Source organism: Hesperophylax consimilis, chromosome 31, assembly GCF_061612785.1.
Source record: "Hesperophylax consimilis isolate HC1 chromosome 31, BYU_Hcon_1.0, whole genome shotgun sequence".
Classification (NCBI taxonomy): Eukaryota; Metazoa; Arthropoda; class Insecta; order Trichoptera; family Limnephilidae; genus Hesperophylax; species Hesperophylax consimilis.
The window spans coordinates 13,961,446-14,105,624 of NC_142866.1; the positions used below are offsets into that span (position 1 = coordinate 13,961,446).

General features: G+C 35.6%; 4 protein-coding genes across 4 annotated transcripts in view; 2 read left to right on the top strand and 2 right to left on the bottom strand.

Moving 5' to 3' along the window:
• Positions 1-893: 893 nt before the first annotated feature.
• On the bottom strand, positions 894-23,929 carry LOC149409483 (ubiquitin carboxyl-terminal hydrolase 47-like). The gene is made up of 12 exons (XM_089649831.1): positions 23,615-23,929; positions 23,084-23,256; positions 21,166-21,264; positions 17,555-17,672; positions 17,094-17,254; positions 13,774-13,951; positions 10,712-11,027; positions 7,574-7,754; positions 6,062-6,193; positions 4,695-4,882; positions 3,975-4,416; positions 894-1,909 (listed from the first exon to the last, which is right to left on the bottom strand). The coding sequence occupies exons 2-12, from the start codon at positions 23,252-23,254 to the stop codon at positions 1,784-1,786; spliced, it is 2,112 nt and encodes a 703-aa protein (XP_089505957.1). The 5' UTR covers positions 23,255-23,256; positions 23,615-23,929; the 3' UTR covers positions 894-1,783.
• A 3,394-nt stretch (positions 23,930-27,323) lies between these two features.
• On the top strand, positions 27,324-47,691 carry LOC149409484 (uncharacterized). Its single transcript, XM_089649824.1, has 12 exons — positions 27,324-27,717; positions 29,268-29,524; positions 30,543-30,633; positions 32,590-32,694; positions 32,976-33,091; positions 33,738-33,825; positions 41,073-41,202; positions 42,601-42,723; positions 43,087-43,260; positions 43,654-43,825; positions 44,630-44,738; positions 45,578-47,691. Exons 1-12 carry the CDS (start codon positions 27,568-27,570, stop codon positions 45,596-45,598), a joined length of 1,536 nt encoding a protein of 511 aa, XP_089505950.1. The 5' UTR covers positions 27,324-27,567; the 3' UTR covers positions 45,599-47,691.
• Positions 47,692-58,447: 10,756 nt separating this feature from the next.
• Positions 58,448-120,186, top strand: LOC149409485 (aquaporin-like). Its single transcript, XM_089649901.1, has 6 exons — positions 58,448-58,655; positions 97,170-97,357; positions 114,813-115,037; positions 115,405-115,542; positions 117,034-117,114; positions 117,943-120,186. Exons 1-6 carry the CDS (start codon positions 58,637-58,639, stop codon positions 118,087-118,089), a joined length of 798 nt encoding a protein of 265 aa, XP_089506027.1. The 5' UTR covers positions 58,448-58,636; the 3' UTR covers positions 118,090-120,186.
• An 11,097-nt stretch (positions 120,187-131,283) lies between these two features.
• The window catches only part of LOC149409486 (uncharacterized), a 24,407-nt gene continuing 11,511 nt past the window's right edge, over positions 131,284-144,179 (bottom strand). Inside the window, exons 7-15 of the mRNA XM_089649802.1 lie at positions 142,714-142,827; positions 141,299-141,408; positions 140,780-140,924; positions 138,925-139,058; positions 136,173-136,417; positions 135,676-135,783; positions 134,448-135,559; positions 134,183-134,336; positions 131,284-133,952 (exon numbers count right to left, since the gene is read on the bottom strand). Coding sequence (XP_089505928.1) covers positions 133,844-133,952; positions 134,183-134,336; positions 134,448-135,559; positions 135,676-135,783; positions 136,173-136,417; positions 138,925-139,058; positions 140,780-140,924; positions 141,299-141,408; positions 142,714-142,827 — 2,231 coding nt within the window. The 3' untranslated portion in view covers positions 131,284-133,843. The remainder of the gene's footprint in view (positions 133,953-134,182; positions 134,337-134,447; positions 135,560-135,675; positions 135,784-136,172; positions 136,418-138,924; positions 139,059-140,779; positions 140,925-141,298; positions 141,409-142,713; positions 142,828-144,179) is intronic.

Genomic DNA, 144,179 nt, shown 5'->3' on the forward strand with positions numbered 1-144,179 from the left:
ATTTGGAGTCAATATATAATATATTGGACCACTTAAATTGAAATATTATGAAAATATATTTCATTCTGTTACATATACATATGTATTTATACAGTGTATTTTTTTAGTTAATAATAAAAATATTATGTTTAATAATATTGTTCTGAGATTCATACCATGTGATAGGATATGTATGCATCTACGTGAATAAAAATTACCAGCATATTAACATTGAAATAAAATATTTTTGCAATGTTACAATAAAATAACAATACTTAAATGTATAATAAATTTATCATAATTTCAATGAGAAAAAATTAAACTTAAGTTCAATCACAATTACACAAATCTATCTATGTAAGGTCCGTTAACAAGTTTAATCAACCACATCACAACACCTAGACGGTGTCCTAGCCAATTTCTGACTAATTAAACTGCACTTTGGTTATCAACGTACAGCGTTGTTTCTTCATCACAAGGACATCCGATGTCCGACAACAGCTTTTTAATCCAGACTACTTCTCAAACTGCTGCCGCGTACTCGCGGCTTCCGTCGTACTTAGTGTCACCTTTCACATCTTTCTTTAGCGCAGCCGTTAGACATCACTTTATAAATTAATGTTTCAAATAATATACTTAATAATAATATGTTATACAAAAGAAACATTAATTTACTTCCAGAATAAACTATTATTTATTCTGGAAGTAAATAATAGTTTATGGAGACATTACTTTATAAATTAATTATTCTGGAAGTAAATAATAGTTTATGGAGACATTACTTTATAAATAAACTATTCTGGAAGTAAATAATAGTTTATGGAGACATTACTTTATAAATTAATGTTCCTAAAATATTTTTTTATAAATTTATGTAATTACATTAACTTGCATTATAAATTTCCAGAGGTGAACAATAAGTACAAAAGTGTAAAGAATGTGTCTTGTACAGCTACTTGCATGTACACACAACTAAAGAAAAATAAATGTACTCTAGTAAGGGTCCATTATTTACAATTAAATAATTGTAACTACTGGTACAATTATGTAGATATACATAGTGTAAAAGCATCAACTCCATTCTACTGGTACAATTATGTAGAAATAGTATAAAAGCATCAACTCCTTTCTACTGGTACAATTATGTAGAAATAGTATAAAAGCATCAACTCCTTTCTACTGGTACAATTATGTAGAAATAGTATAAAAGCATCAACTCCTTTCTACTGGTACAATTATGTAGAAATAGTATAAAAGCATCAACTCCTTTCTACTGGTACAATTATGTAGAAATAGTATAAAAGCATCAACTCCTTTGCGCCCAATGAGATTGTTTCAAATTAAAATTGCACGTTGGAATACATATTACCTACAGAAGACAAACTGCCTGACAAACCTGACACTTAGCTGAGTTCCAAATACATATTATTAAGGACAAGACAAATAAAATATGGACAAAATTAACAAAACATTTTTTAGGATTTACTTATAGCAGTTGTAGTTGAAGCGCATTGTAAAATTTAATTGATGAAAAAAATATTGACAAACTCAAATAAGACAGTGAAAATAAAAAAAAGTCACAACTGGACCCCAAAAAGTAAGTCAAAAAGGTTTTCCGAATACAAATCAGATAGGTATATTTGAGACAACATTTAGGTTGCAAACATGGACCTAAAAAGTCTAATTCTATTTTCATTTATTAAACAATAATATATATATCTGCAAGAACCAGGGTTGCAACAGAAACAATTAAATCTTGTATGAGAATAATATAGAATCTTAATGTACCAGGAACACACAGCTATCATTTTACATATATATTCAGAACTCCAGTGCGGCGATTGAAGGCGATTGCTAGATTATCTCTCTGCTCCCTCACAGAAAGCCGAACCAGCTTCATCAGCTTATTGTACACTTCTTCACTGAAGATCTGAAAAATTATAACTAGGTTAAGAATGGTGTAACTATTTTTAAAATCTCCAGAGTATGGCGCTGCGAAATATGTAAGTAAGGTTTCCGGAACTTTGGGATATTTTTAGTAACACATATTATAATTATTTTATTCAATTGGAACTAAAAACTTTCATAACTATGAAACGCCAAACTAAAGAGTTTATCTTTGAAATTTTTTCTCACATTCGACTTTAAAAGTTTGTTTTAAAAAGCAAGGGAAAACAACACAACTCAACATTCCTTAATTCTGTGCAAAGGAGGGTGGTTCGTCTGATTGACAATCCTGCTCCTTCAGCCTGCTTGAAGGAGGTGCACATATTCGAAACTCGATAGATATCAGCGAAACACCCCTTCACAGGTGATGTAGGCAGTGCTCGGAAAGTACCACTAATTTTGGAGCACCTTTGGTTAAAATCAAAAATATGCAATTGGACCATTTTGCTTTTTGCCACTTAAACATTTTAAGCGATCGAAGTACCAACAATTTCTGTCTACTATAGTGTCAAGCAAATAATTTTCTTCTTCTGCCTGATGTTTATGATTTAGAAAAAAATATGGATACAGATAGTAAAATGGACACCTGATTATCCAAAAAGTCAATTTACCAAAAATCTGATGTTAGAACAATCTCTGCTGACGCAATGTCAATTGATTCTAAGCAGGGAAATAATGCTGACGGCATATTATTAATATATCGTCAAGTTACCAAATCACAACACACATTTATGAGATAAAGCTAAAATGAAAAATTTTAAAGCTAAAATATGCTACATAAACATTAAAACGTCATTTTAAAGTTTATGTAATGGAATTTCAAAGTTTTATCATTCAAATAAGATTATTTCTCTAACATTTAAATTTAGATATCTCAAAATTACTGCATGTGGGTTGATTGAAATGGGATTTAAAAACAGTTACAAAAATTATAATATAAACATACGTAATATTTAAATGACTTATTAGTAGCTATTTTGGTAAAACTTCGGGTTCCAATTATGCCGTTGTGGATTCGATTGCTTTGCTAACTAAGTCCTCCATTATGGCACAAGCAACACTTTCCACTTGTAACCATTCGAGCGATTGGTTGTACATATATTTGCATTTATCATTTTATTTAATTAACTCTTTGCACGCGGCCGTATCAACTGTTGTTACGGCAAAAAGTCTATACTCACACGCGGCTGTATCAACAGTTGATACGGAAACTTTGACGGCTGATATTCCAGCGCTCTTTCGTCATAAATGTATTTCTTGCTCACTTGGACATTCGTAGAACTATCACGATGCTGACATCTACAAGAATTTCTCAAAAATAAAATTGTATTTCATAAAAAAAGATCGATAATCAAGTGCGCCTCTTCGCGCCTTTTAGTCCTTTAGCTTACATTTTTGTCAACGGATGGCGTTAGTACTAGTATGTCATTCACAACTTTTCATAACTAAAAATGATAAGTGATCATGGTGTCCCACTTGTGTCTATCAACGCAGTGGCCTAAGTACACACACGCCGAGTGAATGGCGGGACCACATTCAAAAGATACGGTACGTCTTTGTATGAAATTTTATGTTTTTGTTTTTATAAACATCTAAGAGTGTTGACACACGAGGATTTGTTTTCATACTGTGGAGAATAATCTGTTTTGTCTATATTGTCCAATAAATCATGTCAGAATGCTATAATTTGACATTTAATTGCGTGCATAGGTATTTGAAAATATGTACCGCGTACGGGTATAAATAAAACGGAGCAAATTAACACGTTCAAAAGGTTAATACCATTCCTCAAAATATTAAGATGAAAACACATGAACTGCTAACTGCGGTTTAAAGCCAATTAATCCACCTAGATTTCTCCCATATTTATAGGTTCTATAAATTTGGCACATTATGACAAGCAATCGCTCAAAAGGTGTTTGCAAAATTGCCATAATATGCCAAAACTCGCTTCAGTGGATCCAATGGTAGTAGGAGGTATTAAATTATGATAATGTTTGTAACCTCGGAATGTTTGTATTTCTTTTTAAAAAATAAATAAAATTTACCTTTGGATCGATTGATAATACATTGTTTTTCCTTCTAATGGCAATACTGACGTTCTGTTGATGGTTGTGATTCTTTATGGTATTAGCCTCTAGGAGCGGAGACTGATTTATAAATACTTGTGTGATATACTTGCTCATGCTCGATACATAGGCCTTGAAGTACTCATCCATTATGGACAGGGCGGCAACGTTCCTGAACAAATCACAATTGGTGAGGTACTGATGGTTATCAACGATTATTAACTGTCCCGGGGGTTTCTTGCCCCAGTGCCAGAGCGGAAACTGATTCTCCACCTGTCCCCGTTTCTGAATGTCGTTGAGAGGATCGCAGGTCTTCAACATTAGATTCTGTATGTCGTACTCTTTGTTTACATCAATTAACATCTTAGTATTTGGTAGGGCTTCTTTCAACATGTTTTTCTGGGGATTGTACGTGATCAGCCTAGAAAACAAAACAAAACATTACATTCTAGTAATACTAAATACAATGTATGGGAAAGGCCAGAAATTAGATTCTAGTAATACCAAATACAATGTATGGGAAAGGCCAGAAATTAGATTCTAGTAATACTAAATACAATGTATGGGAAAGGCCAGAAATTAGATTCTAGTAATACCAAATACAATGTATGGGAAAGGCCAGAAATTAGATTGTAGTAATACCAAATACAATGTATGGGAAATGTCAAAAGTTGGAGGTATTAAACTGTCAAAGGTTACCTGAAGTTCTGAATGTCCCCACTCGTGTGTTCATGAAATACTCGGAGAGCATCTGACAACAGCTCCTCCACAGTGGCCTCTCCATTGATGTAGAAGGTGTGCACCAAAGTGCTATATTTAGCCCGGAAGTGGATATACAGTATGTAGACACTCTCCATCTTCTCATACAGATATTCCTTCATTAATATCTGAAATAATATTGTGGTAAATATCTTGTACAACTCAAGTACTAACACATATATATATAGAAGTAGTGGTGGCATCACCATACATGCCCTACGACTCTACGGAAACACCACCTTCAAGGGAAATAACGAGACTCCTCCAGGACTGCAGGGATAAGGGTAGAAAGGTAGGGAGCTGATGCTAACTCGCACTACATTGTGTGGGGGAGTATGGATATCAACAAACGAGGACAGGACCTCCTGGAATACCTGATGACAGTGAACCTTGAGATTATCAATAGAGGTAGGGAACCCACCTTTGTTATAAGTAATAGACAGGAGGTGATAGACCTGACTCTGGGAACCTTGATAGTCTCAGGATGGAGTGTCGGATGAACCATCCCTATCGGACCATCGACACATAGAATTTAAACTAGAAGGAGAGGTGTACACAGCCATTGTAAAATCAAGAATCGTGCATGCAGCCTTGGTCTAGTGGAGGAGAACAACACTGAAAACAGTGATGGCCACACTCAACCACATACAGGGACTTGCATGCAGAGGTATCACAGAAGCCATGCGAACCACTCCAATACTAGCCATGGGAGTGCTGCTGAATCTACCCCCACCAAACTTAGAAATAGAAGGGGGCGACGATGGCGGCAGCCTACAGGTTACAATGGAAAGGTCAATGGAGAGGTGTGTTGCCCAAAAACAGTCACACGGAGATCGGAACAAGTCTGAGGGCGGTTAGTCCAACAGGCAGGATGGCAAACAAGCTGAATACTTCTTCAGACAGCAGTTTAGAGTGATGTACCCCACAAGGGAGGAATGGGACACGGTTCCAGGCCCTACTCACAAACAGGAACTAATCTGGTTCACAGATGGGTCCAAGATGGGGGAGGGAACAGGGGCCGGGGTCGGTTTACAGGGTTCTAAGAGGGAATTTAGTATACCTCTAGGAACACATTGCACTGTATTTCAAGCTGAGATGGAGGCCATCTTAGCTTGTGCACAGGAGAACATACGTATTGGGTACAGGAATAAGAAAATAGGCATATGCTCTGATAGCCAGGCAGCCCTAATGGCACTGGAAAGTAACCGATTTGACTCCAGACTGGTAATTAATGTTGAAGATATACATAGATCTAAGTTATCCAATATCAGTACAGTAAAGATACACAGTATTTATAAGTAGTATACCTTGGCTGGAGTGGGGAGGTCGACAGCGCGCATGGCGACCTCAGCATTGGGGGACACCTTTCGGTAAGCAATCATGTAGGCATTTGAAGAGGTGCTTCCACCGAACGCCCTCTCTCTGAGTGCGTAGCAAATCTGAAATTGCATCATACTATTAGAACTATCCCCGATTTGGGTTTGTTGTGAGGCTGAAGGAAGTGGGAGGGGAAGAAGATGGAAAGGGAAGATTGGGAATTACTTGGTTATTCAGATTTGGATATTATTATATATGAAATCTTTCTATTTACTGCTGCCCCCGGAACCAACACCTCTGCCATTGGTCACCCCCAGTGGCAAGCTATAGCTAGAAAGCCCGGGTTCATGGAGTGAGGATTGTCCAGGTCTTGACAGTGTACGCCAATTATGTGAAGACCCTTTGACCTCCACAGCTACATTCACACTACTGGACACACTGACCCCCAGATTCCTACCCACCCCTCATACCTTTTTCTTCACAACTTCCTACTTCCTAAAAAAACCCTCCGCACAGCTTCCTATGTATGTTTGACTCACGCCAGGATTTGAGGCCCTTTGTGAACCCGACTTTTGGATCCAAAGCTGAAAATCTCGACAGCTCGGTCACAAAGTTATCATAACATTGTTGTATCTTTTTTGATAAAATGTTGTAGTTTTTATTCGTACATAAACATACACGCAATACAATGAAACTTGTAGTATTAGCGGAAAACTGATGAATTTTGAATTGCCCGAAGTTGGAATTTTTTAGGTCAAATTTGAAAAAAAAAAAACTGATCACTAGGGGGTTAATATCAGATGTTTTATGTCTGTCAAAATATGTAGAAGTATAAAATCGTCTATGAAAGTTTTTTTCATCCCTTTAGTTACTTTTAAGGAGTGGACATGAGTCTTGAAGAGATCCATGTTCTAGGAAGGATGAAACACAGTAGCAGGCAAATCGTTCCAATGCCGAGCTTTGAATTCAAGAATGCATTGTAGAAAAGACCCGTTCCTGTGTGAAAAATGTCTAAACTGTGTACAAATGTTGAGCGTGCGCCCAACGTCACGCCAAACGTTTGGCGTTTTTCCCGACTGTGCACCGGTGCGGAAGGGATCAACGACCATAGTTCCTCAGAACATCTCATCTGACACCAGTGCTCTGAAGATTGCAATCCGTTTTTTAAGATAGTGGAATAACGAATGGATCGTTCATTTCTTCACACAAATTTGTTTCAAGTCCACAGGGTATTTTGGACTCTGGCTTCAATGAAGCCTCCGTACCTGAGCTAGTCTTTTGAGATACAGCGAGCATTGATATAATCAATGGAAGGCATGTTGGGAAGATTGCTTCCATCGAAAGAGACTAGATTGTTGTTTTAGTCATAATCAGACATGATTAGGTTGTTGAAACATTAAATTCAATCAATTACCTATTTACTAAGTTATGTGTATAACTATAGATAAACCAAATTGTTGTAAAGTAACACAGTTAAATATTAATAACAAAAAAATTCATACCTCGGAAACTGATTCATCATTGAAACAGTACCACTTATTAGTAGAGAAGTCTTTCAAATGAGCGTAGTAGTGGCCTGTCGATGTACTGCCGCCGTGGACGAACACACAGAACAGTTCGTAGGTTCCTCCATCCCCTCCCGTCACATACTTGTCCATATTTAGCATGTCGGGATACACCATCCTGCAAGGAGAAGCACTATGTAATAACTGCACTGCAAAAACGCATGTTCAAGTTGGATTCAACCGAAACTCTTTTTAGGTTTGTTTAATCAACAGGCATTTAGAATGAGGTTGTCTCCAAATTGATTTTCTTTTGATGAATATGTATTATATTTAAAGAGTTAAAAACAACAGTAAAATTAGATTTGTTTTAAGATTTTCAGTCAAAAGAATTATAGTGATTTATTTTTGGGGTATTATTCAATTCAATTTGTTTATTCCTTTAAAAACATTACAAAATTACATTTTAATTAGTTTTTAAGTACATTTGTAAATGATATTACATAATAAATAAGCGGTGTACCAACTATACAAACATCTATAGAGCTTGCCTTTTAAAGGCAGCTTCACCTTCAGCTAAATATGTCGATATCCGAATAGATTCTGTTCAACAGCAAGACTGCTCTCCCCACCGGCATGACCTGCAGGCAAGTTAGTCCTGCAGGCTGGGAGATAAAACAGTCTGTGCTGTCGGTGACGGAGATAACAATCAGAAACATAGAGACTAATACTCTCCATGATAGTCGGATTTTCAAACCTTCCACGGATCAGTGTAAAGAAGTGTGATACAATATGCACATCTCTTCTGACCCGTAGATGGTTCATACCGAGCATGCCCAAGAGAAAGTCAGTAGGATAGAGCCACGGGTAGTAGCTATACTCCCTCGGGTAGAGGAATCTCAGAAATTATTATGCCGTGTTGCGCTACCTCATTATTTACAATGTTTCAGACAGCATTACGTAATCACATCCGCCTTGATTATACCATTGATTTGCCGAGCCACAATTCAGTATAATTCATAAATCAAATGGCAATGTCTCAGTACCGCCATGTAATGCAGTATGTCACACGCTTTTGACAAGCCGCAAATAAATAACTTTGACAGCTTATATCTTCAGTGCAATTCGGTATTCTCCAAAGATTCTAAAAGTTCTGTTCTTAGAATGTTCTAATTAATGATACCTATGTAAAAACTAAAGATTTCACTGTAGGAGATAACCTCATATATTCCTGATGTACTGAAAATCTCACACCTACCTGGTCACATTAACCCTGCTACCTTGCGGGACGGTAAGGAATCGATCGAAGTACGCACATTGATAATGTGTAGAACGACAGGCGCCATTAGAAATATGTACTCTCGTGCAGCACTCGGTTAATGTCAATTTCTTACTGGCCTCTGAGGGAGTTGCCTAAACCTGAGGCCATAATACTATATTCATTAGTATTAGTAATTCAGTCCAAGGCCAATTGCGAAAGAACGAGGATAATGATAATTACACATCAAATTATACGCACTATCAAAATGGCAAAATATTTGCTTGCCAATATTGTATTTCATTTATTAAATTATGAAGAATAAAATATCTGAAATAGGTGCATGAAGCAAAGAGGCTAAAATACTAGAAGTTCTGTGAACAGCAGACTTCGCTTAAGGGTAGGCAGAGAGGATGGACCACCAGCCAAGTCAGCCTTGGCACACACACACACACTCATTCACATTCATACATTGTCCCACACATACCACACCGCACATACCACATGGCCCGACTCAATTATTTGGTTCACCTCGATTGTGCAAATATGCACTAAAAATCAAAAAGGTTCAAATGTACAAGTTATAAAACAAAGGCAGCCGGAATCAGCAAAAAAATCATCAAATTTTCCACAATAACTGAGCATACCTACCTGTGGTAGTTTCTTTAAGGCGAAGCTTAATGCTAAATCACTATTTTGATTAATCTTTATAACGAATCAGTGAACATTATGAATACCAAAAAATATGCTTTAGATAAATTGAAGGTTTTCCTATAGTTTCGCTTGAGTAGAATACAAATAAAATAAAAAAATTACCAAAAAAAAATATAAATGTAAACTACTAAAAAATATATTTTTTAATAGAAATGTATGAACGCATAAAGGAAATCACTTTTAAAAAATACAGTATTATAGCTAAGATTATCCGTGACAGTTTCACTTGATTAACTTTTTTGCTTTCTTATAAAATTTTTTATAAAATAAATAAAAACCAGTTTTGTGCTAGACTCCTTTTGTCAAGCGATTTTAATGCCTATTACCTACAATATGAGGTGTACCAAGAATGTACACATTTTTAGCTTGTGGCTTCCTCTTAATATTCAATACGAATAATGGAAATGCTTTTTCTCATTTTATATTGATTCAGCATTAACTTATTGACGGTCGACTAATTTACCTTTGTAATAACTTACTTTTTAAGTTTTTGTTAATTGTACTGTTCAGATACTGTTCTTTTATATGCATAAAAAATTAACATATAATCTAAAATGTCTTAGATATGTTATTTAATAGCATATCTAAGCCTCGAGTCGTGCCACACTATACCGAGCCAGTACGTCCAGTCATGGTGCCGTCCCTGGCTGTAGTTATTTGGTACGAATGACTTATAGCATTCCAGGATGTATAGGCTACCTATTAAATTATCCTTAAGGATACGATGGCGTTCAAGAGGTTAAACAAAGAAAAAACTTTAATTTAACACTGTGAAGAAACATACAGTTTGATAGATTCCTGTAATATAATGAAAGGACTGCAGTCTGCAATCATTTACCGGTATGCTTCGAGGAACTAGTGTAACAGAGTGTCCATCATCAGGGCAGATGTGTAGGGCTGATGATGGACACTGTAACGTTGTCCGAAACATTGGCTAAAGGAGGCATAACACTCCAAAAACTAATAACAAAAATACCTTTGGCCGTGAAAATCTTAAATCATATTAGTGTAACAGATATTAAATTTTCTCAGGGAGGCCCATTACTTTACTCCAGAACAGAAGTAAAGGTCCTCTGGAGTTTCTGGAGTAAAGGGTCTCCTGTGCGGAGCAAATATACAAAAAATATATGAAAAAATTAAAAACAAAATGTACGGCAAATACTTACTTGGAATTCACTTTGATACCTCTCCCGGTGACAGGGTCATAAGTGAACCGCATGAATTGAATAGACATTATGTTGGGGAGCTGGGTGATTTTAAGCCCCTTCAAGCTGTCAGTGCGCTCCTTGCACTGGTCACACGCGTAGGCATTTGCTCCTTCCATGGCCTCTGGGTGCAAGTAGCCCTCCAGGGCTTCTTCCAAGGTGTTCAATGGCTTGCCCGTATCCAGATTCACCAAGGGAAGTTGAATGTCCCTCATAGTCATTGTGGACGAATTCTCCATCCCGCATTTTCCACATACTATAAATGACTTCATTTGTCCTGCAAAATTATTATCATTTATTATTTATAACATGTTGTAGTTTTTGTTCATACTTAAACATACATGCGATATCATGAAACTTGTAGTATTAGTAAATTGGAATTTTTTTAGTACATATTAGGGTTAATATCAGCTGTTTTATGTATAGCAAAATAATAACAATAATATTTATAATTACAACTATAAAATATGAGTTTAATAAAACTCATTTAGAATTTTTTTTTAGATAAATGTTTTTTATGTTTTTTTCAGCGCAGACTCGGTAATACAGTATTGTACATAGACAATAGGAAGCATTTTATTTGTATCATTACTCATATGTATTATGTAAAAAAAAAGTGTATCATTACACAAATGTTTTATGTACATTTATTTGTATCATTACACATATCGTCGCATTAATTCGTATACTGCGTAACTCCAAATTTTTCGAAAATACGTTTTTAATGCCATCTGGTGTTAAACTTAGACCCGCATCGACTGGTAAAACTCGAAAATTTAAAAAAAAATTAACCTTTTAGATAAACACAAATTAGGAAACTGCGTAAAATTATGGTGCCATTTTTACTCGCGAATACTTCGTAACTCCTTAATTCAGTATTGGCCGGTGAGCCGTGCACGCTTGTTGTGTTTTTGACTGAGGAAATTTATTTACGGTGTAATAGTTTTACCGTGAAATTAACTGAGATAAGTTGATTAATCAATTTTGAACATTTTATAACCTTAATTTTAATTGTGAAGTCACGAATAGTGTTTTGTATCTGTAGTCTAAACTGACGTCTTCTGCACCGTGTGACGCTCTGCCGTAGCTCTCTTGTTTTATGTGCCTCTGCGGTTTCGTAAATACCTAATAGGTCCTTGTTCTGTGATTATCTCTTCTTCAAGGTCACCATCTCTTTGCAAGTGGATCTCCTCCTGATGCATATCCGGATCCGGTTCTTCACTGTCCTCTTCAAAGAAACCCAAAATATTTACGGTGGAACGTGCGGCAATTCCATCTCGTCTCTCCTCAGACACAGTCCGTTCTCTGTCATGCATCTTCCGCGGGTCAAGCACATGTCTTGGTATGCCATCTACTTCAATGTTGTTGACTGAAGTAAGTCCTGTCACCCTTCCATGCACGATGTGCATCTCCCATCTACTGGTTTAACCGCAAGAAGATCGCCCACTTAGAGCTCAGTCAATACTTCCTCTTCTATATTCACTTGCGCAGAAGGGTGTCTCCACGAGTGTGAAGTGTGAACTATACCAGACAGCGCAATACCTCGATCATCCTGACTTTTTGCAGCCAAAGATTGTACCGAAACACTGCCTGCAGGGGATCGCTTCCACTTCTGGCTGCAGTTCTTTTTATTGTTTGATGATGTCGTTCAACTATACCATTTCCAGCTGGTCGGTATGCCGCGCAAAATCTTTGACGAACATTCCATCTCTTACACTTATCTGTAACACTGTAGGAACAAAATGCAGTACCATTGTCCATGAGAACTACTTTGGGCGGGCCTCTTTCCCGAAACACTTCTTCCAAATGTCTGATAATCGAAGCTGCATTATCTGACTCGATTTCCCGCCACACGGCAAATCTACTTGGACCGCAATCGATAAATGTGAGTAAACATTTCCTACCGAAATGAGTAACATCAACTGCCAAGCGACTCCAGGTTGTCACAACATTAAGATTACCTGCTTCATGGGATGATGGTGGAGGGTCAATTGTCCTGCATTGTACGCAGGAACGCACGCATCTATCGACGTCCTTTCTTCTCGCCTCGGGATCGACCAGCCGGGCAAGATGAAGCGTTCACTTTACTCCAAAGTGATGCTGAGCATGAAGAGTTTCTACGCTTAAAGCACATGTTTGCTCACCAGTTCCACTTTCAAGTCTCTCCCACCTATCTTCACACTCTGAGGAGTCTCTTTCACAACGTTTCCTGTCATGGCTACTCTTTGCCCGGGTCTTGCAAACCCTAGTAAGTACATCAGTTTTATTTCTACAGGACAACAAGGGTGATCGACAATGTCAGATCAAATTCTTCTACAATCTCCTTCATCAACTCCAAGCGTCACTTAACGATCATCTCTGACACGACTACTCCCGGTCAGTGTAGATCTCACCCAGCACAAAACCGTCGCCGAATCTGTAATGATCTCCAGAGTTTGAAGATTTCACTTGAGAGTCAGATTTAATCCCTTAAGGAAGGAAAAGTACCAGCATTTACAAGACTTAAAACAGACATTAGAAAAGGATTACCACTCCTTTAACGATAACCTTCCGCATCATTAAAATCATTAAAATGCATCTAAATAGACTGCCTCGACATACACATACATTGTTGTGTTTTATTTTGTAAATGTAAAATTCCTATCTCCCAAATTTTCCGCTAGGTTGTTCATAAAACTGTTCGCAGAAAAGTATGTATCTTTTGTAAAATGCGTATCTCCATTCTCGGTTTTTACGTAAACTTCCTAACTCCGATTTGAAATAGAAAGCCTTAACTTACAAAAGTTTAATGATTGAAAATAAATTTCCAAATATATTATATGTTCGAAACATAAATAAAAAGAATAAGCCGTCTTTCATTTTTTTTCACTACGAGGTTTTTTGTGCCTACTGTAAAATTTTACATTTGGGTGTTACGCATTCTACGAATTAATGCGACGATATGTATTTTGTACATTTATTTGTATAATTACACATATGTATGATGTACATTTATTATATGTATGAATTTTGAATTATTTAACCTTCATAGATATTTTTGATTATGTTGGTGAGGTTGGTATTGGCCGCACAGCTCTTCTCTACTTCATCACACAGGGCGGTGAGTAGCTCCTGGACATCTTGTTGGTCCTGGGAGCGCTCCTGACACCATGCGAAGGCGGCTGTGAATCTGCGTGTGCTCACCGCACGGGACTTGGTTGCCTACAACAGTTAGCAAAACGCATTACTAACTGCTCAGTACAATACCTGCTCTTCCTGCATACAAGTAGTCAATATGTAATTACAATTCAATCATTTGAACAACACTTTTTGGAGTTATATAGGGCCCTTCGTTCACAAGGCTATGATACTCAATTATAGATTCAAGTACTAAGTCAGACTTTTTGTCACATCAATCAGTTACCTGCATGAGCTCAATGCAGGTAATGTGATTGATGACGACGCAGGTCTTGTGATAGATCTTGTGTGGCATCGTGTACGGACGGTATGTGACAAGTTGTTTGTGATGTAAGTACACAAGATGAGTATCGGATACTTGAGTAGCCTTATGAGTTAAGGGCCTAGGTGTATAAGTGATAAGAAATTTTAAGTCAAGTGCTGTAGAGATCATTATTATTTAAGACAACTTTATAAGGTTAGTAAAGCATTCGCCAGAATATGTTATTTTATCAATCAAAAGATAGGGCAAAGACAGAGTAAACATTTTTGTCGCTTGAAGCGGAGCATTCTCTCCGTTTATGCCTTCAGAAATGGAGATAACTTACACAGTTGTGAGTTGATGCAATGGAATGAACATTGGAAAGATTCTTTTGTTCCACTTAATGTTTGACAATGTTCCTTAATTAGTTTCTACTAATGTAACACACTAACAAATTAATATTATTAATTAAAATACACGAATACTAATGAAATAAGGCATGTAGCGCAGAAATAATGAAGCAAGTTTTAAAATAAATAAATCTTTAATTTTTCAAATTCAGCTATTTTACGTAAGCAAAAGAGACCCACAACTTATCATTTTTATATTTGTCTTTTATGTTATTTGTAGGTAACCTAAGGTCAATCCTGTCACAACTGACATCGTCACAAATCGACACCATTTAAAATTTAATCATCCCTAACAGGACGAGAATTAACCGAGATGCCGTTCAAACATCAATAAATAAAAATAGAGCTTATTTCCAATTTGACATCATCACAATAGACAAAAGGCATATGTGTATATATATTTTAATTGACAGTTGCTGCAGTTGATGATAAATTTTCAAAATAACAGGGCGGTAAACTGTAAGGACGGGTTGTTTAACAGTACTTCGTGTAACAAAACTTGAATAGGACTTTCACAAAATTTGAATATTAATATTGAAATTTGTTGAACTTTTCAAATTCTGTAAAACAACCAGGTCAAAGAGTTTGATCAACTAATCAGACGATCATGACGGTATACCAGTCCCAGCGAGAGATTGTGATCGTTCTAGTTGCATGTGTCTTTTTAGTTTTCAAACAAGACACGTGAGAAAGAAGCAGAATGTCGATAATATCCGTACGAGCTCTTGCTGGGACTAGTTTATGCTTGACAACCGACAAAATATGATCAATATGGCAAGGACTGAGAATCGGCGTTTAATGGAGGCTGACAAAGTGACAACAATAAAAAACTTTCTAAATGATGCTGATTTGCGATGACATCAAATGACTTTATTGAGATAGCAAACGGCCAACAGTCTTATTTCATTCATGTATTCAAATTGGTACATTTTGTTAATCTTTCAGAAGGAGATACATTATACAAAGTAAAATTGTGGATTCAAAACATTCGCAAGAAAACCCCGAAGCCGTAGGAGCAAAAAGTTTGACAAAGAATTCTTTTCTAAATTCCCAAAAAACATTTGAAACATTTTAAAACGGAATATTTGGCTGCCCTAAAATGGGAAAATATATTTATATTCAACTTAATACGAACTAATAACCATTTGCATGTATTATTTTATTTATTCAGGTTGTCCGGAAACTCACAGTACAAGTGAAAACTAGTCAATCTACATCACGTAAAGAACACAAAAAAAAAACTTTTCTTTTCATCAATCTGAGCATTTTGTTATATTTATTAGATTCACCAGTTTCCCGCTTGCACTACAAGTTTCCCGACTAGAATTTGAGTGAAGAATCGCAAGAGACACATTAATAGACACATCGCTGCCAAACTCAGTAGGCTTGATACCGAGGCCAAGTATACACTAGGGGACACGCAGCGGCACATACCGCAGTGCATGTTGCACGTAACATCCTGAAACACTTCACCTGGATTACTTTACAGGGCGCTACAGATACATATTCAATTTGGTTGAACGGTTGTATCAATCTGGTTGAGTTGAACTAAAGTTGAACCGTGTGGAGAAGTCAATGTAACGTTGGGGGACATTTGTCCCCTAGTGTAACTGTTGCTTAATAGCTTAACACCAAAACATTATTCTATAACCACTCAAATGATTTTTGGCATATTATGAGGAGTTTGCAAAAACTTTTTGAGCGATCGCTTGCCATAATGTGACAGTTTGTAGAACCTAAAAATATGAGTGAAATCCTGGTGGATTCATTGGCTTTAGACTGCAGTAAGCATTCTTCTTATCTTGATGAATCATATAATTTTAAAAATATATATATATACACACATCGTTAGAGTGGTGATTTTTTTACAATTTAAATTTACTTGCGTAGGCAACTACCTGAAGGGCAAGGCCATTCTTCCACAGGTAAGTGGATGATTCAAGTATCTTGGCGACTATCGCCATATATCTGTTAGGAGATTCATACACAGACACATGTTGCAGCCATTTTGTAAAATCGTCAGAGACCTTGTCAGGCTGGGATTTATATCTCCCAAAAAGACTCTACGGTTGTTTGTTGTCTGTGAAGAATATCTCCCAAAATTGCCCTAGGGGTTAAACATGGTGGAGCAATTAATGAATAGCGTATATAAAGTCTACCAATAATTTTGTCATTTGAGTAAGAAATTTTTTAACAATGCTTCTGCTTTATATCAATGCTAGGAACAAAACAGTCAACAAAAAATGCCAGCAAAAGCAGTTGTTAGTGAGGTTGTGAAAGCTAGTTTTAATTTTTCAAGAGGTGTTGGTGACGCAGGTCTACGCAACATCAATATCGGATACTTGTACATTCCTGAAGAAGGTGTGGAAGAAGGGATTAAGGCAGTGTTGGGTAAAAGTCACTAACTTAGAACGCATTAAAAGTTGGAAAGTAACTAGGATTGACTATTTGAGACAATGACTATTACTACTACTTTGGGGGATGTCAGGTGAAGGAGCATATAATATGTGTGTACCTCCAGAATGAGAAAGAGTTTCTGGAGTGCCGACAAGAAATCGCAGTCCGGACCCAGCTCCAGACGCATCACCCAGTTGTGGAACTCAGGCGTCATATATAGATATTGAATTATACTATTCAAGTAACACTTGTTAGAATTGTTGATTAGTCCCGTGAAGGCTGAAACATTTCCAAAATAAGATTATTGTAGCCTTTACAGAACCGGCAGATTTTCTGTATGTATCTGTTTTTAATAAATAAATAATAATAATGATAGAACAAACTTCCACAACATGTCACCGATTCTACTAATATAAACCAATTTAAAGCTCCATTGGATTCTTATTTGGACAGAAGAAAGGATTAATTTTTTTTTAAATAACTGAATTTTCCATGGCGGCTACGGGTCCAATATATCATTGGTCAATAATATCCACAGGGATAATATTATAATCTATTCACACAAGAGAGGTTACTTACGACCACGGGTCAATCGGCTGCTCAATATGCTGCTTGTCGGCTGCTGCGGCGGAGGGGTGAGGGAGGGCTGGACCGGGGTAGGATTGCCCGACCCAACCGCTGGCCGGCTTGGCCGCCCCTGCAAACATCAAAGTCATTCACACGTTACTTGTTTGCAAATACCGATGCGTAGTACTGTCACCTATCGTGGGGGTCTGGACGCCTCTCGGTGAAGCGCAGAACCACGGATTAAAGGGGCCTGTTCAGAGGTCAATTAGAGTCAACAAGTGAAACTTAATTACATTACAGTAAATTACATGTTCTTAGAAGTGTTAAAAGACAAATGAACAAGCATTAATTAAGCATGTAAATAATATATTATGCAAATAACATGGAATAGGCACAGCTACTGTGTTTCATCTGAAAGTTATTAAATTCTAAAACAGTAATACTTTTTTGTGGAAAACTTCAATTTTTACCAAATAGAAACACAACAAAAAACAAAGTGACAGTAATTTCGCCTGCCGATTTGAATTGGTATGTTGAGTCGAGAGCTGTGATGTCGCAAAAGCGCTCTATACAAATATTACGTATTATGAGAGTGGAATAAATGCAGGGCCGGCCTTACGCTGATAATATCTAACACCTAACAGTCCCACCACACCCCCAATCTCAATAAATGCAACATTCATTTTTTCGTAAAGTGTGCATTTTATACATGATTAGTGGTAATTTTTTATTTTTCCGCTAAACAGTGGTAAACTACCTTACTAACTGTAGAATAAAGTATTTCTAAAACCTGAAACACACTTTCACAATTATTTAAGGACTTGGCTGTACTGACGGTACTGTTCCACGGCAACTCAGGATGGTGTATTGACGGTACTGTTCCACGGCAACTCAGGATGGTGTACTGACGGTACTGTTCCATGGCAACTCAGGATTGTGTACTGACGGTAATGTTCCACGGCAACTCAGGATTGTGTACTGAGAGTACTGTGCCACGGCAACTCAGGATGGTGTATTGACGGTACTGTTCTACGGCAACTCAGGATGGTGTATTGACGGTACTGTTCCACGGCAACTCAGGATGGTGAAACTTTAAATGACTTTATCTCACTTTTGGCCAAACTGCATGCTCGCTGTGCCTATTATTCTGTGATTAATTTATACTTGTCGAAGGTTAACACAATCATACTTTGCGCTATAACGGTGTACGACCACCATTCAGAATTGTAATGTTGTAAAGGCCCTACATCTTTTGCACACAGCCAAACTTCATGCTCGCTGTGCCTAGATGCTAATTGGTTGGTATTAAATTTAAGGCTTTCCGTCTGCAGGGTTTAAATTTATTTTATCGTGTAAACTATTTTACAGTTTTTGTACACCTATGGGGCATAACTATTGATGAAATCAATAAAATAAAAAAACTAGATTACATAGGTTAGGTTTATAGGCCTTTTAATGACTTTATATCACTTTTCAAAAGAGTGTTGAATTGCCACTGTCCCGAGTCCTAAATAACATGGTCCAGTAGTAATAATATAAGTGTAGGTACACCTAGTTAGAATTGAATTAGAATACAGAAATAGAATTCCAAGCAGTACGATTTCGTAACGAAAGTACGAAAAAGGATATGTAGTAAAGATTCTTTATTCCGCTTACTGCTAATCATGGCTTGGATTTAATTAATAACTATTTACGTCGGGGGACACGCACTAACTTATTTATATTGAAGCGAAACTTTTCACCAAACGGCACTTGCCGCACTTCATACTATCAAAATCAAAAAGGACGTTTTGAAACTTTATTGAATGAAAATTACATCTCCCCATAGACTAAACATCAATTCATATCCCCCATAAATAAATCTCCCCTGACGTAAACAGTTTTTTCTTGTTCGTCGCAGATACGATTTGTCGTATTACCATAGATATACCACTTTCAGTTCGTACGTTTTAATCCTTCTTGGCAAGGACAGAAATATTCAAATAAAATATTTTTTTTTATGCTAGGTTTTCTACATTTGGCAATTTATTTTAGAAAATATGATTGTAAGTAGGTTTTTCAGATTCTAGCTTTTTCTTTACATTGCTAAAAATTATTTCCAAATATTGTTTCCCGATAAATAAATGGGTGAGAATATTAATTTGACCTAAGTTTAAAGTATATATGTGTCAGAAACTTCACAAGTAGGGGTTTTGAGGCCTGGGATAGAGCGTTGGTGCAAGTTTGTACAAAGGCATTAAAAATTGTAAATTACCTAGCAGCCATCTTTTATGATAAACTTTTGAAAAGATTTGGGTGCAGCAAAACAACGATAATCTTTGACTAAATAACATTTAAAAATTACATTTCGCCTTCTATTCAAATATAAGCAATATGAGCGAATGAACTTCCGATTCACGGCTAGCACGAAACTACCTCCCTCCACCTGCGTAGGTAGGAGGTATCTTTTTTTCGTTTTACCAAACAGGCGTTATTGCCATCCATTTGAATAATAAGATGCCTCTTTCTATTGGTCACGCACGTTTTACAGTGTACGTATTTATATAAGTCCGCCCAGTTTTTAACAGTTGAAAACTCGGTTTTCGCTACTCACTGCGGCAGTACATCTGAACTAGCAGATAAAAATCCGCATATATATCTAGCAATAAAAACTTCTGAAATGTAATTTTATCTAATTTCTACATTTAAAATATCTATGAAACATCACGAAAGCAGGCTTCGACTGAGCCGAAGTTTCGGCTGATTTTTGGGCTGAAACCGAAACCGTGGCCGAAACTCGTTTATTGGCCGAAAGTGACTGAAACTTCGGTCATTCACTAATACTTTAGAGTTGAATACATACATAATGTATGTTTACCTACATGAATAGTATGTACATCTACAACATAACCAATATGACTGTTGTCATTTATTATCGACCTACTACATCGATTTCTATAATTTCAAATAAATGTATGAAGTTACTAAAATTAAAGAAGTGTGTTCATACTAATTTACGAATAATGCTTTAGTAAAATAACAAACTGCAAATTAATATAAAAAATTAAACATTCAGAAAATGATAAGAAAGTTAGTAACAAACGAACACAAACATAATTGCAAAAAGTCTGTGACTTGGCTTGGCCTATTTCAGCAAATAGTTCGCCCATACTCGCCATACATTCCCGCATTCCTGTATGGCGAGCGATATGGTGAAATAGGCCAAACAATGAGAGTGTAGCGCAAGTGTGTTAGTCACATAATTCCTGCGAAAGGCAAACTGACAGGCGTAAAAGTATGGTATCTTAGTTGGTGAACAACAGCGAAACGATTCGAGAAGATCGAAAGTTATTTTGAAGACATATTACATTTGTTACTGTATATGACCCCTTTGTTCCAGTTTATTGTTAACATCATAAAACATTATATTTATGAATAAACCCGAGTGGGTTACCAAGTGTATACTATTTATTATGTTTAAACGTTTGAGAAGTTGGTTTGTTCTCTAAAATTTGAGTAAGTCTGATTTGGGAATAACGTAACCAACATATAGCACACTTCTCATAATTAATAGGGTTCAAAGTTGTACATTTGCATTATTTTTCCAAACTACATTAAAAATCAAATACAAAAAATTTAAGAACCTTCGTTTTTCTAGGAAGTAACATGATGTTATTTCTGGCTTCCAAGTCGAATATGATACCGGTGTCGGATAAGGTAGCCAGGGAGGCGTCAATTGTCAGCTGAAAAGTAATCATACGAAAACATGGATCATTTATAAGTGCACACCAAGGACGATTTGAGGCAGTATGTCGAAATGATACCGTTGTCAGTGGCCAGGGAGGCGTCAATTGTCAGCTGATAAGTAATCTTACGAAAACATGGATCATTTATAAGTGCACACCAAGGACGATTTGAGGCAGTATGTCGAAATGATACCGGTGTCAGTGGCCAGGGAGGCGTCAATTGTCAGCTGAAAAGTAATCATAGGAAAACATGGATAATTTATAAGTGCACACCAAGGACGATTTGAGGCAGTATGTCGAAATGATACCGGTTTCAGTGGCCAGGGAGGCGTCAATTGTCAGCTGATAAGTAATCATACGAAAACATCGATAATTTATAAGTGCACACCAAGGACGATTTGAGGCAGTATGTCGAAATGATACCGGTTTCAGTGGCCAGGGAGGCGTCAATTGTCAGCTGATAAGTAATCATACGAAAACATCGATAATTTATAAGTGCACACCAAGGACGATTTGAGGCAGTATGTCGAAATGATACCAGTTTCAGTGGCCAGGGAGGCGTCAATTGTCAGCTGATAAGTAATCATACGAAAACATCGATAATTTATAAGTGCACACCAAGGACGATTTGAGGCAGTATGTCGAAATGATACCGGTTTCAGTGGCCAGGGAGGCGTCAATTGTCAGCTGATAAGTAATCATACGAAAACATGGATAATTTATAAGTGCACACCAAGGACGATTTGAGGCAGTATGTCGAAATGATACCGGTGTCAGTGGCCAGGGAGGCGTCAATTGTCAGCTGATAAGTAATCTTACGAAAACATGGATCATTTATAAGTGCACACCAAGGACGATTTGAGGCAGTATGTCGAAATGATACCGGTGTCAGTGGCCAGGGAGGCGTCAATTGTCAGCTGATAAGTAATCTTACGAAACCATGGATCATTTAGAAGTGAACACTAAGCACGATTTGAAGCAGGGTGTCGAAATGATACTGGTGTCAGATAAAATGGCAAGGGAATTAATTTGTCAGCTGATAAGTAATCACAAGAAACCATGGACGATTTGTTTTTCGAAAAATGCGCTAAATCGGGGAATGGAAACAAAATATATAATAGGTATACATGTTTCAGAACAATTTTCAGCAAGTTTAAAAAAAGGCAGAGAAACGTAGGTAATTAACGCTTTAATATAAAGTTTTCAGAAACTTTTCAAAAAATAATAGATATTAAATAGAAAAGTTAAAAAAGGTATATTTAATGTTATTATCGAGAAATATCATGTCACAAAGTGTTATATATTGAGAAATACAATTGAAAGAGTTTCGATTGTGGTGTAAGACAATATTTGATAACAAAGTAAACGCATGTAGAAATATCATGTGAGGAAGCCTCTTGGATTCATTTTTAAATTGTTTTTCATCTATTGAATATACCTACGGAAATACTGTAAAAAATATCGAAACACACAAAAAGCGCACGTTGTTTTAGATAAATTTGAAAGTAATCTTTATTAATTATAGATTTATTTCTTCGATCGTGAACCCTATGATGTTACATTCATAAGTACCCATATAAATTCGATGCAATTCACATGATTTGACAAAACTAATATATAATATAGCATAATCATATGTTTGACAAAATGATAAAAAATAACGCTTTTCACAGTTTGTTTACATAAAAATAAGTAAGGATCTTGTCCTCCAAAGAATCACACTACATTGATAAGAGTAAATATACGAGTAGGTATATTAAGAAATGCTTTAAACATCCTTCTCTCACATACCGCAGGTTCTCAATAGAAGACTTACCAGGGGGCAGGTGGAGTTTTGCAAGAGCAGATCCAGTTCCTCCACCTCGTGCTGGAACTTGTCAGCGATCATGCGCCGGAACTCCTCGAGGGGAGTCGTTGGCTCCACAATAAATACCTGCTTCAGGAGGGACTCATTTCGCACGATGCATACGGCCCGCTGTACCGCCATCTCTAAAAGGTTAATTCCAGATTAATACCGCACTAACAAGTGCCATTGACAGCCTCTGGAGTCAACGTGTTTATTTACCAAAACCAAATATTAGACTATTGATTGATAAGTATATAAATCTAGATAGTGTAAGTAATAATGTTGACTAATTTATTGACAACTTTGGTCTAAAATAAGAAACTAAATAACACGGGCATAGTATAAAAATAGTTTAAGACCATTTTTATCGGCGATTTCATGAAATTGACACCACTCAATATTATATCACTTTTTTGTTCGGAATCAATGGCACTGAACGAATCCAGGAATAGGTAAACGTTTCATTTAGAAATATCATTGACTTGTCAATATAATACTTGCCTTAAAAATGGAAAGAAACGGATACTTCAATAACCCTTGACAATGAAAACAGTTGATTTGCTTGTAAATATGTGTTTTTAGATGCAGGGTTCAGTGGTATCACGTACTCGACGATTTAATTAATAAAGCGATTGATTATTATAAATAGGTTCATTAGACACGTATTGACCGCGACACCAGACTTCTGGAATAAAACAGTTGTAGCGCCCAGGCTAAATATAGCGGCTGAACATTGAAGCGGAGAAGTAGCATGGAGCAGGAGCACAAATAACTTCCCAACCAAACATGTGCAATATTGCCAGATTAGAAGCAACTTTATGTCGAATACCACTCCACTGACTGACTGCACTGCACTGCACTGTACTGCACTGTACTGCACTGTACCAATGTACTGTATGTAGTAGGTGTGAGAGCCGTGGCGTTGGCTATTTCAATGGGAACGCGCGCTGTTGTGTTAGCCTGCTTACGTACAGCTACTGCAGAACTAACTCTATAGAACGTTCAAATTGGCACATGTTTTTAGAGATATTTATAGTTTCTTTAGTAATGGTAGGTAGGTGCCATACTGCCACAACAAGATCACGACGAATTTGTAAACGCTTTGACCTGGTTCCTCTACAAGAACTGAAAAACTGACGTAGGAATTTATGTAAGTAATTATTGTTTTCGCGTTTTTCAGTTATATTTATGGTTCGTATTCTTAATCTTATAACGATATTCGAGCTAACTGGACTAGCCTATATTTACAACCAGCCTAATTGTTCCTATCCTATCGTAGGTTGGATACCATCACGACTATTCTTACTTTAAACTACGGTGTAAGGTCTTCGCTAATCTCAGAGATTCTTCTGTCAGTAAACAATAATATTAATGCTTCCCGTTTTTGAATTCGTGTAGTTTCTAGCAATGTTTTTAACAAAATTCATACAAAGTTAAATAGGAATTAGCGTGTGCTATTTTTACTACAAAAAATGGAACTTTCAATTTTAAAACATTGGATTGAGAATTAAGGATTTAAAAATATATATTTGAAGGGCTTTGTTCTGTTGAAGGTAGGCGACACATTATGCTATACGCATCATGGCTTAGCCATACACTACCTATAAGCTATGCCCTTTGTACTTTCTGTATATTTGTCCAATAAATGTGGACATAATAACGTGGAACAGATTTTTCGTAACCGTTTAAGTTCGGAAACGGCCATCCGCACTAAATGATTGCAATATTGAAAACAGCCCATCACAACGATTCATTAAATATTCATCCCTCCCCTTGATTCAGGCATGCCCCAGAAGCCCAATACCGCTCCGCGCGCCGACTTGCCAAGGTGCTGACAATAATATGAAGTAAAAACAGCGCCTTCAGACGCCAAGTCAGTCCTGAATTTCCCATACATGTATAAATGTGTACTCATCACTTTGGTATTTAGCAGTTTTCTTGGCTTCATTCAGAAAATATTTGGCAATGGGTGTGATCTTTAATAATATTCAATAATAGCAATTATTATAACGAATTTCTCACAAGATGTTTAATATTGTTGTTTATGTTTTACAACGATCGATAAATATGTTTTTTTAACCGGTTGAATACACAATGACGTTTGAATAAAAAGTGCACGGAGTTAATTACGAATATTCAATATTACTGATTTATTTATAATCCCTTCAAATTATTCGCAATCCGGATAAAAACGGGATTGCAGGCTCTCAACGAATGAATTGATAGGTTTCCTGATAAACTTTTAGTATAACACGAATGTATTATAACGATGTCGGAACACATGTTCATGAAAATCCTAATATTTACGCATTTCGTCATTATATATTATCAAGGAAAATGCAGGTGCAAGAACAAGTGTTCCGATATAATAGGAATTTACTAAAAGTTTATCAGGAAACGACCTGCAGTCCTGTTTTCAAATCCGGTCACATTTTACACTGATTTGGTATATTTCGATCGCTGTGCTTGGCGGCTGAATAATGTTAGAGCGAATAACTCAACATAATATTTGACAAACAGTTGCCAGGACGAGAATCGAAGGTTAAGTGTGAATGTGCTATAGCTGCAAACTATTGCTTTCTTATATTTTTCAACATGGTCACCATTTAAATCCAACCTATTTGCAAAATCCCTTCTGCATAAAACTCGACCGCCTGGGAAAGATCATAAGAATACCTATTTAGAAGATATTCATCGTCACTTTGTCATGTGAGTGGACATTTAAAGTGCTGGGCCCCAATCCACATTGTCATGTGAGTGGACATTTGAAAATCTGCCTCCGTCCCCCGAACAGCCCGGACTTGACTCCATCCGATTTCCACCTGGTCCCGTGGAACCATTTTGAATTGACTATTTTGAAATCACACGGAATATTTATAATTACAAATATTTTTGCTATCCTCATCCCCCATTTCAGTCCTCCCCCTAATTTCCCTTGGATATCTCAAATGCCTTTTATTAAAAATTATAAGTTATAACGTAAAAAATAAAGATGGCCGCCTAACAAAAGACGTAAAATATTAATGTCGATCTGAACAAAATAACTATTGTAAGCATATTTATCTCCTTAAATAGTTGCTTCTTACTATAATTTACTTGAATGGAAGTGTTATTAGAAAAATACGTATTTTGTACTTTTACAAATGTGGTTGTTTTTTAAATAATTTTAACTTTCGAATAACGGTGCTAGGTATTATCAGCGCCTATTAGGTATTATCCTTGGTTTTTCGGCGTGTTTGACATGTTTTGTGGAATATCATGTTCCCCGTCGATATTAAACCCAAAACCAAGTCATGTTATAGGTAACGTAACGAGAGTTGGCTGCTGTAAAGAAACTTAGCATTGAATGTATTTGTCGATCAACAAAAACATTCTGGAAAACCTACTTCAACACGTTTTGGCTTCAAAATCTGAATTGGGAAATAATAATAATCATTATTTGTTTTTTATTTATTAAGTTTAAACGAAACACGCTGCATATAAGTTATGCATCTGTGTGAGTACTGTGTCAACTAACCTTTCCTAAATATATCACGCACTTTATTAACCTTTCCCGCAGAAATTTAAACGAAAATTCGACATCGCGCCACTTGGCGTCACTGCGGTGGTTATGCATTCCATGGTATATTAGATGTTGCCCACCGCAGAATATACATGGGGAAGTAACCTTTAAAACTATGCGATTAAACTGGATTCCGTTTTCATCAATCAAAACATTAAAAAAAATCCGAAATCAATAGAAATAAATTCACCATATTGGATAGTGTGGCACTTTTTATTTTGTGGATCCTACTATAAATAAAATTCAAACAAAAATTACGCTAAGCGGCCATATCCAAATTTGTAATACACGAATACTCCAAATACATTTCTTTTTAAATGTTTGTGTTTCTTAAAATCTAATCTTTTTGATTGTAAGAAATATATATTAAATATTACGGTATTTTTTGTAGTTTGAAAATCATCAAAGGCATTTTCGTTCGTAACTATATTTATGTCAACAAATTTATAAACAAAAACATATTTATAGAACCGTTGCTGCTAATGCAACGAGTTAAATAATTAATATATTTTTAAATATAATTTAAAGCAGAGAAAGTGTAGAAAATACGAAAATAATATAAACATTACACACTTACTTTTCATTCTTTTCAATATATATTTTAATTTTTCAATTCATTTTTATCTATGGTTTGAATTTTGACAGCTTGCTTCATTGGCTTGCCACAACAACAACAAAACGTGTTAAATAATCAGATAAAATATGTCATTTTAGTTAAACTTAACCGAAAAAAGATGTGTTTTCTTGGAGCAGCCCTTGAGGATTAGTAACCCACAGCCTCCCGGATCGCTTCTTCCCTTTGCGGGAGTGACGCTCGGACTTCTTCTCGTTTGGCATTTGTTAAATAACATTATTGCACGCATGTGAGACGGTTAATACATAAAACAACAAAATGGCAGTGTTTAACAACGTCGTGTTGAACCAAGACAGCATTGCCAAACTCTGCAGGGCTTGCTTGGGCTCTAGTGCAGGGCGAATGGAACCCATATTCTCGGGTGACAACGGACTGAGTAATTCGCTGGCGATCTGCACTGGGATCGAGGTGAGTTTGTGTTGTTACTAAACTTGTCGAATTCCGCTTAGTACGCAAAACAGATAGCATTTGTTTTAACTTAATTTCTATAAGAAGTAACTAATTATGTGGTGAATCAAAGTTTTGTTTTACGGTTACTAAATACGCATAAATTATTAAAATAACCCAAACCATACCCTGAACACTTACTTTGTGCATATTTACTTAAACCCTCGACCTAAATAGTTCTATCCATTAGATATTTAACTTACAATCAAATGTTGTTTTTTTAAAAAGCTTTTGCATGCAGCGGAATTCGATAAGTAGTTAAAATAATCATAATGATTGCATTGGAGCAATAATCCCAACATGTCTCCCATTATCGTGCTCATGTCTCCCATTGAGTGACCAGCTCAGGCACAGAAACATCCACCAGATATTCCCGAAACCTACTACAACAAGAAATTGGCGATGCTTTGTCTAAAATAAATAATCAACCAAAATAATTACATTTTTTAAACATAAAAGCAATTAACTTATGCAAAAATGTAATATAACGATTTGTTTCGAATCATTTTCAAGCTTGAATTTTGATAAGATACCGAGACGACAGGTGACCGCCTCACACTATGTCTTGGAGCTTACTAGCGACGCGAATCAGAGTCCTTTGATGCATTTCTCAGTGCGCACGTGGGATATCGCGACAGCAGGCGACCGCTTCACACTATGTCTTGGAGCTTACTAGCGACGCGAATCAGAGTCCTTTGATGCATTTCTCAGTGCGCACGTGGGATATCGCGACAGCAGGCGACCGCTTCACACTATGTCTTGGAGCTTACTAGCGACGCGAATCAGAGTCCTTTGATGCATTTCTCAGTGCACACATGGGATATCGCGACAGCAGGCGACCGCTTCACACTATGTCTTGGAGCTTACTAGCGACGCGAATCAGAGTCCTTTGATGCATTTCTCAGTGCGCACGTGGGATATCGCGACAGCAGGCGACCGCTTCACACTATGTCTTGGAGCTTACTAGCGACGCGAATCAGAGTCCTTTGATGCATTTCTCAGTGCACACATGGGATATCGCGACAGCAGGCGACCGCTTCACACTATGTCTTGGAGCTTACTAGCGACGCGAATCAGAGTCCTTTGATGCATTTTTCATTTCTCATGGTGATAATCCCAGGTGGCTCTGCATTTCGATACATTTCTTGGATTTTTTCTCGATCTTAGGCAATTCGAGACTCGGGGACAAACCTTTAAATCCTCTTACGAATATTATTGGATTGTTTGTTTTAGTTCAAGAAAGTTACATGGTTTCAGACTGCAGAATCACGCGCGTTTAAATTAAGTTCGATGATAATTTTGCAAAATTTTGCATTATTTTTAATATAATTACACATTGGTATTATGTCCACGAACATTTTTGTTTGAGAAATTTAATATATTCTTCAGGTAGTGAGATTTCTATAGAGCACGTCGTAGCAGTAGCTGCCATTGGTAGTAGCTAACTCCTGCCACTAGAATTGTAATGTTTTTAATCAGTTTTGACAATGGTGAATGTATTGTGTTTTCAGATATCTCACCAAGATGGGCTCCCGGGTCTGCTGTGCCCAGAGTGTGTGGCCTCCGTGCAGCGCGCCTACTCCTTCAGGGAGGGCTGCCAAATGGCCCACAGAATCCTCCTGCAGTGGAGGGACTCGCTGGATGCGGAGGGCAACTACGCGCTGGCCACCACCCCCCATTATTCAGAAGATCAATTACATCTGTTGTGCTCTGCAAAAGACGACATATTGGACGACTCCATTGACACAGACGATATGAAATCATCGCAGTAAGGATGAGCTTGATCAAATTTACATAAAGAAATATTAAATTCTGACCCTGATGTATAGCAGCAAAGCAATTTGGCAAACTGGCAGTGAGGCATGTAACTAGTGAAAGTATGGCAGTGAGGCATGTAACTTGTAATGGTATGGCAGTGAGGCGGGGAACTGGCAAAGAAGACTGGGAGTCAATAACATTCTTCGTAACCATATTTGGCCGTGCTTCAAATTTAATGTCACAAGATCACAAGAAAGACATGCACGATGAAGATGGCTTGGAGATGTGGAGCGGATGAATGGAGAAAGGATGGTAAGGAAAATATATGATTCAAAAGTGAATGGTAGAAGACTTCAGGGATGCCCGTTATAGACATGGACCGACTGAAGTGATTCAAGCACTTGATCCGGATTATGTAAAAAGTCACAATAACAGAAGTGTACGTACAAGACATTGCAAGAATTTAATTAGACCTGTCCTCACACTGCACTCTTAGAGTTTGAGGCAATTCCCAGTCAAAAGGGCAATCGGTATCAATTGTGACCGTAATAATATTTGGGTCCTTTGCATTAACGTTCAACTATTACTTAATACTTGCTCGCACTCGTTTAGCAATTGCCACAGACACGGCAGAGTTGTGTGGTGGTTTATGCTCTGTGCTCCCCCAGCCAGTGATTGTTAGTCGGTCAAATGTTAAAGATAGTTCAGATCCTGATACTGTCCAATAGAATCAAGTTATATAAATATTATTATAGCATAGTTAAAGCTGCCATTGTTAATGTTTCAACTGTTTCTGAGATTCTCCGCTAGAGTTTAGTTTAATTGACCGCTTCCGACAGCCCATGGGCTAAATCGGGCATAGTGAATCAGTTTAGGTTTGGTCAACATCACCGCATAATTAGCCACTAGAACCCTTCTTCTGCCACATTCGTGTAGTAAAAATCTTTCTCTGTATAATTCTGCTGGAGTCACCCAGATACTCCGGACTTATAAAATTTTGATTAAAGTAACATGATTTTTTTTTTCAGAAATAATTTATCCATAAGTTCGGACGATGACCTCCCCCTGATATTAATTCCAAAACTTCCAAGGCCACCAAAATCCCAAACATCCACAAAGGTACTGTCGTTCTCAATGTATTTCCACTTTATTCCAAAAATGCACAATGTCTTTTAGTATTAGACATTTCCAGTACATTCTTAATTCAAACTTAGGTCATATACGCCAAAGATAGACAAACGAAGAATATGTAGGTATGAACGAAATAAATATAGGTCCGAAAAGCATTTACATACTTAAAAGTTGCGTCGAATGCTACATTGTAATGATTGTGATTGAGGTGACACTACGCTTACTCGCTTACACTAAGATTAATACGGAACTGTGAGCTGTATGAGACGACTTTCTGCCTTGTTGTCCTTATGCGTATGTGTCGTTATGTTTGCTATCTCACTCTCTCTATTGGCTCTAAAAATTTTAGGGAAACAATCGGAATAATTGGAACCTCTCATAACAAGTTTAATTCGTTCCAGAATCTTACTTGTTATGTGAAACACTCATTAAGCAAATGCTCTCCATGCCAAAAGATTATTCATTTTAATTTTATTTTTAACAAACTAACAAACTCTCTTCCATAACTTCTTGCTGTGAAACACAATGCAACTTTATAAGCTCTTCGGTGGTCAGCTATTGACTGTGCTCTTCCACAAGCTCATCAATATTGTTGTTATCCATCTCCAGTCCCTTGGTATTGGCCAAAGACACAATCTCTTGACTGTAGACTCCCCGGGTACAGTTTCAAACCCCTCAAAATCACATTCGACAATGCTCTTTGGCCAAAGCTTCTTCCAAGCAGAAGTGAGGGTGTATTTACGAATGAAATGTTATTCCATGGCTTTTACTATGTTTGACGTTAATAGAAACATTTTCTCATCCCAAACGAGAGCATTTTGGCGCTGTGTGATAGATTAATACTATAGCGATGTTTGGCAATCACCATATCTTTGGCTTGCCACTTTTGACGCTGTGTGATAGATTAATACTATAGCGATGTTTGGCAATCACCATATCTTTGGCTTGCCACTTTTGGCGCTGTGTGATAGATTAATACTATAGCGATGTTTGGCAATCAACATATCTTTGGCTTGCCACTTTTGGCGCTGTGTGATAGTTTAATACTATAGCGATGTTTGGCAATCACCATATCTTTGGCTTGCCACTTTTGGCGCTGTGTGATAGATTAATACTATAGCGATGTTTGGCAATCACCATATCTTTGGCTTGCCACTTTTGGCGCTGTGTGATAGATTAATACTATAGCGATGTTTGGCAATCACCATATCTTTGGCTTGCCACTTTTGGCGCTGTGTGATAGATTAATATTATAGCGATGTTTGGCAATCACCATATCTTTGGCTTGCCACTTTTGGCGCTGTGTGATAGTTTAATACTATAGCGATGTTTGGCAATCGTCATATCTTTGGCTTGCCACTTTTGGCGCTGTGTGATAGTTTAATACTATAGCGATGTCTGGCAATCACCATATCTTTGGCTTGCCACTTCGCTGTGTGATAGATTAATACTATAGCGATGTTTGGCAATCACCATATCTTTGGCTTGCCACTTTTGGCGCTGTGTGATAGATTAATACTATAGCGATGTTTGCCAATCACCATATCTTTGGCTTGCCACTTTTGGCGCTGTGTGATAGATTAATACTATAGCGATGTTTGGCAATCACCATATCTTTGGCTTGCCACTTTTGAGATTTCCACAACATCTCTATAATTTATAATGTCATTGAGTTTGGCTTTTATTGTTTTATTGATTTATTTCAAGGAATTGCTATGTTTAATTTTAACAACCAAATCTTCAGTTCTTACTGATTAACTAAACCTACCAAATACAGGTATGTATGTTTAAGAAAAGCGCCATTAAGTACTTAAGGAACAGATTACCTTCGATAACTGATGTAGCGACTTCCTGCTTAACTGTAATACGTTTTACATCTTTTGCAAGCTGGTTGATCAAAATAATAATTTATGAATGTTAGAATATTTCTCCTTATTATTGCAGGTTGCATCCAAAAGAAATATAAAGAAAAAATGTTCTGATGCATTAACATTAACAAAGGAAAGTAAGAAACTTAATCAACCTTCAAAAGTTAACAATTCAATAAAGGTATGAGTATTTCAATTTACCTCTATGAATTTTTACTTTGCTTTGAATAGATTTGACTGTGATTTGGCACTCTTCTGCTTGCATATATTATATGTAGCTCCTACTACAAGCTATTTATGCTTACAGAATAAATAAGCGATTTTCCTATGACAGCCAACAGTTTTTAACAGACATTTATATTTATAAAAGAATTATATAGATTCAAATCACTTTCAGAATATTTATCAATGTGTGAGGCTTTCACTATTTACGTTTAGTCAGTTACGTTTGTTGGTTTGCAGGATGTTGCAGACAGTTTTTCTTGCGGCATGTGCACTGCCACTGCTGCCACCAAAGAGGATGTAAAATTACACCGTCAGATGCATTTCTATTTCCGATGCAAGAAATGTAAAAACAGGTAAGATCCACGCATCCCAGTCCCAGCGAGGGCTCGTACGCACGTCATCGACGTCTCGCGCGTCTTATATGAAAACAAAAAAAGACAGAAGATACTAGAATAATGACATCACGTAAAACCTCTCACTGGAACTAGTATTACACATTTTAGTAGTACACAATTCGCCCCAGGATTAATTTATTGGATAACCAACACCTCTGCCATAGGTACCACAAGTGACTTCGCTATGTTTGGTGACTTAGTAGGGGTGGCTGGGTTCACGGGGTGAGGTTTGCCTAGGTCTTGGCGGCGGATGCATTTGCCCACCTACTGCGTGGCGGGCCGGAATGGGAGAGACTGGTTGAGGGAGACCTTTTGACCTCTCCAGCCGGACTCTCGAGGGATGGATCCATACGTCCGTCACTCCTGGACAGACCTCCAGATTCCTATCCACCCCTCATACCTTTTTACTTCCAAAAAATTCTCCGCCCTCCCTCCACACAGCATCCCCAAAGATGAGCTAATGTAAAAAAATATATATATATAGTAAAACAGTGATATGTTTGATTTAACGTTTGTGATATGTATTCTCTTTTTGCTTTGTGTGCTTCACATGTACGATTAGGTTAATATCTATAATCATTGTTGTATGTAATGTTAATTCCAGGTGTGAAGGAATAGAAGGGTGGCGTAGACACGAGTGCTGTGGAAACCCAAATGAAGAAGTTGCAGTCATTTCCAAACTCAAAATTGGGGTAAGATTTTTTATAAAGGCAATAAATTATTTTAGTTGTACATAATACTGTTTCTGACGTACAACTGCAACTACTTTATAAATTAGCATTACATATGAAAATAATTTTATATAATCACATATGCCCTGATGATGGTCATGTAATGTTGTCTGAAACGTTGTCTAGAAAAGGAGGTAGCGTAACACGGCATAATACCCCAAAAATAAATCACTGTAACTTTTGGCCATGAAAATCTCAAATCATAATTATGTATATACATTTATACATAACATATTTAGATATTTGTCCTGCTGCAGATGGCCATAGATAAAAATCACCTGGTATTCTGCCGTGGTAAGTAAATACACAGTAATTCACATGGGAGTCATTCCTCAGAATCAGGTGTCAAAGTTTTGCAGTTTTGTTCAATCTTTTAGCATATTCATACTTACTATGGCAAGGTATTAATTTTTTGCCAAAACACTTATTATATTATATATACACTTTTGTTCAATATTATCTGTTTTAAAAAGTTTGTAAAATATAATAATATCTGTTGGAAATATGCAATTTTCTGTTTTTACTTTAACGCTCGTGCCTGTAAGTAAGTGAAAAAGCAGTATAAAGAGAATATGTCAAAAGAGTTGCAACTACTCCCAGCCAGTAAGATTATGGCTTCACTGATCGGAGTATGTTGTGAGGCCAAAGGAGCGGGGAGAGGAAAGAAATGGGATGAGAACTTTGGGAACCTAACCTAACCACCAAACACGTCTAAAGTCATTTCAAGTAATGTTTCAATTTCTATGACATTAAGAACACTTTACAAAACATCTAAAACTTATTCTTTATAGTATTTAGGCATAACCCACGAAGATATTGTTGTGGTGTTTGTTGTGCTTTTTGTGGTGGCTGTAATTTAGTGGTTGTGGTGGTGTTGTGGTTGTTTGGCGGTTGTGGTAGTGGTGGTGGTTGTTGTTGTTTGGTGACTGTGGTGGTGTTTATGGAGGTGGTTATTCAGGTGATTGTTTGGGTTGTGGTGATGGTTATTGTGGTGGTTGTAGCTGTGGTCATTGTGGTGGTTGTTTTGATGGTATTTGTTTGGTGGTTGTGGTTGTTATTGTGGGGGTTGTTGTGGTGGTTGCGGTGGTGGTTATTGCAGTGGTTGTTATCTGAAAATTCTAGTACAATAATTAATTGATTAGTTCAGGGTGGCCACAGACCTGGAAAACCGGGAAAACCGGGAATTATCAGGGAATTTTACCGAACCGGGAATTATCAGGGAAATGTCAGGGAATTTTAAAATATTCTTAAAATATCAGGGAATTCCAAAAATAAAACGAAATTCGTTATTTACGATTTGTGAAGTCCCAAAGTTGTGTTTTATTACTTTTACTTGCGGCGTGTGTAACAAAAGATATGCCGACAAAGACAAACTAGATAAGTAGTTATTTTTTTATTATTATTTTCGTAAATAGCCCTTCCAACACAATCATGTCGTAAACAACCCGCCTTGGTTTTTACCCTATACTATGTAGGTGCGAAATCTGTAAAGAAAAAGCTAGCAAAGTTACAACAAAGTGTCAAAAGGGTCGGACACCCAGTACGGTCGTAATAAAATTTAAAGATCATCATTATCAACATTTTTACAAAGTGTCAATACAGTAGAACCTCGTTAATTCGAAATCCACGGGACATCAAAAATCAAATTTCGAATTAACGAATTCCCACGTAATTCGAATTTTTATTAAAAAAAAAAAAAAAAATACGCCGAAAATCGATTTTCTCGGCCGCCTCTTCAAATCCGGGTGGTATTTTAGTTGTAAATTCGTATTAATACCAATTATTTCTTTATTTTCGCGGCCGATTACCGTAGCGGCGGGCCCTTTAAATTCAGATATTCGCAATAAATTCGTAAAAATGCTATATTTTTACGCGTAAATCGAGATTTCGCTGCCGATTTCGGTCGCGGCCTACCCTTTAAATTGAGATATTCGTAAAAATACGATATATTTCCGCGTAAATCGAGATTTCGCGGTAATTTTCCGTCGCAGCCGGCCCATTATTTCAAATATCTGAATTTAAATTCGTAAAAATACGATATATTTCCGCGTTAAACGAGAATTCGCGGCCGTATTCCGACGCGGCCGGCTCTTAAAATTCAGATTTGAAAAAAATTCGCAAAAATACGATATATTTCCGTGTAAATCGAGAATGCGCGGCCGATTTCCGTCGCGGCCGACCCTTTAAATTAAGATATTTGATGTAAATTCGTAAAAATATGAAATATTTCCGCGTAAATCGAATTTTATCTGCAGTTTTTCGTCGCGGCCGGCCTTTTAAGTTCAGATATTTGAAGTAAATTCGTAAAAATATGTCATATTTCGGCGTGAGTCGAAATTTTTCGGCCGATTTCCGTCGCGCCGTATTTTTTAACTCGGATATTCGAATTAAAGTTAGTAAAAATACGATATATTTCCGCAAAATTGAAATTTCGCGTCCGATTTCCGTCGCGGCGGGCCCTTTAAAATTCAGATATTCGAAATAAATTCGTAAAAATACGATATATTTACGCGTAAATCGAGATTTCGCGGCCGATTTCCGTCGCAGCGGGCCATTTAAATTCAATATTCGAAATAAATTCGTAAATATACGATACATTTACGCGTAAATCGAAATTTCGCGGCCGAGTTTCGTCGCGGCCGACCCTTTAAATACAGATATTTGGTGTAAACTCGTAAAACTACGACATATATCCGCGTAAAACGTATTTTCTCGGCCCTTCAAACTCGGATATTCGAAATAAATTTGAAAAAATACAACATTCCAGTGTAAATCGATTCAGATTTACAAAATAATAATACCTACTAATTAGGACGATGTATAACCACGTAAAAATACGTAATTGTAAAAAGCATTCACTTTGTGGCTCATCATAATTTATAATAAAAACACATAAATTTGTTTTTGACCACTATAAAAATACATTTTTCGGCGTTTTACCGCCACGGCTGACTTTTAGATTCAGATTTACGAAATATTATGATTTATTTACGCAAAAATCAAATTTTTTCGAATTTACGAACAAATTTTCGTGCGCGGACAAAAATAAATTTTGAATTACGAATTAAAACGAATTTCGAATTAAAAAAAATTTTGTATGAAAAAATTTTTCTGCGGAAATTTTTTTGGCGAAAATTTCGAATTACGCGTTTTTTCGAATTATCGGGGTTCTACTGTACTTATTTTTGTTTATTTGTCTATTTTTGTCTGGTCTTTTCATTTGTACACAAATTGTCTTCAGGCGAAATATCATAAATATGTAATAAGTGTATTTTGTTTTGAATAGATCATTGTGGTGCAAGGAAATAATAAATGCTTTAGATGACGGAATTCCCTTTATTTATGTATCTGTTCTAATTTTCTGGCGTAGATTTTTTTTTTTTTATAGTGAATACCTCACAAGAGTCCCAACTGCTCCCGTCTGGAGCCAGTGAGACTATGGCATCCCCAATTGGGGGATGTTGTGAGGCTGAAGGTAAGTGGGGAAGGGAAAGAGGAAGGTGAGGAAGTACCTGGCTATTCAGATCTAGTCACTAAACACGGCTAAAGCCATTTGGAGCAACGTTTCAATTCTGAATGGTGGTCTTACACCAGGGCGATACTGGTAGTATCTTCCACTCTGGAACGTGCCGCAAATATACTATATATAATTTTAATTAATTAATTGTGAAATAACACAAATTAATCAAATAAAATTTATTTGCGCACGCCGGGTTCGAACCCGCGACCTTCGGAATGGCAGTCCAATGCGTTACCACTGGACTATGCCGGCCGTCAAATGAAAATCGAGTTTCAAAAATAAAATTTTGAACGACATGTCCTTATACCAAATAAAATGTATCAGGGAAAAATATAGAAACTGCCCTGGAAAACCTGGAATTATCAGGGAATTTTGAAATCCGTTTTTTGTGGCCACCCTGTAGTTATAATGTGAAAAAAAAAAATTATTTAAGCCGTAGAGTAAAAGATAATATGTATGTATTTCTAATTGGTAGATGAAAATACAGTTTGTTCATACATGTAAGTAAAAATGCAGTAATTTCAGAGTAGGAACTGCGTATTTATTTATACACAAATACTGGGATTTTACCTACCAAGAGAGGTAATATTGCGATAACATCAAAAACAATGAAATCTTTGTGCAATAACTTCCCATACACAACTCATTTCTGCTAATTTCGGTAATTACTGTCTTTTTAGTTACGACAGCAGTATTGCTATTAAAACACCTGTATTAACTTTATGTTGGAAAAACTATAAAATATGTATTTATTTATTAATTTAAACGCCCTGATGGGCTTTTACACTATACATATTTTACATGATTTCCTGCATAATACAGTGACAACAGAAGGTTTTTATTTTTAAAACATCAACACAAAAATAACAATTTTTTTTAAGTTCACAACATATCTACAAAAAAACGCTCTTTAAATATGCTACATAAAAATGTCATTCAGGTATCTCTTGAACACAGGCAAACTTTTTTTTGGTGTTTCTTTATTCATAAAAATTTAAACGATTACAGTTTTTTGTTTTCTACAGCCACCATACTAGGCACATGCCCGTATTATGGTAGCCATATTTCTTTAGATTACAATGTTAAGATGTTAGGATATACAGAAATAAGAAAGAGAAAAAAAGATATAAAAATAAGAAGAAAACACATGAATATAATGGAATAAAAGAGCAGTTAATTTAATTTAATGACACGAGACATTCTTTGCAATAGTTCCTTCCCTTTACCAATAGCCAATTCTGAATATTTTTATATAAAGATGTTCAGTTTCCGATTTTCTGGTATCTATATTAAGTGAATTAAATATCTTGGGAGCAATATAGGAAAATTGTCGCTGGGCAAATGCTGTTTTTGTTGGAGGAATTACATACTTTAGGTGTGACTAGTAACGCGCGTATGAATATTTTGTTGTGTTTTTTTGATGATATTTTTTTCCATATGTATATAAAAATAGTCTTAATGTATAATTGACGAATATCGAGGTTTAGAAATTTTTTTGAAAAGTGGCTCTGATGGGTGTGACGGGTGACATTTGAATATTATCCTTAGCAATAGTTTTTGAGTTAAAATCATGGGACGGAGAATTGAAGATGCACAACCTCCCCATCCCACAATCCCAGATATTAATAATATTTGTCTTACTGTTTGAAGGCAACAAAAAAAAGCTGAAAAAAATATTAACTTAGTTAAAAAATGGTTAGATATAAACACGCTTACCCTTAACACGAAAAAAACAAAATATATCACTTCAAGCATCAATACTGCAGGCCAACCTAATGATGATTACTCCATAAAAATACATAACTGTACGAATTCCAATGTATGCAATGAGTGCCCCTGTATAGAGCGAACTCCACAGATGAAGTACCTCGGCCTCACCATTGACCCATACCTCAAATGGAATCTACATACTCAGATCATTGCGAATAAAATTAGGAAAACAATACATTTCTTCAGATCCGTAAGGAACTTCCTTAACTTACAAATTCTAAAAACGATTTATTTTGCATTAACCCAATCTATCATTGAGTATGGTATCATTGCATGGGGAGGGGGTACTTCATCAGCTCTAGATCCTGTTGAAAAGGCGCAGAAAACAATTATGAAAATTATTCTCAAACTTCCTCAAACTGCAAACAGTAACTTAATTTTCAACATAATGAGAGTATTTGATGTTCGACAGATCTATGTAAAAACTATCCTCATGCATCTCTTTAAAAACAAACATGTGCTTTACGAAAAAAAAACTAACTTTAGATTTACGCGTAATTCAAACAAAGACATGTTGCAAGTTCCAGCACTTTCTTCCACCTTTGGTCAACGTAGCTTTGGCTACTTTGCCACAAAGATCTTCAACATGCTCCCGGAAAATATTAAAGAGAGTCAAACACGGAAAGAGTTTAAAAAAAATGTTAAAATTTGGATTTATTCAAATGATCGAGCCTACACTAGTGCCCTCACCCAAACGCCTTGTCATTGACAGTTATTGCAGTATGTACGGTGCTAAAACTTACTATATACGTATTGTGTAAATGCAAACAATAATGAAAAGTAACCAAATGCCTTGTCACAGTGAGTTATTATAGTATGTATTGTGTTTAAACTTATTCTATCTGTATCTTCAATATGTAAACAATAATGTAACCTAAAATAATGGATTGCTGTATGGGAACCCATATTAAACATTTACATATTAGCAAACCATAGACTAAATGGAGAAATAATTAACTAAAAATTCTGCCTCAATACAGGTTCGCCTAGTGAGGCAGGTTATGCACAACCTAAAATATAGTATATTATGCCATTTCTATATAACACTCTTACATTCATATATATTTTTTCTTATATTAGAAACTGCCGTATTATTGTAACATTATTCTTCCAACAATTTCATTGTTTCTAACTGACATATAATTATACAACTTACTAATGATATATTATATATATTCTGTAATTTTTTGATGAAATAAATAAATTAAAAAAAAAAAAAAATTAAACATCCCACAATCCTTATATTAAATATGTCGATATATATATATATGTATACGGTAATAACAAACATATATTATATATGTATACGGTATTACAGGCGTTGCGCTACCTCCTTCTTCAGCCAATGTTTAAGACAACATTACAGTTATCATCATCATAGCAAATGTGTAGAGGTGTGTGTTTATATATATACAATACCATGTTGCCAGCTCCAATTCCATAAGAGTATAATTTTAAGTGGTTTTCTGCATTTAGTTTTGGTGTACCTGTCAATCACCAAGAACTATTGAGCTTATCCCTATCATATTTTATGAATACTAATGGGATTTTTGAAAATTTCAATTGCCTACGTAGTTAGGCGTGCTCTGTGCATTTTGGGTCTACCCAGGACTTCAGGAACAAATCCAAAGTAATAACCAGTTTTAGTTCATTTTGGGTCTACCCAGGACTTCAGGAACAAATCCAAAGTAATAACCAGTTTTAGTTCATTTTGGGTCTACCCAGGACTTCAGGAACAAATCCAAAGTAATAACCAGTTTTAGTTCATTTTGGGTCTACCCAGGACTTCAGGAACAAATCCAAAGTAATGGCCAGTTTCAGTTCAATTTTTTCATCAGATCACTTCAACTCCTTAAATAAAGATCGGTTTTTCTATTCCGTTAATATCTCATTGAATTGTATTTTGTTTATGTTACAGATAAAGAACAAACCAATAAATCCCCCGGAAGCTGATCTAAATTCATTTGATAAGATATTTTGGTGCCATCTTTGCAAAAGGGATTTGACTTGCGGTAGAAGTCTAAAATATCACTTGCGATCTCATACAGGTGATTTTTTAATTTGTTTATTTACAAAATTTACTAAAATCCTTAACAAAGGAACGACTAATCAATGAATAAAGGTGTGCAATGAGAATAAATATAATGTGAATGTTAACCTTTTGGCTAATTTGTTTGCTTTTGGGAACAACTCATATTATGGTCTCACAGAAATTGTTGTGTCTTCCTTATTGTTGTAATTAGAAATATGGTCTAAATGGTGTTAGAAAGAGCAAACACCCACGCTTTATATTCAAATCTTAATATCTTATTGAAATACAAATTAACCACAGAACAATTAAAATGTGCACCTTTATGAAACCGAAGGTAACAACCGCAATTTGAAAAAAAATATGAGACTTTGTGGATTTTTATAAATTATTTTTATACATATAAAACGACATAAAAGTGAGTTGACAAAATCGTTTGTAATACATTTGTCTAATTAAATAGTTGACAAAATCGTTTGTAATACATTTGTCTAAAATTCAAATTAAAAAAAATATTTATTGCACAAAAAGAGTACAAAGGGTATAAATAAATAGTTATATCAATTAAATAGTTGAAAAAATCGTTTGTAATACATTTGTCTAATTAAATAAGTGTGTTTTATTTGTTATTTAATTATCACTAATTTTGGTTTAAAAAAACGTAAAGTGTACCATTTAAATTTTTTTTTTGTTTTCATTCAGAACCTTTCTAACACAGTTTTTAGTTTTTGGATATGTTCAGAAATACTCCATTTATTTGGATTTTATTACAAAGCGGAAATACTTTGAGCGTCTGACAAAACGTGGCTGAGGCCTAAAGAGTCATGACACTATCATAATTTAAAAAAATATATAAAGTATATTATACTGACGGCACATTTCAGAATGGTAGAAATTAGTATCACCCGGTGAAAGACAACGATTCAGAATCGAAAAATTGTTTGAAATGGATTTAACCGTGTTTGGTGAGCAGATCTGAATAGCCAGGTACTTCCCCACCTTCCTCTTTCCTATCTCCTTCCCCACCCCGCTATCTTCAGCTTCACAACATACCTCGAAAGAAGTATGTCATAGTCTCACTGGCTCCTGGGAGCAGTTGGGACTCAAACAAAAAATTAAATTATTATTATGTATATAATAATTATTATGGCACGATTATGTGAATCAAGTACTAGAGTCGGGTCATGTAAAGAAAAGAGAATAAAAGTATGTATGAGACAATATATGAATGTAAAGGAAGCAAGGAGTGTGTGCCAAGACAGAGTTGTGTGGCAGTCTATTAATCCTCTCTGCCTACCTCTGAACAGAAATGGTTAGTTAGTTTGAGATCCTGGAAAGTTTTGATGAATAATTGTAAATGGTTTTACGTTTGCTCCTTGTAATCTATTTTGTATTAATAAATAGATTGAAATTTCAGGCGAAAAGCCCCACCTGTGCACCGTGTGCGGCAGCCGGTTCCGTGAGCAGCGCGCACTCATCAACCACACGCGCGCCGTGCACACCGGTGACAAGAGGTTTAAGTGCTCCTTCTGTCCTAAAGGTTACTCACAATCACTACTATAATACAATATGGTTCAATGATGAAAAATAACTAACATGCTCTCATTGTAATTTATTTTTGGGGTATTATGCCTTGTCGCGCTTCCTATTTCTTTAGCCAATGTTTCGGCCAACTTTACAGTATCCATCATCCGGGCAGATGCAATAATTTTTTGATATGTGTCTCACTTCATATCTATCAAATATCCCATTAGAGCATATCAATTACTTGTCATTGATTCTTTGAATGAGAAGTACAAGTATACTCGCACTGCCAAGTATGATGCAATAAATTTTAACCAAAATTCTTTTGAATTATGAAAAGTATCTGTCTATATATTGATAATGATATTAAATACCACAGCGTTCCCTGTGTCGGGCAAGAAGCACCAGCACGAGCGTACGCACACGGGCGAGAAGCCATACCAGTGCCGCGTGTGCTGCCGCCTGTTTGCGGCGCGCTCCACGCTCAACGCCCACGAGCGCCGCCACACGCAGGAGACCAAGTTCCACTGCAAGGTGGAGGGCTGCATTCAAGGTATGTACACTATATTCTCTCTGCCTATCCCTGTGGAGAAACAATTGCCTGCGATGTTGGCAGAAAGTTAGAAATGATACTATTGATAACCGTTAGAAGAAGATGCATTTCGTCACTGTTTCCTGAAGTGCTGTAATCTGCTAGCTGTGATGATGGCGGTTAAATGCTCTCCTGAAAGTTACACGCTCGATTCCTGTCACTCGGTATTTTAAACAACACCATTGATAACCCTTAGAAGATGAAGCATTCGTCACTGTATCCTGAGGTGCTGTAATTAGTTGATTACCCTAATGCTGGCAGTGCGGTTAAATACCCTAACAATGCTATTGATCACCGTAAGGAGAAAAACATTTGGTCGCTGTTTGTCCAATCAATGTGTTTGTTTTTTTGTAGGATTTTATTCCTTCTCGACGTACCAGAGACACATGTGGGCCCACCGCGGTGAGAGGCCCTACCTATGCACCCGCTGCAACAAGACATATCTCAGCAAGCAAAACCTCCTCGCGCACCAGAAGTCTGTTCATCTGCATGTCCGAGATGAAGTTTGTCATATCTGCAACAAAGAGTGAGTAAAAATCTACATTAAATTATTTTTTTAAATAATGTAATAACACATTGTCTATTATTTTATCCCCATTCAGGCAAAAGTCACCAAACCGCAACACACACTTTTGAGATTATCCCATTTTAAATTTAGGTAATGAAGGTTAAATCAGATGTTCGTATTGTCAGTTTACATGCAATATATATTTAATTTTTATCTACCTGTATAATATGTAGGTAATACAAAAACACTATTCCACGAGCAAATGCTTCTAATAGAAGAGATGCATAAATCTTAAGATATGTAATTGTAAAACCTGAATTGTATTTAAAATAGTTTTATGAATTATAAAATAAAAATTACAAACCAGTGGCTGTCCGTGACTCTTCAGTGCAATAGAGTGGTAAGATTAAAAATATGACATTATTAATATTGGAGCTAAAATTTTGTATGTAGTTTTCAGTTCTCTTTTGAAAAATCTTCACACAAAAATTTTTAAATTTGAAAAAAAAAACTCACTGAAAACTCCTGGACAGCCGAGATTATTTATACATATATAATTTTTTTTTTTTTATTAATAAAACTTTTATGAATACAATTCAGAATTTACAATTACATATAAATAATAATATAAACTCAAAGTTCTAAACTCAAAGTTCTAAACTCAAAGTTCTAAACTCAAAGCTCAAAACAAAAAGCCAACCAACCATTATCTTGATACAGCTCTCCACTCAATGAGTGATGGATGCAAATGATGCGGTCACCACCCTGATCTGTTAAACTTAGGTTGTTAATACTGATATCGAATGTGTGTGTTAATTTCAGATTCACCGAGAAGAGTACTCTCAATAGACATATCCGCACAATTCATAAAATAGAGCCTAAAAGTAACAAAAAGCCCGTTCCGGTCTACGGATTTCCTGTAGATGAAATAGTAAGTACATATTGATTAATCATTACTACATCTGCAGTTCAGCTTAGTGACTGAGCGTAGCAACGTCCTGTTTCTACTGGTCCTGCAAAAAGTTTGAAAAAAGAATTGTCATTGAGATGTTGACATATCTTTGGACAAATCCTATAATTCCTTATTTGAAATAAAGAAATTGTTGCGTTAGATATTTATGGTTTTTTAAATTATTAAGTAGGTAGGTATTTCAGTAACTACTTACAAATCTTATAATTTCAGAGAAACTGTTCACTTAACTAAAAGTAATTTATGTTTTTATAAAATATCACTAGGTAGCTACCAGTCAACTATGTTTTTTCACATATATATCGATTCCATGATATTCTTTGATTCAATTGAAGATCTAAAAGCTATACCTTGAAGAGTCGACTGAATGAAACTATTTTCATCTAGCAACTTCATTTTGCATCAAGATCTATGGGAGCTTTAAAATATCCATTTATGTAACTGTAAAAAAAACTGTAACTCTGATTCGGATTCTGGACATGTTACATGTAAGGGCTCAAATGCATTATATCGCGGTTGTTAAAAGTTACGGAAAGTAAATTAAAACATTAACAATGTATTTGCACACTTTCGGTTGTATTTCCACAAACTTGAAAAAGCAACTGGGCTGAAAATATTGGCGGGAAGTTTCGTCAACATTGTCAATAATTTAAGCATATTAATCATGTCTGGATACTTTTACAATTGAATTATTAACCAAAACTGTTATTGCTATTTTTAATATTTATTCAATAATTAAGATGATAATATTATTTAATAAAATACTGTTTTCTTCATATTTTTGTTTATTTTTTTTTTAGGGAAATCAGACTGGCGAATAAGATCCATAGTGCTCATTAGATGATATTTACGTCTTCCCGCGTGACTTCTAGATCTTGTACAAACACAAGTACTAAACACCCATACTCCTTTACACATTTGTGCAAATTGAGATCGCGCCGAAAACGCCCGCTGCATAGTGATTAAGTGTATGTAGTAGCTCTTACATTTTAGGGATATTTTAAAAACTTTTTTGATTAGGCAACCATGAGGTAATATTTGAAGTGAAAAATCTTTTGGGGCACCCAGGGAAGGTAAAACCGACTCATGCGTAGCAAGCGTGGCAAGACAGGATGACGAACTTGCTCAGAACGACGCTTCATTCGGTCAGCTCTTTCCGCCCGGCAGTCAAAACTCTGTGCATTATATTTGATTCTATTCTCACTAAAATTCTAAATGATGATGAATTTTTAATTTGTAATATATTTCTTTGTATATATTTTAATAATAATAAAATAATCATTTTATTATCAGAAATATATATTGTTTACATTCATTTTCACTTCCTTCAATAAAAATCAATTTTGATGTTTCACATCTGCCAGGCATCCCGTGATGGCTATTTTTTATTATTTTATTTAAACTTTTAGAAGCGTGACTTGTTGGTAAAATAACATTAAATAACGTATCAAGCACGTTACATACCTGCATATTAACATTTTGGCAATGTAAAACTTTATCCGTTGAAGCCAGCCTTGCCTAACGGCAATGTCAAAACATTCTTTCTTTTCGTGAGATTTTGTACCTTAACCCTTTCAGTAATCATTTAAAAATTAAAAATGGAAAAAAAACACCTTTTTTTATCAATGAATTTTATTTACTCAAAATATATATCCTCATATAAAAGCCATTATATAAACCCAAAATGGGACTGAATATTGATGTTGTGGTGCATAGTGTGAAAAAATAATTAAAAAATTTCTTTAGTATGAATTCCGAATTCTGGCACATAATAGCCGCCCGAGTATACTCGGGCGTGGTCCTTAAGAGGTTAAACATGCTCCTATACTGAAATAAGCCATTATTTGCTTGGTATGGAAACAACATATAACTCTAATATTATTCTTTCCTTCGTTTTAACTTGCCCACGTATATATTTATCAGAGCAAGTACGCTGCCATTCTGGAAATCTGTCTTCTTTAAATTGCATTACTACATTTTTTAGATTCATTGTGAAGGACACTTATTTAGCTCCTTGAAAATTTAATAAAACCATTAAAAAAATATCTTTAGATTTCTTTATTTAACTTTTGTATATAAAATGAGGTAGAAAAAATAATTTCTCAGAATATACATAGCTATTCTGGGGAACCTGAAGAGTACAATTATTTTTATAAATATATGCCTGGTAAGATAGTACAAATTACAAAAATATCTCAGCCTATGTACGGCGGGCCGCACCCAATTTATACTCCCAGTTCACTACGAAGTATTCGGTCACAGGAGTACAGCTTTCCAAAGGTTATGAGTATTTTTTATTCATGTATACCTTATCAGAAAAGAGGTGTTCTCGTGCCTGCTAAGAGAGCCACTGTTCTTACTGATAATTATAAATAAAGCTAGTTTTTAGATTTTCCTGTCACGAGGAAAGAGGTTAATAAATTATTATTGAAGCATTGAGGAAGGGATACTCGAGGTACCATTTCAGAAAACTTTAACACCTGCCAAAAGTGTGCTAGGAGAATTATCACGAAATTCTTTTTTAGTATTATTAAATTATTTAACCAAACTCTGTCTAGTTTTATTGATTCACAATTAACAGGTTCTCCGTCAGCTCAAAGTACGTTAACACAATTTGCATTGTTCAGTGGTCAGCCGACAACTGCCGCCCGTGATAAATTTGAGTGATTATGGGTGACAGATTAGATACTGTAGACATGTGATAGTGGTTTCGAAAACGAGCTGTTTAATGCACTTAGGGAGGTTTAGATACTTAACAAACGTCGGTGACTCTGGCTCTGACGAACAACAGGAGGAGAATCAACTACTCTTGTACGCAACCAAATGCCGAGATTGCCGATGTTGACACTGTTGTCGCATCGTCTGATGGAGCTTTGCCATCCGGTTTTCGCCTTCTTCAGCAAAATGATTTTGGATGCTCAACAGAGGGTGAGTTGAATAAACATTATTACATTCAGTTACACCAAGTTGAAGTGTTTTGTGCAGTAGTTCATCCAACTCCTTTAGATTACTTGCTGCACTTTTGTTGATGAAGATCTCTTTTTTTTTTGTTTGCATTCCCGCCAATCTGTATTCGAACAAGTTAGTCCCATCGTCTTGGAAGAATCTCGAATATCACCCTGAAATGAGCTGAAAGGATTTTTAGTATTCACAAGGGGCACATACAGACCAGCAGAATGGAAGACATGTTGTCTGTTCAATATCTCCGTACAAGGATGTATATAAGGGGGGGGGGGGTTTAGAGAGTTCATACCCCACCATCGGTCTCAGTAATATGATGTAAATAATAACTTGTAAGTGGAGGACCCAAAAACTTTCTAATAAATTTCCAACCCCCACCCCTCATCCTCTTTCTCCCTTGCATGTGAAAACGAGAAAAACCATTGATTATTTTGCCATTGTCAAAATTAGTCATTCATTTTATACCATTCACAGTGCCCACAGCCTTCGAAATGTATCCATTGGCTTGCACAAGCCCTCGCACTTAGACACACATGCTAAAGATACAATCGTAATATATATTCAAGGGCATGATTACTTTTTGAAAAATTAATTGTTAATGCCATTTGAGAATAGTAAAAATTATATTTCATTTTTGAAAACCTAAAATTGTAATATTTAATTATTGAAGCCGATATTGGTGATTCTTAACCTCTCAGACAAAGACTTTTATTTACTATGTGTTCCTTTGAGAACTGTCAAAACGTGATAATTTTTGTGTTATTTACGAGTTTTGCTAAAAGCTTCATAACTCACGTTTTGGGAAACGTAGCCTCATTCTAAAAAATGTTTTGGAAAGATTATGAAATCATTCTAGTATAGTGACACGGAGAGCACACTCAATTTTACGCTTAACACAATTTAATATTTTACAGTATTTTTAAACAGTGAAACTAACAATTTAACGAGTCATTGAGAGACTGCAAGTTTAAGGAAGTCGGAGAGCAATCCTGCTGGTTCCTAAATTCATAACTGAGTGAGCATTGTCAATATAATTAAAAGTCAAAACATTAAGTATTATTGTCACCCAAACTACTACCGCGCGGCTAGGTCCCTAGTATCTACTTCAAATCACTCCACCTTAAATACAGGCTGACCCATCCTCCATTTTTCCAAAAAAAAAAAAAAAATTTTTTTAAGTTAATAAAATGGATTCCCAAGGATTCATCAATCTGGCGAGAAACGCGGTTGAGGCCCTCACTGAATTAATAATTGACCCAACAAGCAAATTAAACAAAGATCAAATCGCAAAAATGCTACCGAAAACAAATGCTATTCTCGGAACCATTGCTCAAATGGCTGCCAAAATGGCAGCACTCGAGGGTGAGCTGTCAGCTTTTAAAGCATTATCCAATAAACCTAACTCAGTAGTATCTACTTGTGAAGCAGCCGACGAACTCGAAGAAAGAAAAAAAAGAGCAAATAATCTAATAATCATAAATATTCCTGAAAGCTCTAAGCTCAACCAAATAGAAAAAATACAAGATGACAAAATACAAATTACAAATATCTTGAATAAGATTGATAGTAACATTGAAATTAACTTTATCAACACTTTACGCCTTGGAGCAGTGAGGCCGGATAAACCAAGGCCCGTTAAGGTTATTCTAAAGAACTCCACTGAAGCAATAAATATCCTTAGGAGAAAGAACTTTTATCTGACCAACTCCACTGTTAAAATCTTTTCCGACCAAACACCGAACCAACGAAAATTCTTGTCGGACCTCCGCCAAGAATTGGAAACTCGGATAAAGGGAGGAGAAGCTGGGTTAACAATAAAATATATGAATAACAAGCCCACAATAATAAGGTCAACTTCAAAAAACTCAAACACATCATCGGATACGGCCAAAATATCCGAGGCTGCCGTACCAAACTCATAGAGCTACAAACTACTCTTCCACTACTCCAACACATTGAAGTTTTTCTTCTTACCGAAACTTGGCTTAATCCTGATATTCACACCGAGGAACTTGGATTTTCATCTTACAACACCTACCGCCTTGACAGAAATCCAGCCACTAGTACTAAAACCAGAGGAGGAGGAGTTCTTATATCCATTACAAAATTACTGCCATCCACTCGATTAATTTGTAAACATCTGGACGTGGAACAGGTATTCGTTTTACTAAAAACTAAATCAGGCAAAATTCTACTGGGATGTGTCTACATTCCTCCTGGATCCAATATCACAGTCTACAGAAACCACATAGATGACCTCGAAACCTTAAAAAATAAATACCCTGATGCCAGAATAATTTTATTTGGTGACTATAATACCCCTTGCATTGATTGGATGAATAAGGACTCTTATAACAACTTAAGCCTACCAGAAAATGCCCGCGAAATAATAGATATGACGAACTTACTCTCTCTACATCAAGTCAATCAAGTCTACAATACCAATAATCGGCTGCTGGATTTAGTATTCTGCAGTGATACCTTAGTCCATATTGCTAAATCAGCTGACGAGCTTCTCCCCCTAGACTGCCACCACCCCGCCCTAAGCATAACCATCACTACTAATAACTCACCAGATGACACAACTGTTCTTCCTAACCTAACTTATAATTTCTCCAAAGCTGACTATTCTAACATGAATCAATATCTTGCAAATGAAGACTGGTCATTTCTTCACCATAATAATACTATTAACTATAATCTTGAATTATTTTACAAAATTATTAATAAGGCCATTGAAAGCTTTGTACCACTTTCACACTTCAAGGAAGCGAAGTTCCCAAAATGGTTCAGTGGCGAGCTAATTAACCTAGTTATCTGTAAAAAAATTGCACACAAAAACTTTAAAGAATCGAACTCTCTTAACGACTACAAGATATTTCACAACTATAGAACTCAATGTAAAAAACTATCAAGAAATTCATATTTCAATTATATAAATGGAATCGAAAACTCTATACCTTCTAATATACAAAATTGAAACAGGCAACTGAATGCCAATAAAAATGTGCGGTGAAAAAATGAAGACAACGTTGGTAGTTCTTATTCGAAGTATGATTCAGTTAAAAGTGACCGATGAGGATAGGGTCCCATTAGCGCAGTTGGTAGAGCATTGTCCCGGAAAGACAAGGGTCCTGGGTTCGAGTCCCAGATGTGACCGTTTCCTTTTCTGATTTTTCTGTTTCAGATTTGCGTTTAAAAATCACTAATATTGTCTTCAATATTTAAATATTATAATTTGAGGTTTTACTCAATAAGTTATTCCGAAAAATAATAATAAAATATTTTTAATAAATTATTTAGAAACTCAATAAATTATGAACGAACAAGGTGACAGATTCAATCGGCTTAGATAATGCACCTCTACGTTCCATAGATATTCTTGAATACAGACGCGTAGCGTTATTCATTATCGATACTCTGTTTTTTAAATCATGGCAATCCGTATACTAGTGATGGAAATAAATCGATTTTTGTAAAATCTCGCGCGTTTACGTGAAAAGACGTTCTAATGTCTTGACCGCTATTATCATATTTACGTCTTTTGACGTTCTAATGTTCTGAGTGGTTAAAGGAATATTTGAAATAGAAAAAGATAGATAGTTTTTATTCGAAGTATGATACAGTTAAATATTCAATTCAATTCAATTCAATTCAATTTGTTTATTCCTTTAAAAACATTACAAAATTACATTTTATTTCGTTTTTAAGTATATTTGTAAAATGGTATTACATAATAGTTAGCGGTGTATAAACTATACAAGCATCAATAGAGCTTGCCTTTTAAAGGCAGCTTCACCGATGCTAAATATGTCGATATCCGAATTAATTCTGTTCAACAGCAAGACTGCTCTCCCCACCGGCATGACCATTGGCAAGTTAGTCCTGCAGGCCGGGAGATAAAACAGTCTATGCTGTCGGTGACGGAGATAACCATCAGGAACATAGAGACTAATACTCTCCATGATAGTCGGATTTACTAACCATCCACGAATCAGTTTGAAGAAGTGTGATACAATATGCACATCTCTTCTGACCCGTAGATGGTTCATACCGAGCATGCCCAAGAGAAAGTCAGTAGGATAGAGCCACGGGTAGTAGCCATACTCCCTCAGGTAGAGGAATCTCAGAAATTTCTTCTGCACTCTCTCCAACATGAGGGAATACTTCACCTGATGTGGGCTCCAAACCACCGACCCACTCTCAAGCCTACTCCTAACCAACGCAATGTATAGCACTTGGAGAACCCGGGTGTCTTGAACTTAAATATGACCGAAGGAGATAGGGTCCCATTAGCTCAGTTGGTAGAGCGGCGTCCCAGCAAGACGAGGGTTCTGGGTTCAAGTCCTAGATGTGACCGTATCTTTTTCTGATTTTTCTGTTTCAAATATTCGTCTGAGCAATTGTCAATATTGTTTTCAATAGTTATAAATTATATGTTTTTTTTCTTACTTTTTATACATAACTGAACTATTTAGTGGTAAATAGAATATGTCCACTGACTCGGCATAATTATTTCCCTCCATTTGTTTTCTGGGTCATGAGGAGTTTTCTTTATTTTTTATGTGAATACAGCACAAGAATCCCGACTGTTACCGACCGTCTGGAGCCAGTGAGACTATAGCATCCCCAATTGGCGTATGTTATGAGGCTGATGGTAGTGGGAGGAGGAAAGTGTGGAGTACCTGGCTATTCAGATTTGGTCACCAAACATAGCTAAAGCCATTTCCGTTTCAATTCAGAATGGTGGTCTTACACCAGGGCGATACCGGAAGTATCTTCTACTCTGGGTTTGTCCCAGAATTTGTGCACTGAAATGAGTGCAGACTTCTAGTATAGTACTGAAATCCGAAAGCTTATCAATGCAAGATATTCTGGCCTATCAAACGTATAATTTTAGAATTTTATGTACTGATTTTGTTCTATATTTCCTTTGCTATAAACCATTATTTAGTTTACAAAAGCTGCATATACGCAACACCATCCCTCCTGAAATCCCTGGTTATTCCCAAAAGCTGCAAATTACGATGCAATATTCAAAAGTTTTTCAAAAACATTAACTTCACATCTGGAGGAAGCTCTGGAGGAAATAATTTCCCTCAAGGCCCCCACCATCTTCGGGGAAGCTGAGCGGAGGATCTTTTTTCAGAAAGTAAGGAGCCAACCTGGGACTTAACAAACTTAACTTAGAAACCTATGTTGTAGGAGAAAGGAAACACAGTCCGGCAAATCATTCCACAGCCGAGCTGCTGAGCACAACAACGACTCACAAAAGGGACCCATTCTCGTAGACATAACTCTCGTAGACGTAACATAAACCGTTTACAAATGTTGGGCGCGTGTTTTGTGTGTTTGCCTACTGTGCGCTGTTGCCGAAGAGATTAATGACTAGTTCATCGGAGCATCGTCTATTGAAATACCGGTAGAACAGCGACCACATTACCAGCTGATGTCAGTGTTTCAAAGATTGCGATCTGTTAAGTTAAAGAAATCTATCAAACTGACCGCCCGTTTTTGCACAGAGTCAAGGTTTTTTCACATGTTTTGAGGCTCTAGGCTAGAGGTGACTGCCAAATTTAAAGGTGCCAAATTTAAATGTAGTTTTAAATTATCTGCAGGCCCTATAGTGTAAACAACCCCCAGCTTTTAGGAATGGAGCCTCCGTGCTTGAGCTGATTATATCGAGAATATAAATGGAAGGAATGTTGCGAAGATTGCTTCCGTTGAAGGAGACTAAATTGGCATTTTGATCCGATATGCAGGGTCGTTGAAACATTAAATTTGATGAGATTATTCTTACCCCAAGACGAAACTCTCTGGAGGTACAGTCCATTATCTACAAACCTCGTGGGCAATCTTCCTACTTATAATATTTTGAATTAATTGTTAGCTGTTGGCAGGTTGCTGGTTGTTGGCAGGTTGCTGGTTGTTGGCAGGTTGATACCAGATAATCCACAGCATAATTGAACTCATGCATTCAACCTCGCGATCTACGTCATCTTCTATCATCACGATATGTAAACTTTTGTCTTGATCGTCCTATTTCTAAACAATATCGTAAAATGTATCCAAAAGAGATATTTTCAGTATCGCTCTGCTGAAAGTCCACCATCCAGTATCAAAACATTGTTTGAAATGGCTTTAGCCATGTTTGGTGATCAGATCCAAATAACCAGATTCTTCACCACCTTCCTCTTCCACATCTCCATCCCACTATCTCACCCTCATAACATGCCTCAATTGGTTATGCCGTAATCCAGAAGTTTACAAGCAGTTGGGAATCTTGCGCCGTATTCACATTTTTTTAAATATATATAAACATCACTCTAAATAAAAAAAACATTTTTGTTCTTTATTCTTATACACACAAAAAATAATACCACATGTACATGGTGTCCAGAAACTCTTAGTACAAGCGGGAAACTATTGAATCTAAACATCACATTTAGAGTCCATTCTGTAGTACAGTGGAATCTCATAACGATCTTAATTCGATCCAGAATCTTACTTGTTATGTGAAACACTCGTTAAGTGAAACAATTTTTTCGCTAGTTGCAATGTAAAATACTATAATGCGTTCCAAGCCCAAAAAAAACTCTTTTTTTTTTTTTAACGCTTTTTCAAATAAAATTACACACTTATAAATTTTTAAGGAGCGTAACAACCTGGAATGCGAACTGGATTTTCAAAAGCAATAAAAAAATCTAAATAACTTGTTTATTATTTATAAATTTATGACAAATATTTGATTATTTTTTTAATAAAATGTTGTGTATTGTGATGCTTCTCAATGTACGATGCAACAGTTTCCCATTTCTCTTATTGCTCCAGTAGATTGTTGCTCTGTTACTTCCTCCTCATCCACTAACAAACTCTCCTCCATAACTTCTTGCTGTTAAACACAATGCAACTTTATAAGCTCTTCTATAAGCTAATATTTAATTAATATGCCAACGTATTTGTAGGTATCTCATCAATTCAACTCAAATTATACTTGATATTGCCAAACATTATTTATAATTTTCATTAATATACACTTAGCATTTCGCAACTTCGTATGAGTAGTAATTAATTACCTATGATGAATTAAGAATTCAGAGTTACCCTGTAATATTTATTCACTACACAATACATTTCTCTGCCAAAAGAAAAATGTGCAATAATAACAAATAATAATAATAAATGGATGACTTGTATAGCGCTGTTTTTGTGCAAAATCACCTCAAGGGCGCTGCACAAACCTATAATACATCTCTACAGTGATCTATGTTATTACTTAACTATTTATGGAGATAATATATTATACAGTACAATACTTACCTGGTAGGTCACTTGAGATTAACACTTAATTAACATTATATAATTGTTTATTAGCGAAATTTAGATACAGGATTTAGGACATAATTGGAAAATTGAATATAACTGGACTTTCTCTTAGGAGTAGTATATTTAATTTAAGGGTACGACAGCTTAAAAAGGTAAGTTTTTAGTTTAGACCTGAATTCTGTTGGACTTGTTATGGATCTTAGTTCTGGAGGGAGTTTATTCCAAGCCTTCGGCCCAGATACTCCGAAAGCGCAATCACCAAACTTAGTATTTGGCTTGCGCATAGGTTCTATCAGTCTGCCTACAGCTGATTATGTAGCTGATCTAAGAGTTGACTGCCTCAGACCAGTGTTTTCCGGGACGCATAGTTCAGAGATGTAGGGTGGGGCCATTTCATTGATGGATTTAAACACCATCCATCACAGTTTGTACTGGATTCTTTCAGGGCACTTGAGGCAGTGAAGATTACGAAGGTGTTCTGAAATGTGCGAATATTTTGAAACCCCGGTTATGAGCCTTGCTGCTGCATTAAACACTGATTGAAGCTTGTCAATTTGATATTTCGGAAGGCTGGCATAAATGCCGTTGCAGTAATCGAGACGTGAGACTACGTAAGAGTTGATAAGTAGTTTTGTTGCTTCTGTAGGAAGGTTTCTTCGGACAGACTTGAGTTGTCTTAGGTGAAAAAAACCGGTGCTTACAGTCCTATTTATTTGACTTAAGGAAAATTCTGAATCTAAATTGACACCGAGAAGTTTGACTGTTATTTTTGGGATGATAACGCTGCCAGAAATAGTAATAGGTGAATTGTCTATGAAATGTTGACGTTTGTTTGTGGCTACCCAGAGAAACTCAGTCTTAGATGGATTGAGCTTCAGCTTTTTTGAAGACATCCAACGAGTTATTGCTTCTAGACATTCAGTTATACGGATCTTGAGACTATTGATCAATATTTATTATATTTATTGAATCTCCTTTAATAAAAAAATAGTGAAAAATAAAGAAAAATGTTTTAAATCAAGCTATTATCTATAACCAATGCTGATAAGTGGTCTGTGATAAACTACAATTATTGTTGCCTTATAATTTTGGGGGGAGTTCATTGTCCTACTGACCTGATGGTTCAGCCGCCCATGGTTACCCACTTCCAGTCTCATGGTATTGGCCAAAGACACAATCTCGTGGACTGTAGACTCCCCGGGTACAGTTTCAAACCCCTCAAAATCACATTCGACAATGCTCTTTGGCCAAAGCTTCTTCCAAGCAGAAGTGAGGGTCCTCTTGGTAACCCCTTCCTACGCCTTGTCCATCATCTTGAGGCAAGTAACGATGTGAAAGTGATCATTCCAAAACTCCCTGAGAGTGAGAGATTTGCCCTTTCAGTCACCTCAAAACAACGCTCAAAGAGTGTTTTAGTGGAGAGTTTCTGAAAGTTAGAAATAACCTGCTGGTCCATAGGGTAATTTTATCCTTGTTCTTGAAGAAATTGCAAATCGTTGATGTAGACCGATTGAATCTGCTCGTTAGATCAGCCACGCTCACTCCTCGTTCTCGCTTTTTAATGATTTTACATTTTATTTCTACAGTTACTTTTATTCTCTTATGGCTGTCTTCTATTGGTCTCTTCTTCAGGGACCTTTTGCAAGGGTTATTAAACTTTGCACAAATATTGTCTGAGCACACGTTTGGAAAATGTTTGATCACATGCCATACTAACGTGCTAGCGGAACGAGTGCTAACCAGAGACTGACGCACTGGCGCGGAAGCCCCGACTCACAAGTCAGTGACGTGAAGATGGGATTTGCCTTCTCTACGTCTCTCGTTATGCAAAGTATCACTCGTTAAGGGAGCATTTTTTCAGCATCTGTTTTGCTCGTTATGCGAATTACTCGTTATAGGAGGTGCTCTTTATTCCACTGTATGTATACGAGTATTTATTTATTCAAAAAATAGTTTTTAACATAAAAAACATAGCCTGCACATCTCAGTAGGACATTCCTGTGTCAAGATATATATATTTGATTTGAACTTTTGTTTTCAAGTAAATCGAGTCCGAAGTTGCCGAAAAAAATGGAAAAAAGTTAAAAAAAAATCGTAATTCTCAGATTGAAAATCAAAAGTTTTTCATTTCTTTGTGATTTAGATTCACCAGTTTCCCTGGGAAGGAAAATGGTATGAGGGGTGGGTAGGAATCTGTGCCCAGGAGTGACGGACGTATTAATCTATCCCTCCCACTGCGGTGGGTAGAGAGAGTCCGGCTGGAGAGGGCAACAGATCTCCCTCAACCAGTCTCTCCCGTTCCGGCCCGCCACGCGGCAGGTGGGCAAGCGCATCTGCCGCCAAGACCTTGACAAACCACACCCGTAAACCCGGACACCCCTCCTAAGCCACCAAACGTAGCGAACCACTTGGGGTGACCTAGGCGTATGGTATTTTTGGGTATTTGATGAGTCTGGAGCCTTTTAGGTTCCAAGTATGTATAATGCATTGGTTTAACTAGGTTAGGTTAGGTCGGGTTTTTAGACAAGTTTTGACGTTTTAATGACATTATGTAATATATTGTCACTCTATCGTGGAACTACAAAAGCGCATCATCCCAATGATGATGTCTCCGGTCTGGTGCGGAGTAAACCTGAATTAGTAAATTAGTGGTAGGTATAGGTATAAAACTCATATTTTAAATATTAAATCAAGAGCGAGATGTCTGTGAAAAATTAATATTATTTACTTTACTTAATTTTAAAATATTTGTGATGGCGATATGGGTTTAAAATGATAATGATAACATCTTTATTTACTCATCAATATTTATCAATAACCCAATCTCGGATTATCTTTACTTTTTAAAAGTGGGTACTTCAATAATAAATTGTAATTAAATGTCATATCCAACGTAGTGTAGGTACCTACTTTTTATCTTTACACTAGGTACCTATTTAATAATTTATTATTTACAGTAGGTACCTAAGATTCAAAGGTAACAATTAGATGCAACTCCTTATTAATATAAATAACGACGCTATGCGGCCTGCGTTTCCCCATCTGCCATATTCTCTGCAGTCAGTCTGCATTGCTGGTGTCGCCCAGTCATGGCTCTTGGAACTACAAGTTTCTATCTGACTCTAAAGCAGCACTCGAGAGCCCATTGTATCATAACCGAGTTCCAAGGGCACGCAGTGTTACCACTCGGGAGTTAGTTTATTTCCTCGGTGTGGTAAGAAGAACGCACCTTCGGCTTCCCTGCTCGGAGGACCACCGCGGCGACGGACGCGACGATCCTCGCGATGCTGCGCGGTGTGGACCATTGTGCTCTATTCTGCTGATAGCATATTGATAGCGCAAGCAGCAGATCGCAGCAGCTAGTTGACCCGCACGAGGCGCGCATGCTGCGACTATAAAAAGAAAGGCCACAATTTGCCGGTAGCAGTCGCTGCTTCGACACGGCCTACGTACTGTCTTTATCCGCATCGGTTTATCATAATAGATAGTCGGAATCACAGCAATATTGACGGCCCGGTTCAAACTCCATTATCGAGTGTACCTGACAATAAGTAGCACTGTTCACTCTCGAAATGCCCAAGAAAAATAATAGTAAGTTATATTAAATTTTTATCCATTATTTATAATTGATTGATTTTGCACTTGATGTATTATGTCTCGACACTGTTCTGGTTTAGTCACACTTTTACTTTTATTGTTTATGCGTTGTACGCTGGAAAGTACGTATGTTGTGCTATGTTTATTCGAGTGGGTAGCGTGCTGCCAGCGGTAAAGGTCAGGTGTTCGCATCCCAGCGCCGGCGACTTTACGCCGAGAATTCTTAAAAAAATTTCGCAGACGACTTATATAAGTATAAGTACTTATCCATAAACTAATTTTAAGTATTATTCTTTAGTATTTTAATAAGATTTTGTGTCAATTAAAAACTATGATTTTCTACAAAATTGAAATGAGTAAATTGAAAGAATGCAGTATTATGCTAGAACCTACTGTACAGGGTGCACCGTCTCGGGATACTTCTTTTCATTTCAGCTATGAATCACAATAACGGTTCATAATATATTCTCATTAATCGGCTCGCCAAAGTGTGGATATATACCTACATAAATATCATAATATTGTGATTTTTGTCGGTTTTCGATTCAAGGATTCTTTTAGGATATCTAACGAGCGACTTGAACATCTCTGCCGTTGGCTAATTCGTCGGATATAAATACATACATAGATGGATGATTTATGACAGCGAATTAAAATTTGGTTAACGTTTTTAAACGGAATTTCTGAGATAACTAAATAATAATAAGAATTAATGACCTTTGGGCCAATTTACGTGTATTTTTGTTGCCCGGGAATAAATACAATAGTAATTATTAGGAAGCCTATCCAACAATTTATTATTTAAACTTTTGTGGTTTGGTAATGTCCGTAGTAATGTAAATCATTTCCATTACTACGGACATTACCAAACCACAAAATCTTGTTGGATGAACGTAACGCTGCCGTACAACATCCCCACGGATTTACTTTTATTTATTCGCGTTAAACGCGCTCGTATGCACAGACATAGGAATTAATAGACGAGAAGATAAAGGCGAGGGGTAAAATCAACTGTTGAAGAACGAAGGGAGTGAAGATGACTGTGATTCGTCAATAAATCAATCTGACAGTAAATAGGCATCTCGCATTATAATATCACCATTTACTTCTTAAAAGTAAAATCTGCTTTGAATGAATAGACATTTTTACATGGGAGCGCAAATTACTCGCCACGTTATGAACAAATTTGCGAAGTCCAAATTCGGCAAAGTAAGGCAGCTTCTATATTCAGAGTCGTAGTTAGTTTCAGAGTATTTAGTTAAGACACTTTTATAAATGTTCATAATTTACTTCCCAGCAACCAACCAGCTTTGTGTTTCGCGTCCAGACGTTTCTCGATGTGATAGTAAAAACTGATTCATATTATACGATGTGAATATGCTTAAAATAAAATAAAATAATGCTTATATATGGAATTTAATACGACAATTGGGTTTATTCTCTTTTTTCGCATCTATTTTTACCAGTTTTCATGGTACAAGTAAACATTTTGCCGTGTTATTTCGTAAAATGAACCGATGATGCCTCGACCATAGTTCGCACAAGAATGATGACGTCACGTTTTCAAATATCACTTGAGGCCGTACGCGAGCCCAGCCGGCCCAATGGAACCGGTATGGGGAGTGGGGATAATACGCTTTTAATCACTTAGGGCAGGTCTACCTAATATTCATATGTCTATGCTCGTATGGTAATAATACCCCCGGTTTTTTCCCCGGTCTGGGGGTGGCGATCTTCGCTGTTCATCTCTTTGAGTATAATCCAACGTACTTTGGGACAACAGTAGTAAACGTGCTCGTAAGGTAATAATAGTACCATTTCCCCCGGTCTGGGGGTGGCGATCTCCGGTGTTCATCTCTTTGAGTAGAATCCAACGTACTTTGGGACAACAGTAGTAAACGTGCTCGTAAGGTAATAATAGTACCATTTCCCCGGTCTGGGGGTGGCGATCTTCGCTGTTCATCTCCTTGAGTAGAATCCAACGTACTTTGGGACAACAGTAGTAAACGTGCTCGTAAGGTAATAATGGTACCATTTCCCCCGGTCTGGGGGTGGCGATCTCCGGTGTTCATCTCTTTGAGTAGAATCCAACGTACTTTGGGACAACAGTAGTAAACGTGCTCGTAAGGTAATAATAGTACCATTTCCCCGGTCTGGGGGTGGCGATCTTCGCTGTTCATCTCCTTGAGTAGAATCCAACGTACTTTGGGACAACAGTAGTAAACGTGCTCGTAAGGTAATAATAGTACCATTTCCCCGGTCTGGGGGTGGCGATCTTCGCTGTTCATCTCTTTGAGTAGAATCCAACGTACTTTGGGACAACAGTAGTAAACGTGCTCGTAAGGAAATAATGGTACCATCTCTCCCGATCTGGGGGTGGCGATCTTCGCTGTTTATCTCTTTGAGTAGAATCCAACGTACTTTGGGACAACAGTAGTAAACGTGCTCGTAAGGTAATAATAGTACCATTTCCCCGGTCTGGGGGTGGCGATCTTCGCTGTTCATTTCTTTGAGTAGAATCCAACGTACTTTGGGACAACAGTAGTAAACGTGCTCGTAAGGTAACAATGGTACCATTTCCCCCGGTCTGGGGGTGGCGATCTTCGCTGTTCATCTCTTTGAGTAGAATCCAACGTACTTTGGGACAACAGTAGTAAACGTGCTCGTAAGGTAATAATAGTACCATTTCCCCGGTCTGGGGGTGGCGATCTTCGCTGTTCATCTCTTTGAGTAGAATCCAACGTACTTTGGGACAACAGTAGTAAACGTGCTCGTAAGGAAATAATGGTACCATCTCTCCCGATCTGGGGGTGGCGATCTTCGCTGTTCATCTCTTTGAGTAGAATCCAACGTACTTTGGGACAACAGTAGTAAACGTGCTCGTAAGGAAATAATGGTACCATCTCTCCCGATCTGGGGGTGGCAATCTTCGCTGTTCATCTCTTTGAGTAGACTCCAATGTGTTTTGGGATAACTGTAGTAAACGCGATTTTTAATATATTGAAATAATATATTTTTTCCTAGTAATACAATTTTGAAGGCGTATTTCCTCAAAAAACAGTTTTTAGTGTTCCGATATGTTCCGATATGTTCCGATTTAGTGGCCGGAGGGGTTGAACAATAAGACTAAATAAATAACACCCTCCCCCCATACATACAAGCAAAGCTTTTTATTAAATACATCTTTAAATTCAAATATGGATACAGAATTATGAAGACGAAATGTTAAATAAAATACCCTGTTATCAATTATGTTCATATTTTTGTATAAATAAATCTTGAAAAAAAATCAACATTAGGTCAAGCGCAGTAAGAATCGAATCATACCTTGTTTTGCTTAAAATGTGTTCTTTAGGCACACAAAGCCATTAAAAAATCGGTCATTTAACCCAAAAAATCAATATAATTTGGATTTACACAGCCAAGTCTTATAGTTATTTATTGTTGGGGGTTTATGCCGTGTTTTTTTCAATGTTTCTGACTTTCATCCTTCAAGGGAGTTCTAGGCCATCATTTAAACTGTGGAGAGGGGGGAGGTGAATTTATATATTAATTTTGTTTAAATTCGCAAATTTAAAAATTATGTGGCAGATTGGAGTCGAATTCAGACTTCTGAGATGAGATGTCGAATGGAGGGGAGGCAATATTAAATAAGGCTTGATAGAAGAGAGGATTTTTGTTTTGCGCTACCTCCTTCTGTAACCAACGTTTCGGGCAGCAAGACACTGTCCACCATCAAGGCAGATGTCTTGATGTCATAAATGTATTAATAATAATAATATTAACATCAGATGTCCACATCTGCCCTAATGATGGACAATGTAATGCTGTCCGAAGCGTTGGCTAAAGAAGAGGTAGCGCAACACGGCATAATACCCTAAAAATAAATCACTACAAACAATCAATGTTCATGTTTGTGTCCCTCCTGCAAAAAAAGTTAATTTAACAATAAATTAAAATGCTGAATTGTATGATATTTAGGCCACTAATCAGTAGGTACTAGTTGGGCGCTGTGACTACAAAAGTTATTTACAATTTACGCAACTTTCCAGAACAGATAATTAAAAATATAACATTTTAACATACATAAATCTAATTGTGTAATTATGAGTGTGGGTGTAAAATACATAGAGATAATAGAAATTTCGGGGCTCGTGTCAATATTAACGTTAGCTAGGGGCCCTGTCCTAGGGCACCACAAAACTATGTTTCAGGGACTTTTTTAGAAATATTAGGGCTCGTGTCAATATTGTTGTTGGCTAGGAGCTCTATCCTAGGGCACCACAAAACTATGTTTCAGGGACTTTTTTAGAAATATTAGGGCTTGTGTCAATATTGTTGTTGGCTAGGATCCCTATCCTAGGGTACCACAAAACTATGTTTCACGGACGTTTTTAGAAATATTAGGGCTCGTGTCAATATTGTTGTTGGCTAGGAGCCCTATCCTAGGGCACCACAAAACTATGTTTCAGGGACTTTTTTAGAAATATTAGGGGTCTTGTCAATATTGTCGTTGGCTAGGGATCCTATGGCAACAATGTTTCAGGGACTTTTTTAGAAATATTAGGGGTCTTGTCAATATTGTCGTTGGCTAGGGATCCTATGGCAACAATGTTTCAGGGACTTTTTTAGCCATTTCTTTCCATTTCCATTTCTTTAAATCTCTGAGAAACTTTTTTAGCCTATTTATATTCTACGTCTTCATAGATGGCGTTTTTAGATTTATTTATGTTTAAATACGCCTTTTGCAAGGTATTGCTTTACAATATTAAGACAAATTATTTGTTTGCCCAATATGAATATGAATAAACCTATTTGTCCGTAAATAAATTGCTTCAAGAAAGGTTTTCGAATAGAATATTGGATTGAATCATCGTTAAAATATTGGGATTTATATATGCCTTTCTCGAAAGAATTGAGTTTTTAAACGAACAAAACTATTTATTTATGTCCATATTGTGTATGTAGGGTATTTTAATAAAATAAATTAATGAAGCCATCTAGGAACACGCAGAATATAACGAGCGTCGCGTTTAACCTTAACATTTAAATATGGATATAAATATCTTTGTAACGTAAAATTTTTTTTTTTTTTTATAAATAAATAAATAATTATATTGGCAAGTCGATTAGATGCAAACATTTGAAACACGTCTTGAAAGATATATCCGTTGTATTACTATTGATACTAATGTTATTACCATTGATTATTAAGTAAATCGCGTATGAATGCTAGTTGGGTAATGTCAACCTATTTTATAAAATGTAAGCCTTTCCGCTTCGAATCCCGACGCGCGCAACCAAATTTCATACTAATTTGTGTCAATTACAAAATTTATTAATTAAAAATAATACTTCAGAACCGAAACCTTGCTTTAAATGACTTTAGCATTGTTCGTTGTCCAAATCTGAATAGCCATGTACTTCCTTACTGTCCTCTTTCCTACATTACATTCCCCTCCCCAATACTTTCAGCATCACAACTTACCAACAAGAAGCCAAAATCTCTCTGACTCCAGACAGTAGAGAGCAGTTGGGACTCTTGTGTGGTACTCATATAAAAAGGTTGCTTTGCCGATACTTACCACTCCATGAACTCGACACACACTTATTATGCAATAGTTTCCGGTTCAATTATTCGAGAATGCATTAAAACATAATTATGTATTCACCTCTCTGTTATTGGGTCATTGGTATACGGTATAAATACCAAACGTTAATACGAAGTCCAACTAGTCCGATTAAAAGTTACAGGTTTTTTTTTTTTATTTCTTTCTAGAGCAATCCCGATGAGTAACAAAACTCAAAGTACGGGACGAACTTACAATACATAGGGGGAGTTGATAGGTACAATTTTACATTGGTATTTTGTAAGTTTCACATACGAAAAAGTACAAAAATAGAAAAGTATCATAATTATAAGTTTTTACATACAAAACAGTAAACACATAGAAAAAGGAGCTTAAGTAGAAGAAACAAAAAAGGAAACAGACAGGGATATACACATAAGTACAGAGCAAAGTAGGAATTTAGAAGAAGTTACTTACCAACTAATAAATTGGTAGAAATAGATTATGCTCGATTTCAAACACAGGGGATAGAAAAGGAGAGAGAGAGAGAGAGACAAAAGAAAGTACAACACGACAAGAATTACGTATTTTAGTTTTTAAATGTTTTAAAAAAATATTCTTTTAAAGCCTTACTTTGAATTTTTAGATTATGCTGGCTGTTTTTATACATATCTGGAAGAGAGTTATAGAGTGTGTAGGCAATATAGGTAAGAAATTTTATTCCATATTTCGTAGTGTGTGTTAGAGAAATGCGGATTTTATTGTTATTCCGGGTTTTGTGGTTGTGGATGTCTTGATTGTAAAGTAGCTTGATGTTAGTTTGGGTTGATTTTTGGGTAAATTGTAGGATGGTGTTCGTGATTTCATGTTTGGGAAGGACTGTGTTTGGAAGGATACCGGAAATTGAATAGATATACGATGATAACCAAAGCAAAAAGTTAGGTACGTATCTTCTCGAAATACTTATTTAACCTCTCCGGATCATTTGTATGAGGTTTTTTATACAGTTTTTTCCTCGTAAAATCGGTCAAGTAAATACAACCATCAGATGGTAATAGTAATAAGGCCAAATGAGCCGCAGTACTAGTCAGCTAGGCACATGAAAGGGTATTGTTATAAGCCCCAACTAGGATTACGAAAGAATCCATATAATAAAAATAAAAATAAACCTCGTGCCAAGTAGTGCTTTATTTGTCACAACATCAACATCAAACATCAGGAGAGCCACATAATGCTATTTCTGTCACCAAATGACACCTCCTCAAAAAACTCGTTCTAACTGCTGTCATATAGCTGTTCAGAAATATGATATAAAATGATAGTTTATTCTGAAATTCGTTAAAAAACAGAGATTCTGTTTGTAATTGGATGTATATATAAATTGACGTTCAATAAATCAAATTGCCTGATTAAATCTGGCTTCCAAGAGACTGAGCATCTTGTATAGGACTAGCAGATTCTTCCATAGTAACCAACTGTTAACCCTATACAAATCTCAAGTACCTACGCCCAGTATTTGAATTTAAGAGCCACCTCTGGGCTGAAGCCCCACAATATTTGCTGAACCTACTTGATTCTATGCAAAGGAGGGCAGTCCATCTGATTGAGAATCCATTATTAATCCCAGTTATTTTCAATAGAGCCTGCTCTAAGGATCTAGCAGCAAGAAACACCCGTTCACAGTTGATGTTGGCTTCATGAGAACGGACCACTTTATGTAAGACGGCTCGTATGTGAAACGAGTCACCGGTATCTGTTTCTCCTCCTTCATATAATCCGGGCCTCTTCAAGACCCGCATCAATAAATCCCTTCCTACAGCCCCTGTCTTAACCCGTCTCACTACGCTGCCCAACCGGGTGGTGACATAGCTTCCCTGCCTTTAAATTGTACAGAAAGAGCCGCTCTTGTGAGGTGTCACATAAAAGTAAAAAACGCGGAAATTTTTCGAATTAATCTGTAATCTGATAGATTTTATATAAGTTCTATGAAGGAATGTTCAACTAGTATTTTCTGTATCCGGCTCTTATTATTTTGTATTTATGTGAATCTGTAATTATTTTTTTTTTATATTAAATGTTTGCGGAAAACTCGACCCTCGACGACGGGGGTGCTGTTCCGCCGTCGGTTCCTCACTGCGGCTTCTATATGAAAAAGCTGAGGATCCGGCATCGGGATGTACTCCACGTCATACGGGGGCTCGATGTTAACAAAGCTAGTGGACCTGATGGAATACCTGCCCTGGTATTGCAGAGGTGTGCTGCGGAAATAGTTCCAGTTTTGACAAAGCTCTTCAAAATGTCCCTGAAGTGTGGCACTGTGCCCTCTGGTTGGAAAAAAGCGGTAATTCACCCTATTCCCAAGAAAGGTGACCGCTCCAACCCGGCCAACTACCGCCCCATAGCGATCACATCAGTTCTGTCCAAAGTGATGGAACGTGTGATCAACGACAAACTGCTCACATACCTCGAGAAGAACAAAATTATCAACGACCGTCAATACGGATTCCGGCGGAACCGCTCGTGCGGTGATCTTCTCGCGTATGTGACGCATGTTTGGGGGCGGTGCCTGGAACGTCACGGTGAGACCCAAACGGTCGCACTAGACATATCCAAGGCCTTTGACCGGGTCTGGCACCGAGGACTTGTCAACAAATTGCATTCTTACGGACTTCCCGCATCCCTGTGTACGTGGATTGCTGACTTTTTAAGGGATAGGTCGATTCAGGCGGTTGCTGACGGTTTCACCTCTTCCTCGCACTCCATAAATGCTGGCGTCCCACAGGGATCGGTTCTGTCTCCAACTTTGTTTTTGTTGCACATCAATGACCTTTTGACATGTGCACCGATTCATTGTTACGCGGATGACAGTACAGTTCATGATAGCTTTTTGTTTGACAAGCCCCCAAAGGGCACACAAACTCCAACGGCTCGGAGGGCTTTGAAGCAGAGAATGGACGGTTATCTCGAGAGTATTTCCTCCTGGGGTAAAAATAATCTCGTCGAATTTAATGTTTCAAAGACCCAATCCTGTCTGATTACGTCTAAAAGGGATCCAAATGATAATCTAGTCTCCTTCAACGGAAGCAATCTTCCGAACAGGCCTTCCATTGATATGCTTGGTGTAACTATAAGTGACCAGCTCAGGTACGGGGGCTCCATCGAAGCTAGAGTAAAGTTGGCCTCTCAGAAGCTGGGCGTACTGTACAGGGCCCGCAGATACTTTAATAGTACACAACTGCTCACCCTGTACAAATCGCAAGTGCGCCCTACTGTCGAATTTGGCAGCCATCTCTGGTCTGGAGCCCCAAAATACCTGAAAAAAACCCTTGACTCTGTGCAGAAACGGGCGGTCCGTTTGATAGATTCCCCAATCTTAACAAACGGACTGCAATCTTTAGAGCACAGGCGTCAGGTAGGTATGCTGTCCTTGTTCTATCGGTATTACAATGGAAGATGCTCTGAAGAACTAGCGTCATTGATCCCTTCGGCACCGGTGCGTAGTCGGGATACTCGCCAAACGCGCGCCCAACATTTGTACACAGTTGACACTTGTCACATGAGAACGGGTCGCTTCTACGATTCGTTCTTAAGTTCAAAAGCTCGGCTGTGGAACGAACTGCCGGCCTCTGTGTTTCCTCCCTCCTACAACATGGGACTCTTCAAGACCCATGTTTATTTATTTATTTATTTATTGTTTATTTGCAAAAACAGTATGAACCAGAACAATGCAATATCGATAATTAACATTTACAAAAAAGTGAATAACAAATAGGTACATTTACAAGTGGGACAAAGAAAAAAGTTTCAAATTTAGATTTACAATTTTAAGTATTGAATAATAATATTTCACGTTTAAATACGTTGTAGGACATGTGGAAAATATCCACATTTCCTGCGAGGCAGTTAATTAACCTAGTGATTCTTCCCAAGGGCATCACCATTGGTAACTTAGTTCTGCACCTAGGAAGAATCAAAAGCCTGTGTTGGCGGCCTCGCGCGAAATTATCCGGGACATAAAATCCTATTTTAGCCAGAATGTCTGGTATTGATACTAAACCGTTTAGTAGCTTATACGCCATCAGGAGTAATGCAACATCCCTTCTGTTCACTCCTTCCTCTCCACAAAAAGACCCTCCACACAGCATCCCCAAAGATGACATAGGCCCTGAGGGAAATTATTTTCTTCAGGGCCTCCTGTGTGGAGTAAATATAAAAAAAAAAAAAAAAAAAAAAAATCCGACTTTATGTCCGGGTTAAATCTTCCCCATAGGAAAAACTAAACCCTTCCACACACTTTTCCACTAATGTTCACCTAGTCAATCCACATTATGCAAGTGCATTATATGAGCATGATAAATACAAAACAATACAAGAACAACACGTCAACTCACCAGAGATAAAATGGGAAAATAATTCACCGACTCCAGATATTTTCATATCAGAGGGTTCGGCTCGGTAGAATTCCTAACAGGGCCTATAAATCCTACTGATCCCTCGATATATATATATATATTTAAAAAATCTTTCGTAATCCAACATGTATTTAAAATGACTGATTTTTGCATTTTTAAATATACCTAAATTCTTTGACAGATCTAATACGCCTAAATTTTGAATGAGAGAGCTAGGTATAATGCCAGTAGCCGAAATAACAAATGGTAATATTTTTATAGTCTGAGAATGCCAAATTCTTTTGATCTCATTTCGTAAATCTGTGTGTTTTTTTTTATTTTTTCAGAAACAGATTTTTGAATATTACTAGAATTTGGAATAGCGACGTCAATGATATAAGTTTTTTTTTTAAATTTTGTAATGTAAAACTATATCCGGTCTATAATGACTAATCGTTCGGTCTGTTAGTATAGTTTTATCATAATATATTTTATAAAATTCATTTTCTAAAAATGAATTTGGTTCGTATTGATTATTTTACATTATTATTTATCAGAGTTGTGAGGGTCATGGGTCATCACTTGATGACTCCATTCGGACACAAATAATATTATCTGTAGATATGATTTGACTGCAGTAACAATACTTAATATCCGCACCTTACTATTACAGAGGTATAATCATATATTACGTTTGCAATGGGTGTTAGTATAGTTTGATAACAAAATGTACATTATCAAACTGGAAGGTGGAACTTTTTAAAAATTATTCTGGTATATTTTTTTGTGATTTTTCATTTTTCTGTAACAATTTTAAAACCAACTATGAAGCTCATACACCTATAAATAGACTACATCATTTTGGCAATAAATTTGGGAATATTGTAGACATGCTTAAAGATTCCGTATTAGTTATAAAACGAAATCTTTTTAATCATTTTACTGAGATGTATGAATTCACAACTTCGTAGTGAATACACTTTTGTTTTTATATGTATATGTTCCTTAATACATATTTAGCTTTCCGTAATCCACACTATTCATTTGAATTTACCTTAATTTAATCAAAAATCATAATTTATTGTAAACTATGTAACACAACTGTATTACTTGTTAACTACTTTTGTAAAATCCCATTAGGGCGTAAATAAATAAATATTTAAATGTGAGGTTATGATTGACTTCTGATTTGGAAAGTACACATTAATTGTATTAATATATATAAAGTGCACAACTCTTCTACAAAGTTATTCAATCATTTTTATTTAAATCCAATGAAGGGCTTCTGTGATATATAATGCATATAATATATTTTTTAAACTTTTCCGTGCAACTATTTCACTTCTAAAGTTCCAATTCGGAGACTTCGGGGATCACAGGGGCCTAGCTGCAAAAACAGGTGTTCTGAGTTAAGCTTGGTTTCGGTAATGCCAAAATCGTATTTATTAGTGACACAAAGCTTTATCTCGCACATACAGCCGTTTAAAAAATACAGTTGGGCATATGAGCGTTCCAATCTTTATTTGCGTTTATCTCAAAACTTTGATTTGGAAATAGTCCCCTGTGATAATCTAAACCCCCGAAAAACAAGTATTAATGTTATTAATCGCCTCGACAATCTGTGGAACTATTTGTTACTCGTTACTACAACATGGGTTTCTTTAAGACTAATGTTCACTCCTTCCTCTCCTCACACAGCATCCTCAAAGGTGACACAGACCCCGCGGGAAATTATTTTCCTCATGGCCTCCTGTGTGAAGTTGAAATAAATAAAAACACCTGACTATAATATTGTTGGTACAAGTTCATATTTGGAAATTCCCGTGCCTTGTATTTATTTTGTCTATTTACGCTATGAATTCAGTTCTGAATATTTCAAACGGTATTTTATTACGTTCTTCTGTAATTACCCGTTACCAGCTTAACATCTCGCGGCTTGTTTGGCGGTAGGCACTTTGGACTTGCATTTAGTGTTTATTTTAATCATAGTTAGAACTAGACATCGTATTGCAAACAAATAATTATTATGCACTATCAACGCCAGAACAATATGACGTCTACTTATAATGGTATTGACTATAATTAGTTTTGGAGGAATAAGTATAATGCGGGTCAATTAAAATACTTCCAATTTGCTATCAATAAAAACTTTTAAACCTTATTTTTTCCCCCTCATTGCCTAAAGCGTGCCTTCCTGTAACATTATTTTTACGTAAACTAGAAGAAGGAAAAAAATAGCTCTCAATCAATGTCTTTATTTCTGCCCATTCTAAATTCTAATATTGGCTTATTAAGTTGCCATGGATACCGATCAATTAAACTCCAACTTCCTTCCCATCCTCAGAGCACGTGTTTTAAGTCTTAACCAATCAGTGCCCCCTGGTATACCGGTGGCACCGGGACAGGAGTGCTCCTGTCTGCGGTGGTACATTCGTATGGTATCGTTATAAGCTTAATGCTAAATCACTATTTTGATTAATCTTTATAACGAATTGGTGTACATTATGAATACTAAAAAATATGCTTTAGATAAATTGAAGGTTTTCCTATAGTTTCGCTTGAGTAGAATACAAATAAATAAATAAATTACTCAATAAAAAATATAAATGAATACTACTAAAAAATGATTTTTTTTCAATAGAAATGAATGAACGCGTAAAGGAAACAACTTTTAAAAAATACAGTATTATAGCTAAGATTATTTGTGACAGACTTGATTAACTTTTTTTTTTCTTATAAAATTATTTACACAATAAATAAAAACCAGTATTATGCTTAAAATCGAACGTTTCTAGACTCCGTTTGCCAAGCGATTTTAAAGCCTATTACCTACAATATAAGGTATACCAAGAATATAAACATTTTTGGCTTGTAGTTTCCTCTTAAGTACAAAATCCTTGTTCCATAAAGCGGCCGCTACACTACTCGCTTCGACGAAGTCCTCGACGAAGTTAGCCGAAGTTCGAAGTGCGTGCCCACACACTCGTGCAACTTCGCTTGGGCTATAATAGCCCAGCTACACTACTCGCGAAGTTGATCGAAGTTGACCGAATACGATAGTGTGGGCACGAACTTCGCTTCGCTTCGGGCAACTTCGCTTCGCTTCGCCCGACTTCCGATTGTTGTCGGTAAATGCGCCCGAGTCAAAGGACTCGAAGCGTCACGGCATAAATAAACCAATCACTGACTGGTTGGACTGAGTTACTCGCGGCCGCTTTATGGAACAAGGATTTTGTACTTAAGAGGAAACTACAAGCCAAAAATGTTTATTGTTTAACTCTATGACGTATCTAGTAACCTCCTTTAATGGTGTAACGATAAGGTGACCATTTTTTTTCTGAAAAAAAGCTTCCCATATTTGACGTATTCGTGTCGTTCCCGGATTTTTCTGATATTTGGAGATAATTTTATGTCGCCAGTTGCCCGCTTTATAGAAAAGAGTGTTGTAATTTTTGGTAATATTTTAACCCCTTATGTGCCAAGACATCCACCGGAGATTTGCTAGTCGCTCGCCGCACTTTTTTATGGTATTTTGGACGTTTTACTGGCAAATTAAATAATATATCTTAGGTTAAGTTTATTCTAGCTTGTAGTTTCGTCACTTGCAAATTTGTTTATTTTTTCTGTGAAAAACTCGTCGTCAAATTCCATGTCAAATGTCATTATTGCATCTTCATAAGTCATAGTACTATGTTTGTTTACATAAAATCCTCCTACGACTTATTTTTATTGTGAAGAACAACTATTTAGCTGAAAAATATAATAAAACTCACAAATATTTTCGTATGTCTTCATTACTTTATTTAAATTGTTGTGTTTTAAATTATGATACGTGGGCCATTAAAGATTCTAATGGTGAATTGTAATTATTAAAAATAAATCTTGCCCTGCGTTAATACAATGAGATATGAAATAAAATACCGTAATAAAAGCCTTTTTGGGGCAGAAATTCTCATTAATACATGACAAATTTTTGTTCCAACGTTCAATCAATTTTATTTGATATTTCATCGTATTTGTACAGTAAACAGAGTAAAACTATTCTCTTAAATAATCATCACTAACTCACAAATAACTCTCCAAGAATTTTTAATGACCTAAAACTTAATAATTATTAGGTTTGGTTGGGTATTTTGGCCTCAAATCGAAATTAAAGTTTTGTTTGAAAAAGGTTGTGCGACTGCTTGGGATAACGACTAACCAACCAGGGCAGATGACCAAAAACCAGTAAGAATGGTCACCTTGTAATTACAAAAGTGCTATGTTATGATGATGATTAAATGCGTCTTTTTAAAACATAAACACGTACAAATAAATTATGGAATTGGTCGCAAAACAATTAAAAACACTAACTACGATTTTGTGTCGGTAACTCCGGTTCAATGAACTTTGGAATTCGGATTTGCTTTGAATTTTAGTGTTATTTTCAAAATTGAATTGTTGGTTTGAAATAGGTAATTTCATTAATAAATATTAAAATAGCTATTTGTACACTTACCTACTTATCCATATAAATTGAACCATATTTGTAGTGAAAACAAATACCTAATTCCAAAAAGAAATTTAAGTGAATATCGGCGATTAGATATGTTAAAATCTCAACGTGACAAACCAATAATGCAATTGTTGTTTGTGCCATTTTGTTGGTAGTTTGTACAAACGCCACTTGTCGTATGTTGATACGGTTGGCACTACTTTGTACCTGTCATGCTACGTATACATACAGTTGCAGTTGTTTCGTTCCTTTTTCGTAATTCATGGCTCGGTTCGCAAATGTATACTTACCATAACAAGTCGACTTGCTTCTTTCTTGAACTGGTGTATATCATAATATTTTCCGCCTCTCGCTATTTACGATATTGTAATTCCTATACTCTTTATAATTTTTTTAAACTTTACCCAGGGCTGAGGTTGCTCATAATTTACTCCCCCCTCCATACTTATACAAAATATTATTAAGTTCTGCAAGTGTTTTAGCTTTCAACCCCTAGAGAAATGTTGGGAGATATTTCTCACAGACGTCGAAACACCCGTACAGTATTTTAGTTAAGATAATTGACTGTACCTGAAGTATTTTCGACAAAATGGGCAACGAAAGCTACTATGATCCTAATTAGCCGACCTTTACCCGTAACCAGTAAAATTAACGGTAAACTTTACTAATTATAATTTTTTCTATAAATCTTCAAAAATATTAATTTCGGTTGTGTTTCTGTCTGTCTGTGTAACTCAATGAACCCGGATTTGCTTTGAATTTAAATGAAATTCCTTTTTCAAAATTGGAACTGATGTGTGAAGAATACATACAAGCGATAAAGTAAATAGGTACTTACAATATAATATTTTTAAATCAGAAAATTATTTTAGTTCTATATTTGAAATGTTTATTACTTTGTTTAATTTATTTAGAACCAGTTGTTTCACAGAAATTGAACTATTTATCAAATTTCAAAGTTAAAATTCAAGTTCTGTGAATGTTCTTATTTCATCATGGCCGGTGATTTCACAGTACTTGGATAAAAGGAACTTGAATAGGACTTTCATAGAACGTGAATATTGATTTCCGTGAAATAACCCGTCCTTAGGGCTACCTAATCTTGACAAATAAATTCAGATTTCGTGTTCTTGAAAGGTCTGAGCTTTTTAGCGAGAATGCTATTATCAATCCTACAATAGACCCCTGATTTTTAACGGGTACATAAATATTCGTGAGTCGAGATAATGTCGAGTTTTCCATTAGCCCTAAAATGCTTCCCACCTCGACAACAGATGTCAGTAACAGTAACTACTAATCCGCACTCCAAATGGCTGTCCCTCAGAAACAGTAAATAGTTGTATCTATTTTTGGCCGCGTTTAATCAATGTTGACGTTATCTAGGCACTTACGTACTAAAGCAACACCATTATGCAATGCAATATAATAATATTTGCGCAGTACGTGGGTTCCTGTTTCCCATACACTGAAATTAAACTTGTGAATATACATTACCTTTGGAGTCGATTTTGTTCTACAACTTTTTTCTTGGAGCTTTTGTTTTAGAGTCAGAGAACATCAGTTACTGTAATACTGTCTTCTAAAATGCCTTTTTTAACCTTAAATGTTTTTTTACCTTTTAGTTGCCAAATACTAGTAATCAAAATACTCATAATTAAAAATAGAGTATAGGATAGAGTCATTAATACTAAAAAATATAGAAAGCATATAATCAAAGATACAAATCAAATTGATGATTTGTGTAGAAAATGTTTGGCTTTTCCGGAAACTATAGAACATATTATATCGGGATGTTCTATATTAGCACCGTCCGAGTATACATTTAGGCACAATCAAGTTTTAAAAATAATTCACCAAAATTTGGTAATTAAACATAACTTGATTGACTGCCACAATATAGTACCATATTATGAATACGAACCAAATTCATTTTTAGAAAACGAATTTTATAAAATATATTATGATAAAACTATACTAACAGACCGAACGATTAGTCATAATAGACCCGATATAGTTTTACATGACAAAATTAAAAAAATAACTTATATCATTGATGTCGCTATTCCAAATTCCCGTAACATTCAAAAATCTGTTAATGAAAAAATAAGAAAATACACAGATTTAGGAAATGAGATAAAAAGAATTTGGCATTCTCAGACTATAAAAATATTACCATTCGTTATTTCGGCTACTGGCATTATACCTAGCTCTCTCATTCAAAATTTAGGCGTATTAGATCTATCAAAAAATGTATATATAAATATGCAAAAGTCGGTCATTTTGAATACATGTAGGATAACGAAAGATTTTTTAAATATTTATGTTGAGGGATCAGTAGGATTTATAGGCCCTGTTAGAAGTTCTACCGAGCCGAACCCTCTGATATGAAAATATCTGGAGTCGGTGAATTTTTTTTCCCATTTGATCTCTGGTGAGTTGACGTGTTGTTTTTCTTGTATTGTTTTCTATTTATTTTACTTATATAATGCACTTGCATAGTGTTGATTGACTAGCTGATCATTTGTAGAAAAGTGAGTGGAAGGGTTTAGTTTTTCCTATGGGGAAGATTTAACCCGGACAACAAAATCGGAAGCAAAAAAAAAAAATTATGTGTTCTCCTATGTTCTACTTGATGTTTATTTGCGAGTTTCCGGACACCGTGTATAAGCCGAGTTTGTGTTTTCGATACACTCTGCAGCTTGGAAATGATTACGTGCGAGTGTCGATAGCGGAACGATAAGAACCACGATCGACCTGGGGTCAAGTGATACTCCTAAAGAGTTATTGATGCCCCCAAATTTATGAATTCACTTGCGCAAACCACGGAGTATTATCATTGTAGGAAAGTATATATAAAAAAATTATGAAAGTATTTATAAAACAATATCAGATAATTTCCTCCCTAAAAAAAATTACCTATCTAATTTTTTTAAATTTGAAAATTTACGATATCTATCCAATGACATATAAAAATACAAGACACGTTATATTACGTAGCGCCGCTCACGAACAGGATCGTCATTGCCAGAATATGTATATGAAAGGGCCGTTCATGTATGTCCACTGGACCTAATTCATTGAAACCAAACGTTTTGTCTCATTAAATCATCTTCGCTCTATTAATTCAACCAGGCATTTGTAGAGCATTTGAACATGATACACTTATTTATATACAATGTGTCCAAATGACTTTATCATAAAGTAATAATGGACGGTGGAAAGGTTCATAAGATAAAGTTCTTGGGAATAATTCTAGACTTCAAGATATTTCTTGAAGAAAAGCCAAGCATACTGATTTACAAAATAAATTTTGCACCACACATATACTACTGTTCTAGTCTTCTCTAAGTTAGTAATAATTGTAGGTAGCTTAAAAAAACTCCGAAAAATCCAAACAAAACAGAAAACCAAATAAATCAAAACAAAAAATTAAGAATTTTCTATAACGTTTATTATCAGCATAGTTTCAGAGACAGACTTCACCATTACAATGGACTTCCACAAACACCATATGAGATAAGAAAAAAACATATCGCTTTTCTGACATAAGTAGTTCCAATAAGTAGAACCAATAATTTAAATTAAACGTTCAACGAACTTGACAAATATTACACACTACGCAGAAATATTTCATATTACTTACTTATCCGTTAACCGACAACCGAAATTAGTACCTATGTGAAATTATCTAGAAATAAAAAAAACTTACATTTGAAGGGATTCGGAATCATTGTATCGAAAAAAGTTGCATTTGAATATTGGAGCCTGTCAGACTCCACGGCCAGGATAGTGTTAATAAAAAGTTGCATTTGAATATTGGAGCCTGTCAGACTCCACGGCGAGGATAGTGTTAGTAAAAAGTTGCATTTGAATATTGGAGCCTGTCAGACTCCACGGCCAGGATAGTGTTAGTAAAAAGTTGCATTTGAATATTGGGGCCTGTCAGACTCCACGGCCAGGATAGTGTTAATAAAAAGTTGCATTTGAATATTGGAGCCTGTCAGACTCCACGGCGAGGATAGTGTTAGTAAAAAGTTGCATTTGAATATTGGAGCCTGTCAGACTCCACGGCGAGGATAGTGTTAGTAAAAAGTTGCATTTGAATATGTCAGACTCCACGGCCAGGATAGTGTTAGTAAAAAGTTGCATTTGAATATTGGAGCCTGTCAGACTCCACGGCCAGGATAGTGTTAGTAAAAAGTTGCATGTGAATATTGGAGCCTGTGAGGCTCCACGGCCAGGATAGTGTTAATAAAAGAGTTGTCCATCCTTAAAGGTAAATAATGGTAAACGGCCCATCTCCATTGTATCTGTGTTGAACCTTCGTGACCACAGGGGTGTTTACAAATGTAAATGACGACGAATGGTCCTCCGCGGCCGTCAGAAGACCGGCTGCTGAACGCACCGACCCCATTGCGTTGAACCGTTGGACGGGGGCCAAGCGAGCGGGAACTCAGGAAGCCCCAATTATCGAACGGTATTATTCTTAGTCCGCTTGGATTGCGATGGCGTCCGATAGCCTGGCTGATTGTACCATCCCGGCCAGGAGCACTCCCGTCCTGGTGCGACCGGTACACCGGGGGGGCGCTGATTTGTTAGGATTTGGAACACATGCTCTGAGGATGGGAAGGAGGTTGGAGTTAAACGACGGTATACAGAGCAGGAATAAAGGAATTAACACATGTTCCGACATCAATACATTCGTGATTTACTAAAAGTTTATCAAGAAACCTGTGAATTCATTCGTAAGGCCTGCAATCCCGTTTTTAACCGGGATTAAAATCCTTTTTTCTCCGTGCGCCATTTCAAATAATTGATGTTTAAAATGGCCTTAGCTATGTTTAGTGACCAGCGCTGGATAAACGCGGTCTCTCAACCATTCTTAAGGCTCTGGTAAACGGGCAACTTTGAAATCTTCTGCTTTCACCGATAAAAGAAGGAGACTTCATGTTTCTTCTGAATATTCGTTTCGTCTCACATTCCAAATAATTCAGTCATGTCCCAGAAAATGCTTTTACATACTTTTACATAGGTACATACTTCAATACATATTTGCGGAAACCATTTGTTAAAAATTTAGTATAAACCAACTGAAGAAGCCGGCGTTGCCCGGGCTTTATAATTAATTGGTAATTTCATCAATCTCGCCACCCGCCCGCGTCCCCCCTCCTTCCGCTACAGACACTCTTCTTTACATACATAGATGGTTAGATTTAGGCACAATAACAACACTCATAACATAAAATAATAAAACCTACGTAACACACAAAACCAATATAAAACACACAACATATTATATAAAACCTACATGTAACACACAAAACCAATATAAAACACACAACATATTATATAAAACCTACATATAACACACAAAACCAATATAAAACACACAACATATTATATAAAACCTACATGTAACACACAAAACCAATATAAAACACACAACATATTGTATAAAACCTACATGTAACACACAAAAACAATATAAAACACACAACATATTATATAAAACCTACATGTAACACACAAAACCAATATAAAACACACAACATATTATATAAAACCTACATGTAACACACAAAACCAATATAAAACACACAACATATTATATAAAACCTACATGTAACACACAAAACCAATATAAAACACACAACATATTATATAAAACCTACATGTAACACACAAAACCAATATAAAACACACAACATATTATATAAAACCTACATGTAACACACAAAACCAATATAAAACACACAACATATAATATAAATATACCGATTTTTTAATTGTTTTTTTTTATTTAAATTTTATTTTACTTTAATTTTAAATCTATTCTTTTAGTTTAAATTTATCTTAATCTTATGTTTTTTTTCACCAACTTTATATATACTTTCTTTGATTGTATTATGAATATTTTTGTATTATAAAATGGAGGCCTCAGCACAATTGTACTAAGAAATGTAAAATACTGTACCAAAATAAATAAAAGACACAGTTGAAATATTCTTTGGTGGACATCGAATGACACCACTTGCATACATAATAGGTGGTAAATGTTCAGAGCGGGAACGAACAGATTTTTCGCTTGCGCTAGAAAATAATGTCCCAAATATAAATAAATATATACATATAACTCTAACTCTGTCTTGGTGCGATAAGCCACACTCCTTGCATCATTAAAATCGCAGTTACTTTTAAATATAGTGCAAGGAAAAAGGCTGCAGAACAAGGGGAAAATATTTCAATTTTATCTCAAAACAAAATCGACAAAAAATATTCATAGTTTTAATTGGCATAGCTTTTTGGAAGAACAAGATTGCAATATTTTATACGGTAAAATTAAAAAGAATATTAATGAGTTGTATGAACAAAGTAAAATAGTTTTGTATTTTAAACCTATAAAAAGACCTCTCGCTATAAAATCATGGATAACTCCGGATATCTTAGAAAACATTTTAAAAAAAGATTCACCATACAAAAGGTGAAAGAATTCTCCTACCAATCAATTATTTGAATTAGAATATAAAACTTTTAGAAAGCAGGTTACTAAAAAAATTATCAAATGTAAGTCTACCTTTTTTAATAATAAATTTAAACATTGTTTCAGAGATAGAAAAAATACTTGGGATGAAATTAATAAAATATTAGGACGCAAATCTAAAAGTAGTTGTGACGAAACAATATCTAAATATATTTTAAACACGAACAATTAAGAAACCGTAGCAAATAACTTTGTAGAATATTTCAGGAATCTCTTGATAAATAAATGTGATTATTTAGCATCGACCGTCAAACCGATAGAAGTGCAACATAGTATGTACCTACCTAGAACTACCTGCCAACAAATCGTTATTATTGTTAGCAAAATAAACAATTCAAAGTCACCAGGGATTGATAACATTCGAATGTGTGACATAATAAAAACATAACATTTTGACCGGTCAGTGGTTGAGTGGGCATAGCGCTTGGGTCTCACCCGAGCGTCGCGTGTTCGATTCCTCGGCTGGCTAAGTCCTCCATCACAACACAAGCAACATTTTCGGCTTTCTGTGGTGGTAGTAGGAGATTTTCAAACATTGTTGGGTTATTTGTAACCCGGGAATGTTTGTCTTTCTTTTTAAAAAATTTAATTTAAAAAAAAATATATATTAATATTTTAGGACCTGTTATAACCCATTTGGTCAGTATAATTTTAGAACAAGCAATTATACCAGATGAACTTAAAAGTAGCATCATTAGGCCAATTTATAAAGGCGGCAAACATTCAGATATTCAAAATTATAGACCAATTAGCATTTTACCAGCCCTAGAAAAGATATTCGAAAAATACATTTCCATAAAACTTAATAAATACTTAGAATCATTCTACTTATTAGATCCTAACCAGTGTGGATTTCAGAAGAAAAAAAGCACGGAAATGTTTCTTCACGAATTAAATCTTAAAAAACATGTTTCGGTTTTGTTCATTGATAACTCGAAGGCATTTGATACCATCGATACAAAAAAACTACTAGGAACATCGGAGGCAATAGGAATTAGAGGAAAGTTGCTTGTAGATATTATTAAAAAATTTAGCGAAAAAATAAATATCTCAATAGGGGTCAATTTAAGGGCCAACCCTTTATATTATATATGTTTCAATTATGAGTACGTTGTTTTCCTTCGTTAAACATTTCGTATATGCAGACGATACGGCACTCGTAATATCACACTAAGATGTTATTACTGCAATGAACACAGACATAGGAATTAATAGACGAGAAGATAATGGCGAGGGGTAAAATCAACTGTTGAAGAACGAAGGGAGTAAGGCTGACTGTGATTCGTCAATAAATCAATCTGACAGTAAATAGGCATCTCGCATTATAATATCACCATTTAGTTCTTAAAAGTAAAATCTGCTTTTGAATGAATAGACATTTCTACATGGGAGCGCAAATTACTCGCCACGTTATGAACTAATTTGCGAAGTCCAAATTCGGCAAAGTAAGGCAGCTTCTATTTTCAGAGTCGTAGTTAGTTTCAGAGTATTTAGTTAAGACACTTTTACAAATGTCTCATAATTTACTTACCCCAGTAAACAACGATGAGCACACTTGAGAATCGCTACATTGTGATGTGATAGTATATGTTTCTAAAACTGATCCATATAATACGGTGTGAATAAGCTTAAAATAAAGTAAAATAATGCTTACTTATGGAATGTAATACGACAATTGGGTTTATTCTCTTTTTCACATCTATTTTTACAAGTTTTCATATCAAAAGTCAACATTTTGCCGTGTTATTTCGTAAAATGAACCGATGATGCCTCGACCATAGTTCGCACAAGAATGATGACGTCACGTTTTCAAATTTCACTTGAGGCCATATGCGAGCCCAGCCGGCTCAATGGAACCGGTATGGGGAGTGGGGATAATACGCTTTTAATCACTTAGGGCAGGTCTACTAATATTCATATGTCTATGGCAATGAACCTTTTGCAGCTTGATTTCAATGCCCTACTGAAATGGTCTCACGACGCGGGCCTCATAATAAATGCTAAAAAAACTAAAATCACGCACATAAGATCTCCACACGCCAGATATAATGAAACGCATTCGCTACATACACTCTCATTTGACTGCATACATAAAAATGTTGCACAGCCCTGTTGCTGTGGAACCATTGAATTTGTCGAAAAATATGTATATCTGGGTTTAACCATTGAATGCTACATGAAATGGGATGTACACTAAGGTAGAGTGAAAATTTATTTTTGAGAATTTAGAAATCGACATAGTGAAAGATGCTCCATATATTAACAATTACAACAAATATAATAAAAAATATATATTCACAATACCTGGACATCGCCAAAGCTTTATATTTTATCATTTTCACGATTTTACTTAAGTATTTATAGCTCATATACGCGAAATAAAACACACATAAAATTTGTATTTTACCATTTATTTTACAGATAATACATTCGTAGATTGTTAAAATGGAACAAATAGTGGAAAAAAAATGTACATATATTATTTACCGCATTGAAAAACTTGAAAATTACAAAAGTTACTATGAACGGTACTGCATTTTGGTGTTAAAAATAGGCATAAGGTGTCGTGACTCTAACCTTGTTTTTATTAATCCATCTCGCCTCAAGGGTCCACAAACAACGGCTGAGGCTTCTGTTACAATTTTCACACATCTCTCTGTAGCTTGAAAATTCTTTATCATTGGTAATATGACATCCTCAATTATCGTGTGATCGGTAATGGCTTGTAAAATTGTCTCGTCACTTACAAATTTGGTTAGTGGTGGCTCGGTTATATTTTTCCACTTTATAATATCAATATAATCATCTGCTGAAAAATAAAAAAAAACAGGCACTTTGAAGGTACGAATAAAGTCTGATTGCATTTTCATTTGCCGAACTTTCAATATTCTTCTCAACGCCAACTCTCTTACGTATTTTCGGTTGTCGTTTAACATGGCTAATAATATATTTTCGTGATTCCCAAAAAAGCCATTTTGGCTGGATTACTGGATCAATAATATCTTTTAAATCACTGGGCAAATACCGTGAAAGCACTATTGTTTCGTGTAAATGCCTTGCACCGGAAAGACATAATGGTTTGGTCTTAATGTTGAACCACGTAGGTGCGTAAACTGTTAATACAAATGTCGTTAAAGTTACCTTATTTTTTATGGTTTTAGGGTAGAAATGTAAAACCGAAGAATCCGATTCGCTGTAATCACCCACCTGGATTTTACAATTTTACCGGGATTTTTTTTGATAAATTTTCATTGCAGAATCCGGAGTCAATAGTTTTACACATTTTCAGTAGATACAGCTGATCTGTACTTAAATCCTGTGTATTTGTCATACTTGGTAATGAACATTGAATGATTTTAAATATCACGACAGGAAGTTGTTATTTAAAGATTTACCAATAATTCCAGTAAAACTTTGCGGTCCAGTCGTGGTTCCGTCGATGTTCTCAAAGAGATGTTGCAAAATGAGTTCGTTTGCTTGTAATAGACAGACAATCCACTGTAAAGGCCGTTTGAGATGTGATTCAAGGCGCCGAATAACACCTCCTTTGCACCCCGTATGAACTGCAGTTCCGTCGCATCCAATTGCAACAATTTTCTCCAATGCAATATCTTTCGAAGATAGTAATGAAATAATTCCATTACTTATTGCTTCAGATTTTCCGGTTTTTATTGAAATGTGTCCCATGTACTCGCTACCTGGTTATTTTACTAAACTAACGTGTTCTTCAGTTATTATTTTTCGCCGGTTGTCCTCCATGCTTAAAGTTTTGTCCTTCCGTCCGTCGAAGTATAAACCAAATTCATTGGAATCGATTACTAACGGCTTACTAGTAAGGGCAGTTCTTTTCTTCATTCGAGCTCGACGAATTTTACTCCTATCCACAACGCGAGATGTATCGTTCTGTGAAATTCAGCCAACATCTTGTAATACAGCGAAAACAATTGCAGCTCCTGCTCGATCTGAAATACAATATCAGTCAAGTGTTCTGGCCACCACAGGGAAGTCTTTCACCTCATGGTGAGAATTATTTGGTTGTGCTTCACTTTACATTATTTCTTGAGGAATTGAAGAAGAAGCACATTTTTTTTTGAGAGTCTAAAGTTTAAACTACAAGGAGGAATAGCGTCAGTACCCCGATCTACTAGATAATGTCTAGCGGATCGGAAACTTCGCCAAGATGATACGCGATACACTTCACTCTGTTTGATACGCGTTTGGGGTAGAAGGATTCGTTGCTGTGTGGGAATAGTTTAACTGTTCCTACAGTCCCACTTTATAATTATATTATAAAATAATAATGTAATTATAACATAGGTAATAAATATACACTCATTTTTTTTACATAATTATTAGCATTTCTACGAATCGGGAGAACATTATTGGTGTTTTCAGTGTTTTTATCAAAAATTCAAAGTGGTGGCGATGTCGTAATTATAAATAAATATTTTTTTATATTTTTTATTTAAGATAAGTACATGTATTTAATTTCTTTTACTTATTCAATATTTTGATTGTCTATATTTAGGACAGTATGTACGTTTAGTTTTTTCCCTAATACCATGAATTTACTTTTAGTTACATTTAATTTAAATTTATTTATGTTTAACCACTTAGATAATTCATTAAGTTCATTTTGTATTATCTACTCGTCTATGACCGAATCCACTATCCGATATGGAATTACGACTTGGGGACATTCATGGAAAACAAATATAAGCTATACACAAACGTTACAAAACTCCATTATTAAATTATTAATCCATATATACACACAGAAGTAACATCAAAATAATGTACAAGTCTTTGAATGGTTTACCTGTTAGAGGATTATCGTTGTATAATATCACAAGTCAACAAATTATATCGTCGGATTCCTTGTATAAGGAACGTGTCTACCATAAACATAACACAAGATTCACTCAAAATGATGGATTAGTGGTTCCGAAATGTACCAATAAGTACGGAGAAAGAACTCTAAACTACATTGTGCTCAAGATATCTAATAATCTACCAATTTCAATCAAAAATAATACCTTATGTACCACTAAAGTCAAATATAATCTATGATATGTACTGAGGCCCTTCTATAGCTAATTGGAATTCACAGTGGAACTTAAAAATATATAGTAAATTGTACCTACCTATATGCAAAATATGGATTTAGCGATAACGCTTATACCTACTTCAACTATATTTGTATTTTTTGTGTTCTGTTATATTAACTTAACCGTGTATGAAGTGTTGTCTGTATGTACCTGCTGACAAACTGCAAAAGCAGTTTAGCAGGTTTAAATTGTAAAATAAATAATAAATTTAAATTAAAATTCGCATTCATGCATCGTCTCATAAATAATCTTCTACTATTCGAGTATAATTCATTATTCGCATAAATAAGCACTACGCGTGGTTTGATATCACAGTGACTTCACCATTCTGTACATGTATTCAATCTGTACATGGATAAACATGATAGATGATTTATGAAATGAAATATCAGTTATAGACTTATCATAAATGTGCATTGTTTCGAGTCCACCCCTGTGCCTGGTTCTACCTTTGATTTCTAATGTTGATAAATAATGCTTACATTTTTCTACTTTAAAGATAAGATAAACCGAAAGCGTAATAAACCAACCGATCAGTGATTAGATTTTTGTTTCTTTGTAAGTCGATAAAATGACAGTTATAAAATATTTGTATCTACTATATTTAGTTGTATTTATAATGTTTATTCAATACGTCATTTATTCTGTATTAATACGGATTAATATTATATATACGCACAATCATTTTTGTCAATGTATTATTACAATATTATATGTGTATTGTAATTAGGCCACAATTAATTAGAAATATTATATTATATAGAAGACAAAAATCGTACGCGGGAAAGTAAATCTGCAGATAGCACTAAAGAAAAAACCCATAGAAATGCTGGGAGAACTTGATTCCTGACCTGATTCAGTAGTCGAGTTTGGACCAATACCTGCTTAGTTTTTAGATGAATTAAAAAAAATATGTAAAGTCACCGGAGACAAAAATTTAGGTAAAGTTTTATATCATGACTCGTTCTTAACCACTCGAGCGATTGTTTGTGTTTATATACGTTTACCATATTATTTAATTAATATCATTCCTCAAAATATTAATATGATCTTCTTACTGTGGTTTAATCTATCATAGCGTGATATCGTTCTCTAAAGTAATATGATAGATCGGTACCATATTACTTAATTAATATCATTCATCAAAATATTAATATGATCTTCTTACTGTGGTTTAATCTATCAATAGCGGGATATCGATCTCTAAAGTGATATGATAGATCGGTACCATATTACTTAATTAATATCTTTCATCAAAATATTAATATGATCTTCTTACTGTGGTTTAATCTATCATAGCGGGATATCGATCTCTAAAGTGATATGATAGATCGGTACCATATTACTTAATTAATATCATTCATCAAAATATTAATATGATCTTCTTACTGTGGTTTAATCTATCAATAGCGGGATATCGATCTCTAAAGTGATATGATAGATCGGTATCATATTACTTAATTAATATCATTCATCAAAATATTAATATGATCTTCTTACTGTGGTTTAATCTATCATAGCGGGATATCGATCTCTAAAGTGATATGATAGATCGGTACCATATTACTTAATTAATATCTTTCATCAAAATATTAATATGATCTTCTTACTGTGGTTTAATCTATCATAGCGGGATATCGATCTGTAAAGTGATATGATAGATCGGTACCATATTACTTAATTAATATCATTCATCAAAATATTAATATGATCTTCTTACTGTGGTTTAATCTATCATAGCGGGATATCGATCTCTAAAGTGATATGATAGATCGGTACCATATTACTTAATTAATATCTTTCATCAAAATATTAATATGATCTTCTTACTGTGGTTTAATCTATCATAGCGGGATATCGATCTGTAAAGTGATATGATAGATTGGTACCATATTACTTAATTAATATCATTCATCAAAATATTAATATGATCTTCTTACTGTGGTTTAATCTATCATAGCGGGATATCGATCTCTAAAGTGATATGATAGATCGGTACCATATTACTTAATTAATATCATTCATCAAAATATTAATATGATCTTCTTACTGTGGTTTAAAATCTATCATAGCGGGATATCGATCTCTAAAGTGATATTTTATTTTATTTTTATTTTATTTTATTTAAACGCCCATAGGGCTTTTACCTATAATAATGTACAATCTTTATTTTTTTAGTTATACAGATTACATTTAAAAAAATCAGTGTTAGCAAAATACTGGTTACATAAAAAAATATCAGAGTGTACAAAATATGTTACATAAAATATAAGAGTTTAAAAAATGTAGGTATAAAAAAAAGTATAGAGTACAAATAAGTGAGACGAAAAATAGAAAATCTGCCAAAATCCCCCAAATCAACCATAATGATAATAAGAAAGCATAAAAATAGTTTACAAATTAGGTAAAAATAGTTCGCACATACTCCGTTTAAAGTTTGCGAAGTTCAAATTATTTATTTCACGCCTATTAAGGCTTTTACATACATATATATATATATATATATATATATAAAATATTTACGAAATTATACATGAAAATAGTGCAGGAAACGACTATTTACAACAATTGCAGAAAAATAAATATAAAGTCAAAATATCACTGAACTTGATCTACACAGCATGCTGCCACAAAACATAAAAAATCCAAAATATTTTTTTCTGTTTCAGTTGACAAAATTATTATGTGTAAGTCAAATCAAATTAAATACCTTTATTAAAATATTCCACTACTTGATGAAAAAAACTTCAATAGGGTATGCTTATATATTGAAATTGATGTACTAAATATATCAACAACATCGTAGTATTTGTTTCCTAGCTGTTGAATCCGTCGCATAGGAGTGTGATATTGGGACGTTGACATAGAATCGCTACAATAGTATGGTAGGTACTGTCTCGTAACCGACCTGCTTGGAGTATGAAAAAAGATTACATATGATAAATCAGGGGTATCAAACATTGAATTAATAATGTTATACAAACAGGGTAAATCGGAAATAATTCTGCGATCAGATAATTTTATTAAATTTAATGAACAAAGTACGTTATCGTAATTTAGGTTTTCTCTAGGAATGCCCATTTTAAAATTTACATATCTTAAAAAATTATTTTGGATTCTTTCAATCGCATGTGAACGAACCAAACCGTGGAATTGTATTCTACATGACTCCTTACTAGTGACATATATAATGTTTTTACAGTATTTACATTATTGAAATCACTAGATACCCTTAAAATAAATCCCAACATTTTCAAAGCTTTATTGGTTATTATTTCAATATGCTTGATAAAGTCAAGTTTCGTGTCAAACCAAATGCCTAAGTCATTAATTTCCGATACAGATACTAACTTATTGTCAAATACATTTATATTGTTTAAGTATTTGTTACCAAGACTGTGTAAACGTTGTATTGGAGATTGAAAACTATAGTTGGAATGAGATGTATGTATGTAAAATGTTGATATTTGCCTAGTTGTTCGTGTAGGTATGTGTAGATTTATTAAATTCAGGAGTTCACAACAATCGAATTTAGAGTTCAATAATTTTAATAAAAAGGTTAGGTCGTTTATTTTTATTCTGTTTTCTAATGTCGGAATATTTAAAAGATTCAATAATGACTGGTAATTTATGTGTTCTAAAGGGATGTTAAGTTTAAAATTGACGAAGCGTAGAAATTTTCTTTGAATTCTTTCAACATTATGAATATGTACATTGTAGAAGGGCGACCAAACTATGGAGTTATGTTCTATCAGGCTTCTAACAAGGGATATGTACAACAGTTTTATGATTTGTAAAGATTCAAAGTTTTTAATTGTTCTTAATATAAAACCTAATGTTTTCATACCCTTATTCACAATTTGTTGAATGTGGGCCGTAAAGTCTAGTTTCTCATCCATTATTATGCCAAGATCTCGCATTTCCTTTACTCTTTCTAAATTCACACACAGACTGACTGAACGCTTTTACAAATCACTCAGACTTAGCAAAAACACACTCATACGAGACATAGAACAATACAATGCACCGAGCGACCTGACATTAAGATACTCACACAGACTACCTAAACACATCCTCATGGACCATGATCACATATGGTACGAACCAGAATCAGACGCGGACGAATAGCGAGCAGCAGGTATTTCCTAAACTCCCGACTTCTTTCCTAGATATATAATGTTTATATATCTATTTATATATTTATATAATATTTTATAATTTGTATGTATATGTATGTTTATTTTCTATCTTCCCATAAGTATATATTAACATAAAAACAGACACACACACACACACACACACACACACACACACACACACACACACTACAAAATGCAGGACATCATATACCGATGTTACTGAAGGCCGTATATGTTTCAAGTTGACTATCGGCCGCTCCTTCCTGGGTAAGGTTTTCTGCGGTTTCCCTTACTCCCAAAGGCAAATGCGGAAGGATTCCAACAATAGGACGCAGCCGAATTTCCTCCCCGATCCCAACACAACACAAACAGATACGTATGTAGTATATGGCCGCTGTAGGTCGCTGCTGGTGCTGATGCTGAATAATGCATGCAATTTTAGTAGGGTTTTTAGGTAACAAATTTTTTCCCTACCGAGAAAATACAAGGCCTCTAAGTCTATAAAAGCCAGGTAATATTTAAATAAACCCATAAGAGGTAAAAATTGTGAGGCGCATATGACGCCGTTCTATTTGTATAAAGAACATTAACTTTAAATTCAGTAAATTTAAATGATTCACCACTTCATGGAATATAAGAATCTATAAAATCAAAAAAAAAAAATCCTTGGCCGAAAATTGGAACAAAATGACCAGTGGCGTGGGGTGGGCACATTTTATAAATGTAAAACATATTTTTATGAAATTAAATAATGTGGCCAACTACGTCCGTTACACCAATGAAATTTATTTTCTGTTCAAGAAAGGTTTTGAATATACATTATTTGAAAATGTGTCATCCGAAGTGAGATAGTGAGACGTGTTCTCACCACAATTTTATAGGTTTATCTATGCAGTGATGTATTTAATGTATTATTGTGTGTTTTGATGATTTTCCCATGATCGATCATTTGGAAGTGAATATCTGACACTCGGTAGAGACAAGTCGATGCTTCATGGTGATTTACAGTACAACACTCATTTGAGTTATTCCAGATTTACAGTACGGATGCCGCATTCCTGATTTAACTTGAATCACATCCCATTATTTTTGTTTTATTACGTTGATAAAAGCGTGTTCAGATTCGTTATTAAAGTTTATAGTCCGTAATAATTCAACAAAGCTGATAATATTGGCTACGCACGGAATTACAAAACGTATGAAATGTTTCATATTATTTGACATTCGAAGAAATTGTTTCTTATCGTTATCGCGTTGTTTTTTGACAGTTAGTAGCTAATCAACTGTTCCAGAGTGCCACTTGAGCTAAATTCAGTGTGACGCGTAAAAACACAAAACAGATAAAGCCATTTCAGACATAAAATACTTCTAGCTTTTTAGTGGCCTTCGAGATAAGCAATTAAAAACATATTACATTAATGTCAACAATTTTGGTTTTTCCTGTCATCTTCTTCTCCTCATCGCATTCTTTTTACAGTTTGCCAATCCTTTTCCAACCATGAAAGAAAACTGATTCTCGAAAATGTAAAATATATTTTGACTCCTGGGCCTCAAACAAGCCAATGAAATTGACGATTTGTTCAACAAAGAATTTATTTGAAGAAGTTTGATCGATTTCACCCGAAGTAAGATAAAATGAGCTTAGGTAGATACTTGGGACACACAGTCGCGTCCAATATATTCTTAGGGGAAGTTGTTTCACAGTATTTGAACAATTCATCATATTTCAAAGTTCATTTTCAAGTCCTGTAAAGGTTCTATTCAAGTTCTATCATTATTGGAAAATTGGTTTACATAACTGAAATAATAATTAACTTTCATAGAACCTGAAAGTTAACATTCAAAATTGATGAATTGTTCAAATTCTGTGAAACTTTCCCGTGGGGTACACGGTTTTAAGAGACGTACCTGAATAATAAATATAAACATAAATGAAATGTTGGTAAAGTTACTAAAATAACACTCCGTTTAAAGTCGATTACGTACTGTAAGAAAAAATATAAAAAATACCAGAAATTGAAATACGTAATGCATTTAAATAACAATTTCGTTCAAATATGGACTAATTTTACTGGCCATATGATAATTGTGCTAACCTAGTTATTTTATTTATCTTTAACTTACTAAAAACTTCTTTTGTATCCAATATAAAATAGGTTCTTAGGTCGGGTTCATAAAAAACCTTTTTTTATAAACATAATGGTAAACGTTTTCAGAGTAGTTTTAGAGATCAAAAATTATTCGAGAGCTTGTTGCAGTTTGTTGTATGTATGAATACTGGAAGTATCCACGTACCGCTCTGGAACGTATTTATTATTCATCACTACGGGATTTGAACCCGCGACATCGGGTTTCATACCCAAGGATAGTTCCAAGGTAGTAACCACTCAAACAGAGGCCCGTCTGAAGTTTTGGAATCAAAAAGTCTAATAAATTTCAAATGTAAATTGACAACATATTTTTTTTCTTTTCCACCGGTATAGATTAAAGATCACACTTCTAGGTAGTACCTCTTCAGTGTCTATAATGAACTTTTGTAGCATTTTGTGTCGCTCTATCTCTTGGGGGATCGTCCAGGCGAATATAAAAAATTGAATAAAAATTGGGTTATCTTTAATTCGTGATTCACTTCTCAGATTAATCTTATCGAAGTGAAGTTACCGGATTAATGCTACCCAACTCGTCATTTTCTATAATCGGTTATCATCGCCTTTTGCAAGTAAACACAGAATATGCCATATTATACCCGGACAACATCCGATCCAAGGTCCAGAGTGCAATAATTATAAAGAGTGTAGCCGATATCTAGTATCGGTTATCGATTTTTATTCGATTTTTAAATGTTTATGGAAATTAAGACCCTTGAAGGTAGTTCCTTGGGGGAATAATATGTATCTGCCTGGCAGATGTGAAATAACAAAATAATAGAAATGCTTACACGTCCGTGTGAGTACGTGTGATTGCCACCAAAAGTTTAGAGAATGCATTGCAATCGACAACGAATCTATCTATAAAAATGTTATTGAGAGAGTGACTTTTCTTCAGACAAATTATACAATTTCTTATTTGGAATTAGAGAAATGTTACATAAAATATATATGGTTTATGATTAAGTCGGTACACGGAGAAAAATTATTCTGTTAAAAATGATAGCTTGCCAGTTTCCTGATAAAATATTGGTCATTCAGAATATATTGAGAACACGTGTTCTTTTCCTAATAATTATCATGACAGACGCATATTAGTATTTGTATCAACACTTGCTCCGCCGTCTTCATAAATCATTCGAATTTAACTGATACTCTGTTAGGAACTCCGTCAATTCATTCGTAATAGGCCTGCAGTCCCGTTTTTAACAGCAAAAAAAGTTGTTTTTTTTATGTGTAGTTATTTAAGTACGTACTTACATGATTTCAGATGAGGTTTTGGTTTTTATTTATTAAATAAAGAGAAAATAGAAATATCCTTTTTTTACGCCACTATATATATGTATTTCCATGCACTAGTGCGCAACGCGCAGTGCGCAATTGCCTCGATCTACTGCTGTGGGTTTCGAACCCTCGATAAACTGTCATCTCACTTTTTCTTATTTCGTTAATTCAATAACAAATTTTAAAATGTATGATATTCCCAGAGAATAACAAAAATATATTATTTTGAATTAATTGTTAACGCAATATAAGCGTTGATCTCTATTATTTATATTTATCCACGCATACATTAAACATTTATCTTATTAATAAAAACATCTCTGTCATAGAATTATTATTAAATTCACGCGGTAACAGTCAATTAAATGTCTGAAAAAACCTCATTTTACAAGACGAGAATTACACGTGTCAGTCAGCTGAAAACATTTTTTATTAGTACCACCTTGAATCTAAACTTTTACAGTCTTTATCACTTTGTAAAAAAACACCAATTAACGGTTGTGAAGTGATTTTTTAAGTAAGGCTGTTAGTGTTTTTTTGCTAGGTGCGAACATAAATATAAATGATACGTAATATTATATCGTGCTTTGTTCAATATTGCACAATGCATAATTATTTTTAGCTGTTTACTTACAAATACTATGTTTGAACTGCATTGTTATTCGTAATCACTGATTTCAATCTTCTAGGTGAGATATTAAAAAAAATGTAAATAGGTTTTTTCATATTTCCAGACTAGTAATATTTATTTTATCGAAATCAACAGTTAAACCTTTTTTTCATTTCCTCGTTGTACAAATTATGAATAAAACTCATATTATTATAATTGTCAGGGAAGGCATATACATATTTCTGAAGATGGACTAAAAAACACATTCTATTCACTAAATGGAATTATTTTTTCATAGTATTTGAAAGCATTTTCCCACCATTGAGAAAATTCAAACTCACAAAAGTACTCCCAAAAAATAAACAGCTTCAAATCTTTTAGCTTTGAGAGTGTGTATAACAATTAAAATTCATCACTTACAAGCACAGCACCAAATCATTAGCAATACCTATACTGACTTTGTGGGTGAGTGCATCTAGACTCTAGAGTGAAAAAGACATTAGAGTCACTCGGGGTAACCGTTCGCAAATATTATATCAGGATTTTTATTCCAAATGTTTGTTCCAATTCCAATTATAAGGTAGGTATCTCAAACAATCACAAAAACTTCACACGGTTCATAAATCAAAAAGTTCACTTGCTTGTTGATTGCGAACACTACTCGACCAAGTGCGGGGTAACCTCTGCTTTCAATATGCTCTTTAATGCGAAGTGATCTGTCCGGATGCTTTCTTACATGTGCTCACTGTTCACACGACCTGCTTCAAACTCTACAGAATTGAGCAATGAGCGCAGGTGAAGCATGCACACATTTGTCGCGTACACTTACCCCACCTTCATTATGTAGGTACATCTAAATAACATTTTCCCCTTCGAAGCCGATTCATATAAATATCACAAATGAAAAGATGAACCAATTTTCGCATCCCTAAACTTAATGTGGTATTGATTTTATTAGATTTCCTTGCATTGATTTCGTAATTAACTTTTGTTTGATATGATTTATCTAAAAGCCTGGTATGTAGGTACCTGCTCTCCTACCTATGAATCTAATAGCTCGTCGTTATCTATGGTAATCAAAATACACACAAAATAATGGCTAGTAAAAATATGTTGTAAATCTAATCTCTAGTAAAAATCAATTCCTTTATTATTCCGAGAAGTGCGTTATATAATATAGTAAATGATTATTTTCGCTTATCTCAATCATTTATCGATTCACAATCTCTGCGCGGTTAAAATATAATTTTGCAATGTTTTCCAAACTTTATTTTAAAAAAAAACTTTTCCAACACACAATCAACATGTTCAAGTGCACACTTATGTATCTACCAGTATCATACCAGTACCAGTGTCTGAATTAACTGGAGCTCCGTATGGGTTCAATAACCAAATGTCTGGCTGTTATCGGTGGTTCGTGAATTGTTAGAAATTTCGGGAACCATTTATTGTATGACCGACACCCCTGCCATACGTTCGCCACGTTTGGTGACTTAGCAGGGGTGGCCGGGTTTACGGGGTGAGATTTGTCTGCGTCTTGGCGGCGGATGCGTTTTCCCACCTACTGCGTGGCGGGCCGAATCGGTAGAGAGCTCTCCAACCCGACTCTCTGGACCCACTCATTGACCCCGAGATTTCTACCCAACCCTCATACATGTTTCCTTCACCAGAACTTCCGCTCCTTCGTCTCCAAAAAAGACCCCTCCCCACAGCATCCCTACATATGACATAGACCTTAAGGGATTTTTCCTCAGGGCCTCCTGTATGGAGCTAATAGGAAAAATAGACATTCAGGGGAAGATTTATGCTAAAGGATAATTAACACCACTGTTATATAACGTTAATAATATACACTGCCTACGAAGGTTCAATCGGCTATAATTAACTAGTACAATGAATCAGCAAACTGTAAAACATATTCACACATTTGCAAATGTATATATATAAATATATATTTATTTGAAATGTGTTTCCGAGTGGATGATACTCACCATCGCTAAGTAACATTTAATTATGAATATTACTTCATTGTTACATTAATTTAATGGCGAATAAATGATACCGCCCAAGCGCCAAAAATCTAATTATGCAACTTTCCGTGGCACGTCAACATTATGCAGTAGCGGGAATATTGGAGTTAGACGGTATTTCATTCAAAATATAACCGATGTCGGTTGTCTGATATTGCTTATTTGGGTAGTATGAACTAAGTATACGGACAAGGCGGAATTAGCTTTTATATCGAATTTCATAAAATGTATTTTTTAGACTTATGTCGCTTAGGCGGTTTGTTTGTTTCGTTGACGTAATTAATGCTTTTACACTATTTTAACATTCACGGTAGGGCGTTGGGGTGAAACCTCTTCTGACACGTTTTCTACAGGTAGATGGAATGCAGTATGAATATTGTGTGCGTACCTAAACCGGTGCAACTTACCTCAACGGTGTAGTTTGTTAGCTGGGTAGGTAGGTACCAATGAAACAATAAACGGAAACAGTAACCCACCACAGGTCAATCCACGCGCATATTTAAGTTTTTTTCCCTTTAACAAGGCAGTGGTGGCTTTACCGTTGCGACTAAATCAAATACACTTTTTTTTAAATAATATTTAACCATCGAAGATAACCTAAACACTTTGTTTTCTGTACCTAGACAAAAAAAATGTTGGGAAATTCGGCAAGCAGTCTGTTAGACCGAGTTTGATTTCCTCAGAGGGTACCGACTTTCAATACCAATGAAAACAAGTAAAAACTTGTAATCGATTAATCTTACGGTATTATCGGGTTTCTTATTACATAATCCCATTACAATACACTTGACATAATTTACATAACTTTAAATATTTAAGAGTCCTGGCCTAAAATGACTCTTGAAACCTTCGAGGCCAATGTTGAAAATGTCAAGAGACCTAGAGTTTTACTTAGCAGCACCGTACCTCTTGTCCTGATATGCTGGGCCAGAACGTCCGTTCTCTCATCCGGAACATAGAGCTAGTCGCGATGTCAACCCTGGCGGTAGTTAATTTATATCATTCCAAGAGGAGAGGCTATCAACGAAGTAGTTTATTATTTTAAACTCTGTTGATTCCTCCTAGATTGGACACTGTCAAATCCATGTGATGCATGAATAGCGGGTGCTACCATGAATTCTCATATAAAAATACCTTAGAAGATTTATTTCAACATACAAGTTTTGGAAATTAGTGTAATGTGTTGTAGATAGACCTATGAACATTTCAAGTACTTGTTTATATATTGTCGATGAATTAAAATCGTTTTTCAAGCGAACATTTCAACAGGAAAAACTATCTAATCATTCCTCTATTTACTCGTAATATTTTATCGTAAAAATACCAAATAATGCAACACATTACCTTATTTTATCATTTAACAGAAACACGAGTTATTTGTAGGTAGGTAAGTATTTTGAACGTATAAATAAGGTAAGTTTATATAATTATTTAGACAAAGGTGAAAGTGTACATTTGATTAAGTGGGCGTTAGACATCGCAAAATGTGATTTGAGGGTTTTACTTAACTACAAAATACCTTACGAAATATCGATGTTAACATACAGTGTAAACTATTTTGAAAAAACTTATCTGATAATGAGTTTTGTCCTCTCGAACCAGGATTTACAAGGTTTGTAAGCATTTACCGGAATCCGAAAGACTGTCCATAACTTTGTCTGATGAAGGACAAAATAAGACCACTGACCGGAAAAGGTTGACGACCCGGGAGTGGAGTAAATACTTTGTGCACCACTGATCTGACAGAACGAACAAAAATCCATCGATAAACATTACGATATAATAAAGTGATGTATTGTTCTTTTTCGCATATACAGAAGTGTACGAAGTAATCCAAGAAGCTCAGTAGTTCCAAGTGACAAGTGTATCAGAATCGTAGGTGAAAGGAGCAAGTGGTGTTAGCTAGAATTCAGGGAATAGAAATAGCCGTTGGACAGGATCCAGGGGAAAGTAACCAGTATTGGGTAGATTACAGAAAACGGGGTATAAAAACAAGTGTTGGATTATAATATAATCCAGGAGCAACTAGTGTTCGTAAAATTCTGGGAACACAAATATAGAGTTTTTGATATAATCCGGACAATAGACAAGTGTTAGGCAGATTATAACAAGTGTTGGAAAGAGTCCAGGGAAAGGGTGTTAAACTGAATCTAGAGGATAGGCAGGCAATAATGGGGTGCAATGTGTTCGCAGGGGTGCAGAAGGCGTGGGGGCAGGTGAGCACGGCGGAGGCGGGCGTGAAGGCGATGAGCGAGCTGCTGGGCACGGGCCTGCTGGTGCTGGTGGCGTGCATGGGCTGCCTGCCGGGCTGGGCCACCGGCGCGCCCCCGCCCGTGCAGTACTCCCTCAGCGTGGGGCTGGTCGTCATGTTCGTCGTTCAGGTCTACCACCCTTACATATTACTGCTTTACTTGTGTACTTCTTCCATCATCATAGCTCTTCTTCCTGCCGGTCTAGGTCCTCAGGTAATTATTTTATTCTAGCCATTTGTACATCGAAGTTTACAAATGTCTAATTTGTTAATTACACACGTTCATTTTTATTATTTATTGCATTTTACTGACATTAATATGGCTTCTACGATCCAGTTTGAATTTATAAATGGGTGCATACTCCTAGTATGGTTTCCTGCAACGCACTATATTATTGTATTCCTCCTATTTTGTGTATAGGCTTTGTCCTAATTTTAATCCTTTGTAATTACCTTTCAAAGCGTTAAATACTAATAAATAAACGCTTTAACATTATATCGTTGAAAAAGAAAATAATACTAATAAATCTAAACTAAACATAAGACGGAACAAGACACAGAAACATTAAAAGTCACAATTAGGAATCGAACCCAGGATCTCTTTTCTTACCGGGACAGTTGTAACATAGCTTTAACATTAAATCATTTTCGAATGAAATATTGAATCATTTGCTTCCGGAAAGTACCACTAATTTCTGTACATCGTTTGATTTATTTCAAAAATATGCACGCCCATTGCGCATTGTGCTTTTTTTCAATTTACTTTCTCATTTTGCTACGAGCTATTAGTGTTGCCAATTCTGTTCTATTAAATGTGTAACTTTTCATAACTTTACCATGCATGTTTTATTTCGCCGCAGAGTAACACCACTAAATCGTGACTTCATGGAGTTGCTCTGCCCAGATGGTGTCATCCCCATTCATTTTATGTTTTTAGCGCTGAAGACAAATACCGAAACGAGTGTGTTATGGGAGTGTCTCATACTGTAAAATATGTTTTAAAAATTCCAAATGTAGAAATTGGTTCAAATGGATAATCAATTTCATCGGCATTCCTCGGGCTTAATAACTAATTAATAACTTCTAGGGATAATTTGTTCAGCGGTTTGCAGGATAAACTATAAGCATTTATTGAAATATGTAGGTAAATTACTACATCTGCCTCTAAACGACAGTTTGTACGGTCTCAGCCATAAATACGCCTGAGGCCATATAGTCCAGTAAATGTAAACATCTTATCTTGCATAAAATGGGGTAGTTATGATTTTTTTGGGTGACGGGGTATCTCATGAAAATGACAGTTCAACACACCTACAAAAAGTGATATAAAGCCATGAAAAGTTATGAAACAAACACTAGTTTTAATAGGTTACATGGGTAACTATTTAACCTAGTTTTTGTTTCACCACTTTTATTCACTCTATATCAATTTTTAAAGGTGTGTTTACCATACTTTTTTTAAGTGAGCTAAATTTTCTATAATTTAAAATAAAAATTATTTTTTTTAAGTTAATGGTGTTCGAGATACAGCTGTTCAAAATTACCAAAAATTTTCATATTTTATAATTTTTAGCAATTTTAGCGGTTTTAACTTGGAAAGCTGTGAAATACCTACTGGTGATTCATAAAATTCAACAAACCCATACCTTGATTCAAGAGAGACCTCCCCTCCCTCCTCCCCACCCCCTTTCCGTTTAGTCTGTATCTGGTGATGTTATAAGAAAAACACGTTTCTTAGATTTTTGACAAAGATCCGGAGGTCTGCCGAGGTAAATTATTTTCCTTTATAATCGTAATTGCCCAGATGATGTTAAGTATTTAATGAAATTAGTAAGCATTATATTATATCTTCATTGAAAAAATATATATATACCTATGTACATCTAAATAAAGTTAGTTTGAATTTTGAAAATCGAATTAACCGTAGACTATTTTACTGTAATACTTACTAGTAACACGACGCTTGCTATTCTACCTCAACTATCTGACTAACAGAATAGTGCAAAACTGAATCATTATAGATATCTTGCGGAACAGGTTGACTGTTTATAATATTACTTGCTGTGGATAAAATAGTACTTATTTATACAGCACGTATATAATATACTTACTTAAAACATTGACTTATATTCTAGGATTCTTGGTTTATATTACCCTTTAAATCACTACGCTGCACGTTTATTGTCTTGTTGCTGTCTTGCATTCAAAGATATCAATAAAATGTCCTACCGGATTCTAGGCCAAACCCGTTGTACCTATCCTCGTGAATACATAATATTATAGTATGTACATAGGTGTGGCCGGTTTGTAGCTAAGTATTGATGTTTGGTATATTTGGATACGTTTTTAGTAAATAATAGCTATGGTATTAAATGATAGGATGGTAAAAATGGAGTAAACAATGGAGTGCTGGTAATTACCCTGGTGTGTGTGTGGCAGTGAGGAGTGCATCTAGCAGAGGAACGATGAAATTAGACTGTATACTGATGTAGAAATGCGATCCCTGAGGCGTATGTATGCTCGTGTGAGAAATGTAGAGTTTCGCAAAGATTGAAAGCGTAATGACCAATGACGCTTAAATGGTTTGGACATGTAGAGCGAATGAACGTAGAAAAGAGTGTAAGGAAAATATATGACGCGTGTGAGAATCGTAGAAGAAGTTGAGAGAACCCGAAGAAGAGATGTCACGATCAGGTGAACCGTTCGAGAAGTTAGAATAACATATGAGGCCAAGACCGAGTTGTTTGGCGGCCTGTCCTCTCTGTTTACCCCTGCGGGAGAAAAGTCGTCGTAAGTTAGTTAGATTAGTTATAATAATATCTGCCGATGGACTTTTTACGCAAAAGCCAAGAGTTTACATGTTGAAGATGAAGACACCAGCGGTATAAGAATATGTTGATCAGAAATATTTACAATCTGACAAAGAGAGCTAAATGTAATAAATCGGTATACTTTTCTTAGCGATCTGTCTAACGCAATTCTGCTTCGTTGAAGAAGATTGACAGAACCTGCAAAACTCTGATTAATATTTTTTTTTAGTGAAAGGGGGGCATTTTCGCTGATCTGTAATATACAGATATTACAAATATTCCGAAAATATTTTTGAAGATTTGAGAGATTCGCAGATAAAATGGCTGCTTGGCTTACCCGTCTAATAATCCCCACAGATTTGAGAAAATATATAAGTAGATTGTAATTAGTAGAAATAGTAGTCATTTTAAAAACAAATCGCTCATTATTGCACCGAAATAATAACAATCATTTTAAGTACATAATATTATTCCATATTTTCCTAAAATATCGCAAATAATTTACGAATAAAACAAATTGGTTAGTAAATAACGCTTTCTTGAAATGAAAAATGGTGTAGACCCTTGAAAATCTCTAAATCTGACTTTACTTGTCAAGATTCCCAAAAAAATTAAGCGAAAGAAATACACATTTCAAATATTGAATTAAAATAACTTTCCGGTTAAGAATAACTACAAGTAGATAATTTATCGCTTGTTGAAATTCTAGAAATATCATTTCCAATCTAATATATTATGAAACTTAAATTCAAATCAAATCCTAGTTCGTTGTACCAGAGTTATATTATCAGACAAAAATATTGTTGATGATTGATGGTACGATATTAACTGGCTGAAGTTAAGTCTGAAATAATCTTAATTGTCAACAATTTCAGCATTTCTTACGTTTCTGGTAAGTGCTCTTGTGTTATTTTATTTGCTAAATTTCATGAAAAACTGAGCGAAAAATGTTTCTCCATTTATCACCTAATTGCTAACTTTTAATAAACTTCCATTTCTTTTTTAATAACAAAAATAAGCGCAACATTATAGGTATATACCCGTAACGGCAATAACCATTTGCAGATTGTGTATTAGTGCACCGGAGCACTGCTAGGCGACATCATGCTAGTGAAACGGAACACGATGATATTTATGCATAAAATAATAAAAAACCTCTTACCAAATTATATAGAATAAAATTATGTACAAAAAGGGCATTCACAAACATAATACAAGAACATCCAAAGAAATTAGTTTAACAAAACAGGACAAAGCCAATACACAAAATAGTTTACTGTACAAATGAATATAATTTTATAATGTGATGTTGGAAACGAATAGATTCAAGCTGGATTGTAGGAGACATATTAATTTTTTAAAAATGTGATAATTTATAAAAATCAATATTCAAGCTTGGAAAACAAACCGATCGGTCAGTGGCTGAGTTGGCATCGCGTTTGGGCCCCACCCAAGCGTGGTATGTTCAATTCCTCGGCTGTCTAAGTCCTCCATCACAAAACAAGCAACATTTTCCGCTTATTGTGTGGTGTTAGTTAGAGATTTTCAAATATTATCAGGTTATTCGTAATGTTTAATGTACCCGGGAATGTTTGTCTTTCTTTAAATGAATGTATATAATTTGTTTTTTAGTAGTAGTAGAACATTATTATTCACCATAATAATTTACAGTTGAAAAAAATTTTAAAACAATTTTATAAATTTCTATACTTGATCTTGTAAAACTGGCTTTACGCATTGCATAAATTGTACAGTGTGGCTAAAATAATAATTGCCCTACTATCGATAAGCATTGATATCATAAATATAATACAATAACTTAACAATATTATGTAAATAGATAAATAACGATGAAGATGTGACGGTATAGAAGCTCTACTTTCAATTGGTATTATCAGTTGTGTTTATTTAGGCATTATTCTGGGATTCTGCTATAATTTGACGCAAATTGAGATGTAGGTACCCTGTTACTGAGAACTGAAATTAATGTAATGTAGGTTTGACAGTAAACAAGATTCTAGTAAATATTTATTATTATTCAATGAGAGTCCATCTAGTATCGTGAGTCCAGCGAGGTGATAATATCAATAATTATTATTAGCTACGTTGGAATTTATGAGTTATTTATAATTTATGGACTATTAAACATTTATTTATTTTAATTGAATAATATTGAACTCCATTCAAAAATATTATATACAGGCAAATCACTTTAAAGAGAATAGGTATCAATGTGTTTGTGCACATCGATGGGATCTAATTTTGAACACCCGCCAGCAATCCCCTCTTACCTCTTTTACGCCCAAAAGATTATGTATATATTTATAATTGTTATATACAGGGTGTATCGGCAAGTACCCGACAAACTTTAACCAGCTATTCCTCAGCACATTTGGAGTAAAAAATGTTATGGGCGCTTTGCTGTCCGGTAACATTTTTTTCCATTAAAAACAAAAAATAAATAAAAAACCCACACTCCGTCACTGTCATTTGCATTGTTTCTCGTGTTCAACAGCTGTTATTAGCAAGTGTGTCAAAAAGTGTCCTCGCTCTTTCGTACACACTAAATAATAATAGTTAAAAATGAGACGAATGGTGCCGTGCCATTTCGTTGTGATTGTAAAAGCGCGCCAACGTAGGTACGTACGTACATTATTCAACGAAATTCGAACAAAATATTGCCAGACGGGTTTTCAAACTTTGACAAAGGACAAAACATTGGTGACATGTGGTGAAAATATGAATAATAAATTTTTTATTAAAAAAAAATTTTACCGGACAGCAAAGAGCCCATAACATTTTTTACTCCAAATGTGCTAAGGAATAGCTGGTTAAAGTTTGTCGGGTACGTGCCGATACACCCTGTATATATGTGTATTATATTAGTACCTGCAAAAATGTATTGCATTTTATTTTATAATAGGGGAAACGAAAAAAAATCCACCTGAGGAAAGTTGGGTATGAATCTAGGGATCAGTGTGTCCAGGAGTGAAGAACATATCGTTGCGGCAGTGCTGCGGCGCGCGATTAGTTGGAGAGGTCGAAGGGTGTAGTATCGTCCCATTGACTGGAACTGGAGTCGACAACGCTACCAGCCTCGCCAAATACCGTTATTTCATATATTAACTGTTGTAATGTCATCCGATTTCAGACAATTATTTAACACAAGCATCACCTGTAACTGCTTGTATTTTGTTATTAGTTTCAATGTTTGGAGTGATGCTAATTTTTGCGAAAAATAGTGTCAGGGGGATTTTTGTGTATATGGAAGTAAGTGGGTTGGATTGGACGTGCGGGGCGAACTAGACGTGCTCATCATGTCCAGAGATAAGAGTCCATATGGGGAAGACACGTAGTAACTCAATGGCACCGCGCATGGATGCCAAGGAAGTAGCTGATCCTAGTGGTGCCCCGAGGCGATCCATCCTCAGGGATACTCTCGATCGATTAAACCTTAATCCTTGCCGACTGATATTTGAAAATAGTTTTATCATAGTAAAAAAAAAAATTACAGGTTGAATTTTTTTAAACACTAAATTAAGATCACGGGAACGCTGATAAATTACCGATCTTGTCGTTACATGGGGCAGGACCACATCGATTACAGTTTTATCGACATTATCGCTTATGTGTTAACACTAAAATAAGCAGTCGTGATTGGAAACATTGAGAAATAAACGATATTTTCGACCCATTGCACGAACCCATTGATTAAATTTTTATCTTCAATATAGTTTATTTGACTCTAAATTAAGCAGTCGTGCTCGGAAATGTTGACAAATAACCGATGTAGTCTATCGATGTGCTTGTTCTTAGGGGTCTTGGTGAAAGACTACCATTCAGAATCAAAACTTCTTAGAACGGCATTAGGAGGGTTCAGCCTCTCCTCGATCCCTAATCTGTGCATGACTCGGTACACTGACACTTAAGTTGGGACTCTTATGCGGCATTCACTTAAAACATGTTATACTTGGAGTTATTTTATTTTTACTATTTGTCAACACACATAATACTGTCCAGATTATTATTATTGGGACACATAATCTAAAATAACACTAAACCTACATGCTAATGAATAACAATTATTGATTGATAGTGATGACTAAAATAACGTATTTCTACTTTTGAGCCATGTTTTCAGAATATACTTGAATCTATTCGGGAATTGATGAAGAACATTTAGGGCACGTTATATTCCAGAGTTCGCTGTTCTTATTTTTTGCTATATTTTGGAACAAGTAACCTTTGTGAACCGAGTGTTGTGTTCATGTTCCAATTTATTTTTATATTCAGTGTCAGATATATGCTGAATCAATATTTTGTCCCATAGAAAGGCAACAATGAAATGTTACGTATCCATTATAAAATATTTTTTGAAACTATCAATTTAATTGTAGAAGTTTGTACTGATTGTACGTAAAAATGGAAAGTTCGTTGCCCTGGATTAGAGTTGGCCTGTAATATTTTTTCAACGCGTGCGTCAAACGGTTGAACTGTCTGCCTTCAACAAGCCGGTAAAAAACTCGTTTGCAACCATTTGTCGATTTACATAATGTAAACAAACAATAGTGAAATTCGAACGACTGCGATTATTTCCGAGTCGCGGCTTTTAGCAAACTCTCCCGCCAATTCATTAAAGCGAGCAAGTAATTAATAGGTCTACCTAAAGACGTATAAATGAGAAACTTACATGACAGATTTTCAGAAGTCCGAGGGCCTAGATAAAATTATACCATATCATCAAATGTCGCGTTTGTCATACATTTTCATATAGATTTGCAGTTTTTGAACGTATCAGAAAATTAAATACTTTTTTTAAGGCAGATGAAATACTTTCAGTTTTTTATTTTATAAACGGAACTATGCAATAAAAATATTTATATTTTTAATGCGAACATGGCTGAAGTTTTTTTAAATCGCTTATCGATGTTCTTTGGAAACTGTATTTGCCACTTTATTCGAAACCAAAAAAACCACAGTTAATTAGACAAACTTGATAGAAAGGTTACTGTGACTTAACTTTAGCTACTTCAGCGGCATCCATCCACAACGGACACAACCTCTCCTCGCACAGTCTCTGGAATTCTCCCAACGTGGTCTTCTCTATAATTGAAAATATTTGCGCCAGTTTTAATCATTAAAAAATAATCAAAATAACGTTCATCACATAATGACGTATCGATCTAAATTACGTTCATCACATAGTGACGTAACAAGCTAAATTACGTTCATCGCATAGTGACGTAACAAGCTAAATTACGTTCATCACATAGTGTCGTATCGAGCTAAATTACGGTCATCACATAGTGACGTAACAAGCTAAATTATGTTCATCACATAGTGACATAATGAGCTTATAGATGTAGGTAGTATGTATATATATAATTTCTCCTTTGAAAATGCATGCAACATGCTCGTTGTTCTGAAAAACTGATGTTAGCAGTGTTATAGATAATTTTGTTGGCATTCTGATTTATTTGTCGCATTACCTACAGTAAAAATGAGTTCTGTTATTCTTGTTCTGTTTATTGATTAAGATATGTCGCTTTGCTTATCAGGCACCCGCAAGGTGAATTAACTGGGTTAGAAGTACGGAATGTAAAGAAATAGCAGTAAATGAATTACCTTGATTTATTTGCTGTTGATAAGTTTATTTATTTTATGTGAATACCGCACGAAAGTTCGAACTACTCCCGGCTGACCGGATTCAGTAAGACTAGCATTACTAATTGATATAATATACGATGATAAGATGGGGAAGACCTGGCGATTCAGATCTGGTTACCAAACACGGCTAAGGCCAATTCAATTATCTATAAGTATTAATTTTTCTTCTTGGAGTTATTTATTTATTGTTTTTTAAATAGATACACAGTTAACTTTGTACTAATACAATCACTGTGCATATCTACATATCGCGGGGTTACTGCCAATAGTTTATAACTTACATAAACATGTTTCGAGTAAACTCAATTTTAATGTCTGATCTTCATTATAAAGTCAGGGTTTTGCGAAATAATCTTTGTGTTAATTTTTTAAAAGTTCATTATAGTGTTGTTTATTAAACAAACATGCTTATTTTTTAAAGTGCTTTTATAATATTTTTTTGTTGTCAATTATAATAAAATTATGTTGCAAAGTTTTATAAAAATAAACAGTATCTAAATCTAATTAACGACATAAAAGGGGACTCAAGCTTATTCCAGACATAGATTATAATCGTTTAAATTAATACCTTAAAATTAAAATCATTGCTACCTCAAAATTAAAAAAAAAAATAGTTACTAACTTTTGGAAGTAACCCCACGATATTAAAAAAAAACTGTGAAAATTAGATATTACTTCATTAATTTATCTGTTTTTTTGCTTAGTAAAATTATTTTAGGCATGCGACATTTTGTTTGCTTTTACCTATTGCCTGTTACCTATGAACTATGTATGTAATTACTACAGAGTGGCCAAAAATATCCTCAGAACTGATATTTCAACATTTTATTTGATGGGTCAACTCACCATTCTATTCTACTCACGAATTACAACAGCTAACAGCCAGCTGCTAATGAAGTTTTAAAATTGAAAAATTTCTTCGAATTTGGACAATAATCTAATTTATGTGAGAGTTCTATTAAGTAATCATGGAACCTAAATTGAACTTTCACAGAACTTTAATATTATCATAAAAATGTAAGTGATTGTTCAAGTTCTTCTAAACAACGGCTCCACATTCACGCTTTTTAAAACTTGATAATATATACATTCTAAGTGATAATAATAAAAATAGAAAAAAAAACTTTTTCGTAGTTTCATAGTTTTTTTCGAAATTTAAATTTTTTCAATGTAGTAAATGAAGTTAGTAAATTTTACCCCTGGACACCATGTACCTGTATTATACGCCAATAAGCCAACTTCACGCGCAAAAATAATTTATGCGGCAGCAATATAAGGCCGAGACAATACCATGGCACGCACCACGGACCTTTAGGCAACCACAATCGAATGGTTCAAAACATTTTATTTGAAGATAATTTTTGGCCACACTGTATAGTGCATTCCTACCTATGTTACTTTATTTACGTAATTATTTTTGGCCACACTGCGTAGTGCATTCCTTCCTATGTTACTGTATATTATGTAATTATTTTTGGCCGAACTGCATAATGCATTCCTATCTTTGTTACTGTATACTATGTAATTATTTTTGGCCGAACTGCATAATGCGTTCCTACCTTTGTTACTGTATATTATGTAATTATTTTTGGCCGAACTGCATAATGCATTCCTACCTTTGTTACTGTATATTATGTAATTATTTTTGGCCGAACTGCATAGTGCATTCCTACCTATGTATTTATTTTCCCAGCGACCGTTATTAATTATTTTGTACCTATATTAATATTAGATAATTATTCTGTTCTAATTGCATAAATCTCAACTACTTACTGCGAATAATTTGAATGTGCGTTCGTTTTGATGTTCCAAGGCGAGGGCAGAATATTCAGGCGATAATGATTTGCATATTAATATTATTACAATATCGGCGCATGTACGTTTGTAGTTTATCGATATGTTATAACCCTGTAACTTTTTTTGTTGTTTGTTTTTGGGGTGTTATGCCGTGTTGCGCTAACTCCTTCTTTAGCCGACGTTTTGGACAGCGTTGCAGTGTCCATCATCAGGGCAGATCCGGTAGATCCGAAGATGTGTCCGAAACGTCGGCTAAAGAAGGAGTTAGCGCAACACGGCATAACACCCCAAAAACAAACAACAAAAATACTTTTGGCCGTGAGAATCTAAAAACTTACCTAACCCTGTACCTATTTAATATAATGTACAAATAGTCAAAAAGTACCAATTTGATATGTTGAACCACAATGCGTTTCCCGACATATTATATCATGTTCTCGAAAATACCTTTAGCTATGTACCAGTATATCAGTTGCTCTTTTGCGCTTGTTTAGTACTTGAATCCTTGCAAAAATTTCTGTTCATTCGGTACTTCAATCCTTGTTAGCCGCAAACGAGTAGTTGTCAATAATATCACATTTTCGTCTCACTGAAAACTTTCCTACTTTTATCAGGACTTGTAAGATTCAATTAGTCCTCGTAAAACAGCTCGAGTACAAGTTTAAAAGGGTCAGGGGGGGGCAGTTTTACTATGTTGTGACTTGCTTCAAAAGATAGTTGCCAAACAATTTGCTCAGGGTGGTTAAAATGCTTCGGATAATAATTTGCAGTAACACCCTGTATACAGAAATCGGAGATTTGTGTAACTGTCATTAAGTTTTCCAATTACACGAAAATCTTTAACGTGAATATGATTGGTGTATTGATATGATAAAACAAATTACTCTCAGTTGTCACTGTCTCCTGTCACTGTCAGCTGTCCGCTGTCAATCTCAGCTGTCACTGTCCGCTGTCACTGTCAGCTATCACTGTTCCGATCAAAGATATTAGAAGAACGAGATATGCTATGTTGGCCGCCGGACCGTAGCCGGAGTACTACCTAATTAGGGTACTTTGAACGGTATCGGGACGTGTACGCACAGAAATCTGTTCTATGTATTAGTGCGGCTACCTTAGCGTAAGCGAAGGTGTGCAGTAGTACTGGCGAACAAAACCGGCGACACTCGGCAAAACAATTCCACACAGTATGAACTGCTCATAGCACATCTCGTTCTTCTAATATCTTTGGTTCCGATAGTTACGACTTTTTATAACGCTCTGATTAAAACGGTTTAAGATCGCGAAGTAAACTATGCTCAAAATGTACAAAAAGCTTAACTTCTTGAGAATGTTTTCAAGAAGCCAAATAATGAATTATATTCGAAATATTTAAGACGATCAAAATTTGGCGGGTGTTTTGATATCATCGGCGGGTGTTTTGATATCATCGGCGGGTGTTTTGATATCATAGTCGATAATCTTCTTTGAGAGAATTCCTCGTTGAACTTTGATATTACCGGAACAATCAAAAAAATAATAATATGATACCACAGATCTGTTGATAATCAAAGAAGTCAAATTATGACCGGAAAATACTATGTAGTTCATTTCATAGACTAATCTTATGAATGAATTTCATTGACGGGAAACTTTGCTTTTGACGGAACGATCAATATTTTGATAGCCACATCGGTCAATTTTTGACGGGTGCTACATATTATTTTAGATAAGAGCTGATCAATTGAAGATAGGTTCTTATATCAAAACATGAATATCTATATTTCTTTAATGGCACTGTTCAAATACTTTTGCTTATCTTTTTTAAAGGCAGTAAAATGTAAACTGTTTGAATCAGAGTTTCCCAAACTTATGTAGATTCTGTACTTTGACCTCTTATAATGTTTTTCTTCAAAACCCTCCTCTAAGAAAATTCTACGACGAGTACAATCATCGGTTATTTTATCATTTATTAGTAAAATACGACTCTCGACTTCTAGACCCCAGCCGAGTCAATAAAATTGACAATCTGTTCAAGAATGAAAATTATGGATTAATTTCACCAGAAGTTAGGGGAAACGACCTTACCTCAGGTACATGTATATGCCTTAAAGACACTTCTTAAGTTAAGGGTTCATAGTAGATATTGTCATTCCCAATTTAACCAAAAGTATGGGGAAATTAGTTACCTTAGGTACATAGAAAAAAACCCTTTCAAAGATAAGGATTCATAGTACCTATTCATATTTTCCAATGGAAAAATGTTGATAAATATTTTAGTTTATCAAATGACTTTTTTATGGCCCTCAGCGCCACCTGCCGTCTCTTTTACTGCAGATGTCACCACCATAGAAGAAGTAGGTAATGTTATTAGACAGAATAAACATTAGTGCTAGAAGTGCAAATGTCAAATTCGATAATCGCTCAGGAGTGATGATTGTTTATTAATTTACTGACGTAAAAAACTCTGAAACAATATTTGAACTTCTCCATTATATAGGCCAGAATTTCATTAATCTAGGTCATCTGACATAGGTATCGACGACATTCAAATAATGGATGTTGTAGAATTGGTCCTTTCTGGTTCCTAAATCAAAATCTTAAAAGCGGCTCCGAGAAATACAACTTTCAATGGATAAATAATTTTAATGGTATTGATCCCGCTGCTGACATTTCAACTTTGACTCATAAGTAAATTCTTGGTTATCGTTTCTTGTACCACATCATTTCAATGTGTAATATTATGATAAGTACGCCAAAGTTCAAGTTTAATGATCTGTGACATTGCATCATACAAGGCGACACCGACTCCGCTATCCGCCTCCCTTACCGCGCTTTCCCATCTTTTAAACAATCTAATTCATTATTATTATTTAATAACTTTCGAAGGTTACACCCATCAATGTGATATTTAATAATTGAAGAACATAATACAAATAATCTAAACAAATCATTAAACAGAACTGGGAATCGAATCGAATATGTTTGTCTTACCGGCACAACGCCTTTAACCACTCGGCCATTCAATTCCCAGTTGCGACCGTAACCTCTTTATTTTCTGTAACTTGTTCTGTTTCAAGTTTCATTATGATGTTTAGTATGTTTTATCTTCTTCAATTATTTATAATACCTACCCAATAAACCATCCTGGGACGTCATCGCCACAGGAATAAATGTCACCAGAAGAAAGTATTTCTGTGATACCTTCCAATCCAGTGTTAAATATTACCAATTCACGAAGCTCGCGTAACGAGAAGAAAGTAGAAACAGTTTCCCGCGTGTTGTGTTGGAAGTGTTTGGTTGAAAGTGCAGGCATCTCTATTGTCTAACTGGATGGTGGCCAGTTTCTATTCCTCACTCCAATTTGGATCTATCTTACTGTCCAAGTTTCGTATATTATTGTGTTCTATTCATCATAGTATTGATAAATATTGTTTACAATTGGAACTGGTCCTTCGGTATTTAAATTGTGAGATTTTAATCAAGATTTTATCACAGTCTCACCCACATTTTTGGTCCTTTTGGGCCTGGATTACCAACGCCTTATATTCAAAAATATTGTAGCCTTTTGGATGCAAATAAATATTATATGCTTATAAAATTAAATTATTTTGTATGTACTTGGCCGCTACAAATCATAAGATGGTAGATCCCTGAAATCTAAAATACTAGGTTTGCTCGAGGCTGCATTTTAATTAATTCCGACGAGTTCGTAACAATAATATATTTTTAGAACGATCCCTACGGATGTTAGTTATTTATATATAAGATTAATAAGAACAGTACATTCCCAATAAAATATTTAATGTAAAACGGTTTGAAATTTTATTTTTTTTAACCATTTTTCAACTACAAAGTTAGCGGTAAGCACCAGATTATATTTTTCCAGGCGATGAATAAGTAACTTACGAAGAAATTAAACCTCTGAGATATTAGTAATACATTCATCAGAAATAATTCAAATAAACCCCACGGAAAGATCAATTTTCTATGCCTGCTAATAATAATAATAATAATAATTGGATAATTTGTAGAGCGCCGTTTTTGTGAAAAATCACCTCAAGGGCGCTGTACAATTTATTTCCTAGGATCTACATTTGTTATTTAGAAAATATACCAAAACATACTTACCTGGCAAGTCACTTCCGACAAACACACTTATATTAAAAAGTTTATGCTTATAAAAGATAAAACTACACGCAGAGGACACTATATCAAACAACACTGGTCATCGCATGACCTTAAGTCTGCTATAGTTTTTATTTTAATTTAACTGTATTTTAACTGTCTTAAAAAGCCTACAAATTGTTAGTTGTTATCATTTTTATATATTTATTTTTAATTATTATTTTTATTTAAGTATTTTATTTTATTTTTAGTATTTTTTTTTTTTACATTTTGTTAATTTAAATTGCCGTCGACTGTGAAAGTGGAGGTTTCTGAAATTATGGATACGACTGTCTGAAAAGGTGCGTTTTAAGTTTAGACCTAAATTCTGTCGAGTCTGCGATCATTCTCAAATCATGTGGCAGTCCATTCCAGGCTTTAGGTCCTGACACGGCGAAAGCACGCACACCAAACTTAGTATCTGGTGTGTGCTTTGGTTCCTTCAACCTTCCGATAGCTGATGACGTTGCTGACCTAAGGGTTGACTGTCGGGAATTGGAATCTTCTGGAATACACAATTCTGATAAGTAAGCCGGAGCTAATGTAAATTATTACGCCGCACAGTGGGCTGAAAATCGCCTTTCATAGACATAGAGACTTGAATTTTCAAGGGTATTTTTTTTGGCCAGAAATGGATTCTGCTGATCATTACTATGCTATATAATGTCGTACGAAGCAATTGCGTGTACAAATGAAGGAGTTATAATTTTTTTAAGAAAAATTTGTATGGCGCTGACATTAAAAATGAGGCTATCTCTGGAACCATAAGGTTGGCCGTTCTATCTTTACACACAGATAATACTACTATTTATTTGTATTTTTTTGACATACTTCATATTGTGGCGCAAGGTGCGATTTTTTTTTTAAAATCCTAAAGTAGAAAAAAAATCTTTTTTTAGTTGATGAATCATTTTAATGCTTAAATGCTTTACATATGAGTATACTTTGTCTAGTTTACAATATTTTATTTACACTGCAAGCCAAAACACTGTGCACAGTGGGCTGAAAATCGCCTTTCATAGACATAGAGACTTGAATTTTGAAGTGTATTTTTTTGGCTAGAAATGGATTCTGCTGATCATTAATATGCTATAAAATTTTGTATGAAGGAATTGCATGTACAAATGAAGGAGTCATCATTTTTTTAAGAAAAAATTGTATGGAACTGACATTAAAAATGAGGCTATCTCTGGAATCATAAGGTTGACCATTATATCCTTACACACAAATATACTACTATTTATTTGTATTTTTTGACATACTTTGTATTGTGGCGAAACTTGTGATTTTTTTTTTTTAAATCCTCAAAGTTGAAAAAAAACTTTTTTATGTTGAAGATTCATTTTAATGCTTAAATGCTTTACATATGAGTATGCTTTGTCTAGTTTACAATATTTTATTTACACTGCAAGCCTAAAAGCATTTAAGCATTAAAATGAATCATCAACATTAAAAAGGGTTTTTTTCAACTTTGAGGATTTTTAAAAAAATAATCGCACCTTGCGCCACAATATGAAGTATGTCAAAAAATACAAATAAATAGTAGTATTATCTGTATGTAAAGATAGAACGGCCAACCTTATGATTCCAGAGATAGCCTCATTTTTAATGTCAGCGCCATACAAATTTTTCTTAAAAAAATTATAACTCCTTCATTTGTACACGCAATTTCTTCGTACGACATTTTATAGCATAGTAATGCTCAGCAGAATCCATTTCTAGCAAAAAAAATACCCTTGAAAATTCAAGTATCTATGTCTATGAAAGGCGATTTTCAGCCCACTGTGCGCCGGGCCGCGCGCCTAATATTGTTTGTACCCGACTTCATCACCTATGTCGTTAAGATTCCTGCCTTATTTTCGAGATCTGCTATGGCAAATTCAACTTTGGTTCTGTCCAATACACCAGGGCCGCGCGTCGCATATTTCCGTAACATGGCTCTTTACTTACGTTGCTAAGATTTCGACTTTATTTTAGGAATTTTGCTATATCAGCCCACTGTGCGGCGGCCATCTAATCCGGGCCCCCTCTGGCCGGGGATCCTGGTCTTGTGCCCGCCTGCCCATAGGGTAAAGACGAAACTGCCGGGGACTGTTAGATCGACCCAGCTATAAAGAGAACTGATCACGATTAATATAAAATGAATTAACCTTTGCGTCAATTGTTATGCCAGACAGAGAGGATGAACCGCCTCATAGCTCTGGCCTGGCACACTTTCTTTGCTTCACTTAACCCTTGGAATGCCGACCACAAACCACAAATTCATATACATAATCAGATAAATGTTTTTTCTCTCTAATGTTATAAAAAATATATTATGTAATAAAAAAATGTTAAAAAATTTTCGGTTTCATTATTTTCCATAAAGCGAAATAAGTGATCTTCACAATAAAATATTAATTTTATGAAACTTTCCTGTAAATAAATACAGTACTATGGCTTTGAAAATCTGAATTGTTTTCTTTAAAAAAAAAAATTAAAAATTAAAACAAATACTTGACTAAATGAGAGTCAGAGGAAACTCTTTTGTTTTACTTAGATCCTGATCAAATATTTGGGTCGTGTCATGTCTCCGACTTCATCTTTCGTAATACACTTGCGCGTCATATATTATATTCTCTTTCTCCTTTCTTATTATTTTATTTAATTTTTACACTAATAAACTTTTTTGGCTTCCAATGAATTATATTTCAATTATTTTACAAGCAATAATTATTCGCCTGAAACACTCATCCACATTGAAAAATCTCCTGATAAAAGATACATGACGCCAACGGGACTCGAACCCGTGTCCCTTCGATTTCCGGTCGACACCTCTGACCACTGAGCTATGGCGGCTTATCTCTTACCCGCGAAATGATTCAATATATACTAGTGTTTCATTCAACAATTACTGCTTGTTACATTTTTTCGGGATTGGGTTCGAGTCCCGTTGGCGTCATGTATCTTTTATCAAGAGATTTTTCAATGTGGATGAGTGTTTCAGGCGAATAATTATTGCTTTTAAAATAATTGTTACCCTTTGTGCTATGCATAAAAAACCTTGTCTTAAAACATTAGTTTACCAAAAAAATAAGAATTATATTTCTTTTACTGAATGATATTTGTTTATGAAAAAGGCTGTTATTGCCAATAAAAAAATAATACTGATGGTTTATTTCTTTATAGATCTGCGCGCACATATCTGGCGCCCACATAAACCCAGCGGTGACGCTCGCCGCACTGATCTACGGCTCGATCTCCGTTCCCTTGGCGTGTGTGTACGCACTCTCGCAGATCTTGGGCGCCGTGCTCGGGTACGGGCTGCTGATGATTATCACGCCTGAGGTCGCTCTTGGCGGGGACAAGGCCTTCTGCGTCACCTTGCCCAACGAAGCCCTGTCTGGTTTGCAGGTGAGTTCCACTCCTGGAGAGACTACCTTAATATGTCTTTACTCACCACCACCAGCACGATAAGACTTGTATTGCAATAAGGAATTGGCTAGTATTTTAAAAACCAATGTCACAGAAGTTACCGAAAAAAACCCTCTATCCAAAACCTAGATCTCCTCAGCACATGATCTAAAATACTTACTTTTACTCAGGAGATATTTTCAATTTGTATGGATATTTCAGGCGACTAATTATCCCTTATAATAATTTGTATTTGCATTTCGTGCCTTCGCAGCACAAATCCAAAGTAATAAATGGTTTCTATTAAGTGCTCGGCAATTGCCTTCTTACAATCCGGATCTTACGATTTGTACTTTTGTGATTCCAGGCCGTCATCGTTGAGGCCATCATCACCGGAATCCTGGTGCTGCTGTGCTGCTCGCTGTGGGACAAACGCAACAGCCACAACACGGACGGCATCCCCATCAAGTTTGGGCTGACCATCGCCACCCTGGCCATGTCGGCGGTGAGTCTATTCCACTACAATAACTGAATGTCCGCATCTGAGCTCTTGGAGCCTCGTTCCCATGAGAAATTGGAGGAGGGGTTACGATACTCTCGTGAAAGACATAGAATCGGTTACATGAGCTTCTTATTATCCGGGCTTACAAGATCATATGCTTTTTTCTGCTCAGATCAATTTGAAGGCAACATGTCAGAAGGCTGACCGTCCGTTCCTTAAGCTACAATCATTTTCCTATCCCTTTCAACACTTTCTTTCAAATTGGACATTAATGGTTGCCCACCACTTTCCCGCTGCGTTCTAAGGAAACAGATGGTTTTCTGCCTTCAAATTGGACACTCAATCATCGCCTACTTATGAACTAAAATTAATGAAATTTCAAAAAAAAAATTCAAATTGTCAACGGACAATTGGTACAAAATCACGACTTCCTTATAAACTAAAATTAATGGAATTTCTAATAGTTTTTTCATGGCCTCCTAATTAATGAAAAAATAAATGTTTCCTTCAAATTGGACAGTCAAAATCATGGCCTATAAACTAAAATTAATGAAATTTCCAAAACAAAGCTTTTAGTAGCCTACAAAAATGCATGTATTTGCGTTCAATTTAGTAATTAGCAATGGACCAGTAGAATGTATTTCTCAATAAAAATTCTTTAAAATTCTCAATAAAGTACTTAGATTGGCGACAATTAGGATCCATGAAGATGTAAATGTTCACATTGCGATGATTTGGATCACCGTCATTGAGATAAAGAAATCTCTTCTTTAACCAGTTTGATTGTAGATGCTTTATTTCACCCTCTTAGGCAGGGCCGGTTCTGAGCTAAACGGCGCCTGGCACTAGTTAAGTGTTTAATTATCAGCGCCTTGCCTCCAAATCGGCGCCTGGAGCGTGCTACTCCAATTAGGCCTGCATAGGACCGGCCCTGCTCTATGGGGCGAGTTTGTTTATTTTGCGTTAGCTAATGACATTAGGTGCAACTCATTTCACACCGAGTGCTCATTGGGTCACTAATTTAGAGGCTCTTCGTCAAATAGACAAATACTGATATTCCTGGGAAAGATTTATGGGAATAATAGGCAGAAAAAACATTATTATATCAACGTCTGCAGTATGTAAGCTTAAGATTGCCCCAAGACAGTTAACCTCAAAAAGAAATTGGAGCCATACAAGTTTTAATCATTCTATTTAGGTATTTATAATAAGCCACATTCTTATCTCTGGATATCTGTAAAAAGTATTACATAATATAAATTTCCTACATATACTCTCACATAAAATTTCAGACAGTGTTATAGTCAATGGCGTATAGAAGGGAGGGGGGGTTAAGAGGGTGCAAATCCCCCCATCGGCCTCAGTATTGGGTAGATAAAAAGAAAAGAGATTACACTTTGTCTTTTATCAATGTGATGAAAATAATAAGTTAATCTATAGCATCTTTTACGTTTCAGGAGTTGATCAATAATACAGTCTGCTTTATATTTTCAGGGTTCTTTCACTGGAGCGAGTATGAATCCTGCGAGGTCCTTTGGCCCCGCCCTTTTAACGGGTCAATGGGCTGCCCACTGGGTAATTTAATGATATTTATTTACATTACATTTGATTTCATATGTATTTATGCACTTGTCACAGCTACATTCACTTGCAAGAAATGTCTCTTTAAATACATAAAGGTAAGACTAGCAAGCTGGAGGTTGCAGGTTCAAATCCCGGCCAAAATTCATGTTATTTCACAAATTACTAATTTAAATTATTATATATGTAGTATGTTTGCAGCACATTCACGAGTGGAAGATACTCTCAGTATCGCCCTTGTGTAAGACTACCATTCAGAATTGAAACGTAACTTGGAATGGCTTTGGCCATGTTTGGTGACCAGGTCTGAATAGCCAGGTACTTCTTCACCTTCCCCTTCCCATCTCCCTTCCCCCCCCCCCCCGCTACCTTCAACCTCACAACATACCCCATTGGGGATGCCATAGTCACATTTGCTCCAGGTGGATGGGAGCAGCTGGGACTCTTATTAAGACCTTTATGTACCACCCACAGACATATCTCGACACAGGTATATCCTAGTGAGACAGACATCGAAAAACACCTGTAAAAAAAACTTCATATTGATAATAAAAAAATAAAATAAAAAACCCAAAGGGGAGTCAGCAGTGTCCCCGTACATCACTGAGCGTTTGTGCTTTTTAATATTCCTTTTGCCCTATCCAGCAACACTCAGATATTAGTTACTAATGTCACCACTGTTTTAGCAGGCTATCGCCCATCTTCACCCATTGGTAAATCATTAAGTAATGCAAAATAGATAAAATGTACAAGATATGTTGATATAAATATTATCTAAGTGTTCTGTTCAGTGAGAGGCTAACAATGATGTGTATGTCACAGGTGTACTGGGTGGGCCCCTTCCTGGGTGCCTCCATCTGCTCGCTGCTGTACTGCTACGTGTTCCGCAGTGACCCTCCCACCCCCTCCCCACGCGAGGAGGAGCCCCTCACCGAGATCCGCGACAAAGCCACCACCCCTGAGGTCTAGCCCCCCACCCAGTCTCTCTGCGCAACCACTGTGATCTCTACAATACCTCAGAAAGCTTACAAAAAGCTACGTTTTGGGAGTGTTTTCTTCGCAGTTTTGTGGACAGAATTACTATAAGGGTCGTATGATAAGTTGTTATGTTATTCCATTTACTGAACTACCGATGGAAGTGTGTTATATCGAAAATTAACTCTCTTTTTTCATTTTATCTTGCATGAATAATCAATTTCATTTACCTGTCGGGGGTCTAAAGGTAGAACGATCAGCCTGACAGCTGTCGATTAATACATTACCAACATCAGTTGTAAAAGCGACGTGAAAAATGCATATAATAATTATATTGTGTTAACTTGTAAACCACCCCTTTAATATCAGTCACTTACTCGTGCACAATTTACCTTCATAGGATATTGCTGTTTTTAAAGGGTGTAAATGAATAATACCAGATAAATATTTACAATTATTTTTATTGATGTAGAATAAGAACAATAACAAATGCCAAATTATCTCATAACTTTATATATTAATCACATTTCTTTATCGTTTTGGAAGACAAGTAACATCCATGTAATAATTCACTCAAAAATAATTTATATATTCATTTAATGACCCTTTTGAGGAAAACTTCAAATAATACTATTATACATCAGACTGATGCAGCTGATGGCTCACAGAGCCAAGATATTTTATATTTATTAATTTTCAATGACATTACAATAAATCTACCAGTTATTGTCTCACAACATTAAAGTAAATTGGGGTAAGTAAATTGTTCACGTATGACAAAGATAGACATTCAAAGAATATGTGTGTATGAACGAAATAGATACAGGACCGAACGTCTATTTTTGTATTTAAAAGTTGCGGCAAATACTACATTCTATATCACGTAAGGTAAGGTGTAAGGTTGCAACCTGTTTGAAAAATAGGCAAAGCTGCCCCTCTGCTGAAAAAATTGTGCATCACTGCCATATAATATACCCATTGCAGGGATGTAGGTACTCGTAACCAGATATCTTCATACATATTTATTGGTTTTTAAAACAAAATTGACGATGAGTTGTAATACAAAAGAAGATGTAAAAATGGTGAAATTTGCGAAGCTCAAATTTCGCAGATTTGATGACAATTTTACATTGCGCCTGATGGATAGCAAATGGTTCACATAGCCGACAATCTTACACAGGTAGTGCTATAAAACATATGAATCCGTCCCTACCGGGATAGGAAATTCCCGCCCCTTTGTTTGTTACTATTTACTTTGAGAATAATTCTGAATAATTTCCAACTACTTTTCAGACCCAGCGACCCATTTGTGTATTCAGAAATTGTGTTTTGACAAAATTATTTGCTCGGTATATATCGACCTCGTTATAACAGTCAACAATTATATGAAGAAGCCTGAACTAAAATATTGTTTTGTAATTGCTCATTATAGCCGTGAACTCGCTATTGCCGTGATCGTCATAACCAAGTTCGACTGTTTTAAGATAAGTAATTTTTTTTTTCAAATGAAATGTTATTCCTTAGCTTTTACTAGTGTTTTCCGTCTAACGGATAGACTTTCTCATCACACACGAGGGCACATTTGTACTTTTTTTACACAAGTACGTATAACACCCTATCTCACGCGGTGTATGACAGTTTAGTAATAAATTCACTAAATCGAAAGTACGCGAATTATCGTATGTTTTGTTAGCCACTTATGAGATCCTGATAACATGCCTGTAGTTTTTATTGTCATTGTTAATTACATCATTTTTTTTAATCCTTATAAAATATTTTTTGTTGTGTATGTACCTACCTATGTAATAAGTTTTACTAGGTTATTATTTTTACTTAAGACAACTGACAAATCCTTCAAATGGCGAAAGAGCTATCACATGTAATTAAAATAACAATCAGAAGTTAATAATTATATAATTATTGTTAAATTTATATTTATATTTATGAAAATATTTTTATTTACACTTTTCTCAACACAAAATAACACTTATTTTATAATTTTTTATTTTTTAAATTGTTGTCCTCATCTGGTTAACTAATAACCAAAGATTTAATGGGCCATGAATGAAATGAATTTAACCAATGTTATATATAATTGTTAATCTATGTTTTGAAATAAATGAGCAATTGAAATTTTGTGCATTTTTTATTAACCCTGGATTTTTATTTGCTGTATGTAGGGCTGGCGAATTTTTCTGAAAATTTGCCTTTTTTAAAAATACTCTTCCTTATAAAACTGACACATGTGAATACATATAATATATACATAATAACACAAAATACCACCTACTACTATTGCATAGAACATGAGACAAGCTTTATCAAGAGATAGGTAATATGTACAAGAATTTGTCACTTATTTGCTTAACCAAATATTCAAGTATTAAAATATAATAACGGTTCCATGATAACTCAGGACAGTAGCAATCCAGCACACCTTTGAAAAGTGATATAAAGTCACTAAATGTGATGAAAAAAAACTTATCCATAATCCGTTGCAACCGGCAAAAGATTACCGAAATAAACCTCTTTATTATGATTCCATAGGGTCATAAATCCGTACACTTGGAGGGGTTCCACGATAACTAAGGACGGTGGCAATTCAACACACCTTTGAAAACTGATATAAAGCCATTAAACTTGACCAATTTTAAAGCCATTAAAATTAAACCCAGCAACCTATTTCACCTAGTTTTTTATCACTTTTCATGACTTTATATCTCTTTTAAAAAGTGGAATTGTCACTGTCCTTAGTTGTCCGGTTACGGTGTGAAGGTATTGTACATAAACAGATCCCGCATGTTACATCGACACTGTTCCATTCCCAAAAACAATTTTTTTTCAAAAACAAGCCGGTTATGATAGGATTACCCTAACCTAATGTAACATTTAACCTGTTTTACCTAGTTCTTTTTTCATCACTTTTCATGACTTTAAATCACATGTGTTTATCTGCCTCTGTATTGAGTTGACCGCTTACCAATGTATATAGAGCTTTATTGTTAATTTGTCAGGTTGCACATTCTGCAACTTTGACTTGTTTTCGCTTCACCAACGGTTTCACGCTTTAACTTTTTAGGCGCAGGGGACTCTAACACGCTATCTGGTACAAACCCCCTCCAAGTGGTTCCGTGTGATCCTCCCTTCATTATTGTTAAGTTCTTTCTAATGCTTTTTGCACTCGCCAGATGAAAGTTGTGCCTTTCCAGGTTGTCGATCATTGCACTAGCGTAAGGTTTTCCAGTGCTGGCGTCAATACCGCGGCTCCGGCGTTGAGTTCTGAAATGATACATGTATGTAACATAATGTAGGTACTATATCGCCATCCAGTAGAGCGAGGCTGTGAGGCGGGTTAAGGAATGGGCTGAGGATAGGATTTTTTAATGCATGGGCCCTGATAAAATGGAGGAAGAATGACAAATGCCGGTAGCTAATTCCACATAAAATATGAGCTGTCTTACTCACAAACGGACATTCTCATGAAGCTGACACCAACTGTGAACAAGTGTTCCGCTTGAACGTGTGCAGTGGAACAAATACAAAAGTAAATTTTGTTTTCCTCAAGTAAGTTCCATTGTAACTCTCCCACTTTTTCACAAACATTGAAACGGAAAGAGGTTACAATGGTGCTCTCATTAGCAGGACTCTTCACAGTGCGTACTGATCTCGTAAGGCTTGTTGTCAATTAATTTACCCACTCTAAGCTGCTAAACTAAACACCACACCGGTTCTCCGTTGGGCTAGGCAAAGAAGATAAACCGCCACACAACTCTGTTTTGGCACGCGTTCCTTTGCCGTTTCATTCACATGCGTGTATCATCATACTAGTATAATATACTACTCTTCTGTTATTCTGACTAATTTACATAATAATGAAGTGAAAATCTCTAGCATCAAAAGTACCCATTTCCCTCGGCACTCTACGGAGGTATTAGGTCATGGGAGCTCGGCGAAATTAGGCTATGGAGGTATTAGGTCATGCAAAAGTGCTGCATACTAGCATCTTTTTTTTTTTTTTTAAGGGCAGAGATGGTTTACACATAGTTCCCGTGAGCACTTAGGCCATAGACCCATTGTGCTATCTCCCATTTTACCTCAATCCTTTAACAACAAGTCAAACCAGTCCCTTTGATAAAGTTCACCAGGGTTGTTATTGGGTATGTGGCTATGTCTTCTGGTTCTACTGTATGTCTCCCCAGGTATCTGAGCCTAGTTCCCACCAGGGCAGGACATTGGCACCATAGGTGAATTGGAGTCTCTTCATCCTCTTCACATTTCCTGCATCTGTTGGTGTTTTCCACTCCCAATATCTGCATGTGCCTCCTGAGATGGCAGTGTCCCGTTAGTAGTCCTACCAGTTCCCTCAGCGAGTTTCTGTCCATATCGAGTAGTTTCTTGGTTTACTAACATCGATATGTTACGCATTTAAAAAGTTAAAGGAGCTAGGTACTTACTGGCTGGAACTGGGTATGTTTCGGAAGTACACTAAGTCGTTTGAGCTGGCCAAGTCTCTGGTAATGATGGGTACCAGAACTGGATTTTGTGGGTTACCTTCCAACTGCAAAAAACAGAAAAATAGGATACATAAAACCAAAAATTGTTTGATTTCTTAATTGTTACTCTAGTACACCGTTTCGTAACCTATACTTCCCGATGGGACAAGAGAGATCAGTTGGAGAGGTCAAAGGACAGGCGCGTACTGAACACACCTCTCCCGATGAACCCGGGCGCCCCTGCTAAATCACCAAATGTAACGAACCACTTGTGGTGACCACCTATGGTAGAGGTGTTAGTTATCCAGTAAATGGTTAAATAAAGACGTGTTATTAAATTACTTAACAATATGTTAATTAATTAATTAAAAACGTATTAATTAACGGTTGAAAGTGTTTTCTGTATGTGGAGATCGACTTTTGAAATATACATTAAATTAACAAGTAAATTATTCTCAAGTAATAATAGGCGATTTCTGTATTTAGTTTTTAAAGCCACCATAGACGAGAAGTGACACAAGTTTTTCACGTGATAGTGACACGGAATCATAAGACTTTTCAGATGACGAAAGTATTGATTATGAATAGATAATAGAAGTTCATTTGATTGATCACACCTATGTTTAATTATCAAAATATCAATTAGCAGAACTGACCTTCAATATGTCAAGACATTCCTTTCGGAGGAAGTCCAAGAAGCTGGAGTATCCCAAGTCCTTGATGGGGAGCAGCCGACCCTGGAGTTCATCGTAGTCGCGGAGCAAGTCCATCACGTTCATCTCCAGTGGAGTCGAACACACCACGCACAACAGCACCTTCTTCAGCTCCTTCAATTTAGTAGCGTCTCGGTTTTGGGTTTCCATGTTGCTGTCCTGGAAGATATAAATACAGCTCCATTATGGTTTGTCTGTTCTACTTCTCTTTCATGAGGGATATCTAGGTCTGCAAGCAAGTCGAAAAGTCCTAAGGCATCACCCGGTGAACCTCATCATTCACCGTGGGGACTAAATGAACCGCACTGCATTCACACCAAGAAGACTCTTTAAGGCCTCACCTAAGAATAATCGGGCACAGCAACTGTAGGCTTATCCTGTTGATGGAGGACCAGGCTGTCTCTCAGTGGTATTAATAGTGAGTTCCATACCGATTTTATAGAAAACTGATCAGTCATCTAAGACAACTCGTGAGAGAGGCAATGTGATGAACTCTTTTGTCACATTTTAATAAATAAATTATGACAAAACGTACAATTTTTTTACCTCACTAGTATGTAATCTTGGAATTATTGGTAAAGCTGTTTGTGAACTTTTAATAAAATAACAGAATAATTTAGTATTTTTAACAGAATATCAGAACTACCAAATCTCACAACTGAAAACAAAAGATCTCAATTTCTTCCAGTCATTTTAATGTAGTTATTTAGACTGCGATGCATTTTTTAAACATTTTTATCATCAAGGTAAAATTATTGCATTTTTCTAATTGTAATTATATTCTCTACAGTTGTTAAGGGCTGACGAGTGTTGACACAAAACTATAATTTGGTTCATTTTTAATTATGCTGTCTTATGCAATAAGTAGTTAGGAGTTTGAAAAAGTAACATTCTAATGTACTTTTTATTACAATAATTGAAAAATCTCGTCTTCTTCCTGAAAATTCCTAGCTGTCTTTTTGCTTACGACGGCAGAATTGGTATGTGCTGCTGACTACATTTTGGTAGGAGAGATTTCCAAATCTCACATCAAGAGGTGTTGGTTGATTTACCGCCTACTAGAAGACGGTTTATTCTGTCATTCCTGTGAGGGTCGATCTCCGTGAGTTGATTGCACAACCAATGACAATGACAATATAACAACAAGCTGACCCGTTGCCGCATGGTTGCATATGACTACATATCTCACTCAAACCCTATCTAAGAAATATATTATATAGACTTTCAATAGACTTTCGCTGGAAGGGTTCAAACGATTCTGAAACTTTTCATATATTCAATGGTGTCGTGCGGTGGCCGCAATTTTTTCAGTGGGTACATTTTGTTATTTTCACCATTTGTGCTGTACCATGTTTGCTCGGCTTCATACAAAATTATATGTAACACCTCACAATAGCGTCCCTGTGTATACAGTGTAAAGACTAGGGAACTATGTCGTCATAGGCAGGTTAAGGTAGAGGTTGTAGGAAGTGATTTCTTAATGCGAGTCTTGAAGAGGCCGGGATTATATGAAGGAGAAAAACAGATGATGGTAGCTCATTCCACATACGTAAGCCAACATCAACTGTGAAAGGGTATTCCGCAAGTGTCTGTCAAGTTACACGCACTTGCACCGGCGCACCGGGATCAATGCTGCTAGCTCCTTAGAGCAGGCTCCATTAAAATACCGTACAACAGACACAGCTTTGCTCCCACTGCTCTGTGCATATAATGCACAGCATTATATTATTATTACAGCATTATAATTGCCATTTATAAATTATAATGCATTATAATTTATTATTGGCAATTGGTCTGTCAACAATGGATTTTCAATCAGACGAACTGCCCTCATTTGCACTGAATCAAGTAGGTTTATCAAGTATTGTCGGGCTCCAGCCCAGAGGTGGCTATCAACATTCAATTATTGGGCGTGCTTGAGATTTATAAAGGATTAGCAGCTAGTCACTATTGAAAAATCTGCTATCAACAATATGCACACAACGCCTAGTTTCTTGGAAACCAGATTTACAAGGGCTTTTATAGAGCCCCGATACTAGAGCCGGTCTGATATACTTGGCGTACATTGGCCGTTGCACCTTCTTCTGTTTTGAAGCAAGTAATTAAAATAGAGGTTTTAGATTTAGTAAAAATGTTGTTCTGATGTGACTCGAGGTAATCCATAATAGATTAGATTATTACGAGAGATGGAAATAGAGACATTGAGAGAGGGTAAATGCAGGAAACTCCATTAATCCAGGACTGAACGCGATTGGCACTAATAAAAGATATTCCAAAGAAGTGAAGCTAACAGTCCTCAATGGTACCTACCCTGATGTACGGCAGTGAGGCAAGGAATTGGCAAAGCAAGGATGCTAGTAGACTGAATGCTGTAGAAATGAGATCCCTGAGGCTTATGTGTGATAATATCACTTACGACCGCGTGAAAAATTTAGAGATTCGCAAAGAATGCAAGACTGATGTAAGTATAGTAAGTAATATTAATAAAGGGACGATTAGATGGTTTGTGCATGTAGAGTGGTAGAAGAAGTGAGGGACGCCCGCCCAGGAAGACATGACACGATCAAATCAACCGGATACTTGAGTCAGGCCATGTCAAGGGCCAGAATGATTGTCAATGAAGCAAGGAATGTGCCAAGACCGAATTGATTGTAACGTCGTGATGGTTGGTTTGTTTAACAAACAACCAGAGATGTGCAAAATGGGTAACCTAAAACCATTTGAAATGCAAAATGGAAATGGGTCAAAACTTTTCCATTTGAAAATGCAAAATGCAAAATGGTTTTTGGAAAAGCATTTCAAATGCAAAATGCAAAATACCTATTTTCAAATATATTTTCAACCAAAATATTATGAGAAATTAAGAAACATAAGAAGATATTGTAAGATGACCTATTTAACGTCTACGTTAATTAACTAAATTTAACATTATGATAGAACAAACTTTTAAGCACCAAGATAATTGTAGTTTGAGTAGATCAATGTCACAGTAATTTAAAAAAAAAAACATTTACAGTTTTGTGGCGGGATCAAGGATTCCATAATATTCCCTGTTTCAGGGGTAAAATTTGTATTCATAAAAAAATTAAGGTAATAAAAACTATGTCTTTTGTAAAAAATTTAAATGAGGATTTTAGTAAGGAAACGACGCGACGGTACATAACTAGAGTATTAAAATGCTTTAATGAATTGTAATTTTAAATTACATCTGTAATTTTATAATTTATTTTATTAAAATAAAAATAATTTAAGAAAAAAAAACTTTGTAATAAAGAGCTAAAATGAATTATTCACAAACCTTCGATTATAAGAATATTAGGTAAACACGACTACTAATAGGAGTCGACCATATCCACCATTCCTTAATAAATACCTCTTTCCTAAAATCTACCTAGGAGTTTTGCCAACAGTTAGAAAACCTCGAGCTCGAGTCTAAAAAAGTATTCTCAAATAAAATTTAAATTAATTAGTTTTTGAAACGTAGAAGAATTATTAAAACACTGTATTTTTAATTTCCGTAATTCCAACACATTGAAAGTCATCATTCAATTAACAACAATTTCCACAGTAACAGCCTTATATTAAACACAGTATTATTATTATTCTTCAGAATACAAATTATTATTTTTATTTAATCGTTGATTTAGTACGAACTCTCCCCGCGATTTGTTCGTGCATATAACGATTGTCATACTGAAACCGGTTAGTAATTTAGACAGATATACCTAATATGGGTAAATATTTTAAATGGCGGTACGGTAAAACTGCGTAAACCAAGATGGCGTAAAGCGAGGGTTGAATGTTAACACCTCAGCACAGGTTTTCTTAGTGATGTGCTCACATTACATATAATATCATACACACACACATTTTTACCTAAATCAACCTATGTTCTTCATTTTTTATACCTTTTTCTGTACTTTTTTCTCTGTACTGCAATATAAACCACTGTAATAATTTGTAAAACGTGTATTCAAGAATAGACATAAATAAATAAATGTAAAAGTAACCAGATAAGACAGACCAGTGACAAAACAGAACGTGATAAATAAAGTATTTGCATAAGAGTCCCAACTGCTCTCAACAGACTCGAACCAGGGAGAATATGGCATTCCCAATAATTGAGAATGCCACGGTCTCACTGGCTATTAGTGGAGTATGTTACGTGGCTGATGGTAATGGGAGGGGAAGAGGAACATGTGGAGTACCTGGCTATTCAGACCAGGTCACAAAACACGGTTAAAGTCATTTCAAGCAGCGTTTCAATTTAGCATTCTGACCTTTCACCACGGCATATATTGATATGCCGATCGATATATATATACGGCATATATCGATATGCTCAGTATTGACTGAGAATAGATATCTTCCGCTGTGAAACGTGCCGCTAAAATATACTACAATATTATTTTAAGATAATAAATAACACAAATTAATCACACGAAATGTACTTGCCGTGTTTTTGAATCAGCCACCTCCGAATTCACAGGCGAGGATTGTAACCTATTCAACCACGGAGGCCTTATGATTTGTTTGTAACGTTTCTTCACTTTTGTTCACTATTCTGTTTGTTTTCTGTTGTGTTTACGTCGCCAGAATGAATGTGAATGAAATTGGAGCGCGGGTAGTCGAATCACTTCATTCTTCACTTTGGTTTCACTAACCGTCTGACCCAGTCTGACCGCACGGGGCGGCTGAATTTACAGGAATGGTCGAACAACCAAACATGAAGGACACTCGACCGTTGTAAATATATATTCTTATTATTTATTCTAACTGGATTCAAAATTCAATATTTCCAGTCATTTCATTTCACGTCAAAACACCTTAACCTATTATGATTCTAATGACGGTTATTTTCGTTAATTGACTACTGAATTTTAGTGGATTATTTAAAGTTTTATTTATTTACAATGTTTGTTTTTTTTATGTTGCTTCTTTAAAGCGATCAATTCCCTCCACTTGCCTAGATAGAAAAGCCAAGTTCAATTATAGACCAAGCAATTTCAACAAGGACTAAGTCATGGGAGGAAAACCCCCAGTGAGTCATTATACAACATCACTTCATCGACCTTTAGTCAAATTTAAACAATATAATAAGTGGAGTAACTTATATAATCAATCAATAATTTCAGTCAATTAACTCGGAAATCAATACGGACATTGGTAATAAAATTAAAAGCAATTTCATTTTCAATAAAAGTAACTATATGGAAATATGATTAATATATCGTCTGTAAGTGGCCTCACCACAGTTTGATAATGCCTAGAATGATAATGCTTTAAGAATGCGAAACAGTTGTCTCCATAGAGCTGAATTTATTTATTAATAAACTTTTTTTGATCACTCAATCACGAATATGCGGCAAGATAGTTCAAAAGTTCCAGTTGGAAAAGGAAGATCATTTTTCGGATAATCATTTTTTACATTTTACAATTTTCGGATGATCATTTTACACCATGGTTGGCCAAAAACAGGATTTATCACGGGGAGTAAATTAATATTCCACACCAAAAAGGTTGTGCCTATTCAGATTAGCGTTCTGAGATGAATGCCAAAGTTTTCAAAAATTACTTTGTAATATTCCTTGAAGAACCTACGTAATAGATGAATAGAGGTGTATCCAAAGTAATTTATTTTATTTTATTTATAATGATTCCAAAAAGTTATCTTGCAATTATTGAGAAGGAATTAATTAATCACTAACTCTAATATATGTATGTTATTTAATTTGTTTGTCGTCTTATTTATTTTCATATTAATATAATATATATGTTTGCCACAAAAAGTGTTGCTTTTATTTACGAATAATCTCCATGTTACATGTAACTTGGATTATTTTGAATTCTTATAAATTGGTTACTTCAATATTTATAATAAGATAAAACCTATTATTATTTTAATGATAAACGAATGTTTAAAAGACAAGCTTTTATGCATACCATAAAGGATAACAAATAATTATAAGCAATAACTAGTCGCCTGAAATATCAATACAAATTGAAAATATCTCCCGAGTAAAAATAAATGCCGCCAACGGGAATTGAACCCGTGCCTTCTGATATTGTATTAATGCGCATTTGAATTAGTCATTCTATTAAAACATGAGGGTAATTGAATTCAGTCCGGAAAACAAACACTATTTTGTTAAATAAACTGTATTTTAAGTCGAGAACCTTCTTGTGAAACTTTACCTGCACATCTAATGGTCGAGTTTGGACTTTGGTGCTTTGTCACTAATGCCTTGTATTATTTTCTAATTTGTTGGTATGGAGAAATCTTTCTTTACTCTGTGAAAGTACAAACGCACAATGCACAGGGTATTACGAAGAAGATTGTGGAATGTTATATTAAGTATATATGTCGTTCAGTAAATTTTCGGAACACCCTTTATTTTATTTACTATGCTGTCTTGTGTGTAATGTTCGTGTGGTTTTGTAAATGTCGTGTTCGTGTATATTGTGTTAATTTTGTATTTTGTTGGTATTAATGTAATATATTTATTATTATAATATTATTATTATAATATATTTATTATTATGTAACGATATAAGATGCCTATTAAGGCATCTTATATCGATACACTCGTGGAGGAATTCAAGGACTCTTTCCTTGGTTTATTGAAAGATGAGCCATTTCACCAAATACTCCAAGAACCCAGCGGAATAATTGTTTATTTTAGTTTCGTTACCACGCAGGCCCGTGTATTATTCGCTACCCGGGTGTAAATATTTAGGTTTTTTTCTTCTCTTTGTAGGTTTATGAGATATGAGACAACGTTTTTATTTATGTTGAGCTAAAGAGATATGTGAATAGTTTTTTGAAATTTTTGATAATATATTTTTAGTAAAATATCAAGATCAAGTTGTGAGTTTTCTAACAACATTTCTAAGTTACATAATACCAAAGTAAACCCTGCAGTTATCTTCTTACCTACTATTAAGAAGGTTTCGCCATTGAGGTGTGATTAACAAATATTATCATTAATATATATTTGGAATAAGAATAGCCACAGTATGGATCCTCGAGGAACTCCACAGTTGGTTCAATTAAGTTTACTGATTTTCTCTTCCATCCTAAAATATTGATTATTTTATTTTGTTTAGAAATGATTTGATAATTTTGATGAAATATAGAAGTTAACTATTCATACTTACGCTATTAGTGAATCGGTAACGGGATAATATTTCCTCCAAGGACGTATCTATACGACTTCAACGTTTAGGAGTGTGGTGGAACTGTGAGTCCTGATCAATAAGACTTCATGGTCTAGGAGTGTGGTGGAACTGTGAGTCTGGATCAATACGACTTCATTGTCTAGGAGTGTGGTGGAACTGTGATTCCGGATCAATAAGACTTCATTGTCTAGGAGTGTGGTGGAACTGTGAGTCTGGATCAATACGACTTCATTGTCTAGGAGTGTGGTGGAACTGTGATTCCGGATCAATAAGACTTCATTGTCTAGGAGTGTGGTGGAACTGTGAGTCCGGATCAATAAGACTTCATTGTCTAGGAGTGTGGTGGAACTGTGAATCTGGATCAATATGACTTCATTGTCTAGGAGTGTGGTGGAACTGTGAGTCTGGATCAATAAGACTTCATTGTCTAGGAGTGTGGTGGAACTGTGATTCTGGATCAATAAGACTTCATTGTCTAGGAGTGTGGTGGAACTGTGAGTCCGGATCAATAAGACTTCATTGTCTAGGAGTGTGGTGGAACTGTGAGTCCAGAACAATACGACTTCATTGTCTAGGAGTGTGGTAGAACTGTGAGTCTGGATCAATACGACTTCATTGTCTAGGAGTGTGGTGGAACTGTGAGTCCGGATCAATAAGACTTCATTGTCTAGGAGTGTGGTGGACTCCCAGTTCAGATCAATAATTCTCAAAGTGGACATAATTTTATCTCTCATTCCATCTCATGATAAAGAAAGCTTTGTTTTAAAATTGATTTATTTAATTTAATGAATACATTATGATGATTTTATAATAATAAAAAAGTAAAGCCTACATTGTTTAACATTGTTTAATAGTAACAGTAATTATTATTTTATAACATGATGTTTGAAACACGATTACAGCTGACACAGGTACGTTAAAAGTATTATAAGTTTAGTACCTTATATAGAAGAGAAATGCCATGACTCATGACTGAACGCACGACCGTATTATGCTGTTAGTAATTTAGCCATAATTTCAACGATATCGAAGGAAAATTTAATCAATGATCAATATTGAATCAATTGAAATGCATTTTTTTTAATTTATTGGCATTATTATTATTCGCATCGATTTATTGGCGGTATTCATAAATTACGTGCAAATTCTTTATTAAGTCCATATTTTATCAAGCGAACATTTCAAAGGTAAAGGTATTACAAAGGTGCCAAAGTTCGGCAAGGGGAAAAAATGTACTGAAGAGTTACCACAGCTGAGGCCACTGGACTATCAGAAGTTATGTCACAAGGTGATGGCGCAAGAAAGTTATGTACTGAAGAGGTACCACAGCTGAGGCCACTGGAGTATGAGAAGTTATGTCACAAGGGGATGGCGCAAGAAAGGTATGACTGCGGGGATGTCAAAAGGGATGCTACAAAGTTTGCATCAAAGGTTCCACAATTAAGGTCACTGATGTACCGGAAGGAATGTCACAGGTTGGGGCCGCCGAGAGACGCCTCTTATGATGCCATAAAGTGCTGGAATTAGAGGCACGACACTAGGTACTACCAACTACTTGGGTAGCAATGTAACAACCCCAACATATTCAGCAAAGTTTTAAATATTCAGTCTGAAGTTCGCAATTCGATTTCTATAATAATATCTATCATAATGTACTACCGGGGTATACTACCGAGTATTTTGCACTCCAGTGAAAATATAATATTCTTTTCGTTATGCAGTTATTATGACTGTATAATAATAAACGTCACATGGAATACGATACAACATTCGAGCTTTTCTTTATTACATTGAAATATCAATTAATAATTAATAATTTCGGGTTGTGTAGCACACTAATATGTATGTACCTATAATAATAATAATATCATAATAATACGATTTAAAAATATAACCTGTATAAGGTAAACTTGAAGCTTTTCCTACAATATATCAAAAATATCATATTTTTATGTTATAAACCCTTAAAACTAATACATGTTTGAATAATTTATTGAAGGTTGGACATTATTTTATTCAAGCTAAATAATTATTATTCGGAATTAAATGGGGAAAGATTTCGCCCAGTTTCTGGCAGTTCTTCCTCTTTATCTGATTTCTCCCACTTTATCTCAGTTCTTTCCCGTCGCTTTCTCCCATCAGTTCGAATAACACAAACAAGTTTCAAGGAACCATTCCCGTTAAAACACATTTTATATAATTTATTTGGCATAGGTAGGTATCGACACGAGCAAAAGAAAGTTTTCGAAAGCATAATATTATAAATATTGTATACGTAATAGGAATGTGCTATAATTTGCTGTTAATTCTTCTAGACTAGACCAAAAATTAAAAACTTAATTAAAAGAACATATTAAAATTATCACCCCTGCACTTTCATTCTAAAATATAACACATAAAGAACTTAATGTTTAAGTATAAAAAAATACAAAATTGATTTTCTATCCTACTGGTTTTTACACATTCACGAAGAACATGTGATTTTTGAGTTGTCTTTAATGAATCACATAGTAATAAGATTAGCATAATGCTTTTCTTCTGCGCGAGTTCTATATAATCTTAAAAGAACATTTTACCTTTGATTACTGTTGCACTGAATTAATATGTACATGTTTGTCAAAGCCCATATTGGAGTATAATATATATATAAATAAATCAAAAGTGGAACCCGCCGAAGCGACTCACAACTTAGTTCGGGGTGTTTTAATTTTCATCACTTTTGATTACCACCAAATCAACATCAGTGCCATTTTTAATTTCCAGATTCGAACGAACCGCGTTAACAACACCCCTGTCCCAGGTAAGGTTTCTCCGGGTCTTGCGTCTGCCCACACTTCCCAACGAGAAGCCGGTTGAGGAAGACCCTTTGACCTGTCCAGCCGGACTGCCTCGACCTCGATGCGTGCATTCCTGATGATGCCTGATATTTAACATGGCGCTCTTTACTAGCGCCTGGCACCGTTTGGCACAGGGCCTGTCCTGTAATATTATCCACCCCTCATACCCTTTTCCTTCCCAGAACTTCCGCTCCTTTCTTTCCCTAGTAAGACTTTCCACACAACAACCCGATAGATGACATAGGCCCGAGGGAAATAATTTTTCTTAGGGCCTATGCGAAGTCAACGTAAAAAAATAAATTAAAATATACAATATTGTCACACTGGTCAAGAAATGTGATGGTGTTTGAAACACCCCAAGCTCAAACTTAGATAGATCACTATAATTATAAATAATGAAGAGCGTGTTGTGCGACTTATGATCTGCTTTGTATCCTGTGTGTTTGGACGAATCGGCATTGCTGAGGGCAATGGAGAGTGGACAGACGCGAAGGAGTCAGACGCTCGTGTCCGCTGCGCTCCTGTACTAGGCGCGGAGAAGCCTCGGAGTGCGCGCACCGTCCGTCAGCTCGTACGTCATCACGTCCTCCCCGCATAGCTTGAAGGTGCTGTCGTTGTTGCTGTTGTTGGAGGACCTGAAATTCAAAGATCGTTGGTCGGGAGAAAGAAACAGAGGTCGCCCTCTAGAGAACTCCCTCTTGACTTCAATCGGCTAAACCGGTCTTGAAAATTTATGTCCTAAGCGGAACGTTCAAGGCTTATGAAGAAGAAGTATAATGGAACCATAACAGTCACAGGGAGCTACTTTTGGAATCTATAGGTAGATATTAGTGGTTAATAAGGATGGATAGATTGTTTTTCTTGCCTGGAATAAATAACTTGGTCTGATATTCCTTCGAGCCTTCTCTGAAACAAATGGGCTTTGAAAAGTAACATGAGACCGAGGATAACAATAGGCAGTCCGAGCAACGCACAGATCAGTTCCCCGCTCAAACCCGGCTGCAACACGAAGCTTCCATCTGTAAACAGTTTCATAAATGTAAAACTTTTTAGGTTGAGTTAGACGTATTATTGATGAATAGATGAAATAATATATACTATACACCTTTAAAAAGAATCGGCACAATTACCTTGGTTTTGTGCGAATATTGACCACCAAACTCCAGTCAGGGGCAAAGCTGGTGACATCATGGCGATGGTAAAGACGGAAGATTGACATAATATCAGATACCTCATGGAACTGATGGAGAATATTGTATAGGCAATGGAAATAATCCATCCATCAATATTTAGATTCCCACAGCCTTCAGAGTCAAGCTTGGTTATGGCGTACACGACATGGTTAACTTGGCTCGGGGCCTTTTCGCCGTCCACGGGCATTTGGATAGTTCCCAGTGCTTCATATTTAACAGCGTCTTTATTTTTCGAATCACGGTACATATCGAGGTCATCTCTGTCTCTGTGTTTCAGGTCGCTCTCAAACCTGTTGATGTTCTTAAAAAAGTTTTCCACATCAGTAGAATCATTATACAATTGTACGGGAGCTTCTCTTCTGATCCTATCAGATCCTTTTGATTCGTATGTGTGACTGATAGTATATCTTGAATTAGTTCTGTTGGTTTTCCCATTCTCATTTTGCCTAATCGGGGACTGTCTCACGGATCTTCGTCTGGTTGTATTTTCACCTTGTGTTGCATTTTGAACTATCACAAAGCGCACGTCTATTCGCCCTCTGTGTTGGCGATGCATCTTTGCGGGCAACGGATCGTGTTCACGGATGAACAGATCTTGTTTGAATGTTATTTCATGTCCATTAATATTGAAGCTAGTTTTATTGAGAATAACGTGCCCCACCAGATCAGGTTTGAGTTTGTTGGTAATGATATGCCCTTGTAGGATTGAATCTGTTGGCTGTATTATTTTGAAACCCATGGCGTTTGTCTGGTCAGAGGTACGTTTTTCTCGAACCATTTTGGTGGTTTTTTCTTTTGCATTTGATGTTTCTTTGGACTGTTCTGCGGACGTTTGGTTTAATTTAATAGCATTGGCCATCTTGTTTTGGGTGTGTATGTTTGACCGATTGTCTAAGCTGTATACTGTTCTTTGTTTCCTTTCTGATCCCAACCGAAGTTCCTTAATAAAGATTGTTCTTCTCCTCTTTGGATGGTTACCTATTTTAGCTCGAGCTCTTCCAAAATTATCTTCTTGCTTATGCTGTTGATGAATTATCGTAGTGTCTAATCTGAAATGAAAACAATTGTTGTTTAATTACACAGCCACTCTCTAACAAGTGAGTAACCGGTGAGTGCTACCAAATAAATGCGAATTTTATGAAAACGATACCTGTTTTTTGCTTACCTCTTGTGTCGGGTGTGAGGCTTGTGCTGAAGTAGCTGCCGTTTGGGAGCTTTGTTGAGGGAATTTTCAAGCTTTTCCAAATCCTTCAAAGCATTTAGTCTATCGGCTCTGTAACAAATGCATTAAACCTTATATTAAGATGATAGAAATTAGACATTTTTTTATTATTTTCTTTTTTCAATTTCACCGTCAATATGTTGTTTTCCATTTTAACATTTTACATTTTCCATATTTTTCGAAAAAATATATTTTTTGCGTAAATTTCACTTGTTGATGCAATCAAGTAAACAATCAATATGTCATCTGTATTTTATCCCAAATAATAAAACAAATACCAAAAAGAAGGGAATTAAAGTTTTGTGTATACACGGAAATGGTATTATGATATAGGAATACTATTTCTGGCAATCGGAAAACGATAATCTGAAAATTACACAGGTGTGCGTTCATTGCAGATATTCAAAATAATATGCATGTATAATAATAATATTACTTACTCAGATTCCAACACATAGCGAGGCACGGAGGAATTGAGAGGTGACTGGTCGGTGGTGTCGGCGGCGGCTGCAGGCAAGGCCGCCGGGGATCCGGATGACGTCACGGGGGCCCCCAGCGGTGCCATGGCGGCTGCCGGAAGAGTGTTGACCAGGTGCCGAACATGCTCTCTCTCACCCCATTGCGGGACGTGGCATCCCAAGCCCTTCGCTGTGTTATTCCACATGATAGTACTGTACTCTGAACCCTGAAATAATATCATTTTTTGGGTAACCGGACCAGAAGACCTTTAAAAATGATGTAAAGTCATGAAGGGTGATGAAAAAACTAGATCTGATTTATCATAGAACCATAATGCAAGTTAATTGTCTACAAAACATATAAAATGACAGTGAGGAAATGTTAGCAAGTACTGGGGTAGCGACAGGGTAGATCTCTGGGGCTACATGTTATATAATGCAAGTTAACAGTCTACCAAACGTAATAAACATTGTAAATGTTATGTGTTTGCAGACGACATATATAATGACAGTGACAAGGATCCACTAAAATTGAGGAATTTCTGCAAAAAATCTAAATATTTGCTCATACACTCACCATATGCAAGTTGTCAGAATAATGAAATACATATATATAAAGTCAAACGTACGACTGTTGGCATACAAAAACCAATCTGTGCAATGTATTATGCCCAAACATAGAAAAAGTGGACCAATATACAAGCCTTTAAACGAATTTAAACGGCTGAATTTAAACGAGCTTTAAAAACAAAATTATTTAAAAAATCTTACCATTTATAAATTTTAACTTCTTTTCAATATTTTATAATAAGCCATATTCTAAAACTTCCGGTAATTGTTTGGTTTCGGTTGTCTCCTTATTGTACCTTTTTAAAGTGTCTGCTCAGAAAATTCTCATTTCTGAGCACAAACTGCCTCCTGTTTTATGTTATGTTTTAGTTTTAATATTCGTGTTTTGTCCTGTCCTACTGTTATTGTTATTCTAAGTTTTGTCATCACTTTGTATAAACAGTGTATTTAGTGTTATAATATTAGATCTGTATTGGGTAAGGCACACTGTAGGAATAATTTTAAGAACCATTAATACTGAATTACCTTTTTTTTAAAGTTTGTTATACGAGTAGTTAAGCGCACTTGAAGTGAAATGACACTAAACTGCGCTATATAAATTCCATGTTATTATTATTATTATTATTATTATTGGTCTTATAATAGACGTAAATTTTAACTGGTCAAACCACATTGAAATATACGTAATAGATTAAGATCCACATTAAGGATATTTTGATAGCAAAAATATTTTATACTGTATATAATATAACGCATTAGCGTAATCATTTATAGGCCATGGAGTAAATAGTTTTGGATTATCGTTGAAAAGGTACTTAAATAAAAAATAACAACTACAACTCCGTTTCCTAAAATTGATATCTTGCAAAAAATGTGAAGATGCCTTAAAAAAAATGTGTTCATTATGTAATGTGCTCCTAGTAGGGTAGATTACTAATTAACGCTGGGTGAATTCTGGCACAACTACCTTACTAGACATAGAGAAGCACAAATGTTTATTATTAATACATCGCAAAATGTATACGGATATAGAATAAAGAGACATCCTGAAATGTCTAACGCTTTACCTGAAGACATTAAAAAGAGACCCCTACTTTGAAAATCAAAACAAAAGTCATGTCATCCTATGCATGACAAAAATATCTATATTTTTTTGTAAACAATACCTAGGCCTGTAATCCATACAGTAATAAAAATTACATATTTTAATATGACACTAAAATACATACATCTATTAATGTTCAGTAATATAATAATAAGTTAAGTACCATAATATTAAGTTAAGTATTATAATACTAAGTTAAGTGTTAAGTATTTTGCAATCAAACTGAATTCTGAGTTTTGTAAGATTTGTGTAAAATAACATATTGAACCCCCGAAAGTTCACCATAAGTTTGTGCAATACTCTCGACTCTTATTTTTGAAATTATTGAACGACAGATTAATCATCCATTTACATGTTTCATTTGAACATACTTAACATTTGGAAGATAGGTAGGTATACGAGTACACGGAGAAAACTTACTGATACGAAAAACTGTTAAAAACGGGACTGCAGGCCTTCAACGAATGCATTGACAGAGTTCGTAACAAAGTATCAGTCAAAAGCGAATGTTTTATGAGGACGTCGGAACACGTGTTCATACAAATATTGATATTGATATTGACATACTTACTGATATTTTCGCATTCCGTCATGATATTTATTAGGAAAAGAACACGTGTTCTCGATATATTCTGAATGACTAATATTTTACCAGGAAAGTAGCATGCTATCACTTTTTTAACTGGATCATTTTTCTCCTTGTATAAAAAAGTTTTAAGGTTATTTCAATATATACTATTTTATAACCGAAAACTCTAACGGGGGCTTTATAACTAGGTTAACTAGAAATTATAACTAGGTAACGTGTAATAAACTGTTATATTATATAAACTGCCACTGTGAGAAATTAACTTAAATACTTCAAAAACGCATTAAAAAAGTAATAAATTAATTTCATTCAACGACATCATTCCTGTTGTCATGCTATAGCATACAGTTTACTGTGCTAGAACATCTGTCCTGAGATGTGGTACCTTGACCACTAAGGCCGAAGTTTCAAGAGGAATTGGTCACAATAAAAGTAATGCTACGTATTATATATGAACTGTTATGACTCACTGTTATGGACGAGACGGCGGTGTGGAGAGTTCCCACGCAGAGCAAGAGCAGCCAAGTGAACCCCTGGATCCACACGGCGGTCACAACGCTGGATTTCCTGGCCTTCTCATGGACACTCGGACACCGCAACTGGTCTGAAATATTCAATTTGTTAAAGATGAACCTTAGAAATCTCTATTTCAAATTACAACTTACCACTTAACGCACATATATATAGACTAAAATAAACTAAAGGCGCCGTTTGGAAAAGGGCTGGTCCTGTTTAACCCACTCGATCGGGGGCTCGGAACTGGGACGAATTCGGACGAGCTGGGGCGATTCCGTTCTACTTTTATGTTAATACTGTCTGGAGCTAGTGAGACTATGAAATCTCCAATAAGGGAATGTAGTGGGGAGAAGAATGAAACGATGAAGAGGAAGGTGGGTATGTACCTGGCTAAGTAATTAAGGATAAGGAGTTGTAGTCTCACTCGCTTCAGTTTATCCCGAAGCCAAAATGTGTAGTGGTAGGTAGGTACACTGAGGACAAGTCCTGAGACAAGGATAAACAACGGGAATCCACTTCCTGGAATCGCAGTTAACGAAAAAATCTTTCTTAATTTTAAGGCTAACGACAATTCTTTAACCTTAAGTTGCACCGGAACCGCTCCTCAGGAGATCTAGCACGGAAGTTCGATAAAGCCCTATGTCAATTCAATACGATATTGACGGAATTCGTGATCTATGGTCAGTTGGCAATGGTCAACGGCGATGGACAAAAACGCCCTCCAAATCTATCGCGGCTCTTTGGTTGTCAGTTAAATTTCGATTGACTGTCGATATACACAATTTTTTTTAATAATGTCGTTTATTTATTGACATGTTATGCAAAATGACTGATTTATTAATGAACGGAATGATGAAGAAAATATTTAATTTCACTGGATTTCCGGAACTGATGATGATTTTGCACTGATTTATCTAGCACGGTCGCACTATTGATACGCAGAACGATATTGGTAATGCAAATGGACATACGCTGGCAATACTGGCAAAAGTTATAAAATACTAATAAATTGACAATGTCTAATTCAAATAATAACATCAACATACATTGGCAGTCCGCATGTACTTACTGACTCCGAAAGGGGAGATAATTAGTTTACGAGGTATTTAGTTATGATTAAGAATGAAAAAAAGGAGTCGGGGACGACTGAGGAAGCTGGGTCTTGTCAAGAATCGTGTAACACAAACTTCAAATTCAAATGGCCGCAAAACAGGAATTGTCCTTGCAGAAGTGTTCTAATACTTTCTACTTTTGTTCTTCCAAGTTAGAACGTAAGGATCGCGTCTCGACCGTCCATGGATCGTGTATACGACTCTTTCGACTCTTAGAGCTTAGTTTGTTCACCTCTTTCTTTAATTGACCAGTTACTTTGTATAACATTATCCAAAAAGTCGGGCATATTGAGAGCTTATCCGACACTTTGGAGGCCTCGCTAAAAGCAGTGTCCTTTCTCTACCGACTGTCGGTAATCATATTTTAACCGTGCTCGCAAATATCGCTAACAAGGCTTTATGGTTCAGTATAAAATCATCGGTAGTTACGCCTATCGATCCGTCATTGTAAAGTTATTGATTTCACTGTGCCAGACCCATAATCTCTAATCTTATCGAGATCAATATGTTTTTTAAATGCTCGATTATAGCCAAGGTCTGTGTGTTCTTGGTCTTTCAAACCAAAAACAAATTTTACATTACTTTGCAGAGCATCGCCTTAAATATTTCATCAGCAAAGTTAAACTCCGTTGGAATCTCTCCTTATGATTAAGTTTGGGAGCAGATATGGAGATGGTAATAAAGTAATTGGGTTTACCACTGGGTTGAGTGTCGGAGTGATGTGTCGGGAGGGAGGAGGACAGGTCCACACTGGTCCTGCGGAATGCCTCCACGCCCTCCTCCTCGCGGGACACGATGCGGGACACCGTGGACAGGAGCGAGCCGGACACGTACAGGGCGCCCTGTACACACTCGCTTCAATCATCTTATAAATATTGAATACGACTTTTTAGGGCTCTAAATAACCCTCAAACAAAATCTCCGTGGCCGTTAAGGTCCTCGACTGCAAATTCACAGGTCCCCAGTTCAAATTCTTAAAAAATATTTTGTGTTATTTCAATTAATTATTTCAACTTTATTTTCAGGCAGAGGATTGAACTCGCGATACCACTCGGCTATTGGCAGTTGTCATAACATAACCCATATATGGTATAAAACCCTTATCATCGCATCACAAGATGTCGCTTTCTACGAGAATGCGTATTTACAAAGGTAGTTTAGCAGGATTTAAAAAAATATGTATTTTATGTAGAATGTATTAATATTAGAAACTTACCACTGGACGTTGAATAAAGTATTCCTCCATTACAGTGAAGTGAAGCGTGAACAGTCCCAAGCCGAACAGATAGACCACCGTCCAGCCGACGCGGGACTGCCAACTGCTTTCTGGAACATTCGTAAACCGTGTACATTCGGGAACAATCAGGAACATTCAAGAACGTTGTTCTGCCACATTTCTTTTCGTTGTGATCGTTGTGGCCAGGCCACTTGCCACGCTCATTCTTGCCGGGACCGCCCCGTGATAGTGGGGTAAACTGCCCTCGATACGCGGCTTGTATATTTTTATGTTTCAATCATACTTCCACTTATAAAATTTGTGCTCCTTATTTATTATTTAATTTTAGATGCCAAACCACCAGGCGAACACATTTCATATGTGTTCTTATTTTGTGTTACTATTAATGTAAGTATGCATACATTATTTCGTACTAACAATCATGCATGCAGGGACATTGGAGGGTCTAGAATCGTTTTAAAATAAATGTAGCTTCTTTTTACAAAAAAAAATTAGAGTCCTGACGTGTGCGGCTAAGGAGGTTAAACAATCAGTTTCTTCACACAGCCGTCGGGAAAGGGTGGGTCCCCTCCAATGCCACATTTCTTTTGCATAAAACTCGGCCGCCGGGGATTGTAGCCGACCTGTCAATTTTGAAGATCGTTTTCGTCATTGAAGTATTAGACCCCAAGTCATTTCTTCACGTGAGTGAATTCGATGGAAATCATGTGAAGTCAAGTTCGGGTCGTACACTGGGGACAAAGGTTGGGTAAAAAAAACAATTGTTTCTAAGTGAAGTTTCGCAAGGATATCACCGTCAGAAGTGTATACAGTACGACCTTTACCTATCTACCCACAACCTTCACTATCGTTCATCACTGATTTCATATATACATTCAACCAACCCACGACTTAAAAAAAAAAAAATTATTACAAGTAATAATTATTAGCCTGAAACACACAAACAAATTGAAAAAATTTCCGAGAGAAAATGAATGCCCCTGACGTGATTTGAACCGCAGCCTTCTGATTGCCGGTCACTGCTCTAATCAGGAGACTAAGGGATCAATTCCCGCCGGCGGTATTTATTTTTTCTCTGATTTTTTTTCAATTTGTGTTTGTTTTTCATGCTAATAATAATTGCTTGTAATGATTTGTTATTCTTTGTGCTATGTATAAAAACCTGGACTCCAAACATTTGTTTATCATTTAAATATCTGACAAAACCGAAGTTGTGGAGTGAGAAATATTAAATTATTGCTGTTAGATGTTAGTTATGTACAATATGCCTGTGTTAAAGTCGTAGAATAAAGAAGAAAACTACAAGTGCCAATAGGACATCATAGATCTCCATTCTGCCCCATCGAAACACGCCCAAAGGGCAACTGTAGTGTTTTTCTTTATTATCAGTTTACCTATCCGAGATTCAGCCCCGCGACACTTGAACTCGTCGCACAGTCCGTAGTCAGCAGCGATGAACAGACCGACGGCCATGACGGAGGCCGCAAACAACTTCCGAAGACCCAGCACTGAAATTATAATGGAAGACAGGTATGTTAAGTTCAGGGGATTCAAAAGTTCAATACCAATAGATCCGCGTAGGTATCGTGTGGCCCGCGAACCTTCGTTTTGAATTAACAGCTTACAAGAGTCCCAACTGCTCTCAACCGTCTGCAGCCAGTGAGACTATGGCATCCCCAATTGGGGTGTGTTGTTAGGCTAAAGGTAGTGGGGGGGGGAAGGAGATGGGGAAGAGACAGGCGGGGTATTTGGCTATTCATAAAGTTTCAATTCAAAATGGTGGTAATATACCAGGGTGATACTGAGAGTTCTTCCACTCTGGAACGTGCCGCGAGCATGCATACTTTAATTAATAATTGTGAAGTTACACAAATCAATCAAATAAAATTTACTTGCGCACGCCGGGATTTGCGGGAGAGCCTTACCCCTCGGTCACTTTCACAGTTTAGATAACTGTATACATATTTACTTCACTGGGAATATCTGTCTGCTTCTTAGGTTATTATAATCAACTATTACTATTAACTCACCGTTTATTCGTATCCTGGGAATATTTGTCTACTGTGCTTTGTGTGGTGCTTCTTAGGTTATTATTTATTTATTTAACGCCCAGAGGGCTTTTACATGGTTGGTAGTATAATTTTAATTTGACAGATACTTTGAAACATAAAAAATAAGAATAAAATTACATTTGATAAAAGCTATGCAACAAGTCATACAAACACATAATAATCAATTATTACTATCAATTCACCGCGTTTATTCGTATCCTGGGAATATTTGTCTTATTTGTCTATTTGATTCGATTGAAATAACCTAAGAATTTATTTATTTTAATTTTAATTCATTCATTTTAGGCAAGTTATCTAATGTTTGTACAGTCAGCAAATGTTGGCAGTTCTTGAAAAGATAAATGCTATCTCCTACCCTTCTTCACTATTCACGTCTTAGGGTGAAAGTCCCCGAAGAGCCATTTAACTTATTGAAGCAAACGCTTGATCGTAAAATGCAAGAAGAAGAGGAGTACTTCTTCAACTCAAAGTCTATCACACACATACTATATAATATAATATGCTGAACGCTCGATAATATGCTCCCTGAACCCCCCCCCCCCTGCTCTGTATGTAGATTAGAACGGTGGGTAGACTTCAAAAGATGGTAAACAAGTCACGCCGGCGCCGGCCGCTAAATTTGCTTATTACTTGAACATTGGCATTATAATTACATCTTACTTACAAGTAGTTTTCTGCAAAATATTTGAACTTATAATACCTTTTAATTTTATTTTTGAACACCCTAATGAGTAAAACCTAAAATAAGGAACTGCATTTAATGTTTTTAAATCAATAACGTCCTTCTA

Excerpts from the sequence above, each read along its gene's own strand:
- LOC149409484 (XM_089649824.1), top strand. The coding sequence starts at position 27,568 with ATGGCAGTGTTTAACAACGTCGTGTTGAACCAAGACAGCATTGCCAAA. Across the intron at positions 30,634-32,589 it reads AATCCCAAACATCCACAAAG|GTTGCATCCAAAAGAAATAT; the intron begins GTACTGTCGTTC and ends TTATTATTGCAG. Across the intron at positions 41,203-42,600 it reads TCACTTGCGATCTCATACAG|GCGAAAAGCCCCACCTGTGC; the intron begins GTGATTTTTTAA and ends TTGAAATTTCAG.
- LOC149409485 (XM_089649901.1), top strand. Across the intron at positions 97,358-114,812 it reads TCGTCATGTTCGTCGTTCAG|ATCTGCGCGCACATATCTGG; the intron begins GTCTACCACCCT and ends ATTTCTTTATAG. Across the intron at positions 115,543-117,033 it reads CCACCCTGGCCATGTCGGCG|GGTTCTTTCACTGGAGCGAG; the intron begins GTGAGTCTATTC and ends TTATATTTTCAG.
- LOC149409483 (XM_089649831.1), bottom strand. The coding sequence starts at position 23,254 with ATGGCGGTACAGCGGGCCGTATGCATCGTGCGAAATGAGTCCCTCCTG. Across the intron at positions 21,265-23,083 it reads AAAACTCCACCTGCCCCCTG|CTGACAATTGACGCCTCCCT; the intron begins GTAAGTCTTCTA and ends ATTACTTTTCAG. Across the intron at positions 17,673-21,165 it reads TACTTCCTAGAAAAACGAAG|GGGCGGCCAAGCCGGCCAGC; the intron begins GTTCTTAAATTT and ends TGATGTTTGCAG.